At 44.4% G+C, this 144,179-nt stretch overlaps 1 protein-coding gene across 1 annotated transcript; it reads right to left on the bottom strand.

Moving 5' to 3' along the window:
* Positions 1-34,105: 34,105 nt before the first annotated feature.
* Positions 34,106-135,728, bottom strand: LOC115127342 (gamma-aminobutyric acid receptor subunit beta-3-like). Its single transcript, XM_065009465.1, has 10 exons — positions 135,610-135,728; positions 135,043-135,162; positions 134,858-134,949; positions 134,657-134,724; positions 86,144-86,364; positions 73,117-73,199; positions 66,427-66,564; positions 61,663-61,815; positions 40,715-40,977; positions 34,106-35,089 (listed from the first exon to the last, which is right to left on the bottom strand). Exons 2-10 carry the CDS (start codon positions 135,141-135,143, stop codon positions 34,742-34,744), a joined length of 1,467 nt encoding a protein of 488 aa, XP_064865537.1. The 5' UTR covers positions 135,144-135,162; positions 135,610-135,728; the 3' UTR covers positions 34,106-34,741.
* Positions 135,729-144,179: the final 8,451 nt, after the last annotated feature.

The following is a 144,179-nucleotide window of genomic DNA, read 5'->3' as shown; positions in this document are numbered from 1 at the left end:
GGCATCAAAGTGGTCAGGGCATCAAAGTGGTTAGGGCATCAAAGTGGTCAGGGTTAGGGCATCAAAGTGGTCAGGGCATCAAAGTGGTCAGGGCATCAAAGTGGTCAGGTTTAAGGCATCAAATTGGTCAGGGTTAGGTTATCAAAGTGGTGAGGGTTAGGTTATCAAAGTGGTCAGGGCATCAAAGTGGTCAGGGTTAGGGCATCAAAGTGGTCAGGGTTATGGCATCAAAGTGGTCAGGGTTATGGCATCAAAGTGGTCAGGGTTATGGCATCAAAGTGGTCAGGGTTAGGGCATCAAAGTGGTCAGGGCATCAAAGTGGTTAGGGTTAGGGCATCAAAGTGGTCAGGGCATCAAAGTGGTTAGGGCATCAAAGTGTTCAGGGTTAGGGCATCAAAGTGGTCAGGGCATCAAAGTGGTCAGGGTTAGGGCATCAAAGTGGTCAGGGCATCAAAGTGGTCAGGGCATCAAAGTGGTCAGGGCATCAAAGTGGTTAGGGCATCAAAGTGGTCAGGGCATCAAAGTGGTCAGGGCATCAAAGTGGTCAGGGTTAGGGCATCAAAGTGGTCAGGGTCAGGGCATCAAAGTGGTCAGGGCATCAAAGTGGTCAGGGTTAGGGCATCAAAGTGGTCAGGGCATCAAAGTGGTCAGGGTTAGGGCATCAAAGTGGTCAGGGCATCGAAGTGGTCAGGGTTAGGGCATCAAAGTGGTCAGGGTTAGGGAATCAAAGTGGTCAGGGCATCAAAGTGGTCAGGGCATCAAAGTGGTCAGGGTTAGGGCATCAAAGTGGTCAGGGTTAGGGCATCAAAGTGGTCAGGGTTAGGGCATCAAAGTGGTCAGGGCATCAAAGAGGTCAGGGCATCAAAGTGGTCAGGGCATCAAAGTGTTCAGGGTTAGGGCATCAAAGTGGTCAGGGCATCAAAGTGGTCAGGGTTAGGGCATCAAAGTGGTCAGGGTTAGGGCATCAAAGTGGTCAGGGCATCAAAGTGGTCAGGGTTAGGGCATCAAAGTGGTCAGGGCATCAAAGTGGTCAGGGTTAGGGCATCAAAGTGGTCAGGGTCAGGGCATCAAAGTGGTCAGGGCATCAAAGTGGTCAGGGTTAGGGCATCAAAGTGGTCAGGGTTAGGGCATCAAAGTGGTCAGGGTTAGGGCATCAAAGTGGTCAGGGCATCAAAGTGGTTAGGGCATCAAAGTGTTCAGGGTTAGGGCATCAAAGTGGTCAGGGCATCAAAGTGGTCAGGGTTAGGGCATCAAAGTGGTCAGGGCATCAAAGTGGTCAGGGCATCAAAGTGGTTAGGGCATCAAAGTGGTCAGCGCATCAAAGTGGTCAGGGTCAGGGCATCAAAGTGGTCAGGGCATCAAAGTGGTCAGGGTTAGGGCATCAAAGTGATCAGGGCATCAAAGTGGTCAGGGCATCAAAGTGGTCAGGGCATCAAAGTGGTTAGGGCATCAAAGTGGTCAGGGTTAGGGCATCAAAGTGGTCAGGGCATCAAAGTGGTTAGGGCATCAAAGTGTTCAGGGTTAGGGCATCAAAGTGGTCAGGGCATCAAAGTGGTCAGGGCATCAAAGTGGTTAGGGCATCAAAGTGGTCAGGGCATCAAAGTGGTCAGGGTCAGGGCATCAAAGTGGTCAGGGCATCAACGTGGTCAGGGTTAGGGCATCAAAGTGATCAGGGCATCAAAGTGGTCAGGGCATCAAAGTGGTCAGGGCATCAAAGTGGTCAGGGCATCAAAGTGGTTAGGGCATCAAAGTGGTCAGGGTTAGGGCATCAAAGTGGTCAGGGCATCAAAGTGGTCAGGGCATCAAAGTGGTCAGGTTTAAGGCATCAAATTGGTCAGGGTTAGGTTATCAAAGTGGTGAGGGTTAGGTTATCAAAGTGGTCAGGGCATCAAAGTGGTCAGGGTTAGGGCATCAAAGTGGTCAGGGTTATGGCATCAAAGTGGTCAGGGTTATGGCATCAAAGTGGTCAGGGTTAGGGCATCAAAGTGGTCAGGGCATCAAAGTGGTTAGGGTTAGGGCATCAAAGTGGTCAGGGCATCAAAGTGGTCAGGGTTAGGGCATCAAAGTGGTCAGGGTTAGGGCCTCAAAGTGGTGAGGGCATCAAAGTGGTCAGGGCATCGAAGTGGTCAGGGTTAGGGCATCAAAGTGGTCAGGGTATCAAAGTGGTTAGGGTCAGGGCATCAAAGTGGTCAGGGTCAGGGCATCAAAGTGGTTACGGTCAGGGCATCAAAGTGGTCAGGGTTAGGGCATCAAAGTGGTCAGGGCATCAAAGTGGTCAGGGTTAGGTCATCAAAGTGGTCAGGGTTAGGGCATCAAAGTGGTCAGGGCATCAAAGTGGTCAGGTTTAAGGCATCAAAGTGGTCAGGGTTAGGTCATCAAAGTGGTCAAGGTTAGGGCATCAAAGTGGTCAGGGTTAGGGCATCAAAGTGGTCAGGGTTAGGGCATCAAAGTGGTCAGGGCATCAAAGTGGTTAGGGTTAGGTCATCAAAGTGGTCAGGGTTAGGGCATCAAAGTGGTTAGGGTTAGGGCATCAAAGTGGTCAGGGTTAGGGAATCAAAGTGGTCAGGGTTAGGGCATCAAAGTGGTCAGGGTTAGGTCATCAAAGTGGTCAGGGTTAGGGCATCAAAGTGGTTAGGGTTAGGGATCAAAGTGGTCAGGGTTAGGGAATCAAAGTGGTCAGGGTTAGGGCATCAAAGTGGTCAGGGCATCAAAGTGGTCAGGGCATCAAAGTGGTCAGGGTTAGGGCATCAAAGTGGTCAGGGTCAGGGCATCAAAGTGGTCAGGGCATCAAAGTGGTCAGGGTTAGGGCATCAAAGTGGTCAGGGCATCAAAGTGGTCAGGGTTAGGTCATCAAAGTGGTCAGGGTTAGGGCATCAAAGTGGTCAGGGTTAGGGCATCAACGTGGTCAGGGTTAGGGAATCAAAGTGGTCAGGGTTAGGGCATCAAAGTGGTCAGGGCATCAAAGTGGTTAGGGTTAGGTCATCAAAGTGGTCAGGGTTAGGGCATCAAAGTGGTTAGGGTTAGGGCATCAAAGTGGTCAGGGTTAGGGAATCAAAGTGGTCAGGGTTAGGGCATCAAAGTGGTCAGGGTTAGGTCATCAAAGTGGTAAGGGTTAGGGCATCAAAGTGGTTAGGGTTAGGGCATCAAAGTGGTCAGGGTTAGGGAATCAAAGTGGTCAGGGTTAGGGCATCAAAGTGGTCAGGGCATCAAAGTGGTCAGGGCATCAAAGTGGTGAGGGTTAGGGCATCAAAGTGGTCAGGGTCAGGGCATCAAAGTGGTCAGGGCATCAAAGTGGTCAGGGTTAGGGCATCAAAGTGGTCAGGGCATCGAAGTGGTCAGGGTTAGGGCATCAAAGTGGTCAGGGTTAGGGAATCAAAGTGGTCAGGGCATCAAAGTGGTCAGGGCATCAAAGTGGTCAGGGTTAGGGCATCAAAGTGGTCAGGGTCAGGGCATCAAAGTGGTCAGGGCATCAAAGTGGTCAGGGTTAGGGCATCAAAGTGGTCAGGGTTAGGGCATCAAAGTGGTCAGGGCATCAAAGAGGTCAGGGCATCAAAGTGGTCAGGGCATCAAAGTGTTCAGGGTTAGGGCATCAAAGTGGTCAGGGCATCAAAGTGGTCAGGGTTAGGGCATCAAAGTGGTCAGGGCATCAAAGTGGTCAGGGTTAGGGCATCAAAGTGGTCAGGGCATCAAAGTGGTCAGGGTTAGGGCATCAAAGTGGTCAGGGTCAGGGCATCAAAGTGGTCAGGGTTAGGGCATCAAAGTGGTCAGGGCATCAAAGTGGTTAGGGCATCAAAGTGTTCAGGGTTAGGGCATCAAAGTGGTCAGGGCATCAAAGTGGTCAGGGTTAGGGCATCAAAGTGGTCAGGGCATCAAAGTGGTCAGGGCATCAAAGTGGTCAGGGCATCAAAGTGGTTAGGGCATCAAAGTGGTCAGGGTTAGGGCATCAAAGTGGTCAGGGCATCAAAGTGGTCAGGGCATCAAAGTGGTCAGGTTTAAGGCATCAAATTGGTCAGGGTTAGGTTATCAAAGTGGTGAGGGTTAGGTTATCAAAGTGGTCAGGGCATCAAAGTGGTCAGGGTTAGGGCATCAAAGTGGTCAGGGTTATGGCATCAAAGTGGTCAGGGTTATGGCATCAAAGTGGTCAGGGTTATGGCATCAAAGTGGTCAGGGTTAGGGCATCAAAGTGGTCAGGGCATCAAAGTGGTTAGGGTTAGGGCATCAAAGTGGTCAGGGCATCAAAGTGGTCAGGGTTAGGGCATCAAAGTGGTCAGGGTTAGGGCCTCAAAGTGGTGAGGGCATCAAAGTGGTCAGGGCATCGAAGTGGTCAGGGTTAGGGCATCAAAGTGGTCAGGGCATCAAAGTGGTTAGGGTCAGGGCATCAAAGTGGTCAGGGTCAGGGCATCAAAGTGGTTAGGGTCAGGGCATCAAAGTGGTCAGGGTTAGGGCATCAAAGTGGTCAGGGCATCAAAGTGGTCAGGGTTAGGTCATCAAAGTGGTCAGGGTTAGGGCATCAAAGTGGTCAGGGCATCAAAGTGGTCAGGTTTAAGGCATCAAAGTGGTCAGGGTTAGGTCATCAAAGTGGTCAAGGTTAGGGCATCAAAGTGGTCAGGGTTAGGGCATCAAAGTGGTCAGGGTTAGGGCATCAAAGTGGTCAGGGCATCAAAGTGGTCAGGGTTAGGTCATCAAAGTGGTCAGGGTTAGGGCATCAAAGTGGTCAGGGTTAGGGCATCAACGTGGTCAGGGTTAGGGAATCAAAGTGGTCAGGGTTAGGGCATCAAAGTGGTCAGGGCATCAAAGTGGTTAGGGTTAGGTCATCAAAGTGGTCAGTGTTATGGCATCAAAGTGGTTAGGGTTAGGGCATCAAAGTGGTCAGGGTTAGGGAATCAAAGTGGTCAGGGTTAGGGCATCAAAGTGGTCAGGGTTAGGTCATCAAAGTGGTCAGGGTTAGGGCATCAAAGTGGTTAGGGTTAGGGGATCAAAGTGGTCAGGGTTAGGGAATCAAAGTGGTCAGGGTTAGGGCATCAAAGTGGTCAGGGCATCAAAGTGGTCAGGGCATCAAAGTGGTCAGGGTTAGGGCATCAAAGTGGTCAGGGCATCAAAGTGGTCAGGGCATCAAAGTGGTCAGGGTTAGGTCATCAAAGTGGTCAGGGTTAGGGCATCAAAGTGGTCAGGGTTAGGGCATCAACGTGGTCAGGGTTAGGGAATCAAAGTGGTCAGGGTTAGGGCATCAAAGTGGTCAGGGCATCAAAGTGGTTAGGGTTAGGTCATCAAAGTGGTCAGGGTTAGGGCATCAAAGTGGTTAGGGTTAGGGCATCAAAGTGGTCAGGGTTAGGGAATCAAAGTGGTCAGGGTTAGGGCATCAAAGTGGTCAGGGTTAGGTCATCAAAGTGGTCAGGGTTAGGGCATCAAAGTGGTTAGGGTTAGGGCATCAAAGTGGTCAGGGTTAGGGAATCAAAGTGGTCAGGGTTAGGGAATCAAAGTGGTCAGGGTTAGGGCATCAAAGTGGTCAGGGCATCAAAGTGGTTAGGGTTAGGTCATCAAAGTGGTCAGGGTTAGGGCATCAAAGTGGTTAGGGTTAGGGCATCAAAGTGGTCAGGGTTAGGGAATCAAAGTGGTCAGGGTTAGGGCATCAAAGTGGTCAGGGCATCAAAGTGGTCAGGGCATCAAAGTGGTCAGGGTTAGGGCATCAAAGTGGTCAGGGTTAGGTCATCAAAGTGGTCAGGGTTAGGGCATCAAAGTGGTTAGGGTTAGGGGATCAAAGTGGTCAGGGTTAGGGAATCAAAGTGGTCAGGGTTAGGGCATCAAAGTGGTCAGGGCATCAAAGTGGTCAGGGCATCAAAGTGGTCAGGGTTAGGGCATCAAAGTGGTCAGGGTCAGGGCATCAAAGTGGTCAGGGCATCAAAGTGGTCAGGGTTAGGGCATCAAAGTGGTCAGGGCATCAAAGTGGTCAGGGTTAGGTCATCAAAGTGGTCAGGGTTAGGGCATCAAAGTGGTCAGGGTTAGGGCATCAACGTGGTCAGGGTTAGGGAATCAAAGTGGTCAGGGTTAGGGCATCAAAGTGGTCAGGGCATCAAAGTGGTTAGGGTTAGGTCATCAAAGTGGTCAGGGTTAGGGCATCAAAGTGGTTAGGGTTAGGGCATCAAAGTGGTCAGGGTTAGGGAATCAAAGTGGTCAGGGTTAGGGCATCAAAGTGGTCAGGGTTAGGTCATCAAAGTGGTCAGGGTTAGGGCATCAAAGTGGTTAGGGTTAGGGCATCAAAGTGGTCAGGGTTAGGGAATCAAAGTGGTCAGGGTTAGGGCATCAAAGTGGTCAGGGCATCAAAGTGGTCAGGGCATCAAAGTGGTCAGGGTTAGGGCATCAAAGTGGTCAGGGTCAGGGCATCAAAGTGGTCAGGGCATCAAAGTGGTCAGGGTTAGGGCATCAAAGTGGTCAGGGCATCGAAGTGGTCAGGGTTAGGGCATCAAAGTGGTCAGGGATAGGGAATCAAAGTGGTCAGGGCATCAAAGTGGTCAGGGCATCAAAGTGGTCAGGGTTAGGGCATCAAAGTGGTCAGGGTCAGGGCATCAAAGTGGTCAGGGCATCAAAGTGGTCAGGGTTAGGGCAGCAAAGTGGTCAGGGTTAGGGCATCAAAGTGGTCAGTGTTAGGGCATCAAAGTGGTCAGGGCATCAAAGAGGTCAGGGCATCAAAGTGGTCAGGGCATCAAAGTGTTCAGGGTTAGGGCATCAAAGTGGTCAGGGCATCAAAGTGGTCAGGGTTAGGGCATCAAAGTGGTCAGGGCATCAAAGTGGTCAGGGTTAGGGCATCAAAGTGGTCAGGGCATCAAAGTGGTCAGGGTTAGGGCATCAAAGTGGTCAGGGTCAGGGCATCAAAGTGGTCAGGGTTAGGGCATCAAAGTGGTCAGGGCATCAAAGTGGTTAGGGCATCAAAGTGTTCAGGGTTAGGGCATCAAAGTGGTCAGGGCATCAAAGTGGTCAGGGTTAGGGCATCAAAGTGGTCAGGGCATCAAAGTGGTCAGGGCATCAAAGTGGTCAGGGCATCAAAGTGGTCAGGGCATCAAAGTGGTCAGGGCATCAAAGTGGTCAGGGCATCGAAGTGGTCAGGGTTAGGGCATCAAAGTGGTCAGGGCATCAAAGTGGTCAGGGTTAGGTCATCAAAGTGGTCAGGGCATCAAAGTGGTCAGGGCATCAAAGTGGTCAGGGCATCAAAGTGGTTAGGGCATCAAAGTGGTCAGGGTTAGGGCATCAAAGTGGTCAGGGCATCAAAGTGGTCAGGGCATCAAAGTGGTCAGGGCATCAAAGTGGTCAGGGTTAGGGCATCAAAGTGGTCAGGGCATCAAAGTGGTCAGGGTTAGGTCATCAAAGTGGTCAGGGTTAGGGCATCAAAGTGGTCAGGGTTAGGGCATCAAAGTGGTCAGGGCATCAAAGTGGTTAGGGTTAGGTCATCAAAGTGGTCAGGGTTAGGGAATCAAAGTGGTCAGGGTTAGGGCATCAAAGTGGTCAGGGTTAGGTCATCAAAGTGGTCAGGGTTAGGGCATCAAAGTGGTTAGGGTTAGGGCATCAAAGTGGTCAGGGTTAGGGAATCAAAGTGGTCAGGGTTAGGGAATCAAAGTGGTCAGGGTTAGGGCATCAAAGTGGTCAGGGCATCAAAGTGGTTAGGGTTAGGTCATCAAAGTGGTCAGGGTTAGGGCATCAAAGTGGTTAGGGTTAGGGCATCAAAGTGGTCAGGGTTAGGGAATCAAAGTGGTCAGGGTTAGGGCATCAAAGTGGTCTGGGTTAGGTCATCAAAGTGGTCAGGGTTAGGGCATCAAAGTGGTTAGGGTTAGGGCATCAAAGTGGTCAGGGTTAGGGAATCAAAGTGGTCAGGGTTAGGGCATCAAAGTGGTCAGGGCATCAAAGTGGTCAGGGCATCAAAGTGGTCAGGGTTAGGGCATCAAAGTGGTCAGGGTCAGGGCATCAAAGTGGTCAGGGCATCAAAGTGGTCAGGGTTAGGGCATCAAAGTGGTCAGGGCATCAAAGTGGTCAGGGTTAGGTCATCAAAGTGGTCAGGGTTAGGGCATCAAAGTGGTCAGGGTTAGGGCATCAACGTGGTCAGGGTTAGGGAATCAAAGTGGTCAGGGTTAGGGCATCAAAGTGGTCAGGGCATCAAAGTGGTTAGGGTTAGGTCATCAAAGTGGTCAGGGTTAGGGCATCAAAGTGGTTAGGGTTAGGGCATCAAAGTGGTCAGGGTTAGGGAATCAAAGTGGTCAGGGTTAGGGCATCAAAGTGGTCAGGGTTAGGTCATCAAAGTGGTCAGGGTTAGGGCATCAAAGTGGTTAGGGTTAGGGCATCAAAGTGGTCAGGGTTAGGGAATCAAAGTGGTCAGGGTTAGGGCATCAAAGTGGTCAGGGCATCAAAGTGGTCAGGGCATCAAAGTGGTCAGGGTTAGGGCATCAAAGTGGTCAGGGTCAGGGCATCAAAGTGGTCAGGGCATCAAAGTGGTCAGGGTTAGGGCATCAAAGTGGTCAGGGCATCGAAGTGGTCAGGGTTAGGGCATCAAAGTGGTCAGGGATAGGGAATCAAAGTGGTCAGGGCATCAAAGTGGTCAGGGCATCAAAGTGGTCAGGGTTAGGGCATCAAAGTGGTCAGGGTCAGGGCATCAAAGTGGTCAGGGCATCAAAGTGGTCAGGGTTAGGGCATCAAAGTGGTCAGGGTTAGGGCATCAAAGTGGTCAGTGTTAGGGCATCAAAGTGGTCAGGGCATCAAAGAGGTCAGGGCATCAAAGTGGTCAGGGCATCAAAGTGTTCAGGGTTAGGGCATCAAAGTGGTCAGGGCATCAAAGTGGTCAGGGTTAGGGCATCAAAGTGGTCAGGGCATCAAAGTGGTCAGGGTTAGGGCATCAAAGTGGTCAGGGCATCAAAGTGGTCAGGGTTAGGGCATCAAAGTGGTCAGGGTCAGGGCATCAAAGTGGTCAGGGTTAGGGCATCAAAGTGGTCAGGGCATCAAAGTGGTTAGGGCATCAAAGTGTTCAGGGTTAGGGCATCAAAGTGGTCAGGGCATCAAAGTGGTCAGGGTTAGGGCATCAAAGTGGTCAGGGCATCAAAGTGGTCAGGGCATCAAAGTGGTCAGGGCATCAAAGTGGTTAGGGCATCAAAGTGGTCAGGGTTAGGGCATCAAAGTGGTCAGGGCATCAAAGTGGTCAGGGCATCAAAGTGGTCAGGGCATCAAAGTGGTCAGGGTTAGGGCATCAAAGTGGTCAGGGCATCAAAGTGGTCAGGGTTAGGTCATCAAAGTGGTCAGGGCATCAAAGTGGTCAGGGCATCAAAGTGGTCAGGGCATCAAAGTGGTTAGGGCATCAAAGTGGTCAGGGTTAGGGCATCAAAGTGGTCAGGGCATCAAAGTGGTCAGGGCATCAAAGTGGTCAGGGCATCAAAGTGGTCAGGGTTAGGGCATCAAAGTGGTCAGGGCATCAAAGTGGTCAGGGTTAGGTCATCAAAGTGGTCAGGGTTAGGGCATCAAAGTGGTCAGGGTTAGGGCATCAACGTGGTCAGGGTTAGGGAATCAAAGTGGTCAGGGTTAGGGCATCAAAGTGGTCAGGGCATCAAAGTGGTTAGGGTTAGGTCATCAAAGTGGTCAGGGTTAGGGCATCAAAGTGGTCAGGGTTAGGGCATCAACGTGGTCAGGGTTAGGGAATCAAAGTGGTCAGGGTTAGGGCATCAAAGTGGTCAGGGCATCAAAGTGGTTAGGGTTAGGTCATCAAAGTGGTCAGGGTTAGGGCATCAAAGTGGTTAGGGTTAGGGCATCAAAGTGGTCAGGGTTAGGGAATCAAAGTGGTCAGGGTTAGGGCATCAAAGTGGTCAGGGTTAGGTCATCAAAGTGGTCAGGGTTAGGGCATCAAAGTGGTTAGGGTTAGGGCATCAAAGTGGTCAGGGCATCAAAGTGGTCAGGGCATCAAAGTGGTCAGGGCATCAAAGTGGTTAGGGCATCAAAGTGGTCAGGGTTAGGGCATCAAAGTGGTCAGGGCATCAAAGTGGTCAGGGCATCAAAGTGGTCAGGGCATCAAAGTGGTCAGGGTTAGGGCATCAAAGTGGTCAGGGCATCAAAGTGGTCAGGGTTAGGTCATCAAAGTGGTCAGGGTTAGGGCATCAAAGTGGTCAGGGTTAGGGCATCAAAGTGGTCAGGGCATCAAAGTGGTTAGGGTTAGGTCATCAAAGTGGTCAGGGTTAGGGAATCAAAGTGGTCAGGGTTAGGGCATCAAAGTGGTCAGGGTTAGGTCATCAAAGTGGTCAGGGTTAGGGCATCAAAGTGGTTAGGGTTAGGGCATCAAAGTGGTCAGGGTTAGGGAATCAAAGTGGTCAGGGTTAGGGAATCAAAGTGGTCAGGGTTAGGGCATCAAAGTGGTCAGGGCATCAAAGTGGTTAGGGTTAGGTCATCAAAGTGGTCAGGGTTAGGGCATCAAAGTGGTTAGGGTTAGGGCATCAAAGTGGTCAGGGTTAGGGAATCAAAGTGGTCAGGGTTAGGGCATCAAAGTGGTCAGGGTTAGGTCATCAAAGTGGTCAGGGTTAGGGCATCAAAGTGGTTAGGGTTAGGGCATCAAAGTGGTCAGGGTTAGGGAATCAAAGTGGTCAGGGTTAGGGCATCAAAGTGGTCAGGGCATCAAAGTGGTCAGGGCATCAAAGTGGTCAGGGTTAGGGCATCAAAGTGGTCAGGGTCAGGGCATCAAAGTGGTCAGGGCATCAAAGTGGTCAGGGTTAGGGCATCAAAGTGGTCAGGGCATCAAAGTGGTCAGGGTTAGGTCATCAAAGTGGTCAGGGTTAGGGCATCAAAGTGGTCAGGGTTAGGGCATCAACGTGGTCAGGGTTAGGGAATCAAAGTGGTCAGGGTTAGGGCATCAAAGTGGTCAGGGCATCAAAGTGGTTAGGGTTAGGTCATCAAAGTGGTCAGGGTTAGGGCATCAAAGTGGTTAGGGTTAGGGCATCAAAGTGGTCAGGGTTAGGGAATCAAAGTGGTCAGGGTTAGGGCATCAAAGTGGTCAGGGTTAGGTCATCAAAGTGGTCAGGGTTAGGGCATCAAAGTGGTTAGGGTTAGGGCATCAAAGTGGTCAGGGTTAGGGAATCAAAGTGGTCAGGGTTAGGGCATCAAAGTGGTCAGGGCATCAAAGTGGTCAGGGCATCAAAGTGGTCAGGGTTAGGGCATCAAAGTGGTCAGGGTCAGGGCATCAAAGTGGTCAGGGCATCAAAGTGGTCAGGGTTAGGGCATCAAAGTGGTCAGGGCATCGAAGTGGTCAGGGTTAGGGCATCAAAGTGGTCAGGGATAGGGAATCAAAGTGGTCAGGGCATCAAAGTGGTCAGGGCATCAAAGTGGTCAGGGTTAGGGCATCAAAGTGGTCAGGGTCAGGGCATCAAAGTGGTCAGGGCATCAAAGTGGTCAGGGTTAGGGCATCAAAGTGGTCAGGGTTAGGGCATCAAAGTGGTCAGGGCATCAAAGTGGTTAGGGTTAGGTCATCAAAGTGGTCAGGGTTAGGGCATCAAAGTGGTTAGGGTTAGGGCATCAAAGTGGTCAGGGTTAGGGAATCAAAGTGGTCAGGGTTAGGGCATCAAAGTGGTCAGGGTTAGGTCATCAAAGTGGTCAGGGTTAGGGCATCAAAGTGGTTAGGGTTAGGGCATCAAAGTGGTCAGGGTTAGGGAATCAAAGTGGTCAGGGTTAGGGCATCAAAGTGGTCAGGGCATCAAAGTGGTCAGGGTTAGGTCATCAAAGTGGTCAGGGCATCAAAGTGGTCAGGGCATCAAAGTGGTCAGGGCATCAAAGTGGTTAGGGCATCAAAGTGGTCAGGGTTAGGGCATCAAAGTGGTCAGGGCATCAAAGTGGTCAGGGCATCAAAGTGGTCAGGGCATCAAAGTGGTCAGGGTTAGGGCATCAAAGTGGTCAGGGCATCAAAGTGGTCAGGGTTAGGTCATCAAAGTGGTCAGGGTTAGGGCATCAAAGTGGTCAGGGTTAGGGCATCAACGTGGTCAGGGTTAGGGAATCAAAGTGGTCAGGGTTAGGGCATCAAAGTGGTCAGGGCATCAAAGTGGTTAGGGTTAGGTCATCAAAGTGGTCAGGGTTAGGGCATCAAAGTGGTCAGGGTTAGGGCATCAACGTGGTCAGGGTTAGGGAATCAAAGTGGTCAGGGTTAGGGCATCAAAGTGGTCAGGGCATCAAAGTGGTTAGGGTTAGGTCATCAAAGTGGTCAGGGTTAGGGCATCAAAGTGGTTAGGGTTAGGGCATCAAAGTGGTCAGGGTTAGGGAATCAAAGTGGTCAGGGTTAGGGCATCAAAGTGGTCAGGGTTAGGTCATCAAAGTGGTCAGGGTTAGGGCATCAAAGTGGTTAGGGTTAGGGCATCAAAGTGGTCAGGGTTAGGGAATCAAAGTGGTCAGGGTTAGGGCATCAAAGTGGTCAGGGCATCAAAGTGGTCAGGGCATCAAAGTGGTCAGGGTTAGGGCATCAAAGTGGTCAGGGTCAGGGCATCAAAGTGGTCAGGGCATCAAAGTGGTCAGGGTTAGGGCATCAAAGTGGTCAGGGCATCGAAGTGGTCAGGGTTAGGGCATCAAAGTGGTCAGGGATAGGGAATCAAAGTGGTCAGGGCATCAAAGTGGTCAGGGCATCAAAGTGGTCAGGGTTAGGGCATCAAAGTGGTCAGGGTCAGGGCATCAAAGTGGTCAGGGCATCAAAGTGGTCAGGGTTAGGGCATCAAAGTGGTCAGGGTTAGGGCATCAAAGTGGTCAGTGTTAGGGCATCAAAGTGGTCAGGGCATCAAAGAGGTCAGGGCATCAAAGTGGTCAGGGCATCAAAGTGTTCAGGGTTAGGGCATCAAAGTGGTCAGGGCATCAAAGTGGTCAGGGTTAGGGCATCAAAGTGGTCAGGGCATCAAAGTGGTCAGGGTTAGGGCATCAAAGTGGTCAGGGCATCAAAGTGGTCAGGGTTAGGGCATCAAAGTGGTCAGGGTCAGGGCATCAAAGTGGTCAGGGTTAGGGCATCAAAGTGGTCAGGGCATCAAAGTGGTTAGGGCATCAAAGTGTTCAGGGTTAGGGCATCAAAGTGGTCAGGGCATCAAAGTGGTCAGGGTTAGGGCATCAAAGTGGTCAGGGCATCAAAGTGGTCAGGGCATCAAAGTGGTCAGGGCATCAAAGTGGTTAGGGCATCAAAGTGGTCAGGGTTAGGGCATCAAAGTGGTCAGGGCATCAAAGTGGTCAGGGCATCAAAGTGGTCAGGTTTAAGGCATCAAATTGGTCAGGGTTAGGTTATCAAAGTGGTGAGGGTTAGGTTATCAAAGTGGTCAGGGCATCAAAGTGGTCAGGGTTAGGGCATCAAAGTGGTCAGGGTTATGGCATCAAAGTGGTCAGGGTTATGGCATCAAAGTGGTCAGGGTTATGGCATCAAAGTGGTCAGGGTTAGGGCATCAAAGTGGTCAGGGCATCAAAGTGGTTAGGGTTAGGGCATCAAAGTGGTCAGGGCATCAAAGTGGTCAGGGTTAGGGCATCAAAGTGGTCAGGGTTAGGGCCTCAAAGTGGTGAGGGCATCAAAGTGGTCAGGGCATCGAAGTGGTCAGGGTTAGGGCATCAAAGTGGTCAGGGCATCAAAGTGGTTAGGGTCAGGGCATCAAAGTGGTCAGGGTCAGGGCATCAAAGTGGTTAGGGTCAGGGCATCAAAGTGGTCAGGGTTAGGGCATCAAAGTGGTCAGGGCATCAAAGTGGTCAGGGTTAGGTCATCAAAGTGGTCAGGGTTAGGGCATCAAAGTGGTCAGGGCATCAAAGTGGTCAGGTTTAAGGCATCAAAGTGGTCAGGGTTAGGTCATCAAAGTGGTCAAGGTTAGGGCATCAAAGTGGTCAGGGTTAGGGCATCAAAGTGGTCAGGGTTAGGGCATCAAAGTGGTCAGGGCATCAAAGTGGTCAGGGTTAGGTCATCAAAGTGGTCAGGGTTAGGGCATCAAAGTGGTCAGGGTTAGGGCATCAACGTGGTCAGGGTTAGGGAATCAAAGTGGTCAGGGTTAGGGCATCAAAGTGGTCAGGGCATCAAAGTGGTTAGGGTTAGGTCATCAAAGTGGTCAGGGTTAGGGCATCAAAGTGGTTAGGGTTAGGGCATCAAAGTGGTCAGGGTTAGGGAATCAAAGTGGTCAGGGTTAGGGCATCAAAGTGGTCAGGGTTAGGTCATCAAAGTGGTCAGGGTTAGGGCATCAAAGTGGTTAGGGTTAGGGGATCAAAGTGGTCAGGGTTAGGGAATCAAAGTGGTCAGGGTTAGGGCATCAAAGTGGTCAGGGCATCAAAGTGGTCAGGGCATCAAAGTGGTCAGGGTTAGGGCATCAAAGTGGTCAGGGTCAGGGCATCAAAGTGGTCAGGGCATCAAAGTGGTCAGGGTTAGGGCATCAAAGTGGTCAGGGCATCAAAGTGGTCAGGGTTAGGTCATCAAAGTGGTCAGGGTTAGGGCATCAAAGTGGTCAGGGTTAGGGCATCAAAGTGGTCAGGGTTAGGGCATCAAAGTGGTCAGGGCATCAAAGTGGTTAGGGTTAGGTCATCAAAGTGGTCAGGGTTAGGGCATCAAAGTGGTTAGGGTTAGGGCATCAAAGTGGTCAGGGTTAGGGAATCAAAGTGGTCAGGGTTAGGGCATCAAAGTGGTCAGGGTTAGGTCATCAAAGTGGTCAGGATTAGGGCATCAAAGTGGTTAGGGTTAGGGCATCAAAGTGGTCAGGGTTAGGGAATCAAAGTGGTCAGGGTTAGGGCATCAAAGTGGTCAGGGCATCAAAGTGGTCAGGGCATCAAAGTGGTCAGGGTTAGGGCATCAAAGTGGTCAGGGTCAGGGCATCAAAGTGGTCAGGGCATCAAAGTGGTCAGGGTTAGGGCATCAAAGTGGTCAGGGCATCGAAGTGGTCAGGGTTAGGGCATCAAAGTGGTCAGGGTTAGGGAATCAAAGTGGTCAGGGCATCAAAGTGGTCAGGGCATCAAAGTGGTCAGGGTTAGGGCATCAAAGTGGTCAGGGTCAGGGCATCAAAGTGGTCAGGGCATCAAAGTGGTCAGGGTTAGGGCATCAAAGTGGTCAGGGTTAGGGCATCAAAGTGGTCAGGGTTAGGGCATCAAAGTGGTCAGGGCATCAAAGAGGTCAGGGCATCAAAGTGGTCAGGGCATCAAAGTGTTCAGGGTTAGGGCATCAAAGTGGTCAGGGCATCAAAGTGGTCAGGGTTAGGGCATCAAAGTGGTCAGGGCATCAAAGTGGTCAGGGTTAGGGCATCAAAGTGGTCAGGGCATCAAAGTGGTCAGGGTTAGGGCATCAAAGTGGTCAGGGTCAGGGCATCAAAGTGGTCAGGGTTAGGGCATCAAAGTGGTCAGGGCATCAAAGTGGTTAGGGCATCAAAGTGTTCAGGGTTAGGGCATCAAAGTGGTCAGGGCATCAAAGTGGTCAGGGTTAGGGCATCAAAGTGGTCAGGGCATCAAAGTGGTCAGGGCATCAAAGTGGTCAGGGCATCAAAGTGGTTAGGGCATCAAAGTGTTCAGGGTTAGGGCATCAAATTGGTCAGGGCATCAAAGTGGTCAGGGCATCAAAGTGGTTAGGGCATCAAAGTGGTCAGGGCATCAAAGTGGTCAGGGTCAGGGCATCAAAGTGGTCAGGGCATCAAAGTGGTCAGGGTTAGGGCATCAAAGTGATCAGGGCATCAAAGTGGTCAGGGCATCAAAGTGGTCAGGGCATCAAAGTGGTCAGGTTTAAGGCATCAAATTGGTCAGGGTTAGGTTATCAAAGTGGTGAGGGTTAGGTTATCAAAGTGGTCAGGGCATCAAAGTGGTCAGGGTTAGGGCATCAAAGTGGTCAGGGTTATGGCATCAAAGTGGTCAGGGTTATGGCATCAAAGTGGTCAGGGTTATGGCATCAAAGTGGTCAGGGTTAGGGCATCAAAGTGGTCAGGGCATCAAAGTGGTTAGGGTTAGGGCATCAAAGTGGTCAGGGCATCAAAGTGGTCAGGGTTAGGGAGTCAAAGTGGTCAGGGTTAGGGCCTCAAAGTGGTGAGGGCATCAAAGTGGTCAGGGCATCGAAGTGGTCAGGGTCAGGGCATCAAAGTGGTCAGGGCATCAAAGTGGTTAGGGTCAGGGCATCAAAGTGGTCAGGGTCAGGGCATCAAAGTGGTCAGGGTCAGGGCATCAAAGTGGTCAGGGCATGAAAGTGGTTAGGGTCAGGGCATCAAAGTGGTCAGGGCATCAAAGTGGTCAGGGTTAGGGCATCAAAGTGATCAGGGCATCAAAGTGGTCAGGGCATCAAAGTGGTCAGGGCATCAAAGTGGTCAGGTTTAAGGCATCAAATTGGTCAGGGTTAGGTTATCAAAGTGGTGAGGGTTAGGTTATCAAAGTGGTCAGGGCATCAAAGTGGTCAGGGTTAGGGCATCAAAGTGGTCAGGGTTATGGCATCAAAGTGGTCAGGGTTATGGCATCAAAGTGGTCAGGGTTATGGCATCAAAGTGGTCAGGGTTAGGGCATCAAAGTGGTCAGGGCATCAAAGTGTTTAGGGTTAGGGCATCAAAGTGGTCAGGGCATCAAAGTGGTCAGGGTTAGGGAGTCAAAGTGGTCAGGGTTAGGGCCTCAAAGTGGTGAGGGCATCAAAGTGGTCAGGGCATCGAAGTGGTCAGGGTCAGGGCATCAAAGTGGTCAGGGCATCAAAGTGGTTAGGGTCAGGGCATCAAAGTGGTCAGGGTCAGGGCATCAAAGTGGTCAGGGTCAGGGCATCAAAGTGGTCAGGGCATGAAAGTGGTTAGGGTCAGGGCATCAAAGTGGTCAGGGTTAGGGCATCAAAGTGGTCAGGGCATCAAAGTGGTCAGGGTTAGGTCATCAAAGTGGTCAGGGTTAGGGCATCAAAGTGGTCAGGGCATCAAAGTGGTCAGGTTTAAGGCATCAAAGTGGTCAGGGTTAGGTCAGCAAAGTGGTCAGGTTTAGGGCATCAAAGTGGTCAGGGCATCAAAGTGGTCACGGCATCAAAGTGGTCAGGGCATCAAAGTGGTTAGGGCATCAAAGTGGTCAGGGTTAGGGCATCAAAGTGGTCAGGGCATCAAAGTGGTCAGGGTTAGGGCATCAAAGTGGTCAGGGCATCAAAGTGGTCAGGGTTAGGTCATCAAAGTGGTCAGGGTTAGGGCATCAAAGTGGTCAGGGCATCAAAGTGGTCAGGTTTAAGGCATCAAAGTGGTCAGGGTTAGGTCATCAAAGTGGTCAGGGTTAGGGCATCAAAGTGGTCAGGGTTAGGGCATCAAAGTGGTCAGGGTTAGGGCATCAAAGTGGTCAGGGCATCAAAGTGGTCAGGGTTAGGTCATCAAAGTGGTCAGGGTTAGGGCATCAAAGTGGTCAGGGTTAGGGCATCAACGTGGTCAGGGTTAGGGAATCAAAGTGGTCAGGGTTAGGGCATCAAAGTGGTCAGGGCATCAAAGTGGTCAGGGTTAGGTCATCAAAGTGGTCAGGGTTAGGGCATCAATGTGGTCAGGGTTAGGGCATCAAAGTGGTCAGGGTTAGGGCATCAAAGTGGCTAGGGTTAGGGAATCAAAGTGGTCAGGGTTAGGGCATCAAAGTGGTCAGGGTTAGGTCATCAAAGTGGTCAGGGTTAGGGCATCAAAGTGGTTAGGGTTAGGGCATCAAAGTGGTCAGGGTTAGGGAATCAAAGTGGTCAGGGTTAGGGCATCAAAGTGGTCAGGGCATCAAAGTCGTCAGGGCATCAAAGTGGTCAGGGTTAGGGCATCAAAGTGGTCAGGGTCAGGGCATCAAAGTGGTCAGGGCATCAAAGTGGTTAGGGTTAGGGCATCAAAGTGGTCAGGGCATCGAAGTGGTCAGGGTTAGGGCATCAAAGTGGTCAGGGTTAGGGCATCAAAGTGGTCAGGGTTAGGGAATCAAAGTGGTCAGGGTTAGGGCATCAAAGTGGTCAGGGTTAGGTCATCAAAGTGGTCAGGGTTAGGGCATCAAAATGGTTAGGGTTAGGGCATCAAAGTGGTCAGGGTTAGGGAATCAAAGTGGTCAGGGTTAGGGCATCAAAGTGGTCAGGGCATCAAAGTGGTCAGGGCATCAAAGTGGTCAGGGTTAGGGCATCAAAGTGGTCAGGGTCAGGGCATCAAAGTGGTCAGGGCATCAAAGTGGTCAGGGTTAGGGCATCAAAGTGGTCAGGGCATCGAAGTGGTCAGGGTTAGGGCATCAAAGTGGTCAGGGTTAGGGAATCAAAGTGGTCAGGGCATCAAAGTGGTCAGGGCATCAAAGTGGTCAGGGTTAGGGCATCAAAGTGGTCAGGGTCAGGGCATCAAAGTGGTCAGGGCATCAAAGTGGTCAGGGTTAGGGCATCAAAGTGGTCAGGGTTAGGGCATCAAAGTGGTCAGGGTTAGGGCATCAAAGTGGTCAGGGCATCAAAGAGGTCAGGGCATCAAAGTGGTCAGGGCATCAAAGTGTTCAGGGTTAGGGCATCAAAGTGGTCAGGGCATCAAAGTGGTCAGGGTTAGGGCATCAAAGTGGTCAGGGCATCAAAGTGGTCAGGGTTAGGGCATCAAAGTGGTCAGGGCATCAAAGTGGTCAGGGTTAGGGCATCAAAGTGGTCAGGGTCAGGGCATCAAAGTGGTCAGGGTTAGGGCATCAAAGTGGTCAGGGCATCAAAGTGGTCAGGGCATCAAAGTGGTCAGGGTTAGGGCATCAAAGTGGTCAGGGCATCAAAGTGGTCAGGGCATCAAAGTGGTTAGGGCATCAAAGTGTTCAGGGTTAGGGCATCAAATTGGTCAGGGCATCAAAGTGGTCAGGGCATCAAAGTGGTTAGGGCATCAAAGTGGTCAGGGCATCAAAGTGGTCAGGGTCAGGGCATCAAAGTGGTCAGGGCATCAAAGTGGTCAGGGTTAGGGCATCAAAGTGATCAGGGCATCAAAGTGGTCAGGGCATCAAAGTGGTCAGGGCATCAAAGTGGTCAGGTTTAAGGCATCAAATTGGTCAGGGTTAGGTTATCAAAGTGGTGAGGGTTAGGTTATCAAAGTGGTCAGGGCATCAAAGTGGTCAGGGTTAGGGCATCAAAGTGGTCAGGGTTATGGCATCAAAGTGGTCAGGGTTATGGCATCAAAGTGGTCAGGGTTATGGCATCAAAGTGGTCAGGTTAGGGCATCAAAGTGGTCAGGGCATCAAAGTGGTTAGGGTTAGGGCATCAAAGTGGTCAGGGCATCAAAGTGGTCAGGGTTAGGGCATCAAAGTGGTCAGGGTTAGGGCCTCAAAGTGGTGAGGGCATCAAAGTGGTCAGGGCATCGAAGTGGTCAGGGTCAGGGCATCAAAGTGGTCAGGGCATCAAAGTGGTTAGGGTCAGGGCATCAAAGTGGTCAGGGTCAGGGCATCAAAGTGGTCAGGGTCAGGGCATCAAAGTGGTCAGGGCATGAAAGTGGTTAGGGTCAGGGCATCAAAGTGGTCAGGGTTAGGGCATCAAAGTGGTCAGGGCATCAAAGTGGTCAGGGTTAGGTCATCAAAGTGGTCAGGGTTAGGGCATCAAAGTGGTCAGGGCATCAAAGTGGTCAGGTTTAAGGCATCAAAGTGGTCAGGGTTAGGTCAGCAAAGTGGTCAGGGTTAGGGCATCAAAGTGGTCAGGGCATCAAAGTGGTCACGGCATCAAAGTGGTCAGGGCATCAAAGTGGTTAGGGCATCAAAGTGGTCAGGGTTAGGGCATCAAAGTGGTCAGGGCATCAAAGTGGTCAGGGCATCAAAGTGGTTAGGGCATCAAAGTGGTCAGGGCATCAAAGTGGTCAGGGTCAGGGCATCAAAGTGGTCAGGGCATCAAAGTGGTCAGGGTTAGGGCATCAAAGTGATCAGGGCATCAAAGTGGTCAGGGCATCAAAGTGGTCAAGGCATCAAAGTGGTCAGGGAATCAAAGTGGTCAGGTTTAAGGCATCAAATTGGTCAGGGTTAGGTTATCAAAGTGGTGAGGGTTAGGTTATCAAAGTGGTCAGGGCATCAAAGTGGTCAGGGTTAGGGCATCAAAGTGGTCAGGGTTATGGCATCAAAGTGGTCAGGGTTATGGCATCAAAGTGGTCAGGGTTATGGCATCAAAGTGGTCAGGGTTAGGGCATCAAAGTGGTCAGGGCATCAAAGTGGTTAGGGTTAGGGCATCAAAGTGGTCAGGGCATCAAAGTGGTCAGGGTTAGGGCATCAAAGTGGTCAGGGTTAGGGCCTCAAAGTGGTGAGGGCATCAAAGTGGTCAGGGCATCGAAGTGGTCAGGGTTAGGGCATCAAAGTGGTCAGGGCATCAAAGTGGTTAGGGTCAGGGCATCAAAGTGGTCAGGGTCAGGGCATCAAAGTGGTCAGGGTCAGGGCATCAAAGTGGTCAGGGCATCAAAGTGGTTAGGGTCAGGGCATCAAAGTGGTCAGGGTTAGGGCATCAAAGTGGTCAGGGCATCAAAGTGGTCAGGGTTAGGTCATCAAAGTGGTCAGGGTTAGGGCATCAAAGTGGTCAGGGCATCAAAGTGGTCAGGTTTAAGGCATCAAAGTGGTCAGGGTTAGGTCATCAAAGTGGTCAGGGTTAGGGCATCAAAGTGGTCAGGGTTAGGGCATCAAAGTGGTCAGGGTTAGGGCATCAAAGTGGTCAGGGCATCAAAGTGGTCAGGGTTAGGGCATCAAAGTGGTCAGGGTTAGGGCATCAACGTGGTCAGGGTTAGGGAATCAAAGTGGTCAGGGTTAGGGAATCAAAGTGGTCAGGGCATCAAAGTGGTCAGGGTTAGGTCATCAAAGTGGTCAGGGTTAGGGCATCAAAGTGGTCAGGGTTAGGGCATCAAAGTGGTCAGGGTTAGGGCATCAAAGTGGCTAGGGTTAGATCACCAAAGTGGTCAGGGTTAGGGCATCAAAGTGGTCAGGGTTAGGGCATCAAAGTGGTCAGGGCATCAAAGTGGTCAGGGTTAGGGCATCAAAGTGGTCAGGGTTAGGGCATCAAAGTGGTTAGGGCATCAATGTGGTCAGGGTTAGGGCATCAAAGTGGTCAGGGTTAGGGCGTCAAAGTGGCCAGGGCATCAAAGTGGTCAGGGTAAGGGCATCAAAGTGGCAGGGCATCAAAGTGGTCAGGGTTAGGGCATCAAAGTGGTCAGGGTTAGGGCATCAAAGTGGTTAGGGTTAGGGCATCAAAGTGGTCAGGGTTAGGGCATCAAAGTGGTCAGAGTTAGCGCATAAAAGTGGCAGGGCATCAAAGTGGTTAGGGCATCAAAGTGGTCAGGGTTAGGGCATCAAAGTGGTCAGGGCATCAAAGTGGTCAGGGTTAGGGCATCAAAGTGGTTAGGGTTAGGGCATCAAAGTGGTCAGGGTTAGGGCATCAAAGTGGTCAGAGTTAGGGCATCAAAGTGGCAGGGCATCAAAGTGGTTAGGGCATCAAAGTGGTCAGGGTTAGGGCATCAAAGTGGTCAGGGCATCAAAGTGGTCAGGGTTAGGTTATCAAAGTGGTCAGGGCATCAAAGTGGTCAGGGTTAGGGCATCAAAGTGGTCAGGGCATCAAAGTGGTCAGGGTTAGGGCATCAAAGTGGTCAGGGTTAGGGCATCAAAGTGGTTAGGGCATCAATGTGGTCAGGGTTAGGGCATCAAAGTGGTCAGGGTTAGGGCATCAAAGTGGTCAGGGTTAGGGCGTCAAAGTGGCCAGGGCATCAAAGTGGTCAGGGTAAGGGCATCAAATTGGCAGGGCATCAAAGTGGTCAGGGCATCAAAGTGGTCAGGGTTAGGGCATCAAAGTGGTTAGGGTTAGGGCATCAAAGTGGTCAGGGTTAGGGCATCAAAGTGGCAGGCCATCAAAGTGGTTAGGGCATCAAAGTGGTCAGGGTTAGGGCATCAAAGTGGTCAGGGCATCAAAGTGGTCAGGGTTAGGTTATCAAAGTGGTCAGGGCATCAAAGTGGTCAGGGTTAGGGCATCAAAGTGGTCAGGGCATCAAAGTGGTCAGGGTTAGGGCATCAAAGTGGTCAGGGTTAGGGCATCAAAGTGGTCAGGGCATCAAAGTGGTCAGGGTTAGGGCATCAAAGTGGTTAGGGCATCAATGTGGTCAGGGTTAGGGCATCAAAGTGGTCAGGGTTAGGGCATCAAAGTGGTCAGGGTTAGGGCATCAAAGTGGTCAGGGTTAGGGCATCAAAGTGGTCAGGGTCAGGGCATCAAAGTGGTCAGGGTTAGATCACCAAAGGGATCAGGGTTAGGGCATCAAAGTGGTCAGGGTTAGGGCATCAAAGTGGTCAGGGTTAGGGCATCAAAGTGGTCAGGGCATCAAAGTGGTCACGGCATCAAAGTGGTCAGGGTTAGGTCAGCAAAGTGGTCAGGGTTAGGGCATCAAAGTGGTCAGGGCATCAAAGTGGTCACGGCATCAAAGTGGTCAGGGCATCAAAGTGGTTAGGGCATCAAAGTGGTCAGGGTTAGGGCATCAAAGTGGTCAGGGCATCAAAGTGGTCAGGGCATCAAAGTGGTCAGGGCATCAAAGTGGTTAGGGCATCAAAGTGTTCAGGGTTAGGGCATCAAATTGGTCAGGGCATCAAAGTGGTCAGGGCATCAAAGTGGTTAGGGCATCAAAGTGGTCAGGGCATCAAAGTGGTCAGGGTCAGGGCATCAAAGTGGTCAGGGCATCAAAGTGGTCAGGGTTAGGGCATCAAAGTGATCAGGGCATCAAAGTGGTCAGGGCATCAAAGTGGTCAGGGCATCAAAGTGGTCAGGGAATCAAAGTGGTCAGGTTTAAGGCATCAAATCGCTCAGGGTTAGGTTATCAAAGTGGTGAGGGTTAGGTTATCAAAGTGGTCAGGGCATCAAAGTGGTCAGGGTTAGGGCATCAAAGTGGTCAGGGTTATGGCATCAAAGTGGTCAGGGTTATGGCATCAAAGTGGTCAGGGTTATGGCATCAAAGTGGTCAGGGTTAGGGCATCAAAGTGGTGAGGGCATCAAAGTGGTCAGGGCATCGAAGTGGTCAGGGTTAGGGCATCAAAGTGGTCAGGGCATCAAAGTGGTTAGGGTCAGGGCATCAAAGTGGTCAGGGTTAGGGCATCAAAGTGGTCAGGGCATCAAAGTGGTCAGGGTTAGGTCATCAAAGTGGTCAGGGTTAGGGCATCAAAGTGGTCAGGGCATCAAAGTGGTCAGGTTTAAGGCATCAAAGTGGTCAGGGTTAGGTCATCAAAGTGGTCAGGGTTAGGGCATCAAAGTGGTCAGGGTTAGGGCATCAAAGTGGTCAGGGTTAGGGCATCAAAGTGGTCAGGGCATCAAAGTGGTCAGGGTTAGGTCATCAAAGTGGTCAGGGTTAGGGCATCAAAGTGGTCAGGGTTAGGGCATCAACGTGGTCAGGGTTAGGGAATCAAAGTGGTCAGGGTTAGGGAATCAAAGTGGTCAGGGCATCAAAGTGGTCAGGGTTAGGTCATCAAAGTGGTCAGGGTTAGGGCATCAAAGTGGTCAGGGTTAGATCACCAAAGTGGTCAGGGTTAGGGCATCAAAGTGGTCAGGGTTAGGGCATCAAAGTGGTCAGGGCATCAAAGTGGTCAGGGTTAGGGCATCAAAGTGGTCAGGGTTAGGGCATCAAAGTGGTTAGGGCATCAATGTGGTCAGGGTTAGGGCATCAAAGTGGTCAGGGTTAGGGCGTCAAAGTGGCCAGGGCATCAAAGTGGTCAGGGTAAGGGCATCAAAGTGGTTAGGGCATCAATGTGGTCAGGGTTAGGGCATCAAAGTGGTCAGGGTTAGGGCGTCAAAGTGGCCAGGGCATCAAAGTGGTCAGGGTAAGGGCATCAAAGTGGCAGGGCATCAAAGTGGTCAGGGTTAGGGCATCAAAGTGGTCAGGGTTAGGGCATCAAAGTGGTTAGGGTTAGGGCATCAAAGTGGTCAGGGTTAGGGCATCAAAGTGGTCAGAGTTAGCGCATAAAAGTGGCAGGGCATCAAAGTGGTTAGGGCATCAAAGTGGTCAGGGTTAGGTTATCAAAGTGGTCAGGGCATCAAAGTGGTCAGGGTTAGGGCATCAAAGTGGTCAGGGCATCAAAGTGGTCAGGGTTAGGTTATCAAAGTGGTCAGGGCATCAAAGTGGTCAGGGTTAGGGCATCAAAGTGGTCAGGGCATCAAAGTGGTCAGGGTTAGGGCATCAAAGTGGTCAGGGTTAGGGCATCAAAGTGGTTAGGGCATCAATGTGGTCAGGGTTAGGGCATCAAAGTGGTCAGGGTTAGGGCATCAAAGTGGTCAGGGTTAGGGCGTCAAAATGGCCAGGGCATCAAAGTGGTCAGGGTAAGGGCATCAAATTGGCAGGGCATCAAAGTGGTCAGGGCATCAAAGTGGTCAGGGTTAGGGCATCAAAGTGGTTAGGGTTAGGGCATCAAAGTGGTCAGGGTTAGGGCATCAAAGTGGTCAGAGTTAGGGCATCAAAGTGGCAGGCCATCAAAGTGGTTAGGGCATCAAAGTGGTCAGGGTTAGGGCATCAAAGTGGTCAGGGCATCAAAGTGGTCAGGGTTAGGTCATCAAAGTGGTCAGGGTTAGGGCATCAAAGTGGTCAGGGTTAGGGCATCAAAGTGGTCAGGGTTAGGGCATCAAAGTGGTCAGGGCATCAAAGTGGTCAGGGTTAGGTCATCAAAGTGGTCAGGGTTAGGGCATCAAAGTGGTCAGGGTTAGGGCATCAACGTGGTCAGGGTTAGGGAATCAAAGTGGTCAGGGTTAGGGAATCAAAGTGGTCAGGGCATCAAAGTGGTCAGGGTTAGGTCATCAAAGTGGTCAGGGTTAGGGCATCAAAGTGGTCAGGGTTAGATCACCAAAGTGGTCAGGGTTAGGGCATCAAAGTGGTCAGGGTTAGGGCATCAAAGTGGTCAGGGCATCAAAGTGGTCAGGGTTAGGGCATCAAAGTGGTCAGGGTTAGGGCATCAAAGTGGTTAGGGCATCAATGTGGTCAGGGTTAGGGCATCAAAGTGGTCAGGGTTAGGGCGTCAAAGTGGCCAGGGCATCAAAGTGGTCAGGGTAAGGGCATCAAAGTGGTTAGGGCATCAATGTGGTCAGGGTTAGGGCATCAAAGTGGTCAGGGTTAGGGCGTCAAAGTGGCCAGGGCATCAAAGTGGTCAGGGTAAGGGCATCAAAGTGGCAGGGCATCAAAGTGGTCAGGGTTAGGGCGTCAAAGTGGTCAGGGTTAGGGCATCAAAGTGGTTAGGGTTAGGGCATCAAAGTGGTCAGGGTTAGGGCATCAAAGTGGTCAGAGTTAGCGCATAAAAGTGGCAGGGCATCAAAGTGGTTAGGGCATGAAAGTGGTCAGGGTTAGGGCATCAAAGTGGTCAGGGCATCAAAGTGGTCAGGGTTAGGGCATCAAAGTGGTTAGGGTTAGGGCATCAAAGTGGTCAGGGTTAGGGCATCAAAGTGGTCAGAGTTAGGGCATCAAAGTGGCAGGGCATCAAAGTGGTTAGGGCATCAAAGTGGTCAGGGTTAGGGCATCAAAGTGGTCAGGGCATCAAAGTGGTCAGGGTTAGGTTATCAAAGTGGTCAGGGCATCAAAGTGGTCAGGGTTAGGGCATCAAAGTGGTCAGGGCATCAAAGTGGTCAGGGTTAGGGCATCAAAGTGGTCAGGGTTAGGGCATCAAAGTGGTTAGGGCATCAATGTGGTCAGGGTTAGGGCATCAAAGTGGTCAGGGTTAGGGCATCAAAGTGGTCAGGGTTAGGGCGTCAAAGTGGCCAGGGCATCAAAGTGGTCAGGGTAAGGGCATCAAATTGGCAGGGCATCAAAGTGGTCAGGGCATCAAAGTGGTCAGGGTTAGGGCATCAAAGTGGTTAGGGTTAGGGCATCAAAGTGGTCAGGGTTAGGGCATCAAAGTGGTCAGAGTTAGGGCATCAAAGTGGCAGGCCATCAAAGTGGTTAGGGCATCAAAGTGGTCAGGGTTAGGGCATCAAAGTGGTCAGGGCATCAAAGTGGTCAGGGTTAGGTTATCAAAGTGGTCAGGGCATCACAGTGGTCAGGGTTAGGGCATCAAAGTGGTCAGGGCATCAAAGTGGTCAGGGTTAGGGCATCAAAGTGGTCAGGGTTAGGGCATCAAAGTGGTCAGGGCATCAAAGTGGTCAGGGTTAGGGCATCAAAGTGGTTAGGGCATCAATGTGGTCAGGGTTAGGGCATCAAAGTGGTCAGGGTTAGGGCATCAAAGTGGTCAGGGTTAGGGCATCAAAGTGGTCAGGGTTAGGGCATCAAAGTGGTCAGGGTCAGGGCATCAAAGTGGTCAGGGTTAGATCACCAAAGGGATCAGGGTTAGGGCATCAAAGTGGTCAGGGTTAGGGCATCAAAGTGGTCAGGGTTAGGGCATCAAAGTGGTCAGGGTTAGGGCATCAAAGTGGTCAGGGTTAGGGCATCAAAGTGGCCAGGGTTAGATCACCAAAGTGGTCAGGGTTAGGGCATCAAAGTGGTCAGGGCATCAAAGTGGTCAGGGTTAGGGCATCAAAGTGGTCAGGGTTAGATCACCAAAGTGGTCAGGGTTAGATCACCAAAGTGGTCAGGGTTAGGTTATCAAAGTGGTGAGGGTTAGGTTATCAAAGTGGTCAGGGCACCAAAGTGGTCAGGGTTAGGTTATCAAAGTGGTGAGGGTTAGGTTATCAAAGGTGTCAGGGGACCAAAGTGGTTAGGGTTAGATCACCAAAGTGGTTAGGTTAGTTTAGATCCTCGGTTAGGTGGTTAACTTCGACGTCCTTGGGGAGGTGGAGGGAGTCTGGAAGGGCATTTTTGGGTTGTCTGAGAATATATAGCGCAGATTTTGATTATGCTTGGTTGCCGTTTGAGCAGATTATTTGTTGACATTGCAAAATGCTGGTCCAGGATTATGAGCAAAAAAACGTTTAGATCTACAATATTTATTCCACAGGACAAACCCAGATCCAGGGTATGACTGATCCAGGGTATGACTGATCCAGGGTATGACTGATCCTTGATATGACTGATCCAGGGTATGACTGATCCTTGATATGACTGATCCTTGATATGACTGATCCAGGGTATGACTGATCCAGGGTATGACTGATCCAGGGTATGACTGATCCTTGATATGACTGATCCAGGGTATGACTGATCCAGGGTATGACTGATCCTTGATATGACTGATCCAGGGTATGACTGATCCAGGGTATGACTGATCCACGGTATGACTGATCCTTGATATGACTGATCCAGGGTATGACTGATCCAGGGTATGACTGATCCTTGATATGACTGATCCAGGGTATGACTGATCCTTGATATGACTGATCCAGGGTATGACTGATCCTTGATATGACTGATCCAGGGTATGACTGATCCTTGATATGACTGATCCAGGGTATGACTGATCCTTGATATGACTGATCCAGGGTATGACGGATCCAGGGTATGACTGATCCAGGGTATGACTGATCCAGGGTATGACTGATCCTTGATATGACTGATCCAGGGTATGACTGATCCAGGGTATGACTGATCCAGGGTATGATGGATCCAGGGTATGACTGATCCAGGGTATGACTGATCCAGGGTATGACGGATCCAGGGTATGACTGATCCAGGGTATGACTGATCCAGGGTATGACTGATCCAGGGTATGACGGATCCAGGGTATGACTGATCCAGGGTATGACTGATCCTTGATATGACTGATCCAGGGTATGACTGATCCAGGGTATGACTGATCCAGGGTATGACTGATCCTTGATATGACGGATCCAGGGTATGACTGATCCAGGGTATGACTGATCCAGGGTATGACTGATCCTTGATATGACTGATCCAGGGTATGACTGATCCAGGGTATGACTGATCCAGGGTATGACGGATCCAGGGTATGACGGATCCAGGAGGCCTGTAAACAGCAGCTAGAAGAAGTGATTAAGTAGGCTGCATAGATTTCATGACTAGAACACAGTGGGTCAGTATGTGGGTCAGTAACAACCCTTCCTACTGTATGTGGGTCAGTAACAGCCCATCCTACTGTATGTGGGTCAGTAACAGCCCTTCCTACTGTATGTGGGTCAGTAACAGCCCTTCCTACTGTATGTGGGTCAATAACAGCCCCTCCTATTGTATGTGGGTCAGTAACAACCCTTCCTACTGCATGTGGGTCAGTAACAGCCCTTCCTACTGTATGTGGGTCAGTAACAGCCCTTCCTACTGTATGTGGGTCAGTAACAGCCCCTCCTATTGTATGTGGGTCAGTAACAGCCGTCCTACTGTATGTGGGTCAGTAACAGCCGTCCTACTGTATGTGGGTCAGTAACAGCCGTCCTACTGTATGTGGGTCAGTAACAGCCCTTCCTACTGTATGTGGGTCAGTAACAGCCCTTCCTACTGTATGTGGGTTAGTAACAGCCCATCCTATTTTATGTGGGTCAGTAACAGCCGTCCTACTGTATGTGGGTCAGTAACAGCCGTCCTACTGTATGTGGGTCAGTAACAGCCGTCCTACTGTATGTGGGTCAATAACAGCCCCTCCTATTGTATGTGGGTCAATAACAGCCCCTCCTATTGTATGTGGGTCAGTAAGAGCACATCCTATTGTATGTGGGTCAGTAACAGCCTGTCCTACTGTATGTGGGTCAGTACCAGCCCCTCCTACTGTATGTGGGTCAATAACCGCCCCTCCTATTGTATGTGGGTCAGTAAGAGCACGTCCTACTGTACGTGGGTCAGTAACAGCCTGTCCTACTGTATGTGGGTCAGTAACAGCCCTTCCTACTGTATGTGTGTCAGTAACAGCCCCTCCTACTGTATGTGGATCAGTAACAGCCCCTCCTACTGTATGTGGGTCAGTAACAGCCCTTCCTACTGTATGTGGGTCAGTAACAGCCCTTCCTACTGTATGTGGGTCAGTAACAGCCCTTCCTACTGTATGTGGGTTAGTAACAGCCCATCCTACTGTATGTGGGTCAGTAACAGCCCTTCCTACTGTATGTGGGTCAGTAACAGCCATCCTACTGTATGTGGGTCAGTAACAGCCCGTCCTACTGTATGTGGGTCAGTAACAGCCCGTCCTACTGTATGTGGGTCAGTAACAGCCCCTCCTACTGTATGTGGGTCAGTAACAGCCCCTCCTACTGTATGTGGGTTAGTAACAGCCGTCCTACTGTATGTGGGTCAGTAACAGCCCTTACTACTGTATGTGGGTCAGTAACAGCCCCTCCTACTGTATGTGGGTTAGTAACAGCCGTCCTACTGTATGTGGGTCAGTAACAGCCCTTCCTACTGTATGTGGGTCAGTAAGAGCACATCCTATTGTATGTGGGTCAGTAACAGCCGTCCTACTGTATGTGGGTCAGTAACAGCCCGTCCTACTGTATGTGGGTCAGTAACAGCCTGTCCTACTGTATGTGGGTCAGTAACAGCCGTCCTACTGTATGTGGGTCAGTAACAGCCCCTCCTACTGTATGTGGGTCAGTAACAGCCTGTCCTACTGTATGTGGGTCAGTAACAGCCCTTCCTACTGTATGTGGGTCAGTAACAGCCCCTCCTACTGTATGTGGGTCAGTAACAGCCCCTCCTACTGTATGTGGGTTAGTAACAGCCGTCCTACTGTATGTGGGTCAGTAACAGCCCGTCCTACTGTATGTGGGTCAGTAACAGCCCCTACTACTGTATGTGGGTCAGTAACAGCACCTCCTACTGTATGTGGGTTAGTAACAGCCGTCCTACTGTATGTGGGTCAGTAACAGCCCTTCCTACTGTATGTGGGTCAGTAACAGCCGTCCTACTGTATGTGGGTCAGTAACAGCCCGTCCTACTGTATGTGGGTCAGTAACAGCCTGTCCTACTGTATGTGGGTCAGTAACAGCCGTCCTAATGTATGTGGGTCAGTAACAGCCCCTCCTACTGTATGTGGGTCAGTAACAGCCTGTCCTACTGTATGTGGGTCAGTAACAGCCCCTCATACTGTATGTGGGTCAGTAACAGCCCGTCCTACTGTATGTGGGTCAGTAACAGCCCTTCCTACTGTATGTGGGTCAGTAACAGCCTGTCCTACTGTATGTGGGTCAGTAACAGCCCCTCCTACTGTATGTGGGTCAGTAACAGCCCGTCCTACTGTATGTGGGTCAGTAACAGCCCCTCCTACTGTATGTGGGTCAGTAACAGCCGTCCTACTGTATGTGGGTCAGTAACAGCCCGTCCTACTGTATGTGGGTCAGTAACAGCCTGTCCTACTGTATGTGGGTCAGTAACAGCCGTCCTACTGTATGTGGGTCAGTAACAGCCCCTCCTACTGTATGTGGGTCAGTAACAGCCTGTCCTACTGTATGTGGGTCAGTAACAGCCCTTCCTACTGTATGTGGGTCAGTAACAGCCCCTCCTACTGTATGGGGGTCAGTAACAGCCCCTCCTACTGTATGTGGGTTAGTAACAGCCGTCCTACTGTATGTGGGTCAGTAACAGCCCGTCCTACTGTATGTGGGTCAGTAACAGCCCCTACTACTGTATGTGGGTCAGTAACAGCCCATCCTACTGCATGTGGGTCAGTAACAGCCTGTCCTACTGTATGTGGGTCAGTAACAGCCCTTCCTACTGTTTGTGGGTCAGTAACAGCCCCTCCTACTGTATGTGGGTCAGTAACAGCCCCTCCTACTGTATGTGGGTTAGTAACAGCCGTCCTACTGTATGTGGGTCAGTAACAGCCCTTACTACTGTATGTGGGTCAGTAACAGCCCCTCCTACTGTATGTGGGTTAGTAACAGCCGTCCTACTGTATGTGGGTCAGTAACAGCCCTTCCTACTGTATGTGGGTCAGTAACAGCCGTCCTACTGTATGTGGGTCAGTAACAGCCCGTCCTACTGTATGTGGGTCAGTAACAGCCTGTCCTACTGTATGTGGGTCAGTAACAGCCGTCCTACTGTATGTGGGTCAGTAACAGACCCTCCTACTGTATGTGGGTCAGTAACAGCCTGTCCTACTGTATGTGGGTCAGTAACAGCCCCTCATACTGTATGTGGGTCAGTAACAGCCCGTCCTACTGTATGTGGGTCAGTAACAGCCCTTCCTACTGTATGTGGGTCAGTAACATCCCGCCCTACTGTATGTGGGTCAGTAACAGCCCTTCCTACTGTATGTGGGTCAGTAACAGCCCCTCCTACTGTATGTGTATCAGTAACAGCCCTTCCTACTGTATGTGGGTCAGTAACAGCCCGTCCTACTGTATGTGGGTCAGTAACAGCCCGTCCTACTGTATGTGGGTCAGTAACAGCCCGTCCTACTGTATGTGGGTCAGTAACAGCCCGTCCTACTGTATGTGGGTTAGTAACAGCCGTCCTACTGTATGTGGGTTAGTAACAGCCCGTCCTACTGTATGTGGGTCAGTAACAGCCCCTCCTACTGTATGTGTATCAGTACCAGCCCTTCCTACTGTATGTGGGTCAGTAACAGCCCTTCCTACTGTATGTGGGTCAGTAACAGCCCTTCCTACTGTATGTGGGTCAGTAACAGCCCGTCCTACTGTATGTGGGTCAGTAACAGCCGTCCTACTGTATGTGGGTTAGTAACAGCCGTCCTACTGTATGTGGGTCAGTAACAGCATACTGTAATATGTGGTGTGGATGCACACACATAGTCAGGTACAGAGTAGAAACACATGACTCATGGGGGATTCATTCACCTTTCTTTATTCAAATTGTTGTACTATTGACAAAATAACCATTTGTATACATGTTTCATAATGTAAGTTTAATTTAAAAGTGTTTTCATGTCCTACTCACTCAGGGAAGGTAAATGATTAAGATTATGTGAAATGAATGAAGGTAAGTCTCTGTTATGGATAAAAACGGATGATTAGGGTTCTATGGCATGCTTACTCTCTCTGCAATCATGCTCAATGCTCCCAGCTCAACTAGCCTAAATATGGAATCACACTCAAAATGAGACTGTCTGTAGGGGGTCTAGACTCTCTGTAGGGGGGTATAGACTGTAGGGGGTCTACACTCTCTGTAGGGGATCTACACTCTCTGTAGGGGGATCTAGACTCTCTGTAGGGGGGTATAGACTCCCTGTAGGGGGGTCTAGACTCCCTGTAGGGGGTCTAGACTCTCTGTAGGGGGTCTAGACTCTCTGTAGGGGGTCTAGACTCTCTGTAGGGGGTCTAGACTCTGTAGGGGAGTCTATACTCTCTGTAGGGTGGTAGAGACTCTGTAGGGGGTCTAGACTCTCTGTAGGGTGGTAGAGACTCTGTAGGGGTTAGAGACTCTGTAGGGGGTCTAGACTCTGTAGGGGGTCTAGACTCTGTGTAGGGGGGTAGAGACTCTCTGTAGGGGGTAGAGACTCTGTAGGGGGGTCTAGACTCTCTGTAGGGGGGTCTAGACTCTCTGTAGGGGGGTCTAGACTCTCTGTAGGGGGGTGTAGACTCTCTGTAGGGGGGGTCTAGACTCTGTAGGGTGGCCTAGACTCTGTAGGGGGGGTCTAGACTCTCTGTAGGGTGGCCTAGACTCTCTGTAGGGGGGTCTAGTGTAGAGTCTGTCTGCATCTCAAACAGCACCCTATTCCCTATACAGAGCCTCTAAGGTGTAATGTCTGTCTTGGTCCAGAGGGATGTTGTAGTGTGTATGAGCAGAACCCCTAGTGTCAGTTCTCTGAGGTCTTAAAAGGACAGGATACTTCACTGAGAAACATAAAGTAGTAGTCACGTGTAGTATATAGTATGGCTACATTACAAACCGATCATAGGGACAGGAATACTGTGTAATAACACAGACAATAGATCATGTGTATTGTGATAAGGAAAGTCTCCATTCACAACCCGAGTAGTGTTTTCTATGGCTACGGTGTGTATGTACATTGTAAAGAAATAACATCATTCAAAATTCATAAAGATATGGGTACAGTTTAGGTCAGACGAAGGTCAGAGCCTACTGTGTTGCCAACACATGTAAAAGGTCCACATCAAAGCCTTGCAGATCAGAACACACGTTTTCTTGTGATCAGAAAACATCATTTCACTCAGGGAAGAGGTAAATGACTTCGAATGATTATTGTAAAATGAATAAAAGTAAGTCTCGTTTAATGAATAAAAATGGATGATTCGGGTTCCATGACATGCTTATCTTGGCAGTGTGGATGTTAGGCGTGACCTATGAACTACAGTAATACTGTGGGTTGGTGAGAGCAGAGTTGACATTACGTTGCCTCCAATGTACAGTGAAATATAGATCAAGATTACATAGAGGTTACTTCAGCACTTATATCTTTTTTTTAAAGTAAATCGTTTGCAGAATAGTCAGACCCAAGCCAATGGAATTAGTATCCAAAAGTGATTCCGTACATGACTAGTCATGGTTATTCATGACTGTTAATGACTACTCATGACTATAATATTCAGCTCATATGCAACCCTGTACAGTACATATGATCCTGTTCTGACAGTCCATAGAACATAGACATGACTGGAATGGTAATATCCCAACAGATAAACCAGACATATCCTGACTCAAAGGCTGTGCATTTCATTTCTCATTCAGTTTATAATGAGGCTACTATGATAAATAGCACACTGAATTCATTTCCCATTCAGTTTATAACGGGCTACTATGATAAATAGCACACTGAATTCATTTCTCATTCAGTTTATAACGGGCTACTATGATAAATAGCACACTGAATTCATTTCTCATTCAGTTTATAACGGGCTACTATGATAAATAGCACACTGAATTAATTTCTCATTCAGTTTATAACGGGCTACTATGATAAATAGCACACTGAATTCATTTCTCATTCAGTTTATAACGGGCTACTATGATAAATAGCACACTGAATTCATTTCTCATTCAGTTTATAACGGGCTACTATGATAAATAGCACACTGAATTAATTTCTCATTCAGTTTATAATGGGCTACTATGATAAATAGCACACTGAATTAATTTCCCATTCAGTTTATAATGGGCTACTATGATAAATAGCACACTGAATTCATTTCTCATTCAGTTCATAATGGGCTACTATGATAAATAGCACACTGAATTAATTTCTCATTCAGTTTATAATGGGCTACTATGATAAATAGCACACTGAATTCATTTCTCATTCAGTTTATAATGGGCTACTATGATAAATAGCACACTGAATTAATTTCTCATTCAGTTCATAATGGGCTACTATGATACTGAATTAATTTCTCATTCAGTTCATAATGGGCTACTATGATACTGAATTAATTTCTCATTCAGTTTATAATGGGCTACTATGATAAATAGCACACCGAATTCATTTCCCATTCAGTTTATAATGGGCTACTATGATAAATAGCACACTGAATTCATTTCCCATTCAGTTTATAATGGGCTACTATGATAAATAGCACACTGAATTCATTTCCCATTCAGTTTATAACGGGCTACTATGATAAATAGCACACTGAATTCATTTCCCATTCAGTTTATAATGAGTTTTAGCTCAATGAGTCACAATAATTGTCATAAATCAAAGTAAATAACGCTTCTGAAAACCCCATACCATTTACTGTGTCCCCCTCTTTGTACAGAGGAGTGTTCAGAAGGATAGTATTTCCACAAAGAGTCTGTCTCTGCTCGTCTGAACGTACAGTTCAAGAGACCCCACAACTCAGTGTTGTTCTAGTGTCTCTCTGCACTCAGTATGGACTGCGTAGTCATATGTCCTCCGAATACAGATGGGTTTCTTTACTCTTTATAGAAACAAGAGAAGTTTAAGGAGTGAAAATCCCTTCTGTTACTTAGGTCAGTGGTTCTAAAATTTAACGGCTGGGGGTCCCTGAGGAGAGGATTGAGAACCACTAGTTGACGTAGTAAAGCCAGTAGATGAACGGCTGTGGGGTCCCTGAGGAGAGGCTTGAAGACCACTAGTTGACGTAGTAAAGCCAGTAGATGAAGTTGAAGAGGGTAAAGGTGAAGGGGAAGACAACCCGTGACCATCTATCGATGGAGTTCACGTCCGTCAGGTTGGGGATTTTGATTAGGAATTGAGAGGACCGCCTGCGTAGCCGTGTCTTCTTCACGTGAGCATGGGCGTTTCTCTCCCGGCCACTCAGAGCACTCGGTTTTCGGTACTGGAGGCCTGATTGGTTGAATATCATGGAGGTGGAGTTCCGTGTGGTTGTCTCGGTGATGCTGGTTGTGATCTCATTGCCGGCGCAAACTTCGTTGTGGATCTCCAGGGTTGTCAGGAGGATGTTGCCCTGAGAGTCAACCTATCAGAGGAAAGGACAGCAAGAGAAGAGAGGTCATGAGCTCATGGGCTTCTGAACTTTTCTGCAAAAAAATAAATTATTTGGATGAACTTTGAAAACTTAGATTTTTTTTAATATATAGGATACAAACATTTACATCAAAACCTTCACTCCAAATCTAAATTTCAAACCTAAAACCTTATTTTGAACCAGATTACCTGGAAGGACTACCCAGATGTTTTTTTTCTAACAAACCAAAACCTGCAAAAGCAGAAACCTGGAGATAACATCCAACACAAAACCGAGTAAGTTCAGTCTGAACCTACTTCTGAATCCAAAAAGTAAAATCACCTATAAATATGTTGTTATATACAGACCTCATGCTAAGGTAAGGCTACTAAGCTACAGACCTCATGCTAAGGTAAGGCTACTAAGGCTACTACAGACCTCATGCTAAGGTAAGGCTACTAAGGCTACTACAGACCTCATGCTAAGGTAAGGCTACTAAGCTACCAAGATTGCTAGGACAGGACGGGAATTGCGGCTGCAACGACAATTTGCACAGATGTGAAGTGAGACATATGATATACCCCTTGATCTCAACAATGGCAGCAGAGCGTCACAGCCTCCCCCACCCAAATGCAGGCACCTCTGAGGCTCCATGTCTCCCCCCTGTGTAGAGATCATCCCACTTCCCCTTGGATATAAAAAAAAAATTAAAAGAACACTACAAGGAATAAGTACACAAATAAGTTCCAGAGTTCCAGAGACTCTATTTGCTGATTGTGACAAAGAGGGAACATAAACAACTTGGTCCCCTCGAAGCCTACCATCCACTATGTACATACCCAGGATGTAACAGAGCTATAGGTGTACCTACCATAGGAGTCCCCTCGAAGCCTACCATCTACTATGTACATACCCAGGATGTAACAGAGCTATAGGTATACCTACCATAGGAGTCCCCTCGAAGCCTACCATCCACTATGTACATACCCAGGATGTAACAGAGCTATAGGTGTACCTACCATAGGAGTCCCCTCGAAGCCTACCATCTACTATGTTCATACCCAGGATGTAACAGAGCTATAGGTGTACCTACCATAGGAGTCCCCTCGAAGCCTACCATTGACTATGTACATACCCAGGATGTAACAGAGCTATAGGTGTACCTACCATAGGAGTCCCCTCGAAGCCTACCATTGACTATGTACATACCCAGGATGTAACAGAGCTATAGGTGTACCTACCATAGGAGTCCCCTCAAAGCCTACCATTGACTATGTACATACCCAGGATGTAACAGAGCTATAGGTGTACCTACCATAGGAGTCCCCTCAAAGCCTACCATTGACTATGTACATACCCAGGATGTAACAGAGCTATAGGTGTACCTACCATAGGAGTCCCCTCAAAGCCTACCATTGACTATGTACATACCCAGGATGTAACAGAGCTATAGGTGTACCTACCATAGGAGTCCCCTCAAAGCCTACCATTGACTATGTACATACCCAGGATGTAACAGAGCTATAGGTGTACCTACCATAGGAGTCCCCTCGAAGCCTACCATTGACTATGTACATACCCAGGATGTAACAGAGCTATAGGTGTACCTACCATAGGAGTCCCCTCGAAGCCTACCATTGACTATGTACATACCCAGGATGTAACAGAGCTATAGGTGTACCTACCATAGGAGTCCCCTCGAAGCCTACCATCGACTATGTACATACCCAGGATGTAACAGAGCTATAGGTGTATCTACTATAGGAGTCCCCTCGAAGCCTACCATTGACTATGTACATACCCAGGATGTAACAGAGCTATAGGTGTACCTACCATAGGAGTCCCCTCGAAGCCTACCATCGACTATGTACATACCCAGGATGTAACAGAGCTATAGGTGTATCTACTATAGGAGTCCCCTCGAAGCCTACCATTGACTATGTACATACCCAGGATGTAACAGAGCTATAGGTGTATCTACTATAGGAGTCCCCTCGAAGCCTACCATTGAGTATGTACATACCCAGGATGTAACAGAGCTATAGGTGTACCTACCATAGGAGTCCCCTCGAAGCCTACCATTGACTATGTACATACCCAGCGTGCAACAGAGCTGCAGGAGTTGTGACCTGTTTTTGTTGGTTATGTTGTCGTAGTTGTGCCTAGGGGGGCATATGGGGGAGGGAAGGCTGTCACCTCCAGGTAGGTGTTTGTCCCCCTGTGTGCTGAAGGTGTCAGGTTCATGTCCGGTTCTGGCATTTAGGCCACCACAGACTAGTACATGTCCCCGGGTCTGGAAATGATAGATTTCCCCCTCCAGGATGGAGAAGCTGTCTTCATTAAAGTATGGGGATTCTAGTGGGGAGGATATAGGGGATTCTAGTGGGGGGATGTAGGTAGCACATAAGAGGACATTTTTCTTGGTTTAGATTATTTATTTATTTATTTCTAACCAGATATAAAATGTTCCTGTTTTGATGAATTTAACAGAGTGGGTTAGGGCTGCTTTATACCTAGTTCTCATACCACCTGCACCTCTTCCCTGTTTCACACCTGGTAGGTTGGTGGATGGGACTACCAGCTCTCTGTAACCCACTGGGTCCGTCTCCTTTATACCAGGTTTCTTGTAGGATGACAATGTCTGTACTTCTAATTTATTTGGTTCCTGCTCTTTAGGACAAAGTCAGATGACCTCCGACCTTTTAAGTTCCAGGATGAGATAATAAAAGCTTTGTGTTCCATAGTGTCTAGTTGGTTGTTGATTATCGCTAGACAGCCATTTTCAAGACTTGCCATAGATTTTCAAGCCGAGTTAAGCCAGACATCCAATAATGAATACTGGACCTCAGTTTCAGACATCTAATACTGGACCAGGGCAGCCAGAATACTAATGCTAGGTATGTTGAAGGTGTTGGAGAATACTAGGTATGTTGAAAGTGTTAGAGAATACTAGGAATGAATCCCAAATGGCACAGTAGTCTCTATATAGTGCACTACTCTTGACCAGGGCTCATTGGGCTGTGGTCAAAAGTAAGGGAAAGGGGGATACCTAGTCAGTTGGAAAGGGGGGTATACCTAGTCAGTTGGAAAGGGGGATATACCTAGTCAGTTGGAAAGGGGGATATACCTAGTCAGTTGGAAAGGGGGATATACCTAGTCAGTTGGAAAGGGGGATATACCTAGTCAGTTGGAAAGGGGGATATACCTAGTCAGTTGGAAAGGGGGATATACCTAGTCAGTTGGAAAGGGGATATACCTAGTCAGTTGGAAAGGGGATATACCTAGTCAGTTGGAAAGGGGGATATACCTAGTCAGTTGGAAAGGGGATATACCTAGTCAGTTGGAAAGGGGGTATACCTAGTCAGTTGGAAAGGGGGTATACCTAGTCAGTTGGAAAGGGGGTATACCTAGTCAGTTGGAAAGGGGGTATACCTAGTCAGTTGGAAAGGGGGTATACCTAGTCAGTTGGAAAGGGGGTATACCTAGTCAGTTGGAAAGGGGGGTATACCTAGTCAGTTGGAAAGGGGATATACCTAGTCAGTTGGAAAGGGGATATACCTAGTCAGTTGGAAAGGGGGATATACCTAGTCAGTTGGAAAGGGGATATACCTAGTCAGTTGGAAAGGGGATATACCTAGTCAGTTGGAAAGGGGATATACCTAGTCAGTTGGAAAGGGGATATACCTAGTCAGTTGGAAAGGGGGATATACCTAGTCAGTTGGAAAGGGGGATATACCTAGTCAGTTGGAAAGGTGGGATACCTAGTCAGTTGGAAAGGGGGATACCTAGTCAGTTGGAAAGGGGGATACCTAGTCAGTTGGAAAGGGGGATATACCTAGTCAGTTGGAAAGGGGGATATACCTAGTCAGTTGGAAAGGGGATATACCTAGTCAGTTGGAAAGGGGGATATACCTAGTCAGTTGGAAAGGGGATATACCTAGTCAGTTGGAAAGGGGGATATACCTAGTCAGTTGGAAAGGGGATATACCTAGTCAGTTGGAAAGGGGATATACCTAGTCAGTTGGAAAGGGGGATATACCTAGTCAGTTGGAAAGGGGATATACCTAGTCAGTTGGAAAGGGGGATATACCTAGTCAGTTGGAAAGGGGATATACCTAGTCAGTTGGAAAGGGGATATACCTAGTCAGTTGGAAAGGGGATATACCTAGTCAGTTGGAAAGGGGGATATACCTAGTCAGTTGGAAAGGGGATACCTAGTCAGTTGGAAAGGGGGATACCTAGTCAGTTGGAAAGGGGATACCTAGTCAGTTGGAAAGGGGATACCTAGTCAGTTGGAAAGGGGATACCTAGTCAGTTGGAAAGGGGGATACCTAGTCAGTTGGAAAGGGGATACCTAGTCAGTTGGAAGGGGATACCTAGTCAGTTGGAAGGGGGATATCTAGTCAGTTGGAAAGGGGGATACCTAGTCAGTTGGAAAGGGGGATACCTAGTCAGTTGGAAAGGGGGATACCTAGTCAGTTGGAAAGGGGGATACCTAGTCAGCTGGAAAGGGGGGATACCTAGTCAGTTGGAAAGGGGGATACCTAGTCAGTTGGAAAGGGGGATATACCTAGTCAGTTGGAAAGGGGGATATCTAGTCAGTTGGAAAAGGGGATACCTAGTCAGTTGGAAAGGGGGATACCTAGTCAGTTGGAAAGGGGATCCTAGTCAGTTGGAAAGGGGGATATCTAGTCAGTTGGAAAGGGGATACCTAGTCAGTTGGAAAGGGGGATATCTAGTCAGTTGGAAAGGGGGATATCTAGTCAGTTGTACAACTGGATGCATTCAACTGAAATGTGTCTTCCACATTTAACCCCCAACCCCTCTGAATCAGAGAGGTGGGGGGCATTTAACCCCTCTGAACCAGAGAGGTGGGGGGGCATTTAACCCCTCTGAATCAGAGAGGTGCCGGGGGGCTGCCTTAATGGACATCCTCGTCTTCGGCGCCCGGGGAACAGTGGGTTAACTTCCCTGCTCAGGGTCGAAACAACATATTTTTACCTTGTCAGCTAGTGCACTATATACGGAATAGGGTTCCATTTGGAATTCATACCTAGATGCTGTAACTGAATCTACCACTGCATGTGAATCTGATTGATGTCCACCCATTTGACAGCACTCTCCTAGAGAAGAATAACTGAATATAGGAACTTAATACTGAACTGACTCTAACACTGTTACTGCGAAGATCCACGTCTGGACTTATCAATTTTACTTTCATCTCTATGATGCTATATGTCAGTTTACTTTAGTGGCAATATCATCCTTTCACCTAGGGCCCTCCTAATGCTGCGTATAGTGTAATTGTACTTACAGGTCTGTGGAGGTCAATGGGAAGAGTCCCCCAGAAAACAATGTTTTGATTTAGTTTTGATTGAGAAAATATATATTTTTTAAACTCTGCATTGTTGGGAATGGGTTCGTATGCAAGCATTTCACGGTAATATATATAATATGTATTCGTCGCATGTGACCAATACAATTTGATTTGAACAATCAACATATCGTTGAGTACAATTAGTCTCAATCTCTGTTCGTTGTTATGTGACTGAAAATGTACTGTAGATAAAACAGGGAACCACAGTTAACAATCCAAGATGTCCAATTACAGAATAATAAAAAAAGAAACCTACTGACCATTTCTGAGGGGGTAAACGTTACCCTGTTGCCGTCGAACTTGGTCGCCCTGTCCTTGTTGACCTTCTCTGCCAACTTCTTCTGCATCCGATGACCCCGTCCGAAGAAGACGTAGTTGACGAAGGCGTACTCCAGCAGAGCCAGGAAGACGAACACGAAGCAGCCCATCAGGTACATGTCTATGGCCTTGACATAGGGGATCTTAGGGAGCGTCTCTCTCAGATGGGTGTTGATGGTGGTCAAGGTCAACACCGTGGTGATACCTGGAGAGGAAAGTTCCTTGGTTTGAAACAATAGGCATCATGGCACAAGAGCGGAGTTCACCCGCCTATAAGAAAATATCTGATTTGCTCTACCTCTGGGATATTGGGGTTTATTGACAAAACTAAATCTAATAAACTTGGTCAGGATAGATGGCCAATACCCAGATCCTATTTCTCTGGAAATAATCTTATTTACACAAGTAGAGCCGTTCAAATAAGGTAAGCAAAGATTTTGTTTCTCTTAACGGGGTGATTGAGCCCTTTTACATTCCAGGTAGTGAAGTACAGTGTGTTTTTTGGTTGACCAGTCATTATAGTAATCTAATAAGGTAATCAAACTTCAGCTTTAGAATTAGAATTATCTATTCACACGAAGGACAGAACACAAACTAAACTAAGAGTAACTTTGAGAGTAATAGCATCAATGAAAAGCTATTTCTAATCGTTTGAAGCTTATTGTTAATCAAAAGAAAATCAATATAATTTAAATGCAGTAGCCTAGAATGCCTCCAACCTCCCAGTCTCATATATACTGTAACAGTCACATACTGCACATCCTGATATATACTGTAACAGTCACTTACTGCACATCCTGATTCATACTGCACATCCTGATATATACTGTAGCAGTCACATACTGCAGATCCTGATATATACTGTAGCAGTCACTTACTGCACATCCTGATATATACTGTAACAGTCACATACTGCACATCCTGATATAAACTGTAGCAGTCATACTGCACATCCTCATATAAACTGTAACAGTCACATACTGCACATCCTGATATATACTGTAACAGTCACATACTGCACATCCTGATATATACTGTAACAGTCACATACTGCACATCCAGATATATACTGTAGCAGTCATACTGCACATCCTGATATATACTGTAGCAGTCACATACTGCACATCCTGATATATACTGTAACAGTCACATACTGCACATCCTGATATATACTCTAGCAGTCACATACTGCACATCCTGATATATACTCTAGCAGTCACATACTGCAAATCCTGATATATACTGTAGCAGTCATACTGCACATCCTGATATATACTGTAACAGTCACATACTGCACATCCTCATATATACTGTAACAGTCATACTGCACATCCTGATATAAACTGTAACAGTCACATACTGCACATCCTCATATATACTGTAGTAGTCACATACTGCACATCCTGATATATACTGTAACAATCACATACTGCACATCCTGATATATACTGTAACAATCACATACTGCATATCCTGATATATACTGTAGCAGTCACATACTGCACATCCTGATATATACTGTAAGCTACATACTGCACATCCTGATATATACTGTAACAGTCACATACTGCACATCCTGATATATACTGTAGCAGTCATACTGCACATCCTGATATATACTGTAGCAGTCATACTGCACATCCTGATATATACTGTAGCAGTCACATACTGTACATCCTGATATATACTGTAGCAGTCATACTGCACATCCTGATATATACTGTAGCAGTCACATACTGCACATCCTGATATAAACTGTAACAGTCACATACTGCACATCCTGATATATACACTGTAAGAGTCACATACTGCACATCCTGATATATACTGTAGCAGTCACATACTGCACATCCTCATATATACTGTAGCAGTCATACTGCACATCCTGATATATACTGTAGCAGTCACATACTGCACATCCTGATATATACTGTAGCAGTCATACTGCACATCCTGATATATACTGTAGCAGTCATACTGCACATCCTGATATATACTGTAGCAGTCATACTGCACATGCTCATATATACTGTAACAGTCATACTGCACATCCTGATATATACTGTAGCAGTCACATACTGCACATCCTGATATATACTGTAGCAGTCACATACTGCACATCCTCATATATACTGTAACAGTCATACTGCACATCCTGATATATACTGTAGCAGTCACATACTGCACATCCTGATATATACTGTAGCAGTCACATACTGCACAACCTGATATATACTGTAGCAGTCATACTGCACATCCTGATATAAACTGTAACAGTCACATACTGCACATCCTCATATAAACTGTAGCAGTCATACTGCACATCCTGATATATACTGTAACAGTCACATACTGCACATCCTGATATAAACTGTAACAGTCACATACTGCACATCCTGATATATACTGTAACAGTCACATACTGCACATCCTGATATATACTGTAGCAGTCACATACTGCACATCCTGATATATACTGTAGCAGTCACATATTGCACATCCTCATATATACTGTAACATTCATACTGCACATCCTGATATATACTGTAGCAGTCACATACTGCACATCCTGATATATACTGTAACAGTCACATACTGCACATCCTCATATATACTGTAACAGTCATACTGCACATCCTGATATATACTGTAGCAGTCACATACTGCACATCCTGATATATACTGTAGCAGTCATACTGCACATCCTGATATAAACTGTAACAGTCACATACTGCACATCCTCATATATACTGTAGTCGTCACATACGGCACATCCTGATATATACTGTAACAGTCACATACTGCACATCCTGATATATACTGTAACAATCACATACTGCACATCCTGATATATACTGTAGCAGTCACATACTGTACATCCTGATATATACTGTAGCAGTCATACTGCACATCCTGATATATACTGTAGCAGTCACATACTGCACATCCTGATATAAACTGTAACAGTCACATACTGCACATCCTGATATATACTCTAGCAGTCACATACTGCACATCCTGATATATACACTGTAAGAGTCACATACTGCACATCCTGATATATACTGTAGCAGTCACATACTGCACATCCTGATATATACTGTAGCAGTCACATACTGCACATCCTGATATATACTGTAGCAGTCACATACTGCACATCCTCATATATACTGTAGCAGTCATACTGCACATCCTCATATATACTGTAGCAGTCACATACTGCACATCCTGATATATACTGTAGCAGTCATACTGCACATGCTCATATATACTGTAACAGTCATACTGCACATCCTGAAATATACTGTAGCAGTCACATACTGCACATCCTGATATATACTGTAACAGTCACATACTGCACATCCTGATATAAACTGTAGCAGTCCCATACTGCACATCCTCATATATACTGTAGCATCCACATACTGCACATCCTCATATATACTGTAACAGTCATACTGCACATCCTGATATATACGGTAGCAGTCACATACTGCACATCCTGATATATACTGTAACAGTCACATACTGCACATCCTGATATATACTGTAACAGTCACATACTGCACATCCTGATATATACTGTAGCAGTCACATACTGCACATCCTGATATATACTGTAGCAATCATACTGCACATCCTGATATATACTGTAGCAGTCACATACTGCACATCCTCATATATACTGTAACAGTCATACTGCACATCCTGATATATACTGTAGCAGTCACATACTGCACATCCTGATATATACTGTAGCAGTCGCATACTGCACATCCTGATATAAACTGTAACAGTCACATACTGCACATCCTGATATATACTGTAGCAGTCACATACTGCACATCCTCATATATACTGTAGCAGTCACATACTGCACATCCTCATATATACTGTAACAATCACCTACTGCACATCCTGGTATATACTGTAGCAGTCACATACTGTACATCCTGATATATACTGTAACAGTCACATACTGCACATCCTGATATATACTGTAACAATCACATACTGCACATCCTGATATATACTGTAGCAGTCACATACTGTACATCCTGATATATACTGTAGCAGTCATACTGCACATCCTGATATATACGGTAGCAGTCACATACTGCACATCCTGATATATACTGTAGCAGTCATACTGCACATCCTGATATATACTGTAGCAGTCATACTGCACATCCTGATATATACGGTAGCAGTCACATACTGCACATCCTGATATATACGGTAGCAGTCACATACTGCACATCCTGATATATACTGTAACAGTCACATACTGCATATCCTGATATATACTGTAGCGCTCACATACTGTACATCCTGATATATACTGTAGCAGTCACATACTGTACATCCTGATATATACTGTAGCAGTCACATACTGCACATCCTGATATATACTGTAGCAGTCGCATACTGCACATCCTGATATATACTGTAGCAGTCACATACTGCACATCCTGATATAAACTGTAGCAGTCATACTGCACATGCTCATATATACTGTAACAGTCATACTGCACATCCTGAAATATACTGTAGCAGTCACATACTGCACATCCTGATATATACTGTAACAGTCACATACTGCACATCCTGATATAAACTGTAGCAGTCACATACTGCACATCCTCATATATACTGTAGCATCCACATACTGCACATCCTCATATATACTGTAACAGTCATACTGCACATCCTGATATATACTGTAGCAGTCACATACTGCACATCCTGATATATACTGTAACAGTCACATACTGCACATCCTGATATATACTGTAACAGTCACATACTGCACATCCTGATATATACTGTAACAGTCACATACTGCACATCCTGATATATACTCTAGCAGTCATACTGCAAATCCTGATATATACTGTAGCAGTCACATACTGCACATCCTGATATATACTGTAACAGTCACATACTGCACATCCTCATATATACTGTAACAGTCATACTGCACATCCTGATATATACTGTAGCAGTCACATACTGCACATCCTGATATATACTGTAGCAGTCATACTGCACATCCTGATATATACTGTAGCAGTCATACTGCACATCCTGATATATACTGTAGCAGTCATACTGCACATCCTGATATATACTGTAGCAGTCACATACTGCACATCCTGATATATACTGTAGCAGTCGCATACTGTACATCCTGATATATACTGTAGCAGTCACATACTGCACATCCTGATATAAACTGTAACAGTCACATACTGCACATCCTGATATATACTGTAGCAGTCACGTACTGCACATCCTCATATATACTGTAGCAGTCACATACTGCACATCCTGATATATACTGTAACAATCACATACTGCACATCCTGGTATATACTGTAGCAGTCACATACTGTACATCCTGATATATACTGTAAGAGCCACATACTGCACATCCTGATATATACTGTAGCTCTCACATACTGTACATCCTGATATATACTGTAGCAGTCACATACTGCACATCCTGATATTAACTGTAACAGCCACATACTGCACATCCTGATATATACTGTAGCAGTCACATACTGCACATCCTCATATATACTGTAACAGTCATACTGCACATCCTGATATATACTGTAGCAGTCACATACTGCACATCCTGATATATACTGTAACAGTCACATACTGCACATCCTGATATATACTGTAGCAGTCACATACTGTACTTCCTGATATATACTGTAGCAGTCATACTGCACATCCTGATATATACTGTAACAGTCACATACTGCACATCCTCATATATACTGTAGCAGTCACATACTGCACATCCTCATATATACTGTAACAATCACCTACTGCACATCCTGGTATATACTGTAGCAGTCACATACTGTACATCCTGATATATACTGTAACAGTCACATACTGCACATCCTGATATATACTGTAACAATCACATACTGCACATCCTGATATATACTGTAGCAGTCACATACTGTACATCCTGATATATACTGTAGCAGTCATACTGCACATCCTGATATATACTGTAGCAGTCATACTGCACATCCTGATATATACGGTAGCAGTCACATACTGCACATCCTGATATATACTGTAGCAGTCATACTGCACATCCTGATATATACTGTAGCAGTCATACTGCACATCCTGATATATACGGTAGCAGTCACATACTGCACATCCTGATATATACGGTAGCAGTCACATACTGCACATCCTGATATATACTGTAACAGTCACATACTGCATATCCTGATATATACTGTAGCGCTCACATACTGTACATCCTGATATATACTGTAGCAGTCACATACTGTACATCCTGATATATACTGTAGCAGTCACATACTGCACATCCTGATATATACTGTAGCAGTCGCATACTGCACATCCTGATATATACTGTAGCAGTCACATACTGCACATCCTGATATAAACTGTAGCAGTCATACTGCACATGCTCATATATACTGTAACAGTCATACTGCACATCCTGAAATATACTGTAGCAGTCACATACTGCACATCCTGATATATACTGTAACAGTCACATACTGCACATCCTGATATAAACTGTAGCAGTCACATACTGCACATCCTCATATATACTGTAGCATCCACATACTGCACATCCTCATATATACTGTAACAGTCATACTGCACATCCTGATATATACTGTAGCAGTCACATACTGCACATCCTGATATATACTGTAACAGTCACATACTGCACATCCTGATATATACTGTAACAGTCACATACTGCACATCCTGATATATACTGTAACAGTCACATACTGCACATCCTGATATATACTCTAGCAGTCATACTGCAAATCCTGATATATACTGTAGCAGTCACATACTGCACATCCTGATATATACTGTAACAGTCACATACTGCACATCCTCATATATACTGTAACAGTCATACTGCACATCCTGATATATACTGTAGCAGTCACATACTGCACATCCTGATATATACTGTAGCAGTCATACTGCACATCCTGATATATACTGTAGCAGTCATACTGCACATCCTGATATATACTGTAGCAGTCATACTGCACATCCTGATATATACTGTAGCAGTCACATACTGCACATCCTGATATATACTGTAGCAGTCGCATACTGTACATCCTGATATATACTGTAGCAGTCACATACTGCACATCCTGATATAAACTGTAACAGTCACATACTGCACATCCTGATATATACTGTAGCAGTCACGTACTGCACATCCTCATATATACTGTAGCAGTCACATACTGCACATCCTGATATATACTGTAGCAGTCACATACTGCACATCCTGATATTAACTGTAACAGCCACATACTGCACATCCTGATATATACTGTAGCAGTCACATACTGCACATCCTCATATATACTGTAACAGTCATACTGCACATCCTGATATATACTGTAGCAGTCACATACTGCACATCCTGATATATACTGTAACAGTCACATACTGCACATCCTGATATATACTGTAGCAGTCACATACTGTACTTCCTGATATATACTGTAGCAGTCATACTGCACATCCTGATATATACTGTAACAGTCACATACTGCACATCCTGATATATACTCTAGCAGTCACATACTGCACATCCTGATATATACTCTAGCAGTCACATACTGCACATCCTGATATATACTCTAGCAGTCATACTGCAAATCCTGATATATACTGTAGCAGTCACATACTGCACATCCTCATATATACTGTAGCAGTCATACTGCACATCCTGATATATACTGTAGCAGTCATACTGCACATCCTGATATATACTGTAGCAGTCATACTGCACATCCTGATATATACTGTAGCAGTCATACTGCACATCCTGATATATACTGTAGCAGTCATACTGCACATGCTCATATATACTGTAACAGTCATACTGCACATCCTGATATATACTGTAGCAGTCACATACTGCACATCCTGATATATACTGTAACAGTCACATACTGCACATCCTGATATAAACTGTAACAGTCACATACTGCACATCCTGATATATACTGTAGCAGTCACATACTGCACATCCTCATATATACTGTAACAGTCATACTGCACATCCTGATATACACTGTAGCAGTCAGATACTGCACATCCTAATATATACTGTAACAGTCACATACTGCACATCCTGATATATACTGTAGCAGTCACATACTGTACATCCTGATATATACTGTAGCAGTCATACTGCACATCCTGATATATACTGTAACAGTCACATACTGCACATCCTGATATATACTGTAACAGTCACATACTGCACATCCTGATATATACTCTAGCAGTCACATACTGCACATCCTGATATATACTCTAGCAGTCATACTGCAAATCCTGATATATACTGTAGCAGTCACATACTGCACATCCTGATATATACTGTAGCAGTCATACTGCACATCCTGATATATACGGTAGCAGTCACATACTGCACATCCTGATATATACTGTAACAGTCACATACTGCACATCCTGATATATACTGTAACAATCACATACTGCACATCCTGGTATATACTGTAGCAGTCACATACTGTACATCCTGATATATACTGTAAGAGCCACATACTGCACATCCTGATATATACTGTAGCTCTCACATACTGTACATCCTGATATATACTGTAGCAGTCACATACTGCACATCCTGATATTAACTGTAACAGCCACATACTGCACATCCTGATATATACTGTAGCAGTCACATACTGCACATCCTCATATATACTGTAACAGTCATACTGCACATCCTGATATATACTGTAGCAGTCACATACTGCACATCCTGATATATACTGTAACAGTCACATACTGCACATCCTGATATATACTGTAGCAGTCACATACTGTACTTCCTGATATATACTGTAGCAGTCATACTGCACATCCTGATATATACTGTAACAGTCACATACTGCACATCCTCATATATACTGTAGCAGTCACATACTGCACATCCTCATATATACTGTAACAATCACCTACTGCACATCCTGGTATATACTGTAGCAGTCACATACTGTACATCCTGATATATACTGTAACAGTCACATACTGCACATCCTGATATATACTGTAACAATCACATACTGCACATCCTGATATATACTGTAGCAGTCACATACTGTACATCCTGATATATACTGTAGCAGTCATACTGCACATCCTGATATATACTGTAGCAGTCATACTGCACATCCTGATATATACGGTAGCAGTCACATACTGCACATCCTGATATATACTGTAGCAGTCATACTGCACATCCTGATATATACTGTAGCAGTCATACTGCACATCCTGATATATACGGTAGCAGTCACATACTGCACATCCTGATATATACGGTAGCAGTCACATACTGCACATCCTGATATATACTGTAACAGTCACATACTGCATATCCTGATATATACTGTAGCTCACATACTGTACATCCTGATATATACTGTAGCAGTCACATACTGTACATCCTGATATATACTGTAGCAGTCACATACTGCACATCCTGATATATACTGTAGCAGTCGCATACTGCACATCCTGATATATACTGTAGCAGTCACATACTGCACATCCTGATATAAACTGTAGCAGTCATACTGCACATGCTCATATATACTGTAACAGTCATACTGCACATCCTGAAATATACTGTAGCAGTCACATACTGCACATCCTGATATATACTGTAACAGTCACATACTGCACATCCTGATATAAACTGTAGCAGTCACATACTGCACATCCTCATATATACTGTAGCATCCACATACTGCACATCCTCATATATACTGTAACAGTCATACTGCACATCCTGATATATACTGTAGCAGTCACATACTGCACATCCTGATATATACTGTAACAGTCACATACTGCACATCCTGATATATACTGTAACAGTCACATACTGCACATCCTGATATATACTGTAACAGTCACATACTGCACATCCTGATATATACTCTAGCAGTCATACTGCAAATCCTGATATATACTGTAGCAGTCACATACTGCACATCCTGATATATACTGTAACAGTCACATACTGCACATCCTCATATATACTGTAACAGTCATACTGCACATCCTGATATATACTGTAGCAGTCACATACTGCACATCCTGATATATACTGTAGCAGTCATACTGCACATCCTGATATATACTGTAGCAGTCATACTGCACATCCTGATATATACTGTAGCAGTCATACTGCACATCCTGATATATACTGTAGCAGTCACATACTGCACATCCTGATATATACTGTAGCAGTCGCATACTGTACATCCTGATATATACTGTAGCAGTCACATACTGCACATCCTGATATAAACTGTAACAGTCACATACTGCACATCCTGATATATACTGTAGCAGTCACGTACTGCACATCCTCATATATACTGTAGCAGTCACATACTGCACATCCTGATATATACTGTAACAATCACATACTGCACATCCTGATATATACTGTAGCAGTCACATACTGCACATCCTGATATTAACTGTAACAGCCACATACTGCACATCCTGATATATACTGTAGCAGTCACATACTGCACATCCTCATATATACTGTAACAGTCATACTGCACATCCTGATATATACTGTAGCAGTCACATACTGCACATCCTGATATATACTGTAACAGTCACATACTGCACATCCTGATATATACTGTAGCAGTCACATACTGTACTTCCTGATATATACTGTAGCAGTCATACTGCACATCCTGATATATACTGTAACAGTCACATACTGCACATCCTGATATATACTCTAGCAGTCACATACTGCACATCCTGATATATACTCTAGCAGTCACATACTGCACATCCTGATATATACTCTAGCAGTCATACTGCAAATCCTGATATATACTGTAGCAGTCACATACTGCACATCCTCATATATACTGTAGCAGTCATACTGCACATCCTGATATATACTGTAGCAGTCATACTGCACATCCTGATATATACTGTAGCAGTCATACTGCACATCCTGATATATACTGTAGCAGTCATACTGCACATCCTGATATATACTGTAGCAGTCATACTGCACATGCTCATATATACTGTAACAGTCATACTGCACATCCTGATATATACTGTAGCAGTCACATACTGCACATCCTGATATATACTGTAACAGTCACATACTGCACATCCTGATATAAACTGTAACAGTCACATACTGCACATCCTGATATATACTGTAGCAGTCACATACTGCACATCCTCATATATACTGTAACAGTCATACTGCACATCCTGATATACACTGTAGCAGTCAGATACTGCACATCCTAATATATACTGTAACAGTCACATACTGCACATCCTGATATATACTGTAGCAGTCACATACTGTACATCCTGATATATACTGTAGCAGTCATACTGCACATCCTGATATATACTGTAACAGTCACATACTGCACATCCTGATATATACTGTAACAGTCACATACTGCACATCCTGATATATACTCTAGCAGTCACATACTGCACATCCTGATATATACTCTAGCAGTCATACTGCAAATCCTGATATATACTGTAGCAGTCACATACTGCACATCCTGATATATACTGTAGCAGTCATACTGCACATCCTGATATATACGGTAGCAGTCACATACTGCACATCCTGATATATACTGTAACAGTCACATACTGCACATCCTGATATATACTCTAGCAGTCACATACTGCACATCCTGATATATACTGTAGCAGTCACATACTGCACATCCTCATATATACTGTAGCAGTCACACTGCACATCCTGATATATACTGTAGCAGTCACATACTGCACATCCTGATATATACTGTAGCAGTCATACTGCACATCCTGATATATACTGTAGCAGTCATACTGCACATCCTGATATATACTGTAGCAGTCATACTGCACATCCTGATATATACTGTAGCAGTCATACTGCACATCCTGATATATACTGTAGCAGTCATACTGCACATGCTCATATATACTTTAACAGTCATACTGCACATCCTGATATATACTGTAGCAGTCACATACTGCACATCCTGATATATACTGTAACAGTCACATACTGCAGATCCTGATATATACTGTAGCTCTCACATACTGTACATCCTGATATATACTGTAGCAGTCACATACTGCACATCCTGATATAAACTGTAACAGTCACATACTACACATCCTGATATATACTGTAGCAGTCACATACTGCACATTCTCATATATACTGTAACAGTCATACTGCACATCCTGATATATACTGTAGCAGTCACATACTGCACATCCTGATATATACTGTAACAGTCACATACTGCACATCCTGATATATACTGTAGCAGTCACATACTGTACTTCCTGATATATACTGTAGCAGTCATACTGCACATCCTGATATATACTGTAACAGTCACATACTGCACATCCTGATATATACTCTAGCAGTCACATACTGCACATCCTGATATATACTCTAGCAGTCACATACTGCACATCCTGATATATACTCTAGCAGTCATACTGCAAATCCTGATATATACTGTAGCAGTCACATACTGCACATCCTGATATATACTGTAGCAGTCACATACTGCACATCCTGATATATACTGTAGCAGTCATACTGCACATCCTGATATATACTGTAGCAGTAATACTGCACATCCTGATATATACTGTAGCAGTCATACTGCACATCCTGATATATACTGTAGCAGTCATACTGCACATGCTCATATATACTGTAACAGTCATACTGCACATCCTGATATATACTGTAGCAGTCACATACTGCACATCCTGATATATACTGTAACAGTCACATACTGCAGATCCTGATATATACTGTAGCTCTCACATACTGTACATCCTGATATATACTGTAGCAGTCACATACTGCACATCCTGATATAAACTGTAACAGTCACATACTGCACATCCTGATATATACTGTAGCAGTCAAATACTGCACATCCTCATATATACTGTAACAGTCATACTGCACATCCTGATATATACTGTAGCAGTCACATACTGCACATCCTGATATATACTGTAACAGTCACATACTGCACATCCTGATATATACTGTAGCAGTCACATACTGTACTTCCTGATATATACTGTAGCAGTCATACTGCACATCCTGATATATACTGTAACAGTCACATACTGCACATCCTGAAATATACTCTAGCAGTCACATACTGCACATCCTGATATATACTCTAGCAGTCACATACTGCACATCCTGATATATACTGTAGCAGTCACATACTGCACATCCTGATATATACTGTAGCAGTCATACTGCACATCCTGATATATACTGTAGCAGTCATACTGCACATCCTGATATATACTGTAGCAGTCATACTGCACATCCTGATATATACTGTAGCAGTCATACTGCACATGCTCATATATACTGTAACAGTCATACTGCACATCCTGATATATACTGTAGCAGTCACATACTGCACATCCTGATATATACTGTAACAGTCACATACTGCACATCCTGATATAAACTGTAACAGTCACATACTGCACATCCTGATATATACTGTAGCAGTCACATACTGCACATCCTCATATATACTGTAACAGTCATACTGCACATCCTGATATATACTGTAGCAGTCACATACTGCACATCCTCATATATACTGTAACAGTCATACTGCACATCCTGATATATACTGTAGCAGTCACATACTGCACATCCTGATATATACTCTAGCAGTCATACTGCAAATCCTGATATATACTGTAGCAGTCACATACTGCACATCCTGATATATACTGTAGCAGTCACATACTGCACATCCTGATATATACTGTAGCAGTCACATACTGCACATCCTCATATATACTGTAACAGTCATACTGCACATCCTGATATATACTGTAGCAGTCACATACTGCACATCCTGATATATACTCTAGCAGTCATACTGCAAATCCTGATATATACTGTAGCAGTCACATACTGCACATCCTGATATATACTGTAGCAGTCACATACTGCACATCCTCATATATACTGTAGCAGTCATACTGCACATCCTGATATATACTGTAGCAGTCATACTGCACATCCTGATATATACTGTAGCAGTCATACTGCACATCCTGATATATACTGTAGCAGTCATACTGCACATGCTCATATATACTGTAACAGTCATACTGCACATCCTGATATATACTGTAGCAGTCACATACTGCACATCCTGATATATACTGTAACAGTCACATACTGCAGATCCTGATATATACTGTAGCTCTCACATACTGTACATCCTGATATATACTGTAGCAGTCACATACTGCACATCCTGATATAAACTGTAACAGTCACATACTCCACATCCTGATATATACTGTAGCAGTCACATACTGCACATCCTCATATATACTGTAACAGTCATACTGCACATCCTGATATATACTGTAGCAGTCATACTGCACATCCTGATATATACTGTAACAGTCACATACTGCACATCCTGATATATACTGTAACAGTCACATACTGCACATCCTGATATATACTCTAGCAGTCACATACTGCACATCCTGATATATACTCTAGCAGTCATACTGCAAATCCTGATATATACTGTAGCAGTCCCATACGGCACATCCTGATATATACTGTAACAGTCACATACTGCACATCCTCATATATACTGTAACAGTCATACTGCACATCCTGATATATACTGTAGCAGTCATACTGCACATCCTGATATATACTGTAGCAGTCACATCCTGCACATCCTGATATAAACTGTAACAGTCACATACTGCACATCCTGATATATACTCTAGCAGACACATACTGCACATCCTGATATATACTGTAGCAGTCACATACTGCACATCCTCATATATACTGTAACAGTCATACTGCACATCCTGATATATACTGTAGCAGTCACATACTGCACATCCTAATATATACTGTAACAGTCACATACTGCACATCCTGATATATACTGTAGCAGTCACATACTGCACATCCTGATATATACTGTAACAGTCACATACTGCACATCCTGATATATACTGTAGCAGTCACATACTGTACTTCCTGATATATACTGTAGCAGTCATACTGCACATCCTGATATATACTGTAACAGTCACATACTGCACATCCTGATATATACTCTAGCAGTCACATACTGCACATCCTGATATATACTCTAGCAGTCACATACTGCACATCCTGATATATACTCTAGCAGTCATACTGCAAATCCTGATATATACTGTAGCAGTCACATACTGCACATCCTGATATATACTGTAGCAGTCACATACTGCACATCCTCATATATACTGTAGCAGTCATACTGCACATCCTGATATATACTGTAGCAGTCATACTGCACATCCTGATATATACTGTAGCAGTCATACTGCACATCCTGATATATACTGTAGCAGTCATACTGCACATCCTGATTTATACTAACAGTCACATACTGCACATCCTGATATATACTGTAGCAGTCACATACTGCACATCCTGATATATACTGTAGCAGTCATACTGCACATCCTGATATATACTGTAGCAGTCATACTGCACATGCTGATATATACTGTAGCAGTCATACTGCACATCCTGATATATACTGTAACAATCACATACTGCACATCCTGATATATACTGTAGCAGTCACATACTGCACATCCTGATATATACTGTAGCAGTCATACTGCACATCCTGATATATACTGTAGCAGTCACATACTGCACATCCTGATATATACTGTAGCAGTCACATACTGCACATCCTGATATATACTGTAACAGTCACATACTGCACATCCTGATATATACTGTAACAGTCACATACTGCACATCCTGATATATACTGTAGCAGTCACATACTGCACATCCTCATCCTCTGTGTTAAACCCTGGATTGTACTGGACAGAATGAACCCGTTTGTTGTATTGTGAAGAAAACAGAAGAGGCACTTTAATCCACTCATGACTCCATTCTGTGTGCACCAAAATTACAATCCGTTTGCCTGAAGTGCCTTGTCAAATCAAATCAAATTGTATTAGTCACATGTGCCCGAAAACAACAGGTGTCGTAGACCTTACAGTGAAATGCTTACTTACAAGCTCTTAACCAACAATGCAGTTTAAAAAAAGATCAATAAGAAACACAAATAAAAGTAACAAGTAGTTAAAGAACAGCAGTAAAAGAACAATAGTGAGTCTATATACAGGGGCTACCAGTACAGAGTCAATGTGGAGGCTATATACAGGGGCTACCAGTACAGAGTCAATGTGGAGGCTATATACAGGGGCTACCAGTACAGAGTCAATGTGGAGGCTATATACAGGGGCTACCAGTACAGAGTCAATGTGGAGGCTATATACAGGGGCTACCAGTACAGAGTCAATGTGGAGGCTATATACAGGGGCTACCAGTACAGAGTCAATGTGGAGGCTATATACAGGGGCTACCAGTACAGAGTCAATGTGGAGGCTATATACAGGGGCTACCAATACAGAGTCAATGTGGAGGCTATATACAGGGGCTACCAGTACAGAGTCAATGTGGAGGCTATATACAGGGGCTACCAGTACAGAGTCAATGTGGAGGCTATATACAGGGGCTACCAGTACAGAGTCAATGTGGAGGCAATATACAGGGTGTTACGGTACAGAGTCAATGTGGAGGCTATATACAGGGTGTTACGGAACAGAGTCAATGTTGAGGCTATATACAGGGTGTTACGGAACAGAGTCAATGTGGAGGCTATATACAGGGTGTTACGGTACAGAGTCAATGTGGAGACTATATACAGGGTGTTACGGTACAGAGTCAATGTGGAGGCTATATACAGGGTATTACGGTACAGAGTCAATGTGGAGGCTATATACAGGGGGGTACCGGTACAGAGTCAATGTGGAGGCTATATACAGGGGGTACGGTACAGAGTCAATGTCGAGGCTATATACAGGGGGTACCGGTACAGAGTCAATGTGGAGGCTATATACAGAGGCTACCAGTACAGAGTCAATGTGGAGGCTATATACAGGGGGGTACCGGTACAGAGTTAATGTGGAGGCAATATACAGGGTGTTACGGTACAGAGTCAATGTGGAGGCTATATACAGGGTGTTACGGTACAGAGTCAATGTGGAGGCTATATACAGGGGGTACCGGTACAGAGTCAATGTGGAGGTTATATACAGGGGGGTACCGGTACAGAGTCAATGTGGAGGCTATATACAGGGGGTACCGGTACAGAGTCAATGTGAAGGCTATATCTTGGGGGTAACAGTACAGAGTCAATGTGGAGGCTTATATACAGGGGGTACCGGTACAGAGTCAATGTGGAGGCTATATACAGGGTGTTACGGCACAGAGTCAATGCGGAGGCTATATACAGGGGGTACCGGTACAGAGTCAATGTGGAGGCTATATACAGGGTGTTACGGTGCAGAGTCAATGTGGAGGCTATATACAGGGTGTTACGGTGCAGAGTCAATGTGGAGGCTATATACAGGGGGTACCGGTACAGAGTCAATGTGGAGGCTATATACAGGGGGTACCGGTACAGAGTCAATGTGGAGGTTATATACAGGGGGTAACAGTACAGAGTCAATGTGGAGGCTATATACAAGGTGTTACGGCACAGAGTCAATGCGGAGGCTATATACAGGGGGTACCGGTACAGAGTCAATGTGGAGGTTATATACAGGGGGTACCGGTACAGAGTCAATGTGGAGGTTATATACAGGGTGTTACGGTAGAGAGTCAATGTGGAGGCTATATACAGGGGGTAACAGTACAGAGTCAATGTGGAGGCTATATACAGGGGCTACCAGTACAGAGTCAATGTGGAGGCTATATACAGGGTGTTACGGTACAGATTTAATGTGGAGGCAATATACAGGGGGTACCGGTACAGAGTCAATGTGGAGGTTATATACAGGGGGTAACAGTACAGAATCAATGTGGAGGCTATATACAGGGGGTCACTGGTTAGTTGAGGTAATATGTACATGTGCGTAGAGTTATTAAAGTGACTATGCATAGATAAAAGAGAGTAGCAGCAGCGTAAAAGAAGGGGGGTAATGCAAATAGTCTGATTAGATGGTCAGGAGTCTTATTGCTTGGGGGTCGAAGCTGTTTAGAAGCCTCTTGGACTTAGACTTGGCGCTCCGGTACCGCTTGCCATGCGGTAGCAGAGAGAACAGTCTATGACTGGGGTGACTGGAGTCTTTGACAATTTTTAGGGCCTTCCTCTGACACCGCCTGGTATAGAGGTCCTGGATGGCAGGAAGCTTGGACCCAGTGATGGCACTCTGTAGAGCCTTACGGTCAGATGCAGAGCAATTACCATACCAGGCGGTGATGCAACCGGTCAGGATGCTCTCAATGGCGCAACTGTAGAACCTTTTGTGTATCTGAGGACCCATGCCAAATCCTGAGGGGGAATAGGTTTTGTCGTGTCCTCTTCATGACTGTCTTGGTGTGCTTGGACCATTATATTTTGTTGGTGATGTGGACACCAAGGAACTTGAAGCTCTCAACCTGCTCCACTACAGCCCCGTCGATGAGAATCGGGGAGTACTCGGCCCTCCTTTTCCTGTAGTCCACAATCTTTTCCTTAGTCTTGATCCCGTTGAGGGAGAGGTTGTTGTCCTGGCACCAGAAGGCCAGATGGGTCACTCAACTGAGACTGCTCTTCTCTGTGTCATGGAGACTCTCTGCCAAAGCTGACTCTCTCTCCTCTGTTCTCATCCTCCTATATCCAGCCGCTGCCTTCGACCCCGTGAACCATCAGATTCCCCTCTCCACCCTCTCGGGCTCTATGAGATCCTCCTCTCCACCCTCTCAGGGCTGGGCGTCTCAGGCTCTATGAGATCCTCCTCTCCACCCTCTCAGGGCTGGGCGTCTCAGGCTCTATGAGATCCTCCCCTCCACCCTCTCAGGGCTGGGCGTCTCAGGCTCTATGAGATCCTCCCCTCCACCCTCTCAGGGCTGGGCGTCTCAGGCTCTATCAGATCCTCCTCTCCACCCTCTCAGGGCTGGGCGTCTCAGGCTCTATGAGATCCTCCTCTCCACCCTCTCAGGGCTGGGTGTCTCAGGCTCTATGAGATCCTCCCCTCCACCCTCTCAGGGCTGGGCGTCTCAGGCTCGACACACTACTGGATTGCATCCTACTTGGCAGGCCTCTCCTACCAGGTGACATGGAGAGGATCTAAGACTGCACCACGTAGTCTCACTACTGGTGTCCCCCAGGACTCGGTTCTAGGCCCTCTCCTCTTCGCTCTGTTACATCTGCTCCTGCCACGCCCTCTACTGCTCATCCTGTGTCTCCTTTACCTGCCGCCACTCCCCCAGTGCTCTCTCTCTCCCTCTCTGTGTGATTGTGTGGTTGGAGACAGGTGTGCTGGAGTCAGAGCAGATCCCCACCAGCTGCAACCTGTTCCATAACCAAGACCTCTACAAATACTCAGCCCTGCCACTTCCACACTGCCAGATCGTAATTTCTGCTCAGTCAGTCTACGTTTCTAGCCGTTTATTACTATTTAGATCCTGTTATGCCTGTTTTCCTTGTCTGATACGGTTTTCATCTCTGCTATAGTTCTGCCCGCTCTGACTCTGGTCCCAGTCTCCAGTCCCACGTCTTGTCATCCTGCTACTCTGTCCTGGAATCCCCACTCTACCACTCCCTTGGATTCCCCTCCGGACCTGCTTACCCTGTCCCTCCCAACCCCTCTCACTCCAGCCTCAGCCTCCACACCTGGTTTCCTGCAACCCACCCGAGCTTCCCCTGGACTGCTCTCCATCTTCCTGCTTCGTTTGAATAAATACTTGACTTGATCCCAGTCAACTCGTCTGAGTCTGCTCTTTGGTTTCCCTGTTCCCCTCTATATACCAAGTCACTGGTCATATCCTCACATGGTCTCTCCTATCACTGCTATGACGATGGACCTCTTCTCTCTTTAGACCAAGTCACTCAGCTCTGTCATGTCCTCACGTGGTCTCTCCTACATTTGCTATACAGATGACTTTTCTCCTTCCTCCCCTCGGACTCCCAGGTGGCGACACGCATATTTCAACTTGGATGTCGGTCCACCACGTCAAGGTCTATATCGACAAGACAGTGCTGCTCTTACTCCCGGGGAATGCCTGCCCATTCAAAGACCTTGCTATCACAGTTGACAACTCCACAGTGTTGTCCTCCCAGAGTGCAAAGAACCTGGCATGACCCTGGGTAACACTCTTTCATTCTCTGCAAACATCAAAACAGTGATTCACTCCTGCAGGTTCCTGCTCTACTCAGTGTTGTCTGGGCTCCCAGCTTGTGCCATTAAACCCCTGCAATGTATCCAAAACGCTGCAATCCACTTGGTTTTCAACCTTCCTCAATTCTCCCATGTTACCGCACTCCTCCGCACACTCCACTGGCTTCCAGTCGAAACTCACATCCACTACAACACCATGGTGTTTACCTACGGAGCAGCAAGAGAAACTGCCCTTCCCTACCTTCAGGCTATGATCAAACCCTACACCCCAACCCGAGCACTCCGTCCTGGTGGAACCAGCTTCCTCCTGAAGCTAGGACAGCAGAGTCCCTGCCCATGTTCCCGAAAACAGCTGAAACCCGACCTCTTCAAAGAGTATCTTAAATAACCCCACGGCACCCCCCTGGCATTCTGTGTCCCAATGCACTGGCTCAGAGGGGACAGTCACACAATCCCTGTCTCGCTCTCTCTCCAGATCAGAGGTCAGTTTTAAAGGCAATACCTAAAGCCACTCTGGCAGCGGAGGCGTCGTAGTTGATCCAGAAGGAGACCCAGGACAGGATGGTGATCAGGATGGAGGGCATGTACGTCTGCAGGATGAAGTAGCCGATGTTCCTCTTTAGCTTGAAGCTCAGAGACAGACGTGGGTAGGCACCTGTAGGGAAAACAACATTGCGTCTTATTTCAAGACAGACATACAGAATGGACTGGACTAGACTGTACTACCTAGAGACAGTCTTGGGTAAGCACCTGTCTATAGGAACACAACGTAGTAAAAAAGTGGGAGAAGATGGAAAAAGGTGACAGTACTGCTGCTTAGCTCAAGCGGCACAAACACAGTGATAGGCCTATCTTATTTTGTGGCTTGTTTCACGTTCCCATAGCAACGGCAGTTTGTGTCACCATGGTAACAAGCAAGCCTGGACCAAAGTCCAAATGATTTGTTCGCAACTTAGCATTGAGACCACAATGGAAATGGAAATTTAAATTTCTCAGTATAATAATAATAATAAATGTTTATGCTTCGATGACATTACAGTTTCTCAATCGCGTACAATCATTTTCTGGAACAATCGATTTTCAAAACAGAGTGCACTAGACAAAGAACTCTCTGGCCTTTTGCTAAACAGTCCATGCATTTCCAAAATGTAGTTGCCTTCTCAAAACATAAATAAGATCATCAAAACTATATTATACCATCAAAATAAGTTCATCAAAACTATATTATACCATCAAAATTGCAAATACATTCATCAAATACTCAGAATAGACAGTAGTCTATAGCTTCATTAATAGAGTAGACAGTAGTCTATAGCTTCATTAATAGAGTAGACAGTAGTCTATAGCTTCATTAATAGAGTAGACAGTAGTCTATAGCTTCAGTAATAGAGTAGACAGTAGTCTATAGCTTCATTAATAGAGTAGACAGTAGTCTACGGCTTCAGTAATAGAGTAGACAGTAGTCTATAGCTTCATTAATAGAGTAGACAGTAGTCTATAGCTTCATTAATAGAGTAGACAGTAGTCTATAGCTTCAGTAATAGAGTAGACAGTAGTCTATAGCTTCATTAATAGAGTAGACAGTAGTCTATAGCTTCAGTAATAGAGTAGACAGTAGTCTATAGCTTCATTAATAGAGTAGACAGTAGTCTATAGCTTCAGTAATAGAGTAGACAGTAGTCTATAGCTTCAATAACTCTCTAATACTGGATCACTACACTACAGGACCCCAGACAATAACTATTATACTGGATCACAGGACCACTACACTACAGGACCCCAGAAAATAACTATTATACTGGATCACAGGACCACTACACTACAGGGCCCCAGACAATAACTATTATACTGGATCACAGGACCACTACACTACAGGGCCCCAGACAATAACTATTATACTGGATCACAGGACCACTACACTACAGGACCCCAGACAATAACTATTATACTGGATCACAGGACCACTACACTACAGAGCCCCAGACAATAACTATTATACTGGATCACAGCACAGGACCACTACACTACAGGGCCCCAGACAATAACTATTATACTGGATCACAGGACCACTACACTACAGGACCCCAGACAATAACTATTATACTGGATCACAGGACAGGACCACTACACTACAGGACCCCAAACAATAACTATTATACTGGATCACAGGACCACTACACTACAGGGCCCCAGACAATAACTATTATACTGGATCACAGCACAGGACCACTACACTACAGGACCCCAGACAATAACTATTATACTGGATCACAGGACAGGACCACTACACTACAGGACCCCAGACAATAACTATTATACTGGATCACAGCACAGGACCACTACACTACAGGGCCCCAGACAATAACTATTATACTGGATCACAGGACCACTACACTACAGGGCCCCAGACAATAACTATTATACTGGATCACAGGACCACTACACTACAGGGCCCCAGACAATAACTATTATACTGGATCACAGGACCACTACACTACAGGACCCCAGACAATAACTATTATACTGGATCACAGGACCACTACACTACAGGGCCCCAGACAATAACTATTATACTGGATCACAGCACAGGACCACTACACTACAGGGCCCCAGACAATAACTATTATACTGGATCACAGGACCACTACACTACAGGACCCCAGACAATAACTATTATACTGGATCACAGGACCACTACACTACAGGGCCCCAGACAATAACTATTATACTGGATCACAGGACCACTACACTACAGGACCCCAGACAATAACTATTATACTGGATCACAGGACCACTACACTACAGGACCCCAGACAATAACTATTATACTGGATCACAGGACCACTACACTACAGGGCCCCAGACAATAACTATTATACTGGATCACAGGACCACTACACTACAGGACCCCAGACAATAACTATTATACTGGATCACAGGACCACTACACTACAGGGCCCCAGACAATAACTATTATACTGGATCACAGGACCACTACACTACACTACCCCAGACAGTAACTATTATACTGGATCACAGGACCACTACACTACAGGGCCCCAGACAATAACTATTATTCTGGATCACAGGACCACTACACTACACTACCCCAGACAATAACTATTATACTGGATCACAGCACAGGACCACTACACTACAGGACCCCAGACAATAACTATTATACTGGATCACAGGACCACTACACTACAGGACCCCAGACAATAACTATTATTCTGGATCACAGGACCACTACACTACAGGACCCCAGACAATAACTATTATTCTGGATCACAGGACCACTACACTACAGGACCCCAGACAATAACTATTATACTGGATCACAGCACAGGACCACTACACTACACTACAGGACCCCAGACAATAACTATTATTCTGGATCACAGGACCACTACACTACAGTACCCCAGACAATAACTATTATACTGGATCACAGGACCACTACACTACAGGACCCCAGACAATAACTATTACACTGGATCACAGGACCACTACACTACCCCAGACAATAACTATTATACTGGATCACAGGACCACTACACTACAGGGCCCCAGACAATAACTATTATACTGGATCACAGGACAGGACCACTACACTACAGGACCCCAGACAATAACTATTATACTGGATCACAGGACCACTACACTACAGGACCCCAGACAATAACTATTATACTGGATCACAGGACCACTACACTACAGGACCCCAGACAATAACTATTATACTGGATCACAGGACCACTACACTACAGGGCCCCAGACAATAACTATTATTCTGGATCACAGGACCACTACACTACAGGACCCCAGACAATAACTATTATACTGGATCACAGCACAGGACCACTACACTACCCCAGGCAATAACTATTATACTGGATCACAGCACAGGACCACTACACTACAGGGCCCCAGACAATAACTATTATACTGGATCACAGGACAGGACCACTACACTACAGGACCCCAGACAGTAACTATTATACTGGATCACAGGACAGGACCACTACACTACAGGGCCCCAGACAATAACTATTATACTGGATCACAGGACCACTACACTACAGGACCCCAGACAATAACTATTATACTGGATCACAGGACCACTACACTACAGGACCCCAGACAGTAACTATTATACTGGATCACAGCACCACTACACTACAGGACCCCAGACAATAACTATTATACTGGATCACAGGACAGGACCACTACACTACAGGACCCCAGACAGTAACTATTATACTGGATCACAGGACAGGACCACTACACTACAGGACCCCAGACAGTAACTATTATACTGGATCACAGGACCACTACACTACAGGGCCCCAGACAATAACTAGTATTCTGGATCACAGGACCACTACACTACAGGACCCCAGACAATAACTATTATTCTGGATCACTCTTCAATAAGGTTCAGGGTGTTTGTTGGAGTGTTTGAGTACCTGAAAACTACATCACAATACAATACACAGGAACATAACATTTTGGAGGGAGCTGGGAGAGAGATTGTTGCGTAGTAAAACAAAAAGTTACAATAAAGTTTGAGGTAATGGAAACATCAGAGGCAGTTGGTCTGGTTTCTCTAACAAACAACGGAAACTTCATCAGAGGCAGTTGGTCTGGTTTCTCTAACAAACAACGGAAACTTCATCAGAGGCTGTTCGTCTGGTTTCTCTAACAAACAACAGAAACTTCATCAGAGGCTGTTGGTCTGGTTTCTCTAACAAACAACAGAAACTTCATCAGAGGCTGTTGGTCTGGTTTCTCTAACAAACAACGGAAACTTCATCAGAGGCTGTTCGTCTGGTTTCTCTAACAAACAACGGAAACTTCATCAGAAGCTGTTCGTCTGGTTTCTCTAACAAACAACAGAAACTTCATCAGAGGCTGTTGGTCTGGTTTCTCTAACAAACAACGGAAACTTCATCAGAGGCTGTTGGTCTGGTTTCTCTAACAAACAACGGAAACTTTAGAGGCTGTTGGTCTGGTTTTGTCTAACAAACAAAAAACTAATCACAAAAGAGTGCGCCAATTTTTTTGATAATGATACCAAACAAGGGGACAGTATAATATGATCATGATAAGTTTTGCAGTGTTACATTAACTTCCACAAAACTCCCAGGTTTCCCAGAAATCCTAGTTGGAGGATTCTAGATTCCCTCCTGATACCGGGAATCGTCAAACCTACGTTTTCTGTAAAAGCAACCCTAATCATGGCTCTCCATGGCCGTTACTGTACCTGTGGAAAAGACCACATTCCTGGAAACCAGTTTGTAGTCCACGATGGAGAACTGAGGCAGCTCGATGCGAGTCACTCCTGTCACAGCATTCTTCCCCCCTTTCCAGTAGAACTCGATGTCATCTGTGGTGTAGCCATCTGTCACACAGAAACACAGGCATGCGCCATACTTAGTTCATTACTCAACATAATACAAATCATAGTGGAATCTAGTTAACTATGCGAGTCTGACGAGAAATAACGTATTGTAGGTTATCCCTGCTATTGAATGCAGTGAACTACTAAATATGTGCGAATGAAAGTAAAATATAGGTTATGTAACCCAAGCCAACACACTAAAGCACTAACTTACACTTGTCATTAATTTAGTTGACACATTAAGATGATCGTCTATTGCATTCAGGCTAAGTGATATTTGTGGCTCGTGATGACAGAGTATGATGAAGTCCTGTGAATCACAGAAAGAGCAGAGGCTCATGGGTAATAGATAGTTACATGAGGCTGACGTAAATCTACTATTAGCCTGATGTCTAGCTGACAACGTCTATGTGTCCCCAATGGCACCCTATTCCAGATCTAAAGTAGTGTCCCCAATGGCACCCTATTCCAGATCTAAAGTAGTGCACTATTTAGGGAATAGGGCTCTGGTCTGAAGTAGTACACTATAAAGGGAATAGGGTTCTGGTCTAAAGTAGTACACTATATAGGGAATAGGGCTCTGGTCTGAAGTAGTACACTATATAGGGAATAGGGCTCTGGTCTAAAGTAGTCCACTAAAGTAGTCCACTACGGAGCTGTGAGGGGAACAGCACCTCAGTACCTCCAGGCTCTGATCAGGCCCTACACCCAAACAAGGGCACTGCGTTCATCCACCTCTGGCCTGCTCGCCTCCCTACCACTGAGGAAGTACAGTTCCCGCTCAGCCCAGTCAAAACTGTTCGCTGCTCTGGCCCCCCAATGGTGGAACAAACTCCCTCACGACGCCAGGACAGCGGAGTCAATCACCACCTTCCGGAGACACCTGAAAACCCACCTCTTTAAGGAATACCTAGGATAGGATAAAGTAATCCTTCTCACTCCCCCCTTAAAATATTTAGATGCACTATTGTAAAGTGGCTGTTCCACTAGATGTCATAAGGTGAACGCACCAATTAAGGTGAACGCACCATAAGGTGAACGCACCGTGCTTTTACACCTGCATTGTTTGCTGTTTGGGGTTTTAGGCTGGGTTTCTGTACAGCACTTTGAGATATCAGCTGATGTACGAAGGGCTATATAAATAAATTTGATTTGATTTGATTTGTAAGTCGCTCTGGATAAGAGCGTCTGCTAAATGACTTAAATGTAAATGTGTATAGGGAATAGGGTTCTGGTCTAAAGTAGTGTACTATATAGGGAATAGGGCTCTGGTCTAAAGTAGTGCACTATATAGGGAATAGGGTTCTGGTCTAAAGTAGTGTACTATATAGGGAATAGGGCTCTGGTCTAAAGTAGTCCACTATATAGGGAATAGGGCTCTGGTCTGAAGTAGTACACTATATAGGGAATAGGGCTCTGGTCTAAAGTAGTCCACTATATAGGGAATAGGGCTCTGGTCTAAAGTAGTGCACTATTTAGGGAATAGGGCTCTGGTCTAAAGTAGTCCACTATATAGGGAATAGGGCTCTGGTCTGAAGTAGTACACTATATAGGGAATAGGGCTCTGGTCTAAAGTAGTGCACTATATAGGGAATAGGGCTCTGGTCTAAAGTAGTACACTATATAGGGAATAGGGCTCTGGTCTGAAGTAGTACACTATATAGGGAATAGGGCTCTGGTCTAAAGTAGTGCACTATATAGGGAATAGGGCTCTGGTCTAAAGTAGTGCACTATATAGGGAATAGGGTTCTGGTCTAAAGTAGTGTACTATATAGAGAATAGGGCTCTGGTCTAAAGTAGTGTACTATATAGGGAATAGGGCTCTGGTCTAAAGTAGTGCACTATATAGGGAATAGGGCTCTGGTCTGAAGTAGTACACTATATAGGGAATAGGGTTCTGGTCTAAAGTAGTGTACTATATAGGGAATAGGGCTCTGGTCTAAAGTAGTGCACTATATAGGGAATAGGGTTCTGGTCTAGAGTAGTGTACTATATAGGGAATAGGGCTCTGGTCTAAAGTAGTGCACTATATAGGGAATAGGGTTCTGGTCTAAAGTAGTGTACTATATAGGGAATAGGGTTCTGGTCTAAAGTAGTATACTATATAGGGAATAGGGCTCTGGTCTAAAGTAGTGCACTATATAGGGAATAGGGCTCTGGTCTAAAGTAGTGCACTTTATAGGGAATAGGGTTCCATTTTGGACATAGCCTGACAGTGTTTCCAGTCTCATTGGTAGGCAGACCAACAGATACGCTGTTTACGGCTGTTCATAAGTGACCTTCAGCAGTTTTATGGGGAGACATGTACTGATGAGTTAGGAGACATAATGGATAAAGTACAGAGTCCACTCTATTGATCTCTCTTGATATCCTCTTCAGAGGACTCTATCACCGCCTGGTATGGCAACTGCGCCGCCTGGTATGGCAACTGCGCCGCCTGGTATGGCAACTGCGCCGCCTGGTATGGCAACTGCACCGCCTGGTATGGCAACTGCACCGCCTGGTATGGCAACTGCACACTACCTGCCCTTCAGGACACCTACAGCGCTGGATGTCACAGGAAGGGCAAAAAGATCATCAAGGACCTCAGCCACCCGAGAAAAGGCCTGTTCAACCCGCTACCATCCAGAAGGCGAGGTCAGTACAGGTGCATCAAAGATGGGACCGAGAGACTGAAAAAACACCTCACATTTCAGACTGTTAAATAGCCATACAACAGGTGTAGACCATGAAATGCTTACTTACAGGCCAACAGCGCAGTTCATAATAAAATATTTACTAAATAAACTAAAGCGATAAAAAAATTATACAAAAATGAGTAACACAATAAATGTACAACAATAACAGGCTATTTACAGGTGGTACCGGTACAGAGTTAACGGGGATACAGGTTAGTCAAGGTAATTCGTGAAGTGAATAGATAATAAACAGCGAGTAGTAACAGAAAAATAGGTCAAAAGTAGGCTATGTAGAACAAAAATGCCTCTCTGACTTGTTGAATAAGAAATAACATTCACTCTATTAAAAGGGAATTTCTATTTGGAACATTCAAGAATGCAAATTGGAAGAAGGTGAACGGAAAGGCTCTGGAGCAACGAACCGCCCTTGCTGTCTCTGCCTGGCCGGTTCCCCTCTTTCCACTGGGATTCTCTGCCTCTAACCCTATTACAGGGGCTGAGTCACTGGCTTACTGGGGCTCTCTCATGCCGTCCCTTGAAGGGGTGCGTCACCTGAGTGGATTGATTCACTGATGTGGTCTTCCTGTCTGGGTTGGCGCCCCCCCTTGGGTTGTGCCATGGCGGAGATCTTTGTGGGCTATACTCGGCCTCGTCTCAGGATGTTAAGTTGGTGGTTGAAGATATCCCTCTAGTGGTGTGGGGGCTGTGCTTTGGCAAAGTGGGTGGGGTTATATCCTTCCTGTTTGGCCCTGTCCGGGGGTGTCCTCGGATGGGGCCAGTGTCTCCTGACCCCTCCTGTCTCAGCCTCCAGTATTTATGCTGCAGTAGTTTGTGTCGGGGGGCTAGGATCAGTTTGTTATATCTGGAGTACTTCTCCTGTCCTATTCGGTGTCCTGTGTGAATTTAAGTGTGCTTTCTCTAATTCTCTCTTTCTTTCTCTCTCTCGGAGGACCTGAGCCCTAGGACCATGCCCCAGGACTACCTGACATGATGACTCCTTGCTGTCCCCAGTCCACCTGGCCGTGCTGCTGCTCCAGTTTCAACTGTTCTGCCTTATTATTATTCGACCATGCTGGTCATTTATGAACATTTGAACATCTTGGCCATGTTCTGTTATAATCTCCACCCGGCACAGCCAGAAGAGGACTGGCCACCCCACATAGCCTGGTTCCTCTCTAGGTTTCTTCCTAGGTTTTGGCCTTTCTAAGGAGTTGTTCCTAGCCACTGTGCTTCTACACCTGCATTGCTTGCTGTTTGGGGTTTTAGGCTGGGTTTCTGTACAGCACTTTGAGATATCAGCTGATGTACGAAGGGCTATATAAATACATTTGATTTGATTTGATTTGACCCACTCCCAAATTGGAATGGGTCTAGGGTTTCCGGCATGATGGTGTTGATGTGAGCCATGACCAGCCTTTCAACGCACCTCATGGCTACCGATATGAGTGCTACGGGGCGGTAATCATTTAGGCAGGTTACCTTCAATTTCTTGGGCACCGAGATGGTCTGTTTGAAACATGTAAGTACTATAGACTCAGTCGGGGAGAGGTTGAAAATGTCAGTGAAGACACTTGCCAGTTGGTCCATGCATGCTTTGAGTACATGTCCTGGTAATCTGTCTGATCCCGCAGCTTTGTAAATGTTGACCTATTTAAAGGTCTTGCTCACATCAGCTACGGAGAGTGTGATCACACAGTCATCCGGAACAGCTGGTGCTCTCATACATGCTTCAGTGTTGCTTGCCTCGAAGCGAGCATAAAAAGGCACTTAGCTGGTCTGGTAGGCTCGCATCACTGGGCAGCTTGCGACTGGGTTTCCCTTTGTAGCCCATAATAGTCCTGTATTGGCGTTTTGCCTGTTTGATGATTTGTCTGAGGGCATAGCGGGATTTCTTATAAGCTTGGGGATTCGAGTCAGCAAACTTTCAGTTACTGGCCCAATGCTCTAACCACTAGGCTACCTGCCGCTCTAGCCTTTATCCATGGCTTCTGGTTGGGAAATGTACGTACGGTCACTGTGGGGAAAACGTCGTTGATGCACTTATTTATGAAGCCGGTGACTGGCATGCCATTGGATGGATCCGGAAACATATTCCAGTCTGTGCAGGAAAACAGTCCTGTAGTTTATCATCCGCGTCATCTGACCACTTCCGTATCGAGTGAGTCACTGGTACTTCCTGCTTTAGTTTTTGCTTGTAAGCAGGAATCCGGAGGATAGAATTATGGTCAGATTTGCCTAATGGAGGTCGAGGGAGAGCTTTGTATGCATCTCTGTGTGTGGAGTAAAGGTGGTCTAGAGTTTTTTTCCCTCTGATTGCACATGTAACATACTGGTAGAAATGAGGTCAAATGGATTTAAGTTTCCCTGCATTAACGTCCCCGGCCACTAGGAGTGCCACATCTGGATGAGCATTGTATTGCTGGCTTATGGCCTTATAGAGTTGGTTGAATGTGGTCTTAGTGTCAGCATCGGTCTGTGGTGGTAAATAGATGGCTACGAATAATACAGATGAGAACTCTCTTGGTAGATAATGTGGTCTACAGCTTATCATGAGGTATTCTACCTCGAGACTTCTTTAATATTAGACATCGCGCACCAGCAGTTATTGACAAATACACACCCCCGCCCCTAGTCTTAACAGATGTAGCTGCTCTGTCCTGCCGATGCATGGAGAAGCCAGCCAGCTCTATATTATCCGTGTCGTCGTTCAGCCACGTCTCGGTGAAACATAAGATGACAGTTTTTAATATCCCGTTGGTAGAATAGTCTTAATCGTAGATCGTCCAGTTTGTTTTCCAATGATTGGCTGCACGTTGGCCAATAGTACGGAGGGTAGTGGTGGTTTACCTATTCGTCGGCAAAATCCTTGCACCCGCCCTCCCGCTTTTCCTCCGTCTTTTCCTCAAGCTGATGATGGGGATTTGGGCCTGGTCTTGACAAAGCAGTATATCCTTAGAGTTAGACTCATTAAAGAAAAACAACTCTTCATTCAGTTCGAGGTGAGTAATCGCTGTTCTGATGTCCAGAAGCTCTTTTCGGTCATAAGAGACGGTAGCAGCAACATTATGTACACAATAAGTTATAAACAATGTGGAAAAACAGCACAGTTGGTTTGGAGCCAATAAAACGACAGCCATCCCCTCCGGCGCAATTATACCGCCACTAGCTGGCCCCCGTCCAGTACCCTGCCCTGAGCTTAGTCACCGTCACTAGACGGCTACCACCCGGTTACTCAACCCTGCACCATAGAGGCTGCTGCCTTATGTACATAGAATCATTACATTACATTTGACATTTAAGTCATTTAGCAGACGCTCTTATCCAAATTGGATCACTGGTCACTTTAATAATGTTTACATACTGTTTTACTCATCTCATATGTATATACTGTATTCTATTCTATTGTATTATAGTCTACTGTATTCTATTCTACTGTATTCTAGCCTACTGTATTCTAGTCTACTGTATTCTATTCTACTGTATTCTATTCTACTGTATTCTATTCTACTGTATTCTATTCTACTGTATTCTATTCTACTGTATTCTAGTCTACTGTATTCTAGTCTACTGTATTCTAGTCAATGCTCATCCTATTCAACTATAGCTGGAAATGTACTATTCGATCCTACAGATATGGACAGTATGTGGATAGAATATATAGTATAGTGTCTATACATCGCATCACATATATATATATTTTCTATACACCGGACTCCGACATTGCTTGTCCTAATATTTATATATTTCTTAATTTCATTATATTACTTTTATCTCGTGTGTATTGTTGTGAATTGTTAGATATTACTGCACTGTTGGAGCTAGGAACACTACAGCATTTCCCTACACCCTTTGATTTGATATGCAGTTTACTCACAGCTCTCTATCTCCAGAGTACAGTTCTGTTCGTCCAGTGGGTATCTCCTCAGGTCCATCATACAGGCGGCCGTCGTTGTTATCCTACATCAAACAGACCAACATTATGACACAGATTAAGAAACAGGTCCAAAAACGTTTCCCTTTATAGTGCACCACTTCTGACCAAGGCCCATATGGCTCTGGTGAAAACTAGTGCACTAGGGAATAGGGTGCCATTTGGGACTGACTAAAAGATAGGCAAACACATCCTACAGAAAAGGTACAGACATGCTGATATTTATTTATTTAATTTAACCAGGAAAGTCAGTTAAGAACTAATTCTTATTTACAATGACGGCCAACACCAGCCAAACCCGGACTACGTTGGGCCAATTGTGGGTTCCCACAACTATGGGACTCCCAATCACGGCCGGTTGTGATACAGCCTGGATACAAACCAGGGTGTCTGTGGTGACGCCTCAAGCAATGAGATGCAGTGCCTTAGACTGCTGCGCCACTCGGGAGCCCTGATAGACAGAGTTAAAATTCTGGACTGGCCTCCTGAACAGGACCGACATGCTCAGATTCTCCGTACGTTAGCACACATGCACACACCCACACCAATGAGAATGTCAGCCCTTTTCCAGCTGCCACCTCCAGAGCTAGAAAGAGCTGTGTGGGTTCTATTTGTCTGTGTTGAACCAACAACGTGAAGCCCTGAACACGCAGGTCCTGAAGAAACCTCTGGTTGAAACATGAACCCACACTGCCTGTCTGGTCCGATGTGGCCTGGTCTCAATGAGCCAATACACTGCCTGTCTGGTCCGATGTGGCCTGGTCTCAATGAGCCAACACACTGTCTGTCTGGTCCGATGTGGCCTGTTCTCCATGAGCCAACACACTGTCTGTCTGGTCCGATGTGTCCTGGTCTCAATGAGCCAACACACTGCCTGTCTGGTCCGATGTGGCCTGGTCTCAATGAGCCAATACACTGCCTGTCTGGTCCGATGTGGCCTGGTCTCAATGAGCCAACACACTGCCTGTCTGGTCCGATGTGGCCTGGTCTCAATGAGCCAACACACTGTCTGTCTGGTCCGATGTGGCCTGGTCTCAATGAGCCAATACACTGCCTGTCTGGTCCGATGTGACCTGGTCTCAATGAACCAACACACTGCCTGTCTGGTCCGATGTGGCCTGGTCTCAATGAGCCAACACACTGCCTGTCTGGTCCGATGTGGCCTGGTCTCAATGAGCCAACACACTGCCTGTCTGGTCCGATGTGGCCTGGTCTCAATGAGCCAACACACTGCCTGTCTGGTCCGATGTGGACTGTTTAAATGAGCCACAACACACTCATTACTACAGGGAATGTTGGAAGCATAAGTAAGCCTTGTATTGGAAGCATAAGTAAGCCTTGTCTGAGCCAAATTTTACCTAGGTTCACTAAACGGGGCAGAGACTAGGTTCACTAAACGGGGCAGAGACTAGGTTCACTAAACGGGGCAGATTCTAGGAACCCAGATATTCCTATCTAAACTGATCCTGAAAGGCTTCATCAGATGGCCTACCTCTAAAACACCGGATATTCTGAGATTACATATCTGTGGTGGTTTAGCCTCGGCCTGAGAGGCTCCCCGACTGTGGTGGTTTAGCCTCGGCCTGAGAGGCTCCCCGACTGTGGTGGTTTAGCCTCGGCCTGAGAGGCTCCCCGACTGTGGTGGTTTAGCCTCGGCCTGAGAGGCTCCCCGACTGTGGTGGTTTAGCCTCGGCCTGAGAGGCTCCCCGACTGTGGTGGTTTAGCCTCGGCCTGAGAGGCTCCCCGACTGTGGTGGTTTAGCCTCGGCCTGAGAGGCTCCCGACTGTGGTGGTTTAGCCTCGGCCTGAGAGGCTCCCGACTGTGGTGGTTTAGCCTCGGCCTGAGAGGCTCCCGACTGTGGTGGTTTAGCCTCGGCCTGAGAGGCTCCCCGACTGTGGTGGTTTAGCCTCGGCCTGAGAGGCTCCCCGACTGTGGTGGTTTAGCCTCGGCCTGAGAGGCTCCCCGACTGTGGTGGTTTAGCCTCGGCCTGAGAGGCTCCCCGACTGTGGTGGTTTAGCCTCGGCCTGAGAGGCTCCCCGACTGTGGTGGTTTAGCCTCGGCCTGAGAGGCTCCCCGACTGTGGTGGTTTAGCCTCGGTCTGAGAGGCTCCCCGACTGTGGTGGTTTAGCCTCGGTCTGAGAGGCTCCCCAACTGTGGTGGTTTAGCCTCGGTCTGAGAGGCTCCCCGACTGTGGTGGTTTAGCCTCGGTCTGAGAGGCTCCCCGACTGTGGTGGTTTAGCCTCGGTCTGAGAGGCTCCCCGACTGTGGTGGTTTAGCCTCGGTCTGAGAGGCTCCCCAACTGTGTCCCGAATGACCCCCTATTTCCTAAGTAGTACACTACTTTTGGCCGGGGCCCGTATAGTGCTTTGGTCAAAAGTAGTGTACTATACAGGAAATAGAGTTCCATTTGGAACACACCCCCTGACTGAGGGGCTTCCCAAAATGGCTTCCTGCATCAGTTAGATGTCCAGGATGGAGAGACGTGTGTGAGTCTCTAAATGTAGCCATACGACCACTTTACCAGGAAAACACATGAGCATTTCTCCATTAACGGCCTCCTAACAGACCAGCAAATCCTCTCTTCCGCTATCCATTAAATCAGATCTGTCTCTTCCTTCCTGGGTAGGTTGATCTCTTCTCTTCCTGAGTTGTTAGTACTCTGTTGGGATGCCATGATGCATCCGATGGCCTATTGCTAATACAAGCTTCTGATAGGAGAAGGGGGATATCTAGTCAGTTGTACTGAATGCCTTCAACTGAAATGTGTCTTCTGCATTTAACCCCTCTGAATCAGAGAGGTGGGTGGGGGGGGCTGCCATAATCGACATCCACGTCTTCAGCGCCCGGGGAACAACATTAAGCACTTTTCCTAAATGATGTCATTCTGGTCTGCTACTATACAGACCAAGTGATTGCACTTTGCCTCTTCATCAGTAAAAAAAACTATTTTTACTTAAAAAAGTGTAACTGGTCTGTGCCTCTTTAACTAAGGGAGAACCTGAGTACACTATTTATTATATTGCACTATATTCACTGCAATATATATAATATACGGCTACATACAACATATACAATATACTGCTACATATACCATATATAATATACCGCTATATATAATATACTGCTACATATACCATATATATAATATACTGCTACATATAACATATATAATATACTGCTACATATAACATATATAATATACTGCTAAATATAATATATATAATATACTGCTAAATATAACATATATATAATATACTGCTACATATAACATATATATAATATACTGCTACATATAACATATATATAATATACTGCTACATATAACATATATATAATATACTGCTACATATAACATATATAATATACTGCTACATATACCATATATATAATATACTGCTACATATAACATATATATAATATACTGCTAAATATAACATATATAATATACTGCTAAATATAACATACTGCTACATATAACATATATATAATATACTGCTACATATAACATACTGCTACATATAACATATATATAATATACTGCTACATATAACATATATATAATATACTGCTACATATAACATACTGCTACATATAACATATACATAATATACTGCTACATATAACATACTGCTACATATAACATATATATAATATACTGCTACATATACCATATATATAATATACTGCTACATATACCATATACATAATATACTGCTACATATAACATATATATAATATACTGCTACATATAACATACTGCTACATATAACATATATATAATATACTGCTACATATACCATATATATAATATACTGCTACATATACCATATACATAATATACTGCTACATATAACATATATATAATATACTGCTACATATAACATACTGCTACATATAACATATATATAATATACTGCTACATATACCATATATATAATATACTGCTACATATAACATATATATAATATACTGCTAAATATAACATATATATAATATACTGCTAAATATAACATATATAATATACTGCTACATATAACATATATAATATACTGCTACATATACCATATATAATATACTGCTACATATACCATATATAATATACTGCTACATATACCATATATAATATACTGCTACATATACCATATATAATATACTGCTACATATAATATATATAATATACTGCTACATATAATATATATAATATACTGCTACATATACCATATATAATATACTGCTACATATACCATATATAATATACTGCTAAATATAACATATATAATATACTGCTACATATAACATATATAATATACTGCTAAATATAACATATGCAATATACTGCTACATATAACATATATAATATACTGCTAAATATAACATATATAATATACTGCTACATATAACATATATAATATACTGCTACATATACCATATATAATATACTGCTACATATACCATATATAATATACTGCTACATATAACATATATATATAATATACTGCTACATATAACATATATAATATACTGCTACATATACCATATATAATATACTGCTACATATAACATATATAATATACTGCTACATATACCATATATAATATACTGCTACATATACCATATATAATATACTGCTACATATAACATATATATATAATATACTGCTACATATAACATATATAATATACTGCTACATATACCATATATAATATACTGCTACATATAACATATATAATATACTGCTACATATACCATATATAATATACTGCTACATATACCATATATAATATACTGCTACATATAACATATATAATATACTGCTAAATATAACATATATAATATACTGCTACATATAACATATATAATATACTGCTACATATACCATATATAATATACTGCTACATATACCATATATAATATACTGCTACATATAACATATATATATATAATATACTGCTACATATACCATATATAATATACTGCTACATATAACATATATAATATACTGCTACATATACCATATATAATATACTGCTACATATAATATATATATATAATATACTGCTACATATAACATATATAATATACTGCTAAATATAACATATATAATATACTGCTACATATAATATACTGCTACATATACCATATATATAATATACTGCTACATATAACATATATAATATACTGCTAAATATAACATATATATAATATACTGCTACATATAACATATATATAATATACTGCTACATATAACATATATAATATACTGCTACATATAACATATACAATATACTGCTACATATACCATATATATAATATACTGCTACATATAACATATACAATATACTGCTACATATAACATATATAATATACTGCTACATATAATATATACAATATACTGCTACATATAATATACTGCTACATATAATATATACAATATACTGCTACATATAACATATATAATATACTGCTACATATAATATATACAATATACTGCTACATATAATATATACAATATACTGCTACATATAACATATATAATATACTGCCACATATAACATATATAATATACTGCTACATATAACATATATAATATACTGCTACATATACCATACTGCTACATATACCATACTGCTACATATACCATATATATAATATACTGCTACATATACCATATATAATATACTGCTACATATAATATATACTGCAACATTTACCATATACAATATACTGCTACATATAACATATATAATATACTGCTACATATAATATATAATATACTGCTACATATAACATATATAATATACTGCTAAATATAACATATATAATATACTGCTACATATAATATATAATATACTGCTACATATAACATATATAATATACTGCTACATATAACATATATAATATACTGCTAAATATAACATATATATAATATACTGCTACATATAACATATATATAATATACTGCTACATATAACATATATAATATACTGCTACATATAACATATATAATATACTGCTACATATAACATATACAATATACTGCTACATATAACATATACAATATACTGCTACATATAACATATATAATATACTGCTACATATAACACATATAATATACTGCTACATATAACATATATAATATACTGCTACATATACCATATATATAATATACTGCTACATATAACATATACAATATACTGCTACATATAACATATATAATATACTGCTACATATAATATATACTGCTACATATAATATATACAATATACTGCTACATATAACATATACAATATACTGCTACATATAACATATATAATATACCGCTATATATAATATATACAATATACTGCTAAATATAACATATATACAATATACTGCTACATATAACATATATAATATACTGCTACATATACCATATATATAATATACTGCTACATATAACATATATATAATATACTGCTACATATAACATATATAATATACTGCTACATATAATATATACTGCTACATATAATATATACAATATACTGCTACATATAACATATACAATATACTGCTACATATAACATATATAATATACCGCTATATATAATATATACAATATACTGCTAAATATAACATATATACAATATACTGCTACATATAACATATATAATATACTGCTACATATACCATATATATAATATACTGCTACATATACCATATATATAATATACTGCTACATATAACATATATAATATACTGCTACATATAACATATATAATATACTGCTACATTTAATATATACAATATACTGCTACATATAACATATATAATATACTGCTACATATAACATATATAATATACTGCTACATATAACATATATATAATATACTGCTACATATAACATATATATAATATACTGCTACATATAACATATATAATATACTGCTACATATAACATATAATATACTGCTACATATAATATATTGCTACATATAATATATATAATATACTGCTACATATAATATATACAATATACTGCTACATATAATATATACAATATACTGCTACATATAATATATATAATATACTGCTACATATAATATATACAATATACTGCTACATATAACATATATAATATACTGCTACATATAACATATACAATATACTGCTACATATAATATACTGCTACATATAATATATACAATATACTGCTACATATAATATACTGCTACATATAATATATACAATATACTGCTACATATAATATATACAATATACTGCTACATATAACATATACAATATACTGCTACATATAACATATACAATATACTGCTACATATAACATATACAATATACTGCCACATATAACATATATAATATACTGCTACATAATAACATATATAATATACTGCTACATAATAACATATATATAATATACTGCTACATATAACATATATATAATATACTGCTACATATAACATATATATAATATACTGCTACATATAACATATATATAATATACTGCTACATATAACATATATATAATATACTGCTACATATAACATATATATAATATACTGCTACATATAACATATATATAATATACTGCTACATATAACATATATAATATACTGCTACATATAACATATATAATATACTGCTACATATAATATATACAATACACTGCTACATATAACATATATACAATATACTGCTACATATACCATATATATAATATACTGCTACATATAACATATATATAATATACTGCTACATATAACATATATAATATACTGCTACATATAACATATACTGCTACATATATTATATACTGCTACATATACCATATATATAATATACTGCTACATATAACATATACAATATACTGCTACATATAACATATATAATATACTGCTACATATACCATATATAATATACCGCTATATATAATATACTGCTACATATAACATATTTAATATACTGCTACATATAACATATATAATATACTGCTACATATACCATATATATAATATACTGCTACATATAACATATACAATATACTGCTACATATAACATATATAATATACTGCTACATATACCATATATAAATATACTGCTACATATACCATATATAATATACTGCTACATATACCATATATAATATACTGCTACATATACCATATATATAATATACTGCTACATATAACACATATAATATACTGCTACATATACCATATATATAATATACTGCTACATATAACATATATAATATACTGCTACATATACCATATATAATATACTGCTACATATACCACATATATAATATACTGCTACATATAACATATATAATATACTGCTACATATAACATATATAATATACTGCTACATATAATATATATAATATACTGCTACATATAACATATATATAATATACTGCTACATATAACATATATAATATACTGCTACATATAATATATATAATATACTGCTACATATAACACATATAATATACTGCTACATATAACATATACAATATACTGCTACATATAACATATATAATATACTGCTACATATAACATATATAATATACTGCTACATATAACATATATAATATACTGCTACATATACCATACTGCTACATATACCATATATATAATATACTGCTACATATACCATATATAATATACTGCTACATATAATATATACTGCAACATTTACCATATACAATATACTGCTACATATAACATATATAATATACTGCTACATATAATATACTGCTACATATAACATATATAATATACTGCTACATATAACATATATATAATATACTGCTACATATACCATACTGCTACATATACCATATATATAATATACTGCTACATATACCATATATAATATACTGCTACATATAATATATACTGCAACATTTACCATATACAATATACTGCTACGTATAATATATACAATATACTGCTACATATAACATATATAATATACTGCTACATATAACATATACAATATACTGCTACATATAACATATATAATATACTGCTACATATAACATATATAATATACTGCTACATATAACATATATATAATATACTGCTACATATACCATACTGCTACATATACCATATATATAATATACTGCTACATATAACATATATAATATACTGCTACATATAATATATACAATATACTGCTACATATAACATATATAATATACTGCTACATATAATATATACAATATACTGCTACATATAACATATATAATATACTGCTACATATAACATATATAATATACTGCTACATATAATATACTGCTACATATAACATATATAATATACTGCTACATATACCATATATAATATACTGCTACATATAACATATATAATATACTGCTACATATAACATATATAATATACTGCTACATATACCATATATATAATATACTGCTACATATAACATATATACCATACTGCTACATATACCATATATATAATATACTGCTACATATAACATATATAATATACTGCTACATATACCATATATATAATATACTGCTACATATAACATATATAATATACCGCTATATATAATATACTGCTACATATAACATATATAATATACTGCTACATATAATATATACAATATACTGCTACATATAACATATATAATATACTGCTACATATAACATATATAATATACTGCTACATATAACATATATAATATACTGCTACATATAATATATATAATATACTGCTACATATACCATATATAATATACTGCTAAATATAACATATATAATATACTGCTACATATACCATATATATAATATACTGCTAAATATAACATATATAATATACTGCTACATATACCATATATATAATATATTGCTACATATAACATATATAATATACTGCTACATATAACATATATAATATACTGCTACATATAATATATACTGCTACATATACCATATATATAATATACTGCTACATATAACATATATAATATACTGCTACATATAACATATATATAATATACTGCTACATATACCATATATAATATACTGCTACATATACCATATATATAATATACTGCTACATATACCATATATATAATATACTGCTACATATACCATATACAATATACTGCTACATATAATATATACAATATACTGCTACATATAACATATATAATATACTGCTACATATAACATATATAATATACTGCTACATATAACATATATAATATACTGCTACATATATCATATATATAATATACTGCTACATATAACATATATATAATATACTGCTACATATACCATATATGATATACTGCTACATATACCATATATATAATATACTGCTACATATAACATATACAATATACTGCTACATATAACATATATAATATACTGCTACATATAACATATATATAATATACTGCTACATATACCATACTGCTACATATACCACATATATAATATACTGCTACATATAACATATACAATATACTGCTACATATAACATATATAATATACTGCTACATATAACATATATATAATATACTGCTACATATAACATATATAATATACTGCTACATATAACATATATATAATATACTGCTACATATAACATATATAATATACTGCTACATATACCATATATATACCATACTGCTACATATACCACATATATAATATACTGCTACATATAACATATACAATATACTGCTACATATAATATATACAATATACTGCTACATATAACATATATAATATACTGCTACATATACCATATATATAATATACTGCTACATATACCATATATAATATACTGCTACATATAACATATATATAATATACTGCTACATATAACATATATAATATACTGCTACATATAACATATACAATATACTGCTACATATAACATATATAATATACTGCTACATATAATATACTGCTACATATAACACATATATAATATACTGCTACATATAACATATATAATATACTGCTACATATAATATATACAATATACTGCTACATATACCATATATATAATATACTGCTACATATAACACATATAATATACTGCTACATATAATATATACTGCAACATATACCATATACAATATACTGCTACATATAATATATACTGCAACATATACCATATATAATATACTGCTACATATAATATATACTGCAACATATACCATATATAATATACTGCTACATATAATATATAATATACTGCTACATATAACATATATAATATACTGCTACATATAACATATATAATATACTGCTACATATAATATATAATATACTGCTACATATAATATATAATATACTGCTACATATAACATATATAATATACTGCTACATATAACATATATAATATACTGCTACATATACCATATATAATATACTGCTACATATAATATATACTGCAACATATACCATATATAATATACTGCTACATATAATATATAATATACTGCTACATATAATATATACAATATACTGCTACATATACCATATATAATATACTGCTACATATAACATATACAATATACTGCTAAATAGTACTAACAGTACTAACCTCAGATGAGACATTATATATATATGTGGAGAGACAGTACTAACCTCAGATGAGACATTATATATATATATGTGGAGTGACAGTACTAACCTCAGATGAGACATTATATATATATGTGGAGAGACAGTACTAACCTCAGATGAGACATTATATATATATGTGGAGAGACAGTACTAACCTCAGATGAGACATTATATATATATATATATATATATATGGAGAGACAGTACTAACCTCAGATGAGACATTATATATATATGTGGAGAGACAGTACTAACCTCAGATGAGACATTATGTATATATATGTGGAGTGACAGTACTAACCTCAGATGAGACATTATATATATATATGTGAAGAGACAGTACTAACCTCAGATGAGACATTATATATATATATGTGGAGAGACAGTACTAACCTCAGATGAGACATTATGTATATATATATATATATGGAGAGACAGTACTAACCTCAGATGAGACATTATATATATATGTGGAGTGACAGTACTAACCTCAGATGAGACATTATATATATATGTGGAGAGACAGTACTAACCTCAGATGAGACATTATATATATATGTGGAGAGACAGTCCTAACCTCAGATGAGACATTATATATATATATGTGGAGTGACAGTACTAACCTCAGATGAGACATTATATATATATATATATATGTGGAGAGACAGTACTAACCTCAGATGTGACATTATATATATATATGTGGAGAGACAGTACTAACCTCAGATGAGACATTATATATATATATATATATATATATATATATATGTGGAGAGACAGTACTAACCTCAGATGAGACATTATATATATATATGTGGAGAGACAGTACTAACCTCAGATGAGACATTATATATATATATATATGTGGAGAGACAGTACTAACCTCAGATGAGACATTATATATATATATATGTGGAGAGACACTATCCTCAGATGAAACATTGTATATATATATATATATATATATATATATATATATGTGGAGAGACAGTACTAACCTCAGATGAGACATTATATATATATATATGTGTGGAGAGACAGTACTAACCTCAGATGAGACATTATATATATATATATATATGTGGAGTGACAGTACTAACCTCAGATGAGACATTATATATATATATATATATATATGTGTGGAGAGACAGTACTAACCTCAGATGAGACATTATATACATATAATATGTGGAGAGACAGTACTAACCTCAGATGAGACATTATATATATATAATATGTGGAGAGACAGTACTAACCTCAGATGAGACATTATATATATATATATGTGGAGAGACAGTACTAACCTCAGATGAGACATTATATATATATATATATATGTGGAGAGACAGTACTAACCTCAGTCCGTAGAGCACGGTGCCGTCCGGATGGAGTCGGATCATACGGTTCTTCACGGTGACCCCATGCACAAAGGACTTCTTATCATTGAGGAAGTAGGTGTCGGGGACCCAGAGCTGGTCGGCGACCCGGTTGTCCAGCGTCAGGTTGAGGGGGATCCCAGCGTACGCCAGCCTCTTGTCCCTCCAGTACTGCTGGAAGTACATGGTCAACGTGTAGTCCTGGAGACGCACAGAGAATTAGAGCAGTCGTATCATGGTTTCCCATCTACAGAACCAGTCAAACGTTTGGATACAACAACTCATTCAAGGGTTTTTCTTTATTTGTACTATTTTCCACATTGTAGAATAATATTGAAAACGTCAAAACTATGAAATAACACATATGGAATCATGTAGTAACCAAAAAAAGTGTTAAACAAATCAAAATATATTTTATATTTGAGATTCTTTAAAAAAAAGTAGCCACCATTTGCCGTGATGACAACTTTGCACACTCTTGCCATTCTCTCAACCAGCTTCATGAGGAATGCTTTTCCAACAGTCTGAAGGAGTTCCCACATATGCTAACAACTTGTTGGCTGCTTTTCCTTCACTCTGCTGTCCAACTCATCCCGAACCATCACAATTGGGTTAAGGTCGAATGATTGTGGAGGCCAGGTCATCTGTGGAGGCAGGTAGCCTAGTGGTTAGAGCATTGGGCCAGTCACCGAAAGGTTGCTGGATCAAATTCCCGAGCTGACAAGGTAAAAATGTGTCCTTCAGCCCATAAGTAGTTAACCACTGCTCCCCGGGTGTCGAAGACGTGGATGTCGATTATGGCAGCCCCCCACACCTCTCTGATTCAAAGGGGTTGGATTAAAAGCACAAGACAAATTTCAGATGAAGGCATTCAGTTGTACAACTGACTAGGTCTCCCCCTTTCCATCACTCTGCTCTTTAGTCAAATAGCCCTGACACAGCCTGGAGGTGTGTTTTGGGTCATTGTCCTATTAAAAAACTAATGTCAGTCCCAGTAAGGGAAAACCAGATGAGATGGCGTATCGCTGCAGAATGCTGTGGTAGCCATGCTGGTTCAGTGTTCCTTGAATTCTAAATAAATCACAGACAGTGTCACCAGCAAAGCACCATCACACCTCCTCCTCCATGCTTCACGGTGGAAACCACACATGCAGTTATCATCCGTTCACCTACACTTTCTCACAAAGACACAATGTTTCCAACCAAAAATCTAAAATTTGGACTCATCAGACCAAAGGACAGATTTCCACCGGTCAAATGTCCATTGTCTCTTCTTATTATTGGTGTCCTTTAGTAGTGGTTTCTTTGCAGCAATTCAACCATGAAGGCCTAATTCACGCAGTCTCCTCTGAACAGTTGATGTTGAGATGTGTCTGTTACTTGAACTGTGAAAAGCATTTATTTGGGCTGCAATCTGCGGTGCAGTTAACTCTAATGAACTTATCCTCTGCAGCAGAGGTAACTCTGGTTCTGCCTTTCCTGTGGCGGTCCTCCTGAGAGCCAGTTTCATCATAGCGCTTGATGGTTTTTGCGACTGCACTTGAAGAAACTTCCAAAGTTCTTGAAATTGGATTGACTGACCTTCATGTCTTAAAAAGCAATGACAGACTGTCATTTCTCTTTGCTTATTCGAGTTGTTCTTGCCATAATATGGACTTGGTCTTTTACCAAATAGGGCTGTCTTCTGTATATCCCTCCTACCTTGTCACAACACAACTGATTGGCTCAAACTCATTAAGAAGGAAAGAAACTCCACAAGTTAACTTTTAACTAGGCACACATGTTAATTGAAATGTATTCCAGGTGACTACCTCATGAAGCTGGTTGAGAGAATGCCAAGCTTGTGCAAAGCTGTCATCAAGGCCAAAGGTGGCTACTTTGAAGAAACTCAAATATAAAATACAGTGCCTTGCGAAAGTATTCGGCCCCCTTGAACTTTGCGACCTTTTGCCACATTTCAGGCTTCAAACAAAGACATAAAACTGTATTTTTTTGTGAAGAATCAACAACAAGTGGGACACAATCATGAAGTGGAATGACATTTATTGGATATTTCAAACTTTTTTAACAAATCAAAAACGGAAAAATTGGACGTGCAAAATTATTCAGCCCCCTTAAGTTAATACTTTGTAGCGCCACCTTTTGCTGCGATTACAGCTGTAAGTCGCTTGGGGTATGTCTATCAGTTTTGCACATCGAGAGACTGAAATTTTTTCCCATTCCTCCTTGCAAAACAGCTCGAGCTCAGTGAGGTTGGATGGAGAGCATTTGTGAACAGCAGTTTTCAGTTCTTTCCACAGATTCTCGATTGGATTCAGGTCTGGACTTTGACTTGGCCATTCTAACACCTGGATATGTTTATTTTTGAACCATTCCATTGTAGATTTTGCTTTATGTTTTGGATCATTGTCTTGTTGGAAGACAAATCTCCGTCCCAGTCAGGTCTTTTGCAGACTCCATCAGGTTTTCTTCCAGAATGGTCCTGTATTTGGCTCCATCCATCATTCCATCAATTTTAACCATCTTCCCTGTCCCTGCTTAAGAAAAGCAGGCCCAAACCATGATGCTGCCACCACCATGTTTGACAGTGGGGATGGTGTGTTCAGGGTGATGAGCTGTGTTGCTTTTACGACAAACATAACATTTTGCATTGTTGCCAAAAAGTTCAATTTTGGTTTCATCTGACCAGAGCACCTTCTTCCACATGTTTGGTGTGTCTCCCAGGTGGCTTGTGGCAAACTTTAAACAACACTTTTTATGGATATCTTTAAGAAATGGCTTTCTTCTTGCCACTCTTCCATAAAGGCCAGATTTGTGCAATATACGACTGATTGTTGTCCTATGGACAGAGTCTCCCACCTCAGCTGTAGATATCTGCAGTTCATCCAGAGTGATCATGGGCCTCTTGGCTGCATCTCTGATCAGTCTTCTCCTTGTATGAGCTGAAGGTTTAGAGGGACGGCCAGGTCTTGGTAGATTTGCAGTGGTCTGATACTCCTTCCATTTCAATATTATCGCTTTCACAGTGCTCCTTGGGATGTTTAAAGCTTGGGAAATCTTTTTGTATCCAAATCCGGCTTTAAACTTCTTCACAACAGTATCTCGGACCTGCCTGGTGTGTTCCTTGTTCTTCATGATGCTCTCTGCGCTTTTAACGGACCTCTGAGACTATCACAGTGCAGGTGCATTTATACGGAGACTTGATTACACACAGGTGGATTGTATTTATCATCATTAGTCATTTAGGTCAACATTGGATCATTCAGAGATCCTCACTGAACTTCTGGAGAGAGTTTGCTGCACTCAAAGTAAAGGGGCTGAATAATTTTGCACGCCCAATTTTTCAGTTTTTGATTTGTTAAAAAAAGTTTGAAATATCCAATAAATGTCGTTCCACTTCATGATTGTGTCCCACTTGTTGTTGATTCTAAACAAAAAAAATACAGTTTTATATCTTTATGTTTGAAGCCTGAAATGTGGCAAAAGGTCGCAAAGTTCAAGGGGGGCGAATACTTTCGCAAGGCACTGTATATGTTGATTTGTTTAACACTTTTCTGGTTACTACATGATTCCATATGTGTTATTTCATAGTGTTGATGTCTTCACTATTATTCCACAATGTAAAAAGTCAAAATAAAGACAAACCCATGAGGAATGAGTAAGTGTTGTCAAACTGTATGTGTCTGTATATATAGACATAGGGCAGGGTTACGATAAGGTGTATCAAATAAAACACTGTATTTTACATTGTTTCAACCAACGCCCAAATATGGCATTTCATTGGGAGAACTACACTCTCTCACTAGCGTCAGGTTCAGGAGGCTCCTCCTCTCCTCACAGGAGAAGAGACAACCAACGCCCAAATATGGCATTTCATTGGGAGAACTACACTCTCACTAGCGTCAGGTTCAGGAGGCTCCTCCTCTCCTCACAGGAGAAGAGACAACCAACGGACAGAGATATTCATCACAGTCTGACAGTGGAAAGAGATTTCCTGTAGTCAGGTTGATATTTATTGAAGTGTCAAACAACTCCTCCCAACAACATGCCTTCAGCAGCCATTATTCAGGACCTGTCTAGTATAGACCCCCTCCTCCACAGCCATTATTCGGGACCTGTCTAGTATAGACCCCCTCCTCCACAGCCATTATTCAGGACCTGTCTAGTATAGACCCCATCCTCCACAGCCAGTATTCAGGACCTGTCTAGTATAGACCCCCTCCTCCACAGCCATTATTCAGGACCTGTCTAGTATAGACCCCCTCCTCCACAGCCATTATTCAGGACCTGTCTAGTATAGACTCCCTCCTCCACAGCCATTATTCAGGACCTGTCTAGTATAGACCCCCTCCTCCACAGCCATTATTCAGGACCTGTCTAGTATAGACCCCCTCCTCCACAGCCATTATTCAGGACCTGTCTAGTATAGACCCCCTCCTCCACAGCCATTATTCAGGACCTGTCTAGTATAGACACCCTCCTCCACAGCCATTATTCAGGACCTGTCTAGTATAGACCCCCTCCTTCAGCAGCCATTATTCAGGACCTGTCTAGTATAGACCCCCTCCTCCACAGCCATTATTCAGGACCTGTCTAGTATAGACCCCCTCCTCCACAGCCATTATTCAGGACCTGTCTAGTATAGACCCCCTCCTCCACAGCCATTATTCAGGACCTGTCTAGTATAGACCCCCTCCTCCACAGCCATTATTCAGGACCTGTCTAGTATAGACCCCCTCCTCCACAGCCATTATTCAGGACCTGTCTAGTATAGACCCCCTCCTCCACAGCCATTATTCAGGACCTGTCTAGTATAGACCCCCCTCATCCACAGCCATTATTCAGGACCTGTCTAGTATAGACCCCCCCCCCTCATCCACAGCCATTATTCAGGACCTGTCTAGTATAGACCCCCCCCTCATCCACAGCCATTATTCAGGACCTGTCTAGTATAGACCCCCCTCATCCACAGCCATTATTCAGGACCTGTCTAGTATAGACCCCCTCCTCCACAGCCATTATTCAGGACCTGTCTAGTATAGACCCCCTCCTCCACAGCCATTATTCAGGACCTGTCAAGCATAGACCCCCTCCTCCACAGCCATTATTCAGGACCTGTCTAGTATAGACCCCTCCTCCACAGCCATTATTTAGGACCTGTCTAGTATAGACCCCTCCTCCACAGCCATTATTCAGGACCTGTCTAGTATAGACCCCTCCTCCACAGCCATTATTCAGGACCTGTCAAGCATAGACCCCCTCCTCCACAGCCATTATTCAGGACCTGTCTAGTATAGAACCCCTCCTCCACAGCCATTATTTAGGACCTGTCTAGTATAGACCCCCTCCTCCACAGCCATTATTCAGGACCTGTCTAGTATAGACCCCCTCCTCCACAGCCATTATTCAGGACCTGTCTAGTATAGACCCCCCTCATCCACAGCCATTATTCAGGACCTGTCTAGTATAGACCCCCCTCATCCACAGCCATTATTCAGGACCTGTCTAGTATAGACCCCCTCCTCCACAGCCATTATTCAGGACCTGTCTAGTATAGACCCCCTCCTCCACAGCCATTATTCAGGACCTGTCAAGCATAGACCCCCTCCTCCACAGCCATTATTCAGGACCTGTCTAGTATAGACCCCCTCCTCCACAGCCATTATTCAGGACCTGTCTAGTATAGACCCCTCCTCCACAGCCATTATTCAGGACCTGTCTAGTATAGACCCCCCCTCCACAGCCATTATTCAGGACCTGTCTAGTATAGACCCCCCTCATCCACAGCCATTATTCAGGACCTGTCTAGTATAGACCCCCCCCTCATCCACAGCCATTATTCAGGACCTGTCTAGTATAGACCCCCCTCATCCACAGCCATTATTCAGGACCTGTCTAGTATAGACCCCCCTCATCCACAGCCATTATTCAGGACCTGTCTAGTATAGACCCCTCCTCCACAGCCATTATTCAGGACCTGTCTAGTATAGACCCCTCCTCCACAGCCATTATTCAGGACCTGTCAAGCATAGACCCCCTCCTCCACAGCCATTATTCAGGACCTGTCTAGTATAGACCCCCTCCTCCACAGCCATTATTTAGGACCTGTCTAGTATAGACCCCCTCCTCCACAGCCATTATTCAGGACCTGTCTAGTATAGACCCCCTCCTCCACAGCCATTATTCAGGACCTGTCAAGCATAGACCCCCTCCTCCACAGCCATTATTCAGGACCTGTCTAGTATAGACCCCCTCCTCCACAGCCATTATTTAGGACCTGTCTAGTATAGACCCCCTCCTCCACAGCCATTATTCAGGACCTGTCTAGTATAGACCCCTCCTCCACAGCCATTATTCAGGACCTGTCTAGTATAGACCCCCCTCATCCACAGCCATTATTCAGGACCTGTCTAGTATAGACCCCCCTCATCCACAGCCATTATTCAGGACCTGTCTAGTATAGACCCCCTCCTCCACAGCCATTATTCAGGACCTGTCTAGTATAGACCCCCTCCTCCACAGCCATTATTCAGGACCTGTCAAGCATAGACCCCCTCCTCCACAGCCATTATTCAGGACCTGTCTAGTATAGACCCCCTCCTCCACAGCCATTATTTAGGACCTGTCTAGTATAGACCCCCTCCTCCACAGCCATTATTCAGGACCTGTCTAGTATAGACCCCCTCCTCCACAGCCATTATTCAGGACCTGTCTAGTATAGACCCCCTCCTCCACAGCCATTATTCAGGACCTGTCTAGTATAGACCCCATCCTCCAGCAGCCATTATTCAGGACCTGTCTAGTATAGACCCCCTCCTCCAAAGCCATTATTCAGGACCTGTCAAGCACAGACCCAGGCAGGTGGTGTCTAGTATAGCACAGACCCAGGCGGGGGGTGTCTAGTATAGCACAGACCCAGGCGGGGGGTGTCTAGTATAGCACAGACCCAGGCGGGGGGTGTCTAGTATAGCACAGACCCAGGCGGGGGGTGTCTAGTATAGCACAGACCCAGGCGGGGGTGTCTAGTATAGCACAGACCCAGGCGGGGGTGTCTAGTATAGCACAGACCCAGGCGGGGGTGTCTAGTATAGCACAGACCCAGGCGGGGGTGTATAGCACAGACCCAGGCGGGGGATAGCCCCCAGGCGGGGGTGTCTAGTATAGCACAGACCCAGGCGGGGGGTGTCTAGTATAGCACAGACCCAGGCGGGGGGTGTCTAGTATAGCACAGACCCAGGCGGGGGGTGTCTAGTATAGCACAGACCCAGGCGGGGGGTGTCTAGTATAGCACAGACCCAGGCGGGGGGTGTATAGCACAGACCCAGGCGGGGGGTGTCTAGTATAGCACAGACCCAGGCGGGGGTGTCTAGTATAGCACAGACCCAGGCGGGGGTGTCTAGTATAGCACAGACCCAGGCGGGGGTGTCTAGTATAGCACAGACCCAGGCGGGGGTGTCTAGTATAGCACAGACCCAGGCGGGGGGTGTCTAGTATAGCACAGACCCAGGCGGGGGGCGGGGGTGTCTAGTATAGCACAGACCCAGGCGGGGGGTGTCTAGTATAGCACAGACCCAGGCGGGGGTGTCTAGTATAGCACAGACCCAGGCGGGGGTGTCTAGTATAGCACAGACCCAGGCGGGGGTGTCTAGCAAGCACAGACCCAGGCGGGGGGTGTCTAGTATAGCACAGACCCAGGCGGGGGGTGTCTAGAATAGCACAGACCCAGGCGGGGGTGTCTAGAATAGCACAGACCCAGGCGGGGGTGTATAGCACAGACCCAAATAGCACAGACCCAGGGGGGGTGTCTAGTATAGCACAGACCCAGGCGGGGGTGTCTAGTATAGCACAGACCCAGGCGGGGGTGTCTAGTATAGCACAGACCCAGGCGGGGGGTGTCTAGTATAGCACAGACCCAGGCGGGGGGTGTCTAGTATAGCACAGACCCAGGCGGGGGTGTCTAGTATAGCACAGACCCAGGCGGGGGTGTCTAGTATAGCACAGACCCAGGCGGGGGTGTCTAGTATAGCACAGACCCAGGCGGGGGTGTCTAGTATAGCACAGACCCAGGCGGGGGTGTCTAGTATAGCACAGACCCAGGCGGGGGTGTCTAGTATAGCACAGACCCAGGCGGGGGTGTCTAGTATAGCACAGACCCAGGCGGGGGTGTCTAGTATAGCACAGACCCAGGCGGGGGTGTCTAGTATAGCACAGACCCAGGCGGGGGTGTCTAGTATAGCACAGACCCAGGCGGGGGTGTCTAGTATAGCACAGACCCAGGCGGGGGTGTCTAGTATAGCACAGACCCAGGCGGGGTGTCTAGTATAGCACAGACCCAGGCGGGGGTGTCTAGTATAGCACAGACCCAGGCGGGGGGTGTCTAGTATAGCACAGACCCAGGCGGGGGGTGTCTAGTATAGCACAGACCCAGGCGGGGGTGTCTAGTATAGCACAGACCCAGGCGGGGGTGTCTAGTATAGCACAGACCCAGGCGGGGGTGTCTAGTATAGCACAGACCCAGGCGGGGGTGTCTAGTATAGCACAGACCCAGGCGGGGGTGTCTAGTATAGCACAGACCCAGGCGGGGGTGTCTAGTATAGCACAGACCCAGGCGGGGGGTGTCTAGTATAGCACAGACCCAGGCGGGGGTGTCTAGTATAGCACAGACCCAGGCGGGGGTGTCTAGTATAGCACAGACCCAGGCGGGGGGTGTGCACAGACCCAGGCGGGGGGGTGTCTAGTATAGCACAGACCCAGGCGGGGGTCTAGAATAGCACAGACCCAGGCGGGGGTGTCTAGTATAGCACAGACCCAGGCGGGGGTGTCTAGTATAGCACAGACCCAGGCGGGGGTGTCTAGTATAGCACAGACCCAGGCGGGGGGTGTCTAGTATAGCACAGACCCAGGCGGGGGTGTCTAGTATAGCACAGACCCAGGCGGGGGGTGTCTAGTATAGCACAGACCCAGGCGGGGGTGTCTAGTATAGCACAGACCCAGGCGGGGGTGTCTAGTATAGCACAGACCCAGGCGGGGGTGTCTAGTATAGCACAGACCCAGGCGGGGGTGTCTAGTATAGCACAGACCCAGGCGGGGGTGTCTAGTATAGCACAGACCCAGGCGGGGGGTGTCTAGTATAGCACAGACCCAGGCGGGGGTGTCTAGTATAGCACAGACCCAGGCGGGGGGTGTCTAGTATAGCACAGACCCAGGCGGGGGTGTCTAGTATAGCACAGACCCAGGCGGGGGTGTCTAGTATAGCACAGACCCAGGCGGGGGTGTCTAGTATAGCACAGACCCAGGCGGGGGGTGTCTAGTATAGCACAGACCCAGGCGGGGGTGTCTAGTATAGCACAGACCCAGGCGGGGGGTGTCTAGTATAGCACAGACCCAGGCGGGGGGTGTCTAGTATAGCACAGACCCAGGCGGGGGGTGTCTAGTATAGCACAGACCCAGGCAGGGGGTGTCTAGTATAGCACAGACCCAGGCGGGGGGTGTCTAGTATAGCACAGACCCAGGCGGGGGTGTCTAGTATAGCACAGACCCAGGCGGGGGTGTCTAGTATAGCACAGACCCAGGCAGGGGGTGTCTAGTATAGCACAGACCCAGGCAGGGGGTGTCTAGTATAGCACAGACCCAGGCAGGGGGTGTCTAGTATAGCACAGACCCAGGCAGGGGGTGTCTAGTATAGCACAGACCCAGGCAGGGGTGTCTAGTATAGCACAGACCCAGGCAGGGGGTGTCTAGTATAGCACAGACCCAGGCAGGGGGTGTCTAGTATAGCACAGACCCAGGCAGGGGGTGTCTAGTATAGCACAGACCCAGGCAGGGGGTGTCTAGTATAGCACAGACCCAGGCAGGGGTGTCTAGTATAGCACAGACCCAGGCAGGGGTGTCTAGACATAGCACAGACCCAGGCAGGGGGTGTCTAGTATAGCACAGACCCAGGCAGGGGGTGTCTAGTATAGCACAGACCCAGGCAGGGGGTGTCTAGTATAGCACAGACCCAGGCAGGGGGTGTCTAGTATAGCACAGACCCAGGCAGGGGGTGTCTAGTATAGCACAGACCCAGGCAGGGGGTGTCTAGTGTCTAGTATAGCACAGACCCAGGCAGGGGGTGTCTAGTATAGCACAGACCCAGGCAGGGGGTGTCTAGTATAGCACAGACCCAGGCAGGGGGTGTCTAGTATAGCACAGACCCAGGCAGGGGGTGTCTAGTATAGCACAGACCCAGGCGGGGGGTGTCTAGTATAGCACAGACCCAGGCGGGGGGTGTCTAGTATAGCACAGACCCAGGCGGGGGGTGTCTAGTATAGCACAGACCCAGGCGGGGGTGTCTAGTATAGCACAGACCCAGGCGGGGGTGTCTAGTATAGCACAGACCCAGGCGGGGGTGTCTAGTATAGCACAGACCCAGGCGGGGGTGTCTAGTATAGCACAGACCCAGGCGGGGGTGTCTAGTATAGCACAGACCCAGGCGGGGGGTGTCTAGTATAGCACAGACCCAGGCGGGGGGTGTCTAGTATAGCACAGACCCAGGCGGGGGGTGTCTAGTATAGCACAGACCCAGGCGGGGGGTGTCTAGTATAGCACAGACCCAGGCGGGGGTGTCTAGTATAGCACAGACCCAGGCGGGGGGTGTCTAGTATAGCACAGACCCAGGCGGGGGTGTCTAGTATAGCACAGACCCAGGCGGGGGGTGTCTAGTATAGCACAGACCCAGGCGGGGGGTGTCTAGTATAGCACAGACCCAGGCGGGGGGTGTCTAGTATAGCACAGACCCAGGCGGGGGTGTCTAGTATAGCACAGACCCAGGCGGGGGTGTCTAGTATAGCACAGACCCAGGCGGGGGTGTCTAGTATAGCACAGACCCAGGCGGGGGGTGTCTAGTGTCTAGTATAGCACAGACCCAGGCGGGGGGGTGTCTAGTATAGCACAGACCCAGGCGGGGGTGTCTAGTATAGCACAGACCCAGGCGGGACCCAGGTGTCTAGTATAGCACAGACCCAGGCGGGGGTGTCTAGTATAGCACAGACCCAGGCGGGGGTGTCTAGTATAGCACAGACCCAGGCAGGGGGTGTCTAGTATAGCACAGACCCAGGCAGGGGGTGTCTAGTATAGCACAGACCCAGGCAGGGGTGTCTAGTATAGCACAGACCCAGGCAGGGGTGTCTAGTATAGCACAGACCCAGGCAGGGGGTGTCTAGTATAGCACAGACCCAGGCAGGGGGTGTCTAGTATAGCACAGACCCAGGCAGGGGGTGTCTAGTATAGCACAGACCCAGGCAGGGGTGTCTAGTATAGCACAGACCCAGGCAGGGGGTGTCTAGTATAGCACAGACCCAGGCAGGGGGTGTCTAGTATAGCACAGACCCAGGCAGGGGTGTCTAGTATAGCACAGACCCAGGCAGGGGGTGTCTAGTATAGCACAGACCCAGGCAGGGGGTGTCTAGTATAGCACAGACCCAGGCAGGGGGTGTCTAGTATAGCACAGACCCAGGCAGGGGTGTCTAGTATAGCACAGACCCAGGCAGGGGGTGTCTAGTATAGCACAGACCCAGGCAGGGGTGTCTAGTATAGCACAGACCCAGGCAGGGGGTGTCTAGTATAGCACAGACCCAGGCAGGGGTGTCTAGTATAGCACAGACCCAGGCAGGGGGTGTCTAGTATAGCACAGACCCAGGCAGGGGTGTCTAGTATAGCACAGACCCAGGCGGGGGTGTCTAGTATAGCACAGACCCAGGCGGGGGTGTCTAGTATAGCACAGACCCAGGCGGGGGTGTCTAGTATAGCACAGACCCAGGCGGGGGTGTCTAGTATAGCACAGACCCAGGCGGGGGTGTCTAGTATAGCACAGACCCAGGCGGGGGTGTCTAGTATAGCACAGACCCAGGCGGGGGTGTCTAGTATAGCACAGACCCAGGCGGGGGGTGTCTAGTATAGCACAGACCCAGGCGGGGGTGTCTAGTATAGCACAGACCCAGGCGGGGGTGTCTAGTATAGCACAGACCCAGGCGGGGGTGTCTAGTATAGCACAGACCCAGGCGGGGGTGTCTAGTATAGCACAGACCCAGGCGGGGGGTGTCTAGTATAGCACAGACCCAGGCGGGGGGTGTCTAGTATAGCACAGACCCAGGCGGGGGTGTCTAGTATAGCACAGACCCAGGCGGGGGTGTCTAGTATAGCACAGACCCAGGCAGGGGGTGTCTAGTATAGCACAGACCCAGGCAGGGGGTGTCTAGTATAGCACAGACCCAGGCAGGGGTGTCTAGTATAGCACAGACCCAGGCAGGGGTGTCTAGTATAGCACAGACCCAGGCAGGGGTGTCTAGTATAGCACAGACCCAGGCAGGGGGTGTCTAGTATAGCACAGACCCAGGCAGGGGGTGTCTAGTATAGCACAGACCCAGGCAGGGGTGTCTAGTATAGCACAGACCCAGGCAGGGGGTGTCTAGAATAGCACAGACCCAGGCAGGGGGTGTCTAGTATAGCACAGACCCAGGCAGGGGTGTCTAGTATAGCACAGACCCAGGCAGGGGTGTGTATAGCAAATACCCAGGCAGGGGTGTCTAGAATAGCACAGACCCAGGCAGGGGGTGTCTAGTATAGCACAGACCCAGGCAGGGGTGTCTAGTATAGCACAGACCCAGGCAGGGGGTGTCTAGTATAGCACAGACCCAGGCAGGGGGTGTCTAGTATAGCACAGACCCAGGCAGGGGTGTCTAGAATAGCACAGACCCAGGCAGGGGTGTCTAGTATAGCACAGACCCAGGCAGGGGTGTCTAGTATAGCACAGACCCAGGCAGGGGGAGTCTAGTATAGCACAGACCCAGGCAGGGGGTGTCTAGTATAGCACAGACCCAGGCAGGGGGTGTATAGCAAATACCCAGGCAGGGGGTGTCTAGAATAGCACAGACCCAGGCAGGGGGTGTCTAGTATAGCACAGACCCAGGCAGGGGGTGTCTAGAATAGCACAGACCCAGGCAGGGGGTGTCTAGTATAGCACAGACCCAGGCAGGGGGTGTCTAGTATAGCACAGACCCAGGCAGGGGGTGTCTAGTATAGCACAGACCCAGGCAGGGGGAGTCTAGTATAGCACAGACCCAGGCAGGGGGTGTCTAGTATAGCACAGACCCAGGCAGGGGGTGTATAGCAAATACCCAGGCAGGGGGTGTCTAGAATAGCACAGACCCAGGCAGGGGGTGTCTAGTATAGCACAGACCCAGGCAGGGGGTGTCTAGTATAGCACAGACCCAGGCAGGGGGTGTCTAGTATAGCACAGACCCAGGCAGGGGTGTCTAGTATAGCACAGACCCAGGCAGGGGGTGTCTAGAATAGCACAGACCCAGGCAGGGGTGTCTAGTATAGCACAGACCCAGGCAGGGGGTGTCTAGTATAGCACAGACCCAGGCAGGGGAGTCTAGTATAGCACAGACCCAGGCAGGGGGTGTCTAGTATAGCACAGACCCAGGCAGGGGGTGTCTAGTATAGCACAGACCCAGGCAGGGGGTGTCTAGTATAGCACAGACCCAGGCAGGGGTGTCTAGTATAGCACAGACCCAGGCAGGGGGTGTCTAGTATAGCACAGACCCAGGCAGGGGTGTCTAGTATAGCACAGACCCAGGCAGGGGGTGTCTAGTATAGCACAGACCCAGGCAGGGGGTGTCTAGACCCAGGCAGGGGGTGTCTAGTAGCACAGACCCAGGCAGGGGTGTCTAGTATAGCACAGACCCAGGCAGGGGGTGTCTAGTATAGCACAGACCCAGGCAGGGGGTGTCTAGTATAGCACAGACCCAGGCAGGGGGTGTCTAGTATAGCACAGACCCAGGCAGGGGGTGTCTAGTATAGCACAGACCCAGGCGGGGGTGTCTAGTATAGCACAGACCCAGGCGGGGGGGTGTCTAGTATAGCACAGACCCAGGCGGGGGATGTCTAGTATAGCACAGACCCAGGCGGGGGGTGTCTAGTATAGCACAGACCCAGGCGGGGGGTGTCTAGTATAGCACAGACCCAGGCGGGGGTGTCTAGTATAGCACAGACCCAGGCGGGGGTGTCTAGTATAGCACAGACCCAGGCGGGGGTGTCTAGTATAGCACAGACCCAGGCGGGGGGTGTCTAGTATAGCACAGACCCAGGCGGGGGGGTGTCTAGTATAGCACAGACCCAGGCGGGGGTGTCTAGTATAGCACAGACCCAGGCGGGGGTGTCTAGTATAGCACAGACCCAGGCGGGGGGTGTCTAGTATAGCACAGACCCAGGCAGGGGGTGTCTAGTATAGCACAGACCCAGGCGGGGGTGTCTAGTATAGCACAGACCCAGGCGGGGGTGTCTAGTATAGCACAGACCCAGGCGGGGGTGTCTAGTATAGCACAGACCCAGGCGGGGGTGTCTAGTATAGCACAGACCCAGGCGGGGGGTGTCTAGTATAGCACAGACCCAGGCGGGGGGTGTCTAGTATAGCACAGACCCAGGCGGGGGTGTCTAGTATAGCACAGACCCAGGCGGGGGGTCTAGTATAGCACAGACCCAGGCACAGAGGGGGTGTCTAGTATAGCACAGACCCAGGCAGGGGTGTCTAGTATAGCACAGACCCAGGCAGGGGGTGTCTAGTATAGCACAGACCCAGGCAGGGGGTGTCTAGTATAGCACAGACCCAGGCAGGGGTGTCTAGTATAGCACAGACCCAGGCAGGGGTGTCTAGTATAGCACAGACCCAGGCAGGGGTGTCTAGTATAGCACAGACCCAGGCAGGGGTGTCTAGTATAGCACAGACCCAGGCAGGGGTGTCTAGTATAGCACAGACCCAGGCAGGGGGTGTCTAGTATAGCACAGACCCAGGCAGGGGTGTCTAGTATAGCACAGACCCAGGCAGGGGGTGTCTAGTATAGCACAGACCCAGGCAGGGGTGTCTAGTATAGCACAGACCCAGGCAGGGGGTGTCTAGTATAGCACAGACCCAGGCAGGGGTGTATAGCAAATACCCAGGCAGGGGGTGTCTAGAATAGCACAGACCCAGGCAGGGGTGTCTAGTATAGCACAGACCCAGGCAGGGGGTGTCTAGTATAGCACAGACCCAGGCAGGGGGTGTCTAGTATAGCACAGACCCAGGCAGGGGTGTCTAGTATAGCACAGACCCAGGCAGGGGGTGTCTAGAATAGCACAGACCCAGGCAGGGGGTGTCTAGTATAGCACAGACCCAGGCAGGGGGTGTCTAGTATAGCACAGACCCAGGCAGGGGGTGTCTAGTATAGCACAGACCCAGGCAGGGGTGTCTAGTATAGCACAGACCCAGGCAGGGGGTGTCTAGTATAGCACAGACCCAGGCAGGGGTGTCTAGTATAGCACAGACCCAGGCAGGGGTGTCTAGTATAGCACAGACCCAGGCAGGGGTGTCTAGTATAGCACAGACCCAGGCAGGGGGTGTCTAGTATAGCACAGACCCAGGCAGGGGGTGTCTAGTATAGCACAGACCCAGGCAGGGGGTGTCTAGTATAGCACAGACCCAGGCAGGGGTGTCTAGTATAGCACAGACCCAGGCAGGGGGTGTCTAGTATAGCACAGACCCAGGCAGGGGGTGTCTAGTATAGCACAGACCCAGGCAGGGGGTGTCTAGTATAGCACAGACCCAGGCAGGGGGTGTCTAGTATAGCACAGACCCAGGCAGGGGTGTCTAGTATAGCACAGACCCAGGCAGGGGTGTCTAGTATAGCACAGACCCAGGCAGGGGTGTCTAGTATAGCACAGACCCAGGCGGGGGTGTCTAGTATAGCACAGACCCAGGCGGGGGTGTCTAGTATAGCACAGACCCAGGCGGGGGTGTCTAGTATAGCACAGACCCAGGCGGGGGTGTCTAGTATAGCACAGACCCAGGCGGGGGGTGTCTAGTATAGCACAGACCCAGGCGGGGGTGTCTAGTATAGCACAGACCCAGGCGGGGGTGTCTAGTATAGCACAGACCCAGGCGGGGTGTCTAGTATAGCACAGACCCAGGCAGGGGTGTCTAGTATAGCACAGACCCAGGCAGGGGGTGTCTAGTATAGCACAGACCCAGGCAGGGGGTGTCTAGTATAGCACAGACCCAGGCAGGGGTGTCTAGTATAGCACAGACCCAGGCAGGGGTGTCTAGTATAGCACAGACCCAGGCAGGGGTGTCTAGTATAGCACAGACCCAGGCAGGGGGTGTCTAGTATAGCACAGACCCAGGCAGGGGGTGTCTAGTATAGCACAGACCCAGGCAGGGGTTGTCTAGTATAGCACAGACCCAGGCAGGGGGTGTCTAGTATAGCACAGACCCAGGCAGGGGGTGTCTAGAATAGCACAGACCCAGGCAGGGGGTGTCTAGTATAGCACAGACCCAGGCAGGGGGTGTCTAGTATAGCACAGACCCAGGCAGGGGGTGTCTAGTATAGCACAGACCCAGGCAGGGGGTGTCTAGTATAGCACAGACCCAGGCAGGGGGTGTCTAGTATAGCACAGACCCAGGCAGGGGGTGTATAGCAAATACCCAGGCAGGGGGTGTCTAGAATAGCACAGACCCAGGCAGGGGGTGTCTAGTATAGCACAGACCCAGGCAGGGGGTGTCTAGTATAGCACAGACCCAGGCAGGGGGTGTCTAGTATAGCACAGACCCAGGCAGGGGTGTCTAGTATAGCACAGACCCAGGCAGGGGTGTCTAGTATAGCACAGACCCAGGCAGGGGGTGTCTAGTATAGCACAGACCCAGGCAGGGGTGTCTAGTATAGCACAGACCCAGGCAGGGGTGTCTAGTATAGCACAGACCCAGGCAGGGGGTGTATAGCAAATACCCAGGCAGGGGGTGTCTAGAATAGCACAGACCCAGGCAGGGGGTGTCTAGTATAGCACAGACCCAGGCAGGGGGTGTCTAGTATAGCACAGACCCAGGCAGGGGGTGTCTAGTATAGCACAGACCCAGGCAGGGGTGTCTAGTATAGCACAGACCCAGGCAGGGGTGTCTAGAATAGCACAGACCCAGGCAGGGGTGTCTAGTATAGCACAGACCCAGGCAGGGGTGTCTAGTATAGCACAGACCCAGGCAGGGGAGTCTAGTATAGCACAGACCCAGGCAGGGGTGTCTAGTATAGCACAGACCCAGGCAGGGGGTGTCTAGTATAGCACAGACCCAGGCAGGGGGTGTCTAGTATAGCACAGACCCAGGCAGGGGGTGTCTAGTATAGCACAGACCCAGGCAGGGGGTGTCTAGTATAGCACAGACCCAGGCAGGGGGTGTCTAGTATAGCACAGACCCAGGCAGGGGTGTCTAGTATAGCACAGACCCAGGCAGGGGGTGTCTAGTATAGCACAGACCCAGGCAGGGGTGTCTAGTATAGCACAGACCCAGGCAGGGGGTGTCTAGTATAGCACAGACCCAGGCAGGGGGTGTCTAGTATAGCACAGACCCAGGCAGGGGGTGTCTAGTATAGCACAGACCCAGGCAGGGGGTGTCTAGTATAGCACAGACCCAGGCAGGGGGTGTCTAGTATAGCACAGACCCAGGCAGGGGGTATACCTACTACCTTTCACCAGAGCCCCTGGTCAAACATATGGAACTATAAAGGGAGCTATTTTAGTTATTTAGCAGGCACTTTAGAGCGACTAAGTGGATACATTTCTTCATTTTTTTTACTGGTCCCCCATGGGAATCAAACTCACAACCCTGGCATTGCAAGAGCCATGCCTCATCAACTGAGCCACAGCATCGACACTACTGTCTGTTTCAGTTTGTAAGGATGGCCGATAACCTCGCCAACTGAGCCACAGCATCGACACTACTGTCTGTTTCAGTTTGTAAGGATGGCCGATAACCTCGCAGAATCTTCAAATAAAAATAATAACTTTGTAACAACCCGAAGCAGGCTAGGGCAGGGTTGTAACAACCCGAAGCAGGCTAGGACAGGGTTATAACAACCCGAAGCAGGCTAGGACAGGGTTATAACAACCCGAAGCAGGCTAGGACAGGGTTATAACAACCCGAAGCAGGCTAGGACAGGGTTATAACAACCTGAAGCAGGCTAGGACAGGGTTATAACAACCTGAAGCAGGCTAGGACAGGGTTATAACAACCTGAAGCAGGCTAGGACAGGGTTATAACAACCTGCCACACTTCAAGCAACAGAGTCAGGCTGTATATTATTCAGAAACCATTCTGATCATCTGTCCCAACTGGCAACCTATTCCCTACATAGTGCACTACTCTTCACCAGAGCCCTATGGGGCCGTGGTCAAAAGTAGTGCAACTGTATAGGAAACGGGGTGTCATTTGGGATACAACCCTCTAAGACCGGTTCTACTGTTGAGGGTAATGCTTTTAAAATGGCCCTCTGTGGGCTCGACCACTTAGCTATGCTCTGCTGACTCATTATGAATCTCCTAAAATAGTGGTTACAAAGTTAAGAAGTCAGCAACATAAACAAGCACTTTGGTATTGTAGGAATGTAATTGTAGTGGTCCTGTCCGTAGCTCGGTTCAATAGAGCATGGCCCTGGCAACACCAAAGTTGTGGGTTGAATTCCCACTGGGGTTACATAGCTAAATGTATGGACTGCTGTCACTTTGGAAAACATTTTCTGCTATGTAAATGGAAGGTATTACTGAAATGGCCTATATTACAGTACTGTATTGGCCTATGTTACAGTATTAGAGTACTGTATTGGCCTATATTAAGAGCCTGACAACTATTCCACTGTACTGTAGGACCTAAAAACACAAGCATTCCACTGCACTGTAGGAGCTAGAAACACAACTATTCCACTGCCCTGTAGGAGCTAGAAACACAACTATTCCACTGCACTGTAGGACCTAGAAACACAACTATTCCAGTGCACTGTAGGAGCTAGAAACACAACTATTCCGCTCTACTGTAGGACCTAGAAACACAACTATTCCACTGTACTGTTGGAGCGAGAAACAACTATTCCACTGCACTGTAGGAGCTAGAAACACAAGCATTCCACTGCACTGTAGGAGCTAGAAACACAACTATTCCACTGCACTGTAGGAGCTAGAAACACAACTATTCCACTGCACTGTAGGACCTCGAAACACAACTATTCCACTGCACTGTAGGACCTAGAAACAGAACTATTCCACTGTACTGTAGGACCTAAAAACACAAGCATTCCACTGTACTGTAGGAGCTAGAAACACAACTATTCCACTGCACTGTAGGAGCTAGAAACACAAGCATTCCACTGTACTGTAGGAGCTAGATACACAAGCATTCCACTGTACTGTAGGAGCTAGAAACACAAGCATTCCAATTTACTGTAGGACCTAGAAACACAACTATTCCACTGCACTGTCAGAGCTAGAAACAACTATTCCACTGCACTGTAGGAGCTAGAAACAACTATTCCACTGCACTGTAGGAGCTAGAAACACAAGCATTCCACTGTACTGTAGGAGCTAGAAACACAAGCATTCCACTGTACTGTAGGAGCTAGAAACACAACTATTCCACTGCACTGTAGGAGCTAGAAACACAAGCATTCCACTGTACTGTAGGACCTAGAAACACAACTATTCCACTGCACTGTAGGAGCTAGAAACACAACTATTCCACTGCACTGTAGGACCTAGAAACACAACTATTCCACTGCACTGTAGGACCTAGAAACACAAGCATTCCACTGTACTGTAGGAGCTAGAAACACAAGCATTCCACTGTACTGTAGGAGCTAGAATTACAACTATTCCATTGCACTGTAGGAGCTAGAAACACAAGCATTCCACTGTAGGAGCTAGAAACACAAGCATTCCAATTTACTGTAGGACCTAGAAACACAACTATTCCACTGCACTGTCAGAGCTAGAAACAACTATTCCACTGCCCTGTAGGAGCTAGAAACACAACTATTCCACTCTACTGTAGGACCAAGAAACACAACTATTCCACTGTACTGTAGGAGCGAGAAACAACTATTCCACTGCACTGTAGGAGCTAGAAACACAAGCATTCCACTGCACTGTAGGAGCTAGAAACACAAGCATTCCACTGCAATGTAGGAGCTAGAATTACAACTATTCCACTGCACTGTAGGAGCTAGAAACACAACTATTCCACTGCACTGTAGGACCTAGAAACACAACTATTCCACTGCACTGTAGGACCTAGAAACAGAAGCATTCCACTGTACTGTAGGAGCTAGAAACACAACCATTGCACTGCACTGTAGGAGCTAGAAACACAACTATTCCACTGCACTGTAGGAGCTAGAAACACAACTATTCCACTGTACTGTAGGAGCTAGAAACAACTATTCCACTGCACTGTAGGAGCTAGAAACACAAGCATTCCACTGTACTGTAGGAACTAAAAACACAAGCATTCCACTGCACTGTAGGAGCTAGAAACACAACTATTCCACTGCACTGTAGGAGCTAGAAACAACTATTCCACTGCACTGTAGGAGCTAGAAACACAAGCATTCCACTGTACTGTAGGAGCTAGAAACGCAAGCATTCCACTGTACTGTAGGACCTAGAAACACAACTATTCCACTGCACTGTAGGAGCTAGAAACATAAGCATTCCACTGTACTGTAGGAGCTAGAAACACAAGCATTCCACTGTACTGTAGGACCTAGAAACACAACTATTCCACTGCACTGTAGGAGCTAGAAACACAAGCATTCCACTGTAGGAGCAAGAAACACAACTATTCCCCTGTACTGTAGGAGCTAGAAACACAAGTATTCCACTGTACTGTAGGACCTAGAAACACAACTATTCCACTGCACTGTAGGACCTAGAAACACAAGCATTCCACTGTACTGTAGGAGCTAGAAACACAACTATTCCACTGCACTGTAGGAGCTAGAAACACAACTATTGCACTGCACTGTAGGAGCTAGAAACACAACTATTCCACTGTACTGTAGGACCTAGAAACACAACTATTCCACTGCACTGTAGGACCTAGAAACACAACTATTCCACTGCACTGTAGGACTTCGAAACACAACTATTCCACTGCACTGTAGGACCTAGAAACAGAACTATTCCACTGTACTGTAGGACCTAAAAACAAGCATTCCACTGTACTGTAGGAGCTAGAAACACAACTATTCCACTGCACTGTAGGAGCTAGAAACACAACTATTGCACTGCACTGTAGGAGCTAGAAACACAACTATTCCACTGTACTGTAGGACCTAGAAACACAACTATTCCAGTGCACTGTAGGAGCTAGAAACACAACTATTCCGCTCTACTGTAGGACCTAGAAACACAACTATTCCACTGTACTGTTGGAGCGAGAAACAACTATTCCACTGCACTGTAGGAGCTAGAAACACAAGCATTCCACTGCACTGTAGGAGCTAGAAACACAAGCATTCCACTGTAGGAGCTAGAATTACAACTATCCACTGCACTGTAGGAGCTAGAAACACAACTATTCCACTGCACTGTAGGACCTAGAAACACAACTATTCCACTGCACTGTAGGACCTAGAAACAGAAGCATTCCACTGTACTGTAGGAGCTAGAAACACAACCATTGCACTGCACTGTAGGAGCTAGAAACACAACTATTCCACTGCACTGTAGGAGCTAGAAACACAACTATTCCACTGTACTGTAGGAGCTAGAAACACAACTATTCCACTGTAGGAGCTAGAAACAACTATTCCAGTGCACTGTAGGAGCTAGAAACACAACTATTCCACTGTACTGTAGGAGCTAGAAACACAACTATTCCACTGTAGGAGCGAGAAACACAACTATTCCACTGCACTGTAGGAGCGAGAAACACAACTATTCCACTGCACTGTCGGAGCTAGAAACACAACTATTCCACTGCACTGTCGGAGCTAGAAACAACTATTACACTGCACTGTAGGAGCTAGAAACACAACTATTCCACTGCACTGTAGGACCTCGACACAACTATTCCACTGCACTGTAGGACCTCGAAACACAACTATTCCACTGCACTGTAGGAGCTAGAAACACAAGCATTCCACTGCACTGTAGGAGCTAGAAACACAAGCATTCCACTGCACTGTAGGAGCTAGAAACACAAGCATTCCACTGTAGGAGCTAGAAACACAAGCATTCCAATTTACTGTAGGACCTAGAAACACAACTATTCCACTGCACTGTCAGAGCTAGAAACAACTATTCCACTGCCCTGTAGGAGCTAGAAACACAACTATTCCACTGCACTGTAGGAGCTAGAAACACAACTATTCCACTGTACTGTAGGAGCGAGAAACAACTATTCCACTGCACTGTAGGAGCTAGAAACACAAGCATTCCACTGCAATGTAGGAGCTAGAATTACAACTATTCCACTGCACTGTAGGAGCTAGAAACACAAGCATTCCACTGTAGGAGCTAGAATTACAACTATCCACTGCACTGTAGGAGCTAGAAACACAACTATTCCACTGCACTGTAGGACCTAGAAACACAACTATTCCACTGCACTGTACGACCTAGAAACAGAAGCATTCCACTGTACTGTAGGAGCTAGAAACACAACCATTGCACTGCACTGTAGGAGCTAGAAACACAACTATTCCACTGCACTGTAGGAGCTAGAAACACAACTATTCCACTGTACTGTAGGACCTAGAAACACAAGCATTCCACTGTAGGAGCTAGAAACAACTATTCCAGTGCACTGTAGGAGCTAGAAACACAACTATTCCACTGTACTGTAGGACCTAGAAACACAACTATTCCACTGTACTGTAGGACCTCGAAACAGAACTATTCCACTGCACTGTAGGACCTAGAAATACAACTATTCCACTGCACTGTAGGACCTAGAAACACAACTATTCCACTGCACTGGAGGACCTCGAAACACAACTATTCCACTGCACTGGAGGACCTCGAAACACAACTATTCCACTGTACTGTAGGACCTAAAAACACAAGCATTCCACTGTACTGTAGGAGCTAGAAACACAACTATTCCACTGCACTGTAGGAGCTAGAAACACAACTATTCCACTGCACTGTAGGAGCTAGAAACACAACTATTGCACTGCACTGTAGGAGCTAGAAACACAACTATTCCACTGTACTGTAGGACCTAGAAACACAACTATTCCACTGTACTGTAGGACCTAGAAACACAACTATTCCACTGCACTGTATGAGCTAGAAACACAACTATTCCACTGTACTGTAGGACCTAGAAACACAAGCATTCCACTGTACTGTAGGACCTAGAAACACAACTATTCCACTGCACTGTAGGAGCTAGAAACACAAGCATTCCACTGTAGGAGCAAGAAACACAACTATTCCCCTGTACTGTAGGAGCTAGAAACACAAGTATTCCACTGTAGGAGCTAGAAACACAACTATTCCACTGCACTGTAGGAGCTAGAAACACAACTATTCCACTGTACTGTAGGAGCGAGAAACACAACTATTCCACTGTACTGTAGGACCTAGAAACACAACTATTCCACTGCACTGTAGGACCTAGAAACACAAGCATTCCACTGTACTGTAGGAGCTAGAAACACAACTATTCCACTGCACTGTAGGAGCTAGAAACACAACTATTGCACTGCACTGTAGGAGCTAGAAACACAACTATTCCACTGCACTGTAGGACCTAGAAACACAAGCATTCCACTGTAGGAGCTAGAAACACAACTATTCCACTCTACTGTAGGACCTAGAAACACAACTATTCCACTGCACTGTATGAGCTAGAAACACAACTATTCCACTGTACTGTAGGAGCTAGAAACAACTATTCCACTGCACTGTAGGAGCTAGAAACACAAGCATTCCACTGTACTGTAGGAACTAAAAACACAAGCATTCCACTGCACTGTAGGAGCTAGAAACAACTATTCCACTGCACTGTAGGAGCTAGAAACAACTATTCCACTGCACTGTAGGAGCTAGAAACACAAGCATTCCACTGTACTGTAGGAGCTAGAAACACAACTATTCCACTGCACTGTAGGAGCTAGAAACACAAGCATTCCACTGTACTGTAGGAGCTAGAAACACAAGCATTCCACTGTACTGTAGGACCTAGAAACATAACTATTCCACTGCACTGTAGGAGCTAGAAACACAAGCATTCCACTGTACTGTAGGACCTAGAAACACAAGCATTCCACTGTAGGAGCTAGAAACACAACTATTCCACTCTACTGTAGGACCTAGAAACACAACTATTCCACTGCACTGTAGGAGCTAGAAACACAACTATTCCACTGTACTGTAGGAACTAAAAACACAAGCATTCCACTGCACTGTAGGAGCTAGAAACACAACTATTCCACTCTACTGTAGGACCTAGAAACACAACTATTCCACTGCACTGTAGGAGCTAGAAACACAACTATTCCACTGTACTGTAGGAGCTAAAAACACAAGCATTCCACTGTACTGTAGGAGCTAGAAACACAAGCATTCCACTGTACTGTAGGAGCTAGAAACACAACTATTCCACTGCACTGTAGGAGCTAGAAACACAAGCATTCCACTGTACTGTAGGACCTAGAAACACAACTATTCCACTGTACTGTAGGAGCTAGAAACAACTATTCCACTGCACTGTAGGAGCTAGAAAAACAAGCATTCCACTGTACTGTAGGAACTAAAAACACAAGCATTCCACTGCACTGTAGGAGCTAGAAACACAAGCATTCCACTGTACTGTAGGAGCTAGAAACACAACTATTCCACTGCACTGTAGGAGCTAGAAACACAAGCATTCCACTGTACTGTAGGACCTAGAAACACAACTATTCCACTGCACTGTAGGAGCTAGAAACACAAGCATTCCACTGTAGGAGCAAGAAACACAACTATTCCCCTGTACTGTAGGAGCTAGAAACACAAGTATTCCACTGTAGGAGCTAGAAACACAACTATTCCACTGCACTGTAGGAGCTAGAAACACAACTATTCCACTGCACTGTAGGACCTAGAAACACAAGTATTCCACTGCACTGTAGGAGCTAGAAACACAACTATTCCACTGCACTGTAGGAGCTAGAAACACAACTATTCCACTGCACTGTAGGAGCTAGAAACACAACTATTCCACTGTACTGTAGGAGCTAGAAACACAACTATTCCACTGCACTGTAGGACCTCGAAACACAACTATTCCACTGCACTGTAGGACCTAGAAACAGAACTATTCCACTGCACTGTAGGACCTAAAAACACAAGCATTCCACTGTACTGTAGGAGCTAGAAACACAACTATTCCACTGCACTGTAGGAGCTAGAAACACAAGCATTCCACTGTACTGTAGGAGCTAGAAACACAAGCATTCCACTGTACTGTAGGAGCTAGAAACACAACTATTCCACTGCACTGTAGGAGCTAGATACACAAGCATTCCACTGTACTGTAGGAGCTAGAAACACAAGCATTCCAATTTACTGTAGGACCTAGAAACACAACTATTCCACTGCACTGTCAGAGCTAGAAACAACTATTCCACTGCACTGTAGGAGCTAGAAACAACTATTCCACTGCACTGTAGGAGCTAGAAACACAAGCATTCCACTGTACTGTAGGAGCTAGAAACACAAGCATTCCACTGTACTGTAGGAGCTAGAAACACAACTATTCCACTGCACTGTAGGAGCTAGAAACACAAGCATTCCACTGTACTGTAGGACCTAGAAACACAACTATTCCACTGCACTGTAGGAGCTAGAAACACAACTATTCCACTGCACTGTAGGACCTAGAAACACAACTATTCCACTGCACTGTAGGACCTAGAAACACAAGCATTCCACTGTACTGTAGGAGCTAGAAACACAAGCATTCCACTGTACTGTAGGAGCTAGAATTACAACTATTCCATTGCACTGTAGGAGCTAGAAACACAAGCATTCCACTGTAGGAGCTAGAAACACAAGCATTCCAATTTACTGTAGGACCTAGAAACACAACTATTCCACTGCACTGTCAGAGCTAGAAACAACTATTCCACTGCCCTGTAGGAGCTAGAAACACAACTATTCCACTCTACTGTAGGACCAAGAAACACAACTATTCCACTGTACTGTAGGAGCGAGAAACAACTATTCCACTGCACTGTAGGAGCTAGAAACACAAGCATTCCACTGCACTGTAGGAGCTAGAAACACAAGCATTCCACTGCAATGTAGGAGCTAGAATTACAACTATTCCACTGCACTGTAGGAGCTAGAAACACAAGCATTCCACTGTAGGAGCTAGAATTACAACTATCCACTGCACTGTAGGAGCTAGAAACACAACTATTCCACTGCACTGTAGGACCTAGAAACACAACTATTCCACTGCACTGTAGGACCTAGAAACAGAAGCATTCCACTGTACTGTAGGAGCTAGAAACACAACCATTGCACTGCACTGTAGGAGCTAGAAACAACTATTCCACTGCACTGTAGGAGCTAGAAACACAAGCATTCCACTGTACTGTAGGAACTAAAAACACAAGCATTCCACTGCACTGTAGGAGCTAGAAACACAACTATTCCACTGCACTGTAGGAGCTAGAAACAACTATTCCACTGCACTGTAGGAGCTAGAAACACAAGCATTCCACTGTACTGTAGGAGCTAGAAACACAAGCATTCCACTGTACTGTAGGACCTAGAAACACAACTATTCCACTGCACTGTAGGAGCTAGAAACATAAGCATTCCACTGTACTGTAGGAGCTAGAAACACAAGCATTCCACTGTACTGTAGGACCTAGAAACACAACTATTCCACTGCACTGTAGGAGCTAGAAACACAAGCATTCCACTGTAGGAGCAAGAAACACAACTATTCCCCTGTACTGTAGGAGCTAGAAACACAAGTATTCCACTGTACTGTAGGACCTAGAAACACAACTATTCCACTGCACTGTAGGACCTAGAAACACAAGCATTCCACTGTACTGTAGGAGCTAGAAACACAACTATTCCACTGCACTGTAGGAGCTAGAAACACAACTATTGCACTGCACTGTAGGAGCTAGAAACACAACTATTCCACTGTACTGTAGGACCTAGAAACACAACTATTCCACTGCACTGTAGGACCTAGAAACACAACTATTCCACTGCACTGTAGGACTTCGAAACACAACTATTCCACTGCACTGTAGGACCTAGAAACAGAACTATTCCACTGTACTGTAGGACCTAAAAACAAGCATTCCACTGTACTGTAGGAGCTAGAAACACAACTATTCCACTGCACTGTAGGAGCTAGAAACACAACTATTGCACTGCACTGTAGGAGCTAGAAACACAACTATTCCACTGTACTGTAGGACCTAGAAACACAACTATTCCAGTGGACTGTAGGAGCTAGAAACACAACTATTCCGCTCTACTGTAGGACCTAGAAACACAACTATTCCACTGTACTGTTGGAGCGAGAAACAACTATTCCACTGCACTGTAGGAGCTAGAAACACAAGCATTCCACTGCACTGTAGGAGCTAGAAACACAAGCATTCCACTGTAGGAGCTAGAATTACAACTATCCACTGCACTGTAGGAGCTAGAAACACAACTATTCCACTGCACTGTAGGACCTAGAAACACAACTATTCCACTGCACTGTAGGACCTAGAAACAGAAGCATTCCACTGTACTGTAGGAGCTAGAAACACAACCATTGCACTGCACTGTAGGAGCTAGAAACACAACTATTCCACTGCACTGTAGGAGCTAGAAACACAACTATTCCACTGTACTGTAGGACCTAGAAACACAAGCATTCCACTGTAGGAGCTAGAAACAACTATTCCAGTGCACTGTAGGAGCTAGAAACACAACTATTCCACTGTACTGTAGGAGCTAGAAACACAACTATTCCACTGTAGGAGCGAGAAACACAACTATTCCACTGCACTGTAGGAGCGAGAAACACAACTATTCCACTGCACTGTCGGAGCTAGAAACACAACTATTCCACTGCACTGTCGGAGCTAGAAACACAACTATTCCACTGCACTGTAGGACCTCGACACAACTATTCCACTGCACTGTAGGACCTCGAAACACAACTATTCCACTGCACTGTAGGAGCTAGAAACACAAGCATTCCACTGCACTGTAGGAGCTAGAAACACAAGCATTCCACTGCACTGTAGGAGCTAGAAACACAAGCATTCCACTGTAGGAGCTAGAAACACAAGCATTCCAATTTACTGTAGGACCTAGAAACACAACTATTCCACTGCACTGTAGGACCTCGAAACACAACTATTCCACTGCACTGTAGGAGCTAGAAACACAAGCATTCCACTGCACTGTAGGAGCTAGAAACACAAGCATTCCACTGCACTGTAGGAGCTAGAAACACAAGCATTCCACTGTAGGAGCTAGAAACACAAGCATTCCAATTTACTGTAGGACCTAGAAACACAACTATTCCACTGCACTGTCAGAGCTAGAAACAACTATTCCACTGCCCTGTAGGAGCTAGAAACACAACTATTCCACTGCACTGTAGGAGCTAGAAACACAACTATTCCACTGTACTGTAGGAGCGAGAAACAACTATTCCACTGCACTGTAGGAGCTAGAAACACAAGCATTCCACTGCAATGTAGGAGCTAGAATTACAACTATTCCACTGCACTGTAGGAGCTAGAAACACAAGCATTCCACTGTAGGAGCTAGAATTACAACTATCCACTGCACTGTAGGAGCTAGAAACACAACTATTCCACTGCACTGTAGGACCTAGAAACACAACTATTCCACTGCACTGTAGGACCTAGAAACAGAAGCATTCCACTGTACTGTAGGAGCTAGAAACACAACCATTGCACTGCACTGTAGGAGCTAGAAACACAACTATTCCACTGCACTGTAGGAGCTAGAAACACAACTATTCCACTGTACTGTAGGACCTAGAAACACAAGCATTCCACTGTAGGAGCTAGAAACAACTATTCCAGTGCACTGTAGGAGCTAGAAACACAACTATTCCACTGTACTGTAGGACCTAGAAACACAACTATTCCACTGTACTGTAGGACCTCGAAACAGAACTATTCCACTGAACTGTAGGACCTAGAAACACAACTATTCCACTGCACTGGAGGACCTCGAAACACAACTATTCCACTGCACTGGAGGACCTCGAAACACAACTATTCCACTGTACTGTAGGACCTAAAAACACAAGCATTCCACTGTACTGTAGGAGCTAGAAACACAACTATTCCACTGCACTGTAGGAGCTAGAAACACAACTATTCCACTGCACTGTAGGAGCTAGAAACACAACTATTGCACTGCACTGTAGGAGCTAGAAACACAACTATTCCACTGTACTGTAGGACCTAGAAACACAACTATTCCACTGTACTGTATGAGCTAGAAACACAACTATTCCACTGCACTGTATGAGCTAGAAACACAACTATTCCACTGCACTGTAGGAGCTAGAAACACAACTATTCCACTGCACTGTAGGAGCTAGAAACACAAGCATTCCACTGCACTGTAGGAGCTAGAAACACAAGCATTCCACTGTACTGTAGGAACTAAAAACACAAGCATTCCACTGCACTGTAGGAGCTAGAAACACAACTATTCCACTGCACTGTAGGAGCTAGAAACAACTATTCCACTGCACTGTAGGAGCTAGAAACACAAACATTCCACTGTACTGTAGGAGCTAGAAACACAAGCATTCCACTGTACTGTAGGAGCTAGAAACACAACTATTCCACTGCACTGTAGGAGCTAGAAACATAAGCATTCCACTGTACTGTAGGAGCTAGAAACACAAGCATTCCACTGTACTGTAGGACCTAGAAACACAACTATTCCACTGCACTGTAGGAGCTAGAAACACAAGCATTCCACTGTAGGAGCAAGAAACACAACTATTCCCCTGTACTGTAGGAGCTAGAAACACAAGTATTCCACTGTAGGAGCTAGAAACACAACTATTCCACTGCACTGTAGGAGCTAGAAACACAACTATTCCACTGTACTGTAGGAGCGAGAAACACAACTATTCCACTGTACTGTAGGACCTAGAAACACAACTATTCCACTGCACTGTAGGACCTAGAAACACAAGCATTCCACTGTACTGTAGGAGCTAGAAACACAACTATTCCACTGCACTGTAGGAGCTAGAAACACAACTATTGCACTGCACTGTAGGAGCTAGAAACACAACTATTCCACTGCACTGTAGGACCTAGAAACACAAGCATTCCACTGTAGGAGCTAGAAACACAACTATTCCACTCTACTGTAGGACCTAGAAACACAACTATTCCACTGCACTGTATGAGCTAGAAACACAACTATTCCACTGTACTGTAGGAGCTAGAAACAACTATTCCACTGCACTGTAGGAGCTAGAAACACAAGCATTCCACTGTACTGTAGGAACTAAAAACACAAGCATTCCACTGCACTGTAGGAGCTAGAAACAACTATTCCACTGCACTGTAGGAGCTAGAAACAACTATTCCACTGCACTGTAGGAGCTAGAAACACAAGCATTCCACTGTACTGTAGGAGCTAGAAACACAACTATTCCACTGCACTGTAGGAGCTAGAAACACAAGCATTCCACTGTACTGTAGGAGCTAGAAACACAAGCATTCCACTGTACTGTAGGACCTAGAAACATAACTATTCCACTGCACTGTAGGAGCTAGAAACACAAGCATTCCACTGTACTGTAGGACCTAGAAACACAAGCATTCCACTGTAGGAGCTAGAAACACAACTATTCCACTCTACTGTAGGACCTAGAAACACAACTATTCCACTGCACTGTAGGAGCTAGAAACACAACTATTCCACTGTACTGTAGGAACTAAAAACACAAGCATTCCACTGCACTGTAGGAGCTAGAAACACAACTATTCCACTCTACTGTAGGACCTAGAAACACAACTATTCCACTGCACTGTAGGAGCTAGAAACACAACTATTCCACTGTACTGTAGGAGCTAAAAACACAAGCATTCCACTGTACTGTAGGAGCTAGAAACACAAGCATTCCACTGTACTGTAGGAGCTAGAAACACAACTATTCCACTGCACTGTAGGAGCTAGAAACACAAGCATTCCACTGTACTGTAGGACCTAGAAACACAACTATTCCACTGTACTGTAGGAGCTAGAAACAACTATTCCACTGCACTGTAGGAGCTAGAAAAACAAGCATTCCACTGTACTGTAGGAACTAAAAACACAAGCATTCCACTGCACTGTAGGAGCTAGAAACACAAGCATTCCACTGTACTGTAGGAGCTAGAAACACAACTATTCCACTGCACTGTAGGAGCTAGAAACACAAGCATTCCACTGTACTGTAGGACCTAGAAACACAACTATTCCACTGCACTGTAGGAGCTAGAAACACAAGCATTCCACTGTAGGAGCAAGAAACACAACTATTCCCCTGTACTGTAGGAGCTAGAAACACAAGTATTCCACTGTAGGAGCTAGAAACACAACTATTCCACTGCACTGTAGGAGCTAGAAACACAACTATTCCACTGCACTGTAGGACCTAGAAACACAAGTATTCCACTGCACTGTAGGAGCTAGAAACACAACTATTCCACTGCACTGTAGGAGCTAGAAACACAACTATTCCACTGCACTGTAGGAGCTAGAAACACAACTATTCCACTGTACTGTAGGACCTAGAAACACAACTATTCCACTGTACTGTAGGACCTAGAAACACAACTATTCCACTGTACTGTAGGAGCTAGAAACAACTATTCCACTGCACTGTAGGAGCTAGAAACACAAGCATTCCACTGTACTGTAGGAACTAAAAACACAAGCATTCCACTGCACTGTAGGAGCTAGAAACACAACTATTGCACTGCACTGTAGGAGCTAGAAACACAACTATTCCACTGTACTGTAGGACCTAGAAACACAACTATTCCAGTGCACTGTAGGAGCTAGAAACACAACTATTCCGCTCTACTGTAGGACCTAGAAACACAACTATTCCACTGTACTGTTGGAGCGAGAAACAACTATTCCACTGCACTGTAGGAGCTAGAAACACAAGCATTCCACTGCACTGTAGGAGCTAGAAACACAACTATTCCACTGCACTGTAGGAGCTAGAAACACAACTATTCCACTGCACTGTAGGACCTCGAAACACAACTATTCCACTGCACTGTAGGACCTAGAAACAGAACTATTCCACTGTACTGTAGGACCTAAAAACACAAGCATTCCACTGTACTGTAGGAGCTAGAAACACAACTATTCCACTGCACTGTAGGAGCTAGAAACACAAGCATTCCACTGTACTGTAGGAGCTAGAAACACAAGCATTCCACTGTACTGTAGGAGCTAGAAACACAACTATTCCACTGCACTGTAGGAGCTAGATACACAAGCATTCCACTGTACTGTAGGAGCTAGAAACACAAGCATTCCAATTTACTGTAGGACCTAGAAACACAACTATTCCACTGCACTGTCAGAGCTAGAAACAACTATTCCACTGCCCTGTAGGAGCTAGAAACACAACTATTCCACTCTACTGTAGGACCAAGAAACACAACTATTCCACTGTACTGTAGGAGCGAGAAACAACTATTCCACTGCACTGTAGGAGCTAGAAACACAAGCATTCCACTGCAATGTAGGAGCTAGAATTACAACTATTCCACTGCACTGTAGGAGCTAGAAACACAAGCATTCCACTGTAGGAGCTAGAATTACAACTATCCACTGCACTGTAGGAGCTAGAAACACAACTATTCCACTGCACTGTAGGACCTAGAAACACAACTATTCCACTGCACTGTAGGACCTAGAAACAGAAGCATTCCACTGTACTGTAGGAGCTAGAAACACAAGCATTCCACTGTACTGTAGGCGCTAGAAACACAACTATTCCACTGCACTGTAGGAGCTAGAAACACAACTATTCCACTGCACTGTCGGAGCTAGAAACACAACTATTCCACTGCACTGTCGGAGCTAGAAACAACTATTCCACTGCACTGTAGGAGCTAGAAACACAACTATTCCACTGCACTGTAGGACCTCGACACAACTATTCCACTGCACTGTAGGACCTCGAAACACAACTATTCCACTGCACTGTAGGAGCTAGAAACACAAGCATTCCACTGTACTGTAGGAGCTAGAAACACAACTATTCCACTGCACTGTAGGAGCTAGAAACACAAGCATTCCACTGTACTGTAGGAGCTAGAAACACAAGCATTCCACTGTACTGTAGGACCTAGAAACAACTATTCCACTGCACTGTAGGAGCTAGAAACACAAGCATTCCACTGTAGGAGCAAGAAACACAACTATTCCACTGCACTGTAGGAGCTAGAAACAAGTATTCCACTGCACTGTAGGAGCTAGAAACACAAGCATTCCACTGCACTGTAGGAGCTAGAAACACAAGCATTCCACTGCACTGTAGGAGCTAGAATTACAACTATTCCATTGCACTGTAGGAGCTAGAAACACAAGCATTCCACTGTAGGAGCTAGAAACACAAGCATTCCACTGCACTGTAGGAGCTAGAATTACAACTATTCCATTGCACTGTAGGAGATAGAAACACAACTATTCCACTGTACTGTAGGACCTAGAAACACAAGCATTCCACTGTAGGAGCAAGAAACAACTATTCCACTGCACTGTAGGAGCTAGAAACACAACTATTCCACTGTACTGTAGGACCTAGAAACACAACTATTCCACTGCACTGTAGGACCTAGAAACACAACTATTCCACTGCACTGTAGGACCTAGAAACACAACTATTCCACTGCACTGTAGGACCTAGAAACAGAAGCATTCCACTGTACTGTAGGAGCTAGAAACACAAGCATTCCACTGTACTGTAGGAGCTAGAAACACAACTATTCCACTGCACTGTCGGAGCTAGAAACACAACTATTCCACTGCACTGTAGGACCTTATTCCACTGCACTGTAGGACCTCGAAACACAACTATTCCACTGCACTGTAGGAGCTAGAAACACAAGCATTCCACTGTACTGTAGGAGCTAGAAACACAACTATTCCACTGCACTGTAGGAGCTAGAAACACAAGCATTCCACTGTACTGTAGGAGCTAGAAACACAACTATTCCACTGCACTGTCGGAGCTAGAAACACAACTATTCCACTGCACTGTAGGACCTCGACACAACTATTCCACTGCACTGTAGGACCTCGAAACACAACTATTCCACTGTACTGTAGGAGCTAGAAACACAAGCATTCCACTGTACTGTAGGAGCTAGAAACACAACTATTCCACTGCACTGTAGGAGCTAGAAACACAAGCATTCCACTGTACTGTAGGACCTAGAAACACAACTATTCCACTGTACTGTAGGAGCTAGAAACAACTATTCCACTGCACTGTAGGAGCTAGAAAAACAAGCATTCCACTGTACTGTAGGAACTAAAAACACAAGCATTCCACTGCACTGTAGGAGCTAGAAACACAAGCATTCCACTGTACTGTAGGAGCTAGAAACACAACTATTCCACTGCACTGTAGGAGCTAGAAACACAAGCATTCCACTGTACTGTAGGACCTAGAAACACAACTATTCCACTGCACTGTAGGAGCTAGAAACACAAGCATTCCACTGTAGGAGCAAGAAACACAACTATTCCCTGTACTGTAGGAGCTAGAAACACAAGTATTCCACTGTAGGAGCTAGAAACACAACTATTCCACTGCACTGTAGGAGCTAGAAACACAACTATTCCACTGCACTGTAGGACCTAGAAACACAAGTATTCCACTGCACTGTAGGAGCTAGAAACACAACTATTCCACTGCACTGTAGGAGCTAGAAACACAACTATTCCACTGCACTGTAGGAGCTAGAAACACAACTATTCCACTGTACTGTAGGACCTAGAAACACAACTATTCCACTGTACTGTAGGACCTAGAAACACAACTATTCCACTGTACTGTAGGAGCTAGAAACAACTATTCCACTGCACTGTAGGAGCTAGAAACACAAGCATTCCACTGTACTGTAGGAACTAAAAACACAAGCATTCCACTGCACTGTAGGAGCTAGAAACACAACTATTGCACTGCACTGTAGGAGCTAGAAACACAACTATTCCACTGTACTGTAGGACCTAGAAACACAACTATTCCAGTGCACTGTAGGAGCTAGAAACACAACTATTCCGCTCTACTGTAGGACCTAGAAACACAACTATTCCACTGTACTGTTGGAGCGAGAAACAACTATTCCACTGCACTGTAGGAGCTAGAAACACAAGCATTCCACTGCACTGTAGGAGCTAGAAACACAACTATTCCACTGCACTGTAGGAGCTAGAAACACAACTATTCCACTGCACTGTAGGACCTCGAAACACAACTATTCCACTGCACTGTAGGACCTAGAAACAGAACTATTCCACTGTACTGTAGGACCTAAAAACACAAGCATTCCACTGTACTGTAGGAGCTAGAAACACAACTATTCCACTGCACTGTAGGAGCTAGAAACACAAGCATTCCACTGTACTGTAGGAGCTAGAAACACAAGCATTCCACTGTACTGTAGGAGCTAGAAACACAACTATTCCACTGCACTGTAGGAGCTAGATACACAAGCATTCCACTGTACTGTAGGAGCTAGAAACACAAGCATTCCAATTTACTGTAGGACCTAGAAACACAACTATTCCACTGCACTGTCAGAGCTAGAAACAACTATTCCACTGCCCTGTAGGAGCTAGAAACACAACTATTCCACTCTACTGTAGGACCAAGAAACACAACTATTCCACTGTACTGTAGGAGCGAGAAACAACTATTCCACTGCACTGTAGGAGCTAGAAACACAAGCATTCCACTGCAATGTAGGAGCTAGAATTACAACTATTCCACTGCACTGTAGGAGCTAGAAACACAAGCATTCCACTGTAGGAGCTAGAATTACAACTATCCACTGCACTGTAGGAGCTAGAAACACAACTATTCCACTGCACTGTAGGACCTAGAAACACAACTATTCCACTGCACTGTAGGACCTAGAAACAGAAGCATTCCACTGTACTGTAGGAGCTAGAAACACAAGCATTCCACTGTACTGTAGGCGCTAGAAACACAACTATTCCACTGCACTGTAGGAGCTAGAAACACAACTATTCCACTGCACTGTCGGAGCTAGAAACACAACTATTCCACTGCACTGTCGGAGCTAGAAACAACTATTCCACTGCACTGTAGGAGCTAGAAACACAACTATTCCACTGCACTGTAGGACCTCGACACAACTATTCCACTGCACTGTAGGACCTCGAAACACAACTATTCCACTGCACTGTAGGAGCTAGAAACACAAGCATTCCACTGTACTGTAGGAGCTAGAAACACAACTATTCCACTGCACTGTAGGAGCTAGAAACACAAGCATTCCACTGTACTGTAGGAGCTAGAAACACAAGCATTCCACTGTACTGTAGGACCTAGAAACAACTATTCCACTGCACTGTAGGAGCTAGAAACACAAGCATTCCACTGTAGGAGCAAGAAACACAACTATTCCACTGCACTGTAGGAGCTAGAAACAAGTATTCCACTGCACTGTAGGAGCTAGAAACACAAGCATTCCACTGCACTGTAGGAGCTAGAAACACAAGCATTCCACTGCACTGTAGGAGCTAGAATTACAACTATTCCATTGCACTGTAGGAGCTAGAAACACAAGCATTCCACTGTAGGAGCTAGAAACACAAGCATTCCACTGCACTGTAGGAGCTAGAATTACAACTATTCCATTGCACTGTAGGAGATAGAAACACAACTATTCCACTGTACTGTAGGACCTAGAAACACAAGCATTCCACTGTAGGAGCAAGAAACAACTATTCCACTGCACTGTAGGAGCTAGAAACACAACTATTCCACTGTACTGTAGGACCTAGAAACACAACTATTCCACTGCACTGTAGGACCTAGAAACACAACTATTCCACTGCACTGTAGGACCTAGAAACACAACTATTCCACTGCACTGTAGGACCTAGAAACAGAAGCATTCCACTGTACTGTAGGAGCTAGAAACACAAGCATTCCACTGTACTGTAGGAGCTAGAAACACAACTATTCCACTGCACTGTCGGAGCTAGAAACACAACTATTCCACTGCACTGTAGGACCTCGACACAACTATTCCACTGCACTGTAGGACCTCGAAACACAACTATTCCACTGCACTGTAGGAGCTAGAAACACAAGCATTCCACTGTACTGTAGGAGCTAGAAACACAACTATTCCACTGCACTGTAGGAGCTAGAAACACAAGCATTCCACTGTACTGTAGGAGCTAGAAACACAAGCATTCCACTGTACTGTAGGACCTAGAAACAACTATTCCACTGCACTGTAGGAGCTAGAAACACAAGCATTCCACTGTAGGAGCAAGAAACACAACTATTCCACTGCACTGTAGGAGCTAGAAACAAGTATTCCACTGCACTGTAGGAGCTAGAAACACAAGCATTCCACTGCACTGTAGGAGCTAGAAACACAAGCATTCCACTGCACTGTAGGAGCTAGAATTACAACTATTCCATTGCACTGTAGGAGCTAGAAACACAAGCATTCCACTGTAGGAGCTAGAAACACAAGCATTCCACTGCACTGTAGGAGCTAGAATTACAACTATTCCATTGCACTGTAGGAGATAGAAACACAACTATTCCACTGTACTGTAGGACCTAGAAACACAAGCATTCCACTGTAGGGGCAAGAAACAACTATTCCACTGCACTGTAGGAGCTAGAAACACAACTATTCCACTGTACTGTAGGACCTAGAAACACAACTATTCCACTGCACTGTAGGACCTAGAAACACAACTATTCCACTGTACTGTAGGAGCGAGAAACACAACTATTCCACTGCACTGTAGGAGCGAGAAACACAACTATTCCACTGTACTGTAGGAGCTAGAAACACAACTATTCCACTGTAGGAGCGAGAAACACAACTATTCCACTGCACTGTAGGAGCGAGAAACACAACTATTCCACTGCACTGTCGGAGCTAGAAACACAACTATTCCACTGCACTGTCGGAGCTAGAAACACAACTATTCCACTGCACTGTCGGAGCTAGAAACAACTATTACACTGCACTGTAGGAGCTAGAAACACAACTATTCCACTGCACTGTAGGACCTCGACACAACTATTCCACTGCACTGTAGGACCTCGAAACACAACTATTCCACTGCACTGTAGGAGCTAGAAACACAAGCATTCCACTGTACTGTAGGACCTAGAAACAACTATTCCACTGCACTGTAGGAGCTAGAAACACAAGCATTCCACTGTAGGAGCAAGAAACACAACTATTCCACTGCACTGTAGGAGCTAGAAACAAGTATTCCACTGCACTGTAGGAGCTAGAAACACAAGCATTCCACTGCACTGTAGGAGCTAGAAACACAAGCATTCCACTGCACTGTAGGAGCTAGAATTACAACTATTCCATTGCACTGTAGGAGCTAGAAACACAAGCATTCCACTGTAGGAGCTAGAAACACAAGCATTCCACTGCACTGTAGGAGCTAGAATTACAACTATTCCATTGCACTGTAGGAGATAGAAACACAACTATTCCACTGTACTGTAGGACCTAGAAACACAAGCATTCCACTGTAGGAGCAAGAAACAACTATTCCACTGCACTGTAGGAGCTAGAAACACAACTATTCCACTGTACTGTAGGACCTAGAAACACAACTATTCCACTGCACTGTAGGACCTAGAAACACAACTATTCCACTGTACTGTAGGAGCGAGAAACACAACTATTCCACTGCACTGTAGGAGCGAGAAACACAACTATTTCACTGTACTGTAGGAGCTAGAAACACAACTATTCCACTGTAGGAGCTAGAAACACAACTATTCCACTGTACTGTAGAAGCTAGAAACACAACTATTCCACTGCACTGTAGGAGCTAGAAACACAAGCATTCCACTGCACTGTCGGAGCTAGAAACAACTATTCCACCGCCCTGTAGGAGCTAGAAACACAAGCAGTCCACTGTACTGTAGGACCTAAAAACACAAGCATTCCACTGTACTGTAGGACCTAAAAACACAAGCATTCCACTGTACTGTAGGAGCTAGAAACACAACTATTCCACTGCACTGTAGGAGCTAGAAACACAACTATTCCACTGCACTGTAGGAGCGAGAAACACAACTATTCCACTGCACTGTCGGAGCTAGAAACACAACTATTCCACTGCACTGTCGGAGCTAGAAACACAACTATTCCACTGCACTGTCGGAGCTAGAAACAACTATTACACTGCACTGTAGGAGCTAGAAACACAACTATTCCACTGCACTGTAGGACCTCGACACAACTATTCCACTGCACTGTAGGACCTCGAAACACAACTATTCCACTGCACTGTAGGAGCTAGAAACACAAGCATTCCACTGTACTGTAGGACCTAGAAACAACTATTCCACTGCACTGTAGGAGCTAGAAACACAAGCATTCCACTGTAGGAGCAAGAAACACAACTATTCCACTGCACTGTAGGAGCTAGAAACAAGTATTCCACTGCACTGTAGGAGCTAGAAACACAAGCATTCCACTGCACTGTAGGAGCTAGAAACACAAGCATTCCACTGCACTGTAGGAGCTAGAATTACAACTATTCCATTGCACTGTAGGAGCTAGAAACACAAGCATTCCACTGTAGGAGCTAGAAACACAAGCATTCCACTGCACTGTAGGAGCTAGAATTACAACTATTCCATTGCACTGTAGGAGATAGAAACACAACTATTCCACTGTACTGTAGGACCTAGAAACACAAGCATTCCACTGTAGGAGCAAGAAACAACTATTCCACTGCACTGTAGGAGCTAGAAACACAACTATTCCACTGTACTGTAGGACCTAGAAACACAACTATTCCACTGCACTGTAGGACCTAGAAACACAACTATTCCACTGTACTGTAGGAGCGAGAAACACAACTATTCCACTGCACTGTAGGAGCGAGAAACACAACTATTTCACTGTACTGTAGGAGCTAGAAACACAACTATTCCACTGTAGGAGCTAGAAACACAACTATTCCACTGTACTGTAGAAGCTAGAAACACAACTATTCCACTGCACTGTAGGAGCTAGAAACACAAGCATTCCACTGCACTGTCGGAGCTAGAAACAACTATTCCACCGCCCTGTAGGAGCTAGAAACACAAGCAGTCCACTGTACTGTAGGACCTAAAAACACAAGCATTCCACTGTACTGTAGGACCTAAAAACACAAGCATTCCACTGTACTGTAGGAGCTAGAAACACAACTATTCCACTGCACTGTAGGAGCTAGAAACACAACTATTCCACTGCACTGTAGGAGCTAGAAACACAAGCATTCCAATGTACTGTAGGAGCTAGAAACACAACTATTCCACTGCACTGTAGGAGCTAGAAACACAAGCATTCCACTGTAGGAGCAAGAAACACAACTATTCCCCTGTACGGTAGGAGCTAGAAACACAACTATTCCACTGCACTGTAGGAGCTAGAAACACAAGTATTCCACTGTAGGAGCCAGAAACACAACTATTCCACTGCACTGTAGGAGCTAGAAACACAACTATTCCACTGTACTGTAGGAGTTAGAAACACAACTATTCCACTGTACTGTAGGACCTAGAAACACAACTATTCCACTGCACTGTAGGACCTCGAAACACAACTATTCCACTGCACTGTAGGACCTCGAAACACAACTATTCCACTGTACTGTAGGACGTAAAAACACAAGCATTCCACTGTACTGTAGGAGCTAGAAACACAACTATTCCACTGCACTGTAGGACCTAGAAACACAACTATTCCACTGCACTGTAGGACCTCGAAACACAACTATTCCACTGCACTGTAGGACCTCGAAACACAACTATTCCACTGTACTGTAGGACGTAAAAACACAAGCATTCCACTGTACTGTAGGAGCTAGAAACACAACTATTCCACTGCACTGTAGGAGCTAGAAACACAACTATTGCACTGCACTGTAGGAGCTAGAAACACAACTATTCCACTGTACTGTAGGACCTAGAAACAACTATTCCACTGCACTGTAGGAGCTAAAAACACAAGCATTCCACTGTAGGAGCAAGAAACACAAGCATTCCACTGTACTGTAGGACCTAGAAACAACTATTCCACTGCACTGTAGGAGCTAGAAACACAAGCATTCCACTGTAGGAGCAAGAAACACAACTATTCCACTGCACTGTAGGAGCTAGAAACACAAGCATTCCACTGCACTGGAGGAGCTAGAAACACAAGCATTCCACTGCACTGTAGGAGCTAGAAACACAAGCATTCCACTGTAGGAGCTAGAATTACAACTATTCCACTGCACTGTAGGAGCTAGAAACACAATCATTCCACTGTAGGAGCTAGAATTACAACTATTCCACTGCACTGTAGGAGCTAGAAACACAACTATTCCACTGTACTGTAGGACCTAGAAACACAACTATTCCACTGCACTGTAGGAGCTAGAAACACAACTATTCCACTGTACTGTAGAACCTAGAAACACAACTATTCCACTGCACTGTAGGACCTAGAAACACAACTATTCCACTGCACTGTAGGAGCTAGAAACACAAGCATTCCACTGCACTGTAGGAGCTAGAAACACAAGCATTCCACTGCACTGTAGGAGCTAGAAACACAACTATTCCACTGCACTGTCGGAGCTAGAAACAACTATTCCACTGCACTGTAGGAGCTAGAAACACAAGCGGTCCACTGTACTGTAGGACCTAGAAACACAACTATTCCACTGTACTGTAGGAGCGAGAAACACAACTATTCCACTGCACTGTAGAAGCTAGAAACACAAGCATTCCACTGCACTGTAGGAGCTAGAAACACAACTATTCCACTGCACTGTAGGACCTCGAAACACAACTATTCCACTGCACTGTAGGAGCTAGAAACACAAGCATTCCACTGCACTGTAGGAGCTAGAAACACAAGCATTCCACTGTACTGTAGGACATAGAAACAACTATTCCACTGCACTGTAGGAGCGAGAAACACAACTATTCCACTGTACTGTAGGAGCTAGAAACACAAGCATTCCACTGTACTGTAGGACCTAGAAACAACTATTCCACTGCACTGTAGGAGCTAGAAACACAAGCATTCCACTGTAGGAGCAAGAAACACAACTATTCCACTGCACTGTAGGAGCTAGAAACACAACTATTCCACTGTACTGTAGGACCTAGAAACACAACTATTCCACTGCACTGTAGGACCTAGAAACACAACTATTCCACTGCACTGTAGGACCTAGAAACACAACTATTCCACTGCACTGTAGGAGCTAGAAACACAACTATTCCACTGTACTGTAGGAGCGAGAAACAACTATTCCACTGCACTGTAGGAACGAGAAACACAAGCATTCCACTGCACTGTAGGAGCTAGAAACACAACTATTCCACTGCACTGTAGGAGCTAGAAACAACTATTCCACTGCACTGTAGGACCTCGAAACACAACTATTTCACTGCACTGTAGGACCTCGAAACACAACTATTTCACTGCACTGTAGGACCTAGAAACAGAACTATTCCACTGTACTGTAGGACCTAAAAACACAAGCATTCCACTGTACTGTAGGAGCTAGAAACACAACTATTCCACTGCACTGTAGGAGCTAGAAACACAAGCATTCCACTGTACAGTAGGAGCTAGAAACACAAGCATTCCACTGTACTGTAGGACCTAGAAACAACTATTCCACTGTACTGTAGGAGCTAGAAACACAAGCATTCCACTGTAGGAGCAAGAAACACAACTATTCCACTGCACTGTAGGAGCTAGAAACACAAGCATTCCACTGTACTGTAGGAGCTAGAAACACAAGCATTCCCCTGTAGGAGCAAGAAACACAACTATTCCACTGCACTGTAGGAGCTAGAAACACAAGCATTCCACTGCACTGTAGGAGCTAGAAACACATGCATTCCACTGCACTGTAGGACATAGAAACAACTATTCCACTGCACTGTAGGAGCTAGAAACACACGCATTCCACTGTAGGAGCTAGAATTACAACTATTCCACTGCACTGTAGGAGCTAGAAACACAAGCATTCCACTGTAGGAGCTAGAATTACAACTATTCCACTGCACTGTAGGAGCTAGAAACACAACTATTCCACTGTACTGTAGGACCTAGAAACACAAGTATTCCACTGCACTGTAGGAGCTAGAAACACAAGCATTCCACTGTACTGTAGGAGCTAGAAACACAACTATTCCACTGTACTGTAGGAGCGAGAAACAACTATTCCACTGCACTGTAGGAACGAGAAACACAAGCATTCCACTGCACTGTAGGAGCTAGAAACAACTATTCCACTGCACTGTAGGACCTCGAAACACAACTATTTCACTGCACTGTAGGACCTCGAAACACAACTATTTCACTGCACTGTAGGACCTAGAAACAGAACTATTCCACTGTACTGTAGGACCTAAAAACACAAGCATTCCACTGTACTGTAGGAGCTAGAAACACAACTATTCCACTGCACTGTAGGAGCTAGAAACACAAGCATTCCACTGTACAGTAGGAGCTAGAAACACAAGCATTCCACTGTACTGTAGGACCTAGAAACAACTATTCCACTGTACTGTAGGAGCTAGAAACACAAGCATTCCACTGTAGGAGCAAGAAACACAACTATTCCACTGCACTGTAGGAGCTAGAAACACAAGCATTCCACTGTACTGTAGGAGCTAGAAACACAAGCATTCCCCTGTAGGAGCAAGAAACACAACTATTCCACTGCACTGTAGGAGCTAGAAACACAAGCATTCCACTGCACTGTAGGAGCTAGAAACACATGCATTCCACTGCACTGTAGGACATAGAAACAACTATTCCACTGCACTGTAGGAGCTAGAAACACACGCATTCCACTGTAGGAGCTAGAATTACAACTATTCCACTGCACTGTAGGAGCTAGAAACACAAGCATTCCACTGTAGGAGCTAGAATTACAACTATTCCACTGCACTGTAGGAGCTAGAAACACAACTATTCCACTGTACTGTAGGACCTAGAAACACAAGTATTCCACTGCACTGTAGGAGCTAGAAACACAACTATTCCACTGCACTGTAGGAGCTAGAAACACAACTATTCCACTGCACTGTAGGAGCTAGAAACACAAGCATTCCACTGTACTGTAGGAGCTAGAAACACAACTATTCCACTGTACTGTAGGAGCTAGAAACACAACTATTCCACTGCACTGTAGGAGCTAGAAACACAAGCATTCCACTGTACTGTAGGAGCTAGAAACACAACTATTCCACTGTACTGTAGGAGCTAGAAACACAACTATTCCACTGCACTGTAGGAGCTAGAAACACAACTATTCCACTGCACTGTAGGAGCTAGAAACACAAGCATTCCACTGTACTGTAGGACATAGAAACAACTATTCCACTGCACTGTAGGAGCGAGAAACACAACTATTCCACTGTACTGTAGGAGCTAGAAACACAAGCATTCCACTGTACTGTAGGACCTAGAAACAACTATTCCACTGCACTGTAGGAGCTAGAAACACAAGCATTCCACTGTAGGAGCAAGAAACACAACTATTCCACTGCACTGTAGGAGCTAGAAACACAACTATTCCACTGCACTGTAGGAGCTAGAAACACAAGCATTCCACTGCACTGTAGGAGCTAGAAACACAACTATTCCACTGCACTGTAGGAGCTAGAAACACAAGCATTCCACTGCACTGTAGGAGCTAGAAACACAACTATTCCACTGCACTGACGGAGCTAGAAACACAAGCGGTCCACTGTACTGTAGGAGCTAGAAACACAAGCATTCCACTGCACTGTAGGAGCTAGAAACACAAGCATTCCACTGTAGGAGCAAGAAACACAACTATTCCCCTGTACTGTAGGAGCTAGAAACACAACTATTCCACTGCACTGTAGGAGCTAGAAACACAAGTATTCCACTGTAGGAGCTAGAAACACAACTATTCCACTGTACTGTAGGAGCTAGAAACACAACTATTCCACTGCACTGTAGGAGCTAGAAACACAAGCATTCCCCTGTACTGTAGGAGCTAGAAACACAAGCATTCCACTGCACTGTAGGAGCTAAAAAACACAACTATTCCACTGCACTGTAGGAGCTAGAAACACAACTATTCCACTGCACTGTAGGAGCTAGAAACACAAGCATTCCACTGTACTGTAGGAGCTAGAAACACAAGCATTCCACTGTACTGTAGGAGCTAGAAACACAAGCATTCCACTGTACTGTAGGACATAGAAACAACTATTCCACTGCACTGTAGGAGCTAGAAACACAAGCATTCCACTGTAGGAGCAAGAAACACAACTATTCCACTGTACTGTAGGAGCTAGAAACACAAGTATTCCACTGTAGGAGCAAGAAAGACAACTATTCCACTGCACTGTAGGAGCTAGAAACACAACTATTCCACTGCACTGTAGGACCTAGAAACACAACTATTCCACTGCACTGTAGGAGCTAGAAACACAACTATTCCACTGCACTGTAGGACCTAGAAACACAACTATTCCACTGTACTGTAGGAGCTAGAAACACAAATATTCTGTCACACCGGTTGTAACATCTGCTAATCTGTGTATGTGACCAATAAACTAACATCTCTGATCTTGTCAATATCAGATTGTTTTAATACTCCATAATAATACATTACTATATACTGTATCATACTTTAAATGTTTAGACTTTACAAACTTACATTTTCATTATGTAAATCTGTAGTAGCCAGTAGAAAAAAAATATATGTTTACCAAATGGTTTAATGATTATCAATGATGAGACGTAGGATTAATTAACGGTAAAATGTATTTTAAGAGAATCATATCAAAAGTAATGTGAGCTTTGCACTGTGAAAAGCAAGGACTTTATATGACCTAGCCTACCTGGTTAAATAAAGGTGTTCTCAACTAGCCTACCTGGTTAAATAAAGGTGTTCTCAACTAGCCTACCTGGTTAAATAAAGGTGTTCTCAACTAGCCTACCTGGTTAAATAAAGGTGTTCTCAACTAGCCTACCTGGTTAAATAAAGGTGTTCTCAACTAGCCTACCTGGTTAAATAAAGGTGTTCTCAACTAGCCTACCTGGTTAAATAAAGGTGTTCTCAACTAGCCTACCTGGTTAAATAAAGGTGTTCTCAACTAGCCTACCTGGTTAAATAAAGGTGTTCTCAACTAGCCTACCTGGTTAAATAAAGGTGTTCTCAACTAGCCTACCTGGTTAAATAAAGGTGTTCTCAACTAGCCTACCTGGTTAAATAAAGGTGTTCTCAACTAGCCTACCTGGTTAAATAAAGGTGTTCTCAACTAGCCTACCTGGTTAAATAAAGGTGTTCTCAACTAGCCTACCTGGTTAAATAAAGGTGTTCTCAACTAGCCTACCTGGTTAAATAAAGGTGTTCTCAACTAGCCTACCTGGTTAAATAAAGGTGTTCTCAACTAGCCTACCTGGTTAAATAAAGGTGTTCTCAACTGGCCTACCTGGTTAAATAAAGGTGTTCTCAACTAGCCTACCTGGTTAAATAAAGGTGTTCTCAACTAGCCTACCTGGTTAAATAAAGGTGTTCTCAACTAGCCTACCTGGTTAAATAAAGGTGTTCTCAACTAGCCTACCTGGTTAAATAAAGGTGTTCTCAACTAGCCTACCTGGTTAAATAAAGGTGTTCTCAACTAGCCTACCTGGTTAAATAAAGGTGTTCTCACCTCTCCTACCTGGTTAAATAAAGGTGTTCTCAACTAGCCTACCTGGTTAAATAAAGGTGTTCTCAACTAGCCTACCTGGTTAAATAAAGGTGTTCTCAACTAGCCTACCTGGTTAAATAAAGGTGTTCTCAACTAGCCTACCTGGTTAAATAAAGGTGTTCTCAACTGGCCGACCTGGTTAAATAAAGGTGTTCTCAACTAGCCTACCTGGTTAAATAAAGGTGTTCTCAACTAGCCTACCTGGTTAAATAAAGGTGTTCTCAACTGGCCGACCTGGTTAAATAAAGGTGTTCTCAACTCACCTACCTGGTTAAATAAAGGTGTTCTCAACTAGCCTACCTGGTTAAATAAAGGTGTTCTCAACTAGCCTACCTGGTTAAATAAAGGTGTTCTCAACTAGCCTACCTGGTTAAATAAAGGTGTTCTCAACTAGCCTACCTGGTTAAATAAAGGTGTTCTCAACTAGCCTACCTGGTTAAATAAAGGTGTTCTCAACTAGCCTACCTGGTTAAATAAAGGTGTTCTCAACTAGCCTACCTGGTTAAATAAAGGTGTTCTCAACTAGCCTACCTGGTTAAATAAAGGTGTTCTCAACTAGCCTACCTGGTTAAATAAAGGTGTTCTCAAATAGCCTACCTGGTTAAATAAAGGTGTTCTCAAATAGCCTACCTGGTTAAATAAAGGTGTTCTCAACTAGCCTACCTGGTTAAATAAAGGTGTTCTCAACTATCCTACCTGATTAAATAAAGGTGTTCTCAACTAGCCTACCTGGTTAAATAAAGGTGTTCTCAACTATCCTACCTGATTAAATAAAGGTGTTCTCAACTAGCCTACCTGGTTAAATAAAGGTGTTCTCAACTATCCTACCTGATTAAATAAAGGTGTTCTCAACTAGCCTACCTGGTTAAATAAAGGTGTTCTCAACTATCCTACCTGATTAAATAAAGGTGTTCTCAACTATCCTACCTGGTTAAATAAAGGTGTTCTCAACTAGCCTACCTGGTTAAATAAAGGTGTTCTCAACTAGCCTACCTGGTTAAATAAAGGTGTTCTCAACTAGCCTACCTGGTTAAATAAAGGTGTTCTCAACTAGCCTACCTGGTTAAATAAAGGTGTTCTCAACTAGCCTACCTGGTTAAATAAAGGTGTTCTCAACTAGCCTACCTGGTTAAATAAAGGTGTTCTCAAATAGCCTACCTGGTTAAATAAAGGTGTTCTCAAATAGCCTACCTGGTTAAATAAAGGTGTTCTCAACTAGCCTACCTGGTTAAATAAAGGTGTTCTCAACTATCCTACCTGATTAAATAAAGGTGTTCTCAACTAGCCTACCTGGTTAAATAAAGGTGTTCTCAACTATCCTACCTGATTAAATAAAGGTGTTCTCAACTAGCCTACCTGGTTAAATAAAGGTGTTCTCAACTATCCTACCTGATTAAATAAAGGTGTTCTCAACTAGCCTACCTGGTTAAATAAAGGTGTTCTCAACTATCCTACCTGATTAAATAAAGGTGTTCTCAACTAGCCTACCTGGTTAAATAAAGGTGTTCTCAACTATCCTACCTGGTTAAATAAAAGGTGAAATAAAAAATATAAAATTATAAAAATGATGCAACATTCACAGTCAATCAATGGTCAAATGTAAGTATATGGATTTATACTACTTACCATGTTGACCTCTGACACCATGTCGATGTTTGCCACATCTAAACTCATGCCAACAGAAACCGGTTTGCCTGAGAAATAGGAACAATAATCAAATTACCATTAACATGACAAATAACGGATATTATTATATTCATTATAGTAATATTATTGGGCAATAATTTGCACCATCATCAACGCGCAAAAAAAAAAGTGTAGATGTACCTCCAAAGTCTGGTCGAAGGCGGATATCATACCCCTTCAACAGTTTGTCCACCGTCTCCTTTACGAAAGACATATTCCCCGGTTCGTTGGCGCTGAAATACAAGAAAGAGACCATTAAACTAACTTTTTTTCCAATAGGACGGGACCATCCCTTCTTTACGACGGGTCTCTTCCCCAACACTCACCTCTGCGCACAGCACATCAACGCCGCTATGAGTGACACAGAGAGAATGTCAAATTCCCCTCTTCTCTGCATCCCAAACATTTCTTGTGATCTCTCCAACATGGGATCACGCGTCTCGACTCTAACGGGGTTTCCAGCGTTAAAAAAACAAAAACAAAATCCGTTATAAAACCACGTATCTATGGCTATATTTCATCAGCAGCTCTCTGATATTAACCTAAAAGCTCCCGAGATCTTAGATCAGTTGAAATGTTTCACATCAGTCGGAAATCTTTCTGTTTCTGTTGGAGTCGGAAGATGTTATAGCACCGCGCATTAGGTGAACACCAAACATTTAGCCTGAACCGTCGTGGTTTGAACTCATCCAAACCTCCATTATCCAAGCCGTGGCATTCATTGGTTCTTAGACTATCACACCCACGGCAATGTAGAAGTCCAAATGTCACTTCTGTGGGTTTTTGAATTAGAGACCAATTCGTTTCCGAGTGCGCAAAACTCATCTAGCCTACATGATCCATGTTGTTACCAGGTGTTTGCCAGGTTTTCCTCTCCCTTAGACGAGACTCACCATCACTGGTTCATACCACGGTGTCCGGAGTCTGAAGAAACTGGCTCTCTGTATGACAGAGCAGCTAAATGGACCTGGTTACGTGATACTACAGTTTGCGAGCTGGTTGGTGCGTTTTGCTGATTGGTAGAACAGCAGAATTCATATTGACTCGGGGGCCAGCCAGCAACAATTCACTAAACGGAAATAAATCTATTATCTACATGGGTAAAACTGTTTCTAAATGTATATGCCCTGACATCATTAGTTTAATATTCCACAGGGTAATGTGGTGGTCTTATCATCCTCAGTCGGTAGAGCAAGGCGGGTACAACAGTAAATGTAATGTTATAAATGTTATGGGTTCGATTCCCTTTAGGACACTTTGGATAAAGCTTTCTGCTACATAGTGTGTATTACTATTTGTGAACTGGGTGGTTCGAGCCCTGAATGCTGATTGGTTGAAAGCCATGGTATAGCAGACCGTATACCACGGGTATGACAAAACATTTATTTGAACTGCTCCAATTAAAGTTGGTAACCAGTTTATAATAGCAATAAGGCACCTCTGAGGTTTGTGATGTATGGCCAATATACCACGGCTAAGGACAGCCGTTAGCCGTGGTATATTGGCCATATACCACACCCCCTCGGGACTTATTGCTTAATTATGAGGTTTTGCATCTTATTGGCAATATTTAGCCTATGGTTGATTGTCTTCCAGCAAACTAGATAAAGATGTACTATTCAGAAATCACTCTTCCATTTCCTGGTTGTTAAAATTCTAATAGTTTGACCATTTCAGTTTTGTGACAAAACAAGTCCAGTGTAGAGAATCATTGCACTGTCTAACCCGCTTTGAAATATATTTTCCACAACCAGAATTAGTGCATTTTCATCTGGTGTACAACCCCCCGAAAGCATGGGATACACAAACAATTTTGGTGTTTTCTAGTTCTGCCTAGCATGTGAACGCGGCAGTACCTGGCTCAAACTCCGGACCTCTGGTTTGCTAACACACGCCCTCCTTGACGACATTCCAGCGGGTTGAGTCACCCACTAGGTACCAATTGGTGGCTCCAACCGCAAAATGTCAAGCTAGCTGTGGAGTAAATCTCTGGTTCATTACAGTGTGTTGCCGTTTTATATTGTGTTGTGTGTGTTAACCTAGATCAGATCTGTGTTGTGTGTTAACCCTAGATCAGATCTGTGTTGTGTGTTAACCTAGATCAGATCTGTGTTGTGTGTTAACCTAGATCAGATCTGTGTTGTGTGTTAACCCTAGATCAGATCTGTGTTGTGTGTTAACCCTAGATCAGATCTGTGTTGTGTGTTAACCTAGATCAGATCTGTGTTGTGTGTTAACCTAGATCAGATCTGTGTTGTGTGTTAACCTAGATCAGATATGTGTTGTGTGTTAACCTAGATCAGATCTGTGTTGTGTGTTAACCTAGATCAGTTCTGTGTGTTAACCTAGGTCAGTTATGTGTTATGTGTGTTAACCTAGATCAGTTATGTGGTATGTGTGTTAACCTAGATCAGTTATGTGTTATGTGTGTTAACCTAGATCAGTTATGTGTTGTGTGTTAACCTAGATCAGTTATGTGTTATGTGTGTTAACCTAGATCAGTTATGTGTTATGTGTGTTAACCTAGATCAGTTATGTGTTGTGTGTGTTAATCTAGATCAGTTATGTGTTGTGTGTGTTAACCTAGATCAGTTTTGTGTGTTAACCTAGATCAGATTTAAGTTGTGTGTGTTAACCTAGATCAGTTTTGTGTGTTAACCTAGATCAGTTATGTGTTGTGTGTGTTAATCTTGAGAAGATATGTCAGCTCAGTGAAGTACTGCTCTCTTGCCCGTGACTCTGTGTGTGATAGGCTACTTCCTGTCACAATTGACTCATCTATCATTCAACGAGGTAGTACTCTATCATTCAACGAGGTAGTACTCTATCATTCAACGAGGTAGTACTCTATCATTCAATGGGGTAGTAGCCTATCATTCAACGAGGTAGTACTCTATCATTCAATGGGGTAGTACTCTATCATTCAACGAGGTAGTACTCTATCATTCAACAAGGTAGAATCCTATCATTCAATGGGGTAGTATCCTATCATTCAACGAGGTAGTACTCTATCATTCAACGAGGTAGTATCCTATCATTCAATGGGGTAGTACTCTATCATTCAATGAGGTAGTACTCTATCATTCAACGAGGTAGTACTCTATCATTCAACGAGGTAGTATCCTATCATTCAACGAGGTAGTACTCTATCATTCAACGAGGTAGTAGCCTATCATTTAACGAGGTAGTAGCCTATCATTCAACGAGGTAGTACTCTATCATTCAATGGGGTAGTAGCCTATCATTCAACGAGGTAGTACTCTATCATTCAATGGGGTAGTACTCTATCATTCAACGAGGTAGTACTCTATCATTCAACAAGGTAGTATCCTATCATTCAACGGGGTAGTATCCTATCATTCAACGAGGTAGTACTCTATCATTCAACAAGGTAGTAGCCTATCATTCAACGAGGTAGTACTCTATCATTCAATGAGGTAGTAGCCTATCATTCAACGAGGTAGTACTCTATCATTCAACAAGGTAGTACTCTATCATTCAACGAGGTAGTAGCCTATCATTCAACGAGGTAGTACTCTATCATTCAACGAGGTAGTAGCCTATCATTCAATGAGGTAGTATCCTATCATTCAACGAGGTAGTATCCTATCATTCAACGAGGTAGTACTCTATCATTCAACAAGGTAGTAGCCTATCATTCAACAAGGTAGTACTCTATCATTCAACGAGGTAGTAGCCTATCATTCAATGAGGTAGTATCCTATCATTCAACGAGGTAGTATCCTATCATTCAACGAGGTAGTACTCTATCATTCAACGAGGTAGTACTCTATCATTCAACGAGGTAGTACTCTATCATTCAACGAGGTGGTACTCTATCATTCAACGGGGTAGTAGCCTATCATTCAACGAGGTAGTACTCTATCATTCAATGGGGTAGTACTCTATCATTCAACGAGGTAGTACTCTATCATTCAACAAGGTAGTACTCTATCATTCAACGAGGTAGTACTCTATCATTCAATGGGGTAGTAGCCTATTATTCAACGAGGTAGTACTCTATCATTCAATGGGGTAGTACTCTATCATTCAACGAGGTAGTACTCTATCATTCAACAAGGTAGTATCCTATCATTCAATGGGGTAGTATCCTATCATTCAACGAGGTAGTACTCTATCATTCAACGAGGTAGTATCCTATCATTCAATGGGGTAGTACTCTATCATTCAATGAGGTAGTACTCTATCATTCAACGAGGTAGTATCCTATCATTCAACGAGGTAGTACTCTATCATTCAACGAGGTAGTAGACTATCATTTAACGAGGTAGTAGCCTATCATTCAACGAGGTAGTACTCTATCATTCAATGGGGTAGTAGCCTATCATTCAACGAGGTAGTACTCTATCATTCAATGGGGTAGTACTCTATCATTCAACGAGGTAGTACTCTATCATTCAACAAGGTAGTATCCTATCATTCAATGGGGTAGTATCCTATCATTCAACGAGGTAGTACTCTATCATTCAACAAGGTAGTAGCCTATCATTCAACGAGGTAGTACTCTATCATTCAATGAGGTAGTAGCCTATCATTCAACGAGGTAGTACTCTATCATTCAACAAGGTAGTACTCTATCATTCAACGAGGTAGTAGCCTATCATTCAACGAGGTAGTACTCTATCATTCAACGAGGTAGTATCCTATCATTCAACGAGGTAGTATCCTATCATTCAACGAGGTAGTACTCTATCATTCAACAAGGTAGTAGCCTATCATTCAACGAGGTAGTACTCTATCATTCAACGAGGTAGTAGCCTATCATTCAATGAGGTAGTATCCTATCATTCAACGAGGTAGTATCCTATCATTCAACGAGGTAGTACTCTATCATTCAACAAGGTAGTAGCCTATCATTCAACGAGGTAGTACTCTATCATTCAACGAGGTAGTAGCCTATCATTCAATGAGGTAGTATCCTATCATTCAACGAGGTAGTACTCTATCATTCAACGAGGTAGTACTCTATCATTCAACGAGGTAGTAGCCTATCATTCAACGAGGTAGTACTCTATCATTCAACGAGGTAGTACTCTATCATTCAACGAGGTAGTAGCCTATCATTCAACGAGGTAGTATCCTATCATTCAACGAGGTAGTAGCCTATCATTCAACGAGGTAGTATCCTATCATTCAATGGGGTAGTACTCTATCATTCAACGAGGTAGTACTCTATCATTCAATGGGGTAGTACTCTATCATTCAACGAGGTAGTACCCTATCATTCAACGAGGTAGTACTCTATCATTCAATGAGGTAGTACTCTATCATTCAATGGGGTAGTAGCCTATCATTCAATGGGGTAGTAGCCTATCATTCAACGAGGTAGTACTCTATCATTCAACGAGGTAGTACTCTATCATTCAACGAGGTAGTACTCTATCATTCAACGGGGTAGTAGCCTATCATTCAACGAGGTAGTACTCTATCATTCAATGGGGTAGTACTCTATAATTCAACGAGGTAGTACTCTATCATTCAACGAGGTAGTACTCTATCATTCAACGAGGTAGTACTCTATCATTCAATGGGGTAGTAGCCTATCATTCAACGAGGTAGTACTCTATCATTCAACAAGGTAGTATCCTATCATTCAATGGGGTAGTATCCTATCATTCAACGAGGTAGTACTCTATCATTCAACGAGGTAGTATCCTATCATTCAACGAGGTAGTACTCTATCATTCAACGAGGTAGTACTCTATAATTCAACGAGGTAGTATCCTATCATTTAACGAGGTAGTACTCTATCATTCAATGAGGTAGTATCCTATCATTCAACGAGGTAGTATCCTATCATTCAACGAGGTAGTATCCTATCATTCAATGAGGTAGTACTCTATCATTCAACGAGGTAGTACTCTATCATTCAACAAGGTAGTATCCTATCATTCAACGAGGTAGTAGCCTATCATTCAATGAGGTAGTACTCTATCATTCAACAAGGTAGTATCCTATCATTCAATGGGGTAGTATCCTATCATTCAACGAGGTAGTACTCTATCATTCAACGAGGTAGTATCCTATCATTCAATGGGGTAGTACTCTATCATTCAATGAGGTAGTACTCTATCATTCAACGAGGTAGTACTCTATCATTCAACGAGGTAGTATCCTATCATTCAACGAGGTAGTACTCTATCATTCAACGAGGTAGTAGCCTATCATTTAACGAGGTAGTAGCCTATCATTCAACGAGGTAGTACTCTATCATTCAATGGGGTAGTAGCCTATCATTCAACAAGGTAGTATCCTATCATTCAATGGGGTAGTATCCTATCATTCAACGAGGTAGTACTCTATCATTCAACAAGGTAGTAGCCTATCATTCAACGAGGTAGTACTCTATCATTCAATGAGGTAGTAGCCTATCATTCAACGAGGTAGTACTCTATCATTCAACAAGGTAGTACTCTATCATTCAACGAGGTAGTAGCCTATCATTCAACGAGGTAGTACTCTATCATTCAACGAGGTAGTAGCCTATCATTCAATGAGGTAGTATCCTATCATTCAACGAGGTAGTATCCTATCATTCAACGAGGTAGTACTCTATCATTCAACAAGGTAGTAGCCTATCATTCAACGAGGTAGTACTCTATCATTCAACGAGGTAGTAGCCTATCATTCAATGAGGTAGTATCCTATCATTCAACGAGGTAGTATCCTATCATTCAACGAGGTAGTACTCTATCATTCAACAAGGTAGTAGCCTATCATTCAACGAGGTAGTACTCTATCATTCAACGAGGTAGTAGCCTATCATTCAATGAGGTAGTATCCTATCATTCAACGAGGTAGTACTCTATCATTCAACGAGGTAGTACTCTATCATTCAACGAGGTAGTAGCCTATCATTCAACGAGGTAGTACTCTATCATTCAACGAGGTAGTACTCTATCATTCAACGAGGTAGTAGCCTATCATTCAACGAGGTAGTATCCTATCATTCAACGAGGTAGTAGCCTATCATTCAACGAGGTAGTATCCTATCATTCAATGGGGTAGTACTCTATCATTCAACGAGGTAGTACTCTATCATTCAATGGGGTAGTACTCTATCATTCAACGAGGTAGTACCCTATCATTCAACGAGGTAGTACTCTATCATTCAATGAGGTAGTACTCTATCATTCAATGGGGTAGTAGCCTATCATTCAACGAGGTAGTACTCTATCATTCAACGAGGTAGTACTCTATCATTCAACAAGGTAGTACTCTATCATTCAACGAGGTAGTACTCTATCATTCAACGAGGTAGTACTCTATCATTCAATGGGGTAGTAGCCTATCATTCAACGAGGTAGTACTCTATCATTCAACAAGGTAGTATCCTATCATTCAATGGGGTAGTATCCTATCATTCAACGAGGTAGTACTCTATCATTCAACGAGGTAGTACTCTATCATTCAACGAGGTAGTATCCTATCATTTAACGAGGTAGTACTCTATCATTCAATGAGGTAGTATCCTATCATTCAACGAGGTAGTATCCTATCATTCAACGAGGTAGTATCCTATCATTCAATGAGGTAGTACTCTATCATTCAACGAGGTAGTACTCTATCATTCAACAAGGTAGTATCCTATCATTCAACGAGGTAGTAGCCTATCATTCAATGAGGTAGTACTCTATCATTCAACAAGGTAGTATCCTATCATTCAATGGGGTAGTATCCTATCATTCAACGAGGTAGTACTCTATCATTCAACGAGGTAGTATCCTATCATTCAATGAGGTAGTACTCTATCATTCAACGAGGTAGTACTCTATCATTCAACGAGGTAGTATCCTATCATTCAACGAGGTAGTACTCTATCATTCAACGAGGTAGTAGCCTATCATTTAACGAGGTAGTAGCCTATCATTCAACGAGGTAGTATCCTATCATTCAATGGGGTAGTACTCTATCATTCAACGAGGTAGTACTCTATCATTCAATGGGGTAGTACTCTATCATTCAACGAGGTAGTACCCTATCATTCAACGAGGTAGTACTCTATCATTCAATGAGGTAGTACTCTATCATTCAATGGGGTAGTAGCCTATCATTCAACGAGGTAGTACTCTATCATTCAACGAGGTAGTACTCTATCATTCAACAAGGTAGTACTCTATCATTCAACGAGGTAGTACTCTATCATTCAACGAGGTAGTACTCTATCATTCAATGGGGTAGTAGCCTATCATTCAACGAGGTAGTACTCTATCATTCAACAAGGTAGTATCCTATCATTCAATGGGGTAGTATCCTATCATTCAACGAGGTAGTACTCTATCATTCAACGAGGTAGTACTCTATCATTCAACGAGGTAGTATCCTATCATTTAACGAGGTAGTACTCTATCATTCAATGAGGTAGTATCCTATCATTCAACGAGGTAGTATCCTATCATTCAACGAGGTAGTATCCTATCATTCAATGAGGTAGTACTCTATCATTCAACGAGGTAGTACTCTATCATTCAACAAGGTAGTATCCTATCATTCAACGAGGTAGTAGCCTATCATTCAATGAGGTAGTACTCTATCATTCAACAAGGTAGTATCCTATCATTCAATGGGGTAGTATCCTATCATTCAACGAGGTAGTACTCTATCATTCAACGAGGTAGTATCCTATCATTCAATGAGGTAGTACTCTATCATTCAACGAGGTAGTACTCTATCATTCAACGAGGTAGTATCCTATCATTCAACGAGGTAGTACTCTATCATTCAACGAGGTAGTAGCCTATCATTTAACGAGGTAGTAGCCTATCATTCAACGAGGTAGTACTCTATCATTCAATGGGGTAGTAGCCTATCATTCAACGAGGTAGTACTCTATCATTCAATGGGGTAGTACTCTATCATTCAACGAGGTAGTACTCTATCATTCAACAAGGTAGTATCCTATCATTCAATGGGGTAGTATCCTATCATTCAACGAGGTAGTACTCTATCATTCAACAAGGTAGTAGCCTATCATTCAACGAGGTAGTACTCTATCATTCAATGAGGTAGTAGCCTATCATTCAACGAGGTAGTACTCTATCATTCAACAAGGTAGTACTCTATCATTCAACGAGGTAGTAGCCTATCATTCAACGAGGTAGTACTCTATCATTCAACGAGGTAGTAGCCTATCATTCAATGAGGTAGTATCCTATCATTCAACGAGGTAGTATCCTATCATTCAACGAGGTAGTACTCTATCATTCAACAAGGTAGTAGCCTATCATTCAACGAGGTAGTACTCTATCATTCAACGAGGTAGTAGCCTATCATTCAATGAGGTAGTATCCTATCATTCAACGAGGTAGTATCCTATCATTCAACGAGGTAGTACTCTATCATTCAACAAGGTAGTAGCCTATCATTCAACGAGGTAGTACTCTATCATTCAACGAGGTAGTAGCCTATCATTCAATGAGGTAGTATCCTATCATTCAACGAG

This window comes from Oncorhynchus nerka, linkage group LG25 (assembly GCF_034236695.1).
Source record: "Oncorhynchus nerka isolate Pitt River linkage group LG25, Oner_Uvic_2.0, whole genome shotgun sequence".
Classification (NCBI taxonomy): Eukaryota; Metazoa; Chordata; class Actinopteri; order Salmoniformes; family Salmonidae; genus Oncorhynchus; species Oncorhynchus nerka.
The sequence above is the reverse complement of the archived record's forward strand: the minus strand, read 5'-3'. Positions and strand labels throughout refer to the sequence as shown.

Coding starts and splice junctions, on each gene's coding strand:
- LOC115127342 (XM_065009465.1), bottom strand. CDS start 135,143: ATGTTGGAGAGATCACAAGAAATGTTTGGGATGCAGAGAAGAGGGGAA. Junction 86,365..134,656: donor TGGTGTCAGAGGTCAACATG/GTAAGTAGTATA, acceptor GTGCGTCTCCAG/GACTACACGTTGACCATGTA. Junction 35,090..40,714: donor CGTTTACCCCCTCAGAAATG/GTCAGTAGGTTT, acceptor TTCCTCTGATAG/GTTGACTCTCAGGGCAACAT.